Raw genomic sequence first — 144,179 nt, 5'->3', positions numbered from 1 at the left:
CTGCCAAGGTCCTTGGTGCCAAACGAATGGATCCAAGATCTGAACGTTTCTTGTGAGATAAATCGGTTTCTTAAGATTTAAGCCAGCAGTGGCCAGGTCCACCAGTGAAGTGCAGGAGTGCTGGGCAAAGGCTGTTCACTGATGTGTTGCGTTTCACTCTAAAGCAACTGCTAACTATTCTCTCTCTTTCGCTCCCCTTCTTTTGCTCTTCCCTCCTCTCCCCCCTTTTCTGTCTCCATTACCTTTCACCTTCCTTTTCCTTTCTTCCATCTCTCTCTCCTGTTATTTCTCATCCCTCTCCCTCCTCAACAGTACCTTTCACCCTTTGCCATAAGGGAGCACTTACCATTAAAGTGCCTCCTTTCTATCCGGGCATAACGTTGCAGTTATCTATGGCTCCGGCAACTCCTGCAGGCTGTTGTCTACCTCTGTCTGGGTCCCGGTTCTCTGGCCATGATACATAAAGGTTCAGCACCCCTTCCAGGATAACAAAAAGGTCCAAGTATAAGTTCAAACAATAATTCTTCTGCCCCTCTTGGACTATATTGCAGTTCTCAGCTTCTTGGCCTTCCTCCTGGGCCCAGAAGAGTTCCTCCCATGCTACTTTCTCTTAGCTGGATTCCCACACTGCTTTTCCTCCCTTCCCCTCTGTGAGGACTTTGGCAGCTTCCCTTACTGATCATCCTGCTACTTGGAAGCCCTGGTTCAGGGCTTCTTCCACAGTAGCCTATCTTGCTCTTTGTGGATCTTTCAGCCTGACTTCCCAAGCCTTTTCCTTTGGCTCCACTTTTCCTTGCTCACCTCTCCTGGAGCTTCATTTTTTGTCTGTTTGTTTTTTGGTGCAGCAGCCTCATTGTACAAGACTATGATGGCCACTTTCCTCATTCATTTTTAGCTTTTTTTTTTTTAATCCTTTTTCTCAATCTAGTGTCCTTAAGGAACACAGTAGGACTTTTTTCTTTTTTTTTTTTTTTTTTGGGGGGGGGGGGGTGCACTATTCCATTTCCTTGATATTCTCACTAATCTCTTTAGTTCTCACTAATCTCACTAATCTTTTATTCCAAACCAACTCAATTTTTCCATAAAGAAACTTTCTTTCCATAGAATATTGCCCACAATGCCTTAGAACACAATCAACAGTTTCTTTGGTTTTGCACACATTACACAGCCAAGCTTTGTCTTTTTAATCAGTTTAACTTATCATTCAATGATCTTTTCTAAAAATGACTACCTCACTTTTTCTATCATGACTGTGGAGTATAGTATTATCTTCAATTTTTGAGCACTCATCATAAAACCTTTGTCCTTTTGTTCCTTTAGTCCATAGTTTTTTCCAATTCCTTCACAAGCTCCTTCACACTTTTAAATTCTTGTCTACCTAAGGGTATCTTAATACTCACCTCCTCATTTTTCAAAGTGTGTTTTGCTGCTTTATCAGTCATCTCATTTCCGAGTATTCTGATATGTGCCAGAACCCAGGCTCTTGTTACATACAAACATGCTTTCATTATTTCTTTGGTTAGGAACATTATTTCACTTATGTATTTCAGCTTTCTGACATCCCTGTCATAATGCCTGGTAAGGAGTCAGGTAAAATTACAGCTGCAGCCGATCACACATCTCTTACCCAGGTTAGTGCCAACATTCTCCCCATTTTAGTTTAGCCATCAGAAAGTAAATAGCCTTTTAGATTTCTGGCTTCCAAGACTAGGAACACAGAAGGCTGTTCCCACTCTACCCGAGCTGTCATCTTTTGATCTGTCTATAGACTTGGCAAATCTGGCTCCATTTTTCATAATTAAAACTTCAGAAATTTTATTGGTCATAATGGGTGGGTTTTTTCCTTCTCTTGTTTTTTTCATACAGCTCCAAACCCACATATGGAATCTAGTTGCAATCTGATTTCCCATGACTAAACATTTTTAGTTCTTTCAATTTTTCTTTTTTATATATCTCCTTTACTCATTTTTTGCCCTAATAATATGAGATAGTGTGTGGAATATAATTATGTCTACAAAGCTCCCAACAATTCTCATAAATCTGTTCTGTACTTCTATTTTCATGATTCCCTTTTACCTTTGCCCAAAAGGTTAGATCTAATAGTTTCATACTTAGATTTATAGGTGCTTTTCCAGTGATTATTGACAGTACACACTGGTGTTGTTATCATTGTGCCACATGCCAATCTCAGAGTTTGGGTCTGGAGAAGAGGCAAATCTCTAAGTGTTGTTTTTGAGACTGAACCAAAAGCTTGGCATCTGTAGTCTAAAACTATCAATGCTACTAAGTACCTTCTTGTCTGCACCCCATTTCTTTCCAGCTACATTTTTAAGTAAGTTTATCTTACTTTTACACTTTTGTATATTATGTATGTGCCCTTTCCAAGTTAATTTAATATCAAACACTACTTCTAGGAACATAAACTTTTGAACAATCTGAATTTTTTCACTATAAAGAGATAAACCTCATTCTTCCCTAATTATCTTCCTGGTTAAATCATTCCCTTAGGTTTTTTAAAGTGAAAATTTAAATCCCCAATCATTTCCACACTTGGAAATACTCTGGAGTACCTCTTTTGTCTTTTCCTCAGCTACTTTTAGTCTTTATACTTAGTCCATATAGCACAGTTATCTGCAAAAATGGAAATACCTATTACTGTTTCTACACTTTCTGGGAAGTTATTTACATAATAGAAAACAAAATAGGACTGATAATAATCCCTTGTGAAGTTCCATTTGTAAGCTTGTAGGTTTTTGATAAAGCTGTTCCCACTTTGACTTGTATAGTTCTGTCACTTGAAAAGTCCCTTAGCCACCAAAATATTCTCCCTTTTATTCCTATTTTGGCTAGTTTAAATAAGAGGCTTTCCTTCCATAGCAAGTCATATGCATTTTCAATGTCCAGAAAAACTGTTATCATGAAGTTCTTAGTATTTATGCTTTTTGTACTCTGTTTCTAATCTCATTATATAGTCAACTGTGCATCTTTCTTTTCTGAAACCACTTTGTGCCTCAGTTATAGGATCATTTTTCTTCATATATTCCACTAGACTTACATTTCTTTCCTTGATTGCTAATTTGCAATACAGTCTGCCCCTCAGAAGCAGGGTGAAGCCACACAGGGCTTCTCACCCTGACTCCCAGCCAGGAGCGAGGTCCATTTAAGTGAGGGTGAAGTAACCACAGGGAACAGAGACAGTTTCAGTGATAATGCAGGGGCAGGCCAGAAGACAGAGAAAAGAAGGTAGGAAAGTGCCTAGGGAAACAGCAACAGGGTCTAGGATTGCTTAGACGGTGGCTGTTAGTCATATGGTCCAAAGGCTGGAACCCAGATTAGTGGTTGGGCCCAGGTTCCCCTACCAGCCACTGGGGAAGTGGCACAGTCGAGGCGATGAATTGGAAAACTGCCTGAGACTGTTCGTCCAATGGGACGTTGAGATCCCGGAACGGGAAAACTACAGTGGCATTGCCAAAGGGCCATGCCATGAAAAGAGAGCTCCCTGAATCACAAAGAGGGAGCAATCGAGTCCAGAGAGAGAGAGAGAGAGAGAGAGAGAGAGTGAGCAACTGAAGGAGGAGACATCTGACTGGTTGAGAGCAAATCCCCAGACACAGCCATAAAGAGGCACCACAGTGGTGAGTAGTGAACCGCGTGGCATACGGATAATAAACATTATAAATCCATATATATGGGGTTTTGTTCTGCACTGGAATCACAATAGCTTTATATTCAAAACTTTGTTTCTGCACATCCATTTTGATGTCACAAAGGCCCTCTTTTATACATCTGCAGACCTCCCCCTTCCTCTGGTAGCCTCTTGATCCCTCCAGAATATGTCATATCCCAATAGACTGAACACAAATTTATTTCTTATCCATGTTTCTTGCACACATATTCCATCAAGCTTTTTCCCACTTCAAAGATGGCTTTCTTAAATTCCTGTTTATTATTAAACATCATTATTAAACTACATGTATTCCAACTAAGGATCATTAAGACCATGTTATTTAAACTGTATTATTTAAAAGTACATGAATGCAGTTTATCAAGAGGCTATCTATCTTTAGATATTTTTCTGCTGCTTTTCCTATGATTTTAATCCTTTAAGTGTTTTCCTCATCTGCAAGGTGCATTTAATTACGTTCATAATGAATGCTTTACCTACAGCATCTCCCATTCCTCTCATTCTCCTCACTGACCAGAGATGTGGTCTGCTGTGCCTGTATATCTTTCTCTAGAGTATTTTTCTTAAGTAAGAACCCTTTGGTAGCCTCTGCATATGACACTTTTTGAATAGTTTTAATTTTTACTATTTCTCTAGCTTGTTCTGCTACTGCACAGCCTTTATACACTGCACTGTGGTTTCCCACACAATTGCTCCATTTAGGTTCTGTTCCTTCCACATAGTTCTCATCTGAGTGAGTTCCTCCATATTTACTGCACCTCATTGTTCCCTTACAAATGGCAGCCACGTGTCCAAACTTTGACAATTATAGACCCCCTCATGGGGTTGGGGGCAGGGAGGAAATACACGGTTTAACCCAGAAAGGTTGATACCATAGTTGGATCCTATCCAGAAGTATCCCTCCTTTAAATGTTATGCGTAGAGCCGTAGATGGCAAGTTTTCTTCCTCTCTCCTACTAAGTAGCTGTTTCACAAAAAAAATTTTTATCTTCACCTATACTCATCTCGATTTCCTTCTCAGGCAGTCCTAGTGGCACTCCATACATAACCGCTCTTGCTTCCATCAGGAATTTAGGCAGTTGACAAGTAACTTCCAATTTCCCTAAAGTTACAATTTTAAAAGGGTTTCAGTTTGCTTCTTATGTGTACATTGTATCACTAGATCTCCATCTCACATTCTTTTAGCTCATATGTCACCAACACTTCACTTTATCCATTCTGCCATTTTCAGGGGGCCAACATCTCCTATTTTTACATCGTCTGTCACTGATCTGATGATTGTAAGATGTTGACTTTCATCTTTCTTGTTTTTCATTTCTATGCATTTCTTCTTCAAATCCTAATGTATCTAGTCTTTTTTTCCCCTTATCTGAGACCATTCCTCATCCCCTGCTGTTTCTCCTTCATAGTCCAAGGCAACTTTCTCTTTTCTTCACCCCCTTCCCATTGCTTTCAACATTCAGCCTCACTTCAAATGAGGGCCGGAGCCAGCCACAACCCTCCACCCAGCCTGCGCCTACAGTCCAGCTTCACTGTTCTCAGCTGGACACCAGCACTCAGCCCCATTCAGTCAGACAGACGACCGGCCCCAGCCCTAGCCCCAGCCATCTTATTTTGGAGTTCTCAACTCTACCTATATAGTCCTCTCTCCTGTTCCCCTACAACTGGAGTCAGTCATTAGAACTGAATCTCCCTAACGGATTCAGGGTGTGGTCACTAATTATCTCTGGGGCTGCTTGGTCATGCACAAAGCTGTGACGCCTTTTTCATTTATACTATCTAGATCCACTTACTTCTCCCTCCTTCTCACCTGCCTCCACTAACAAATGATGTTTAACATGTAAATAGCACTTTTCATCCTGAAGAACCCTAAAATGCTTGACATTTATGCAGCACTAGGAAGTTATGTGTATTACTTTTATGAGTACCAGGTGCAGCTCAGTTTACCTGTTTGATATTATCCTGCCTGACTGCAAGGTGTTAAATCAAAGGAGACTGTTTGGGGGAGGAGGGGAGCAAACAGGAAGTGAAACAATGACAAATATAAGGCTCCTTGAGGAAACAATGGAGAAGCTATTGACTGGTACAAGTGATCATGTCTTGATCACATTTATAATGTGCAAACAGAATAAATACCGGCCCAGTAATATATATACTTACAGCTTTATGGGATCAATTTCACAAAGCTGAAAACAAGAATTTAATCAGAAAAATTGGAATGATAATTGGGAATTGTTTAAGAACACTTTACTAAATGCCCTAAAAGCCACAATCAAGGAAGAAGGCCATACTAGTTAAAAAGCCAGACAGAAAATACATATTGCCACTATATAAATCCATGGTATGCCCACACCTTGAAAGCTATGTACAGTTCCAGTCACCCAGTCTTAAAATAGATTTTGGAAATGGAAAAGGTACAGAGAAGAGAAACAAAAATGATTAAGGGTGTGGAACAGTTTCCATATGAGGAGAGATTAAAAAGCTGGGACTGTTCAGCTTGGAAAAGAGATGACGAAGGCAGGATATGATAGAGGTATATACAGTCATGAATGGTGTGGAGAAAGTGAAGAAGGAAGTGTTATTTACTCCTTCACATAACACAAAAACCAGGAGTCACCCAATGAAATTAGTAGGCAGCAGGTTTAAAACAAACAAAAGGAAATACTTCTTCACACAGCACACTGTCAATTTGTGGAACTCATTGCCAGGAGATGTTGTGAAGGCCAAAAGTATAACAGGGTTCAAAAAAGGATTAGATAAGTTCATGGAGGACAGGTCTGTCAATGGCTATTAGCCAAGATGGTCAAAGATTCAGCCCCACGCTGTGGGTATCCTTAAGTCTCTGACTGCCAGATGCTGGGACTAGATGGCAGGGGATGGATGACTTAAGAAATTGCCCTGTTCTGTTCATTCCCTTTGAAGCATCTGGCATTGGCCACTGTTGGAAGACAGGATACTGGGCTAGATGAACCATTGGTGTGACCTAGTATAGCAATCTTATGTTCTTATGTCAACTTGGTTTAGAGAGGAAGTAAAGGTAGCTATAAAAAATAAAAAATGGAAGAAAGGGGAAGTTGATAGTAATGAATATAAAACAGAAGCTAGGAGTTGTAGAAAACTGACAAGGGGAGCAAAGGGACACAAGGAGATATCTATGGCCAGCAGAGTTAAGGACAATAAGGAGTATTTTTAAGTATTCTAGGAACAAAAAAAATACTAATAACGATATTGGTCCATTACTAGATGGACATGGTAGAATTATCAATAATTCAGAAAAGGCAGACGTGTTCATTAAATATTTCTGGTCTATATATGGGGAAAACAGATGATGTAGTCATCATATCAGAACACTTTTTCTATTCCACTAGTACATGGGGAGGATGTTAAACACCAGCTACTAAAGTTAGACATTTTTAAATCAGCAGATCGAGATAACTTGCATCCAAGAGTTTTAAAAGAGCTGGCTGAGGAAATTCCTGGACTACTAATTTTGATTTTCAATTAGTCTAGGAACACTGGGGAAATTCCATAAGATTGGAAGAAAGCTAATGCTGTGCCAATATCTAAAAAAGTGATCAGTAATTATAGGTCTGTCAGTTTGACATCAGTCCCAGGCAAGATAATTGACTGGCTGATACAGGAGTTGATTAATAAAGAATTAAAGGAGGGTAATACAATTAACACCAATCAACATGGTTTTATGAAAAATAGATGTCAAACTAATTTGATATCTTTTTTATGATATTTCAAGCTTTTCTCGATAAAGATAATAGTGTAAATGTAATATACTTAGACTGCTGGAAGGCATTTGACTTGCTACTGCAAAACCCTTTGATTAAAAAACCTAGAACAATATAAAATTAATGTGGTCATATTAAATTGATTAGAAAATGGCTAACTAAGAGGTCTTAATATTCAACTGTAAACCAGGAATCATCATCAAATGGGTGTATATCTGATGGGGTCCCACAGGGATTAGTTCTTGGTCTTATGCTATTTAACATTTTCTTTAATGACCTGAAAGAAAACAAAATCATCATTGATAAAGTTTGCAGATGACACAACAATTGGGAGAGTTCTGGTGTCTACAATTCAAGAAGGATGTTGGTAAATTGAATAGGGTTCAGAGAAGAGCCACAAGGATTAGAAAACCTGCGTTATAGTGATAGACTCAAGGAACTCAATCTATTTAGCTCAACAAAAGGAAGATTATGGGGTGACTTTATCACAGCATATAAGTACTTTCCTAGGCAACAAATATTTAATAATGAGCTCTTCAGTCTAGCAGAGAAAGGTATAACACGATCCAATGACTAAAAGTTGAAGCTAGACAAATTCAGACTGGAAATAAAGGTATAAAAGTTTAACAGTGAGGCTAATTAACCACTGGAACAGTTCACCAAGAGTTATGAAAGATTGTCCTTCACTGGCCATTTCTAAATCAAGACCGGATGTTTTCTAAAATATATTCTCTAGGAATGATTCTGGGGTAGTTCTATGAGCTGTGTAATACAGGAGGTCAGGCTAGATGATCATACTAGTCCCTCTGGCCTTGGAATCTATTACTGGCTGCACCCAGCCTGGCAAAGTTTACTATTCCCAGGCCTGAGCCTACAGTCAAAGGGGAAACTAAAACCTTAAAGATGCTGGCCTAAGAAAGAAAGGGGGTTTGAGTAAGTGGTCAGAAGCAACTGGCAATGAGTCCCTAACTGAGAGAGAGGCTGAAACTGCAGCAAATTGCAGGCTGTCTCTTGCAATCCAGAGATGGAGGTAACTGGGCTGAGTGGAATTTAGCAAAGTTTTCAAGGAAAAATGAAGACTTAGGTAAAGGGAAATAGACAGATTGGCCTTTATTGTGTTAATCCTTGTCTCTGATTGCCATGTACCTTTGGGTGAACAAATACATCAGGCTCCTAGAGGAAAAGTCCTTATAGGTGCTCAGGCAGCAAGAGCTTGCAGTTCAGCTCACCTCCACTGTCTGCTTGCCACTGAGCAACTCTGCTCTCTTTTTTAAGCCATTCCTCCAGCCTGTGCAGGCTTTGCAGGTGCAGTGGGGCAGGGCTACATGGGCCCTCGAGCAACTCTTTAACCCCTTGCTTTGCAGAAGGCCATACTGGGCTTGTATACCCCATGACGTCCTGATAGAAAAGTAGTACATATTCTAAGGGCTTTACAGATTTATGGACAAATGTTTTCCCTGGTTTGAGTTGATGTAACTCCACTCAAGCTAATGGAGTTGCACACAATTCACAGTAGGACTGAATTTGTCCCATTTGTTTCATATTTATACTACTGAAGGGGAAAGTTCTTTGGTCACCAATTCATTTTGATTCTGTTGATCCACTATACAATACACTGAAGGCCAGAAAATCACTCTATGGACATAAGCACACTATTTATATCAAATGCGTCCTCCAAATTATCATGTTGATAACTACGTTTCCCCAAATCCAAGTATTCATTTCAAACCATTTTATAAATTGACTTTATACTGCACTTGTGGAGGTCACCAAACTCTTTCCCATTAACTTGACACTGTTCCCATAGTAACTAATGTAGTTCAAGAAGGGGGAAAAAAGCAAGATGGAGACTAATAAAGTAACACAGTCACATAAAATAAATGGCATAAACAAAAAGGGTGATGGATAGGAGATGTCATAAAAATTTTATAACCACTTATTTGGGAAGGCCTGCATAGCTCACTCAGTACCACTCATGATGAGTAACGTAATCTATAATAAAAAAAAAAAAAAAAAAAAGAGATGGAAAGGACTCATTGCTTTATCTATCCCCCAGTCAGAGCAAGGTTGTTCCATTCAGTATATTTTCTACAGATTTGCTGAGTACACTTTCTAATGCCTTTTTCCCCCACATGGTATGGTAAACTTATTCTATTTAGGGTCTTATGTCCTACACATCACCATGTTATCTGAGTCCCTTACTAGCTTATTTAATCCCACATTGTAAGGGGGGAAAAAAAGGAGCTGTAAAGACAACACAATCTATGTTCTCCAAATGTAATATCTAATCTCACAAAAATCAACACATCATGGTGCCCCACCACATATTATGTAAGTCTACATTTTTCTGTCATATAACTTAAAAGGGTAGTGGTGTGCTGTGCCATAGAAAAGTACTGGCATAATAGAAAGCGCAATGACAAAAAATACTCTAGATAGAAGGCATATATTCTAGACTCCATCTTTCTATCATAGGATAATATTTGCTAGACAAAGCTAGTTGGAGCTAACCTGGAGCAATTACTCTAAATGCTGCTTTGTATGTATAGGTTTAAGAGATTATTATATATGTTTTTCTTCTTCTCATGGTCATTAACTATTGCTTTAATAAACCTGGAGATGTGTACAAATATGTCCTTGAGCATCAAATAAAAGCTTGTAACATAATAACTGCCTTATGCTCTTATTTGTTATATATTTCCACTAGCCCTTGTGATATTGATGACCTTCACTGGGCTTCCTAACCCATTCTCCTCCACCAGAAAGAAGATGCCTATAGCGGGGCCCTGACACTAGCAGTGAAAGAGGAAGTATAGAGGGAATGAAAGGACCTGACAGGGTTACACCAGAACATTTGCAACTACAAAACAAAGTGCAAAGGTGCTGCAATGTGCCTCCACAAACGGACTATCACATGCTCACTTATGAATGGATGTATTCGTTGAAATAATCGTAGTAGGGTACATGTCATTTTTCATGCATTCATCAAGTCTTACATCCTTTCTGTTTAAAATTCAGACTTAAATACATCATTTGATGTGAAAATGTGTTGGTAAAACACCAGCAAAACTGAAACTGACTAATTTAGAGTACCTCGGCTCAATTAATCAAGCAGCTTTGTGCAACGCTGCACAGTCACTGCAGATATCATCTGTGGCTTTAATCAATGGTTGCGCCACATGCCAGAGTGAAAAATGAGAGTCTGAACATGTAAATATGCCATCTGAGCAGGCCTCTGTTACAGACCGAATCAGGTCCTGTAGCACATCCTTAAAGATAATTTGAAATGCAAAACCTCAGAAAGGGTTAAACATTTCAGTCCAGAATAGGTCATGGCTTTATTAAAATTGCTGGCTATCTTAATTAGCCTGCCTGTTCTACTAATCCATTGCTGCCATTCAAATTCTTTAATAATACAATAGGTTGTCAGGCAACTAGTGAGATCAGCCTGAAGCAGGGGCTGAGTTTGCTCTTTGCAGGATCTATTCCATTTCTGATATTTATGGAAAATGAAATAAGTCGTATTTATTTGAAGGGCACTGAAGTGTTAATTATTTAGAAGTCATCATTCCTGTGTACAGTTCATGTTTCCTTGATCCCAAATATTTCAGTATAAATCAATCTTTACATAAGCCTGGAAAAAATGGTACTTAATTGGCTGATGCCTCCATTGCAATGTACAGCATGGTACATAGCTGAACAGTGATGATGAGTGAGAGATAAGGACTTAAACAGGGTAATTTACAATTCCCATTGTAGTCTCATATAAAGGCCACAAACAGGATCAAGCTCATTTAGCAGCAGTTCTCAAAGTATTAATAGGTCTAGAGCTGGTCCTAGGGAACCATGATGGCTTCAGGACAGGACAACACACACTGTCTACAACTTGACTTCAGCGCATGGGATAGAAGAGCCATGAAATAGGCTGAGCAGACGACTCCTAATAAGGTATGTAGGGTGAGGGGCTGATCCAAGCATTTGTAGCACAATTTCTGTATCTCTCACTCTGCCCCCACAGGTCTGGGCCTGCTGCGAAGCTTGGCCCGCACAACAGGCACTCACACCCCTTCTGAATGCACAGATGCACCCATCAAATTTAAAGAAACACATCCCCATCCTTGCATTCAATCATGTCCACTTCTCCCAAGGAAAAACCTCAGAACTCTCTCTCCTCACCAAAGTTAGAAGAGCTCTGAAATGTGCACTATTCCTCACCTGCCATAAATATTTGCTTTTATCTTTTAACACTCCACCCCCCAATCTGTAATCTAACCCAACCCAAAATTCTCCACTTTGGATCCAAATTTCACAGCTGGTTCCCATCTCTATAAAGGGATGAAGGTAAAAAGGCAGCATCTGCCCAGCCCTGCCTGACCTTATAAGTTTAAACCTGAATCTTTGCAGCTTGGGCTCGAATACAAACAAAAACAAGCCATTAAGATGAGTAGACTTAGTTAAAGCAAAGCTCCTATAATCAGAGCAGAATCTGCAGTGCGAGAGATTCTGCCTGGAATTCCAATGGGCTGCTCACAAGGAAGTGTCACAAAGTGCCAGCCCAGTGGTTTTATGAATGCAATCCACATAGTCCTGTGACTTGTTGCTTCCTCTAATATATTCTGTAAATCACTGCCTTCTAGCTCAATGCACACACTGAAAAAAAGGTCTGTTTCTCTGCTACCGCACCACCTGAATAACATTATAATCTTGAGGGCTGAGGGAGGATATAATGAATTCATGCACAGAAATATTGTAATGGCTGATCAAGGAACAGAAATATTTGCTTGCTAGAAATAAATGAATGAGCACCTTCTCATGATGCATGAATGACCCACAGCTTTTTCTTCCCTTCTTAAAAAACTAGGACAGAAGACTTCAAATGCCAAAGATGTGCACAGAAAGGTTTCTCAAGTCAATTTAAGTTGTATTAAATAATGAATGTTAGAGGGAAAAATCCTGGATTTGCCTCTTGTATGGGTAATTTAAAATGCTATAAATAAAAGAAAGAGCTAGTTCATTGAGAAATAGAGCTATGTGGCCGGAGATTGCCATACATTTAGATAGTGTCATTTAGAGGGCAATTTCTTTCTATTTTTAAGTAAGGACGTAAACTACCAATCACAAAGTAGCTGAGTAGCATAGAAAAATTGTTCTTGTTTCCCTGAGCACTGGCTTTTCAACCCCAGCTGCGATCTGTTTAAGAATTTCAAGATCTAGAATAGCTACTATTTAAGCTCTATCTAAGAAAGCATGTCAAATGCTTATGCTCAAAAGCTTGTTTCTCTCATCAGCAGAAGCTGGTCCAATAAAAGATATTGCCTCACTCACCTTGTCTTTCTCAGATCCTGGGACCACCAAGGCTACAACAATAATACATACAACTCTGACCATTGACAGCATCTCTAGAACTACACACTGTGGAAGCAGGTACTAGAGAAGGGAGAACTTCATTTGGCCAGCATTCTTCATGCCTAGTTTATTCATTTTACTTTATATTTATAACACATTAGATTTGTATTTGTTAAGGAAAGCTACAGACCATCTTCCCTCATGCCCCCTCCCACCAAGCATTATCACCTTTGTCTTTTATATTTCTAGAGCATAACCATAGAGAGTCATTCCTTGTTCTGAAAACATTCCTCAGAGTTGGCAGTAAGGAAGGCATCGATGCTATTCTTTGCCTTAGAGTACACCATCTGCCTATGCCAGTCTGAACTCCCTGATGCAGAGCAGTGCACGATGCACATTATCACTGCAGCATGAAGACTGAACAGATGCAACAATACATCCACATTAAAGTCCTTTCTTAATGCGAAGCCATTCTGGCGGGCCTTTTGTTCTTCTGACTTCTGTTGCATTGTGGTGCAGTGAACTGATCAAACATAGAGTAAAGTCCTTTTCTAGCATACATTATGCCCAAACGCACCTTTTTTAAAAGCACTCTTAGCAGGGAAGATGGTGGGACAGAGAGAAAAGAAACGAGTTCGATTAAACATGCCAAAAGAAAATATAAACTAAAGAAACCCAATCATGAACCCAGTCTGCAATGTCCATACAATAGGACCCAATGCCTCATGGATTAATCATCAGATATGGAATCTTCCACCTCTATATCACAGATTCAACAAAACCAATCCAGGTTGGAAGTGGCTGTAAAATTACCAGGTTATGGCTTGTCAGGAGCCAATGTAAAAGTAAGTTGGTGACCTCAAAGCAGTTCCAGTATTTGGTCTTATACAGCAAACGGCTCAGAAATTAGATGCACATTATCAAGGGAAAGATAGGGTGATTGCTCATCACACAGCAGTGATTAAAAATGAGAAAATGAAGACTAGAGGAAATATTATGGCATTGTGCATTACCAATCCACAGAACAGCCTCACCTTACATACTGCATTCAACATTTGGCTGCTTCATTTCCAAATGGAGATATGGTAAATAGCATAAGGTAGGGAAGGTTCACATAAGGGCAAGCCAGGTGACTATCGAGGCATGCAGTGAAGGGTAGTCAATATAGGGAATGATTTAAAGCTAGGATTCTGGTGGAAGTATCCAGTTGACCTTCTCTTTCACAGTTATTTCCTATACCATGCCTCTATTTACCTTTTCTCATCATACAAGAATAAGAGATACTTGGAGCCTGCTCCTGTTCCCACTGCTGTCAATGGCCAAACTCCCCTTGATTTGAGCAGTACAGGACCACCTCTTGGAGAAGTTAAAAGACTGACCATTTAAGATGGATAAAGAGAAACAATAACACTCCGATTCGATGAAGCTGAAATTTACATTTCAGTAAATGTTCAGTCTGAATGCCTTGATGTTCTCCAGCCTGAGTGAGAAAATGTAGGTTTCCCCCAAGTTTTACACACACAAAAATCCTGTTTTTTTAAAAAAGCAAAAGGTACCTGCAGAACTCACTGCTGCAGGATATTATTGGCAGTTAATAATATGGTAAGATTCTGACTATTACACTAACAAGGGCTATTCAGCCCTGATTCAGCAAAGCAGTTTTTTAGTTTTCTTACACTCACATTTTTTACACTCAAGTCCCTTTATACATGGTTACAATTCCAACAGTGGAATTACTCATCTCAAATATAATATCTGGGTTAACTGTTTGTGATTTGCCTAACCTTATAATTCAGTGTCTTTCGAAGTCTTAACTCACAACATACACAGACTGAAGGCTTTCCAGAATAATGTTTGGGCTGTCAGAGATGTGTCATTTCCCAGAGGTACCCAGGGCTGTGAGGCACCTCTCTACCACCTGCCCTTAGTGTGAAGGAGCCTTGCCCCTGTATGCCTGGAGTCAGTTCCCTGAGTCTGCCAGCCACAGGCAACACAAGTCCCACCTCACCCCACCCCCAACCCTGCAGGCTGTGCTGTCCCTCATTCAAGCTAGTGATAAGCACACTCCAACCCCTCTGAGTCCAAGTCCTCCGAGCATCCCCTGTGACATCCAGCCCTTTTTCCACTGGACCCACACAAACTGACCAGACCAGCTGTTCCCAAAGAAACAGTACACCACAGCTTACCAGTTACATCTCAGAACACAGCTCTGCTTAACACACAGCACTTAGATTTGGTTATAGAGAAAGCCAGTGTATTGAAGAAAAAAAACAGAGATTCATACAACAGCAAACAGAAATATTTGAAACAAAGGGTTACATAGAAAACACAGTCATAACACCTTCTAGAGCCTGAACTCAAGCAACAAGATGCCCTCTTGTCTAATAAGGTCCTGCTTACTCTGAAGTCCTTCTCACAGTGTTTTCAACCAGGGTAGCTGAGACCTTCCTTTCATGAGATCAAGCCCACTGGCAACTTTTCTACCCTTAATCCCAGGTGAAGGCTGCCTAGACATCTTTCTGCCCCCCAGATATACCAGACCACCTCTAAAACAGGGCCATCTCTACACTCCTTTGCCGTTTACCTCTTCCTGTTAGTTTTCTTGCTCAAGTCCACACAGTCTCCTCTTAGCATTTGACTCAATATGCAAATAGACTTCTACTGTAAGACACAATACACAATGGCCAGTTCTGCAGGTAAGTGTCTCTCACCTCTTGTCTGGAGGGGTCTGTCTCAAGGCACACTACTTCTGGATGAGCTGCCTTTAATTTCAAGGCCTTAAAAACATAATCTCTCTTGCTGTCTCTCAAAGACACACACACACACACACCCCTCCTTAAATATTATCTGCACATATGTTTTGCAAAGATTATGATGACCAGTGTGAAACAAGTTTTCAGTAGAAACCTCACATAACTGTTTGGTGAACCAGAATGTACAGACTAGACACAAGGGATCCCTGCAACCCTGATGGACCCCTCTGTCCTCTGCCAGTTGGCATTAAGCAGTCCCAGGGTCACAAGAGGCATTTAGTTTTTATTAAAAAACTAAGAGGTTTGTTAAATCTTGCTGCCGAATATGTAATCTAATTCTCCTTGCTTTGTCATGCATCTACAATATCTGCCTGTCCCTTCCAATTACCATTTAAATCTGAAGACACCTTATTGTTTTCCTATACAAAAATTCTCTGCTTCATTACCAAGGACGTCTCATGTTGCCACAGCACATTGTGGCAGAATCTCATATACTGTGTAACTGATTTCCATTTAAACTACTGTCTGCAGTTTTCTTTGACCTTCTGCCTGACTACAGGGAGAGCTGAGAGCTGTAGAAAAGACATTCTGCTGAGATTTAAAAAAAATTTTTTTTTTCAGAATTTCATAGAATATTCGTTTATGTGACAATGTTTTATAGTATGGGCAACTTGATGACTTCCTTTGTGCGAATCTTTGCAAAGGAGGACATGTTATATTTGAAACAGCAGCATCACTGGATATGTAGATTGACACATTATAAAGTACAGGGCAGCTAAAATGAAAGTTTTCATTCAAAAGATATATCATCATGTAGCACATTTAAATCTGCAATTCAGCAATCCTCATCTGTAGGTAACTGATTGCTACAAAGGTTCTCCAAGGGTAACATACAGATTTAATGATTCCATCTTAATAGCCCCCAGCAAGGTGATTTGTGCACCAGTTAGACTGTGTGGCAAACGCTGGCCCGACGTTTTACTCATACTGAAGTCATATATTCTTATTTCCTGCAAGTCGTATTCCAGTATGGAGTTTGGTAATCTATTCAAAGGACCTGAATCTAACCTCAGGCCATTTCTACTGACTTCAGTGCAATTACTTCTAGTTTACATCTATATACCTATAATCAGAATCTGGAACAATGTGGGTCCTGGATTGCACAGAAACAATTTTGTTGAATTGAGTATTAACAAATACTCTATTGTCTTGACTGGAGGCACTAGCATTAATCATCAGTCAATTAATTTATACATTGTATAGTCAGAGACACTTGAGAAAGTAGAACAAGGCTGTACTAAGTCAGACCCAGAGGATATAATTTAAGGCCTGATTCAAAGCACAGGGAAGTCATTCAAAGCATAGGGAATTGATGGAAGCCTTTACTTTGGAAAGGTGCTTCATAATTGAAAGGACAAAGCCTAGATACTGCAGAAAATGGCAATGGTTGGTCATTCAGCATGTGCCTTTCTTCTCTCTGTATAAGTAGTGAACTGATGCAACGAAGAGATGCTTGAGTGAGGGGCAGAAGATCCCAGGGTACTTCTCCTGTTAACTTCTCCTGTTAAGCAGTTGTCAGTTAAGTAATGAAATGCCAGGCTGACTGGCTGACATTCAAGGTTTTTCATTACACATTTGAAAATGGGTCCATTTTAAGCCCACTGTATTGTGATAATACATTAATTTTTTTAAGCAGGAAGGGGCCTATTTCTGAGGGGGGGGACTTACTTTCAGTTAAAAATATAAAGGAACCCTATTTTCAAGCCAAATAGGATTTTCTATGCAAAATGCAAAAATATGGATTTTTGCAAGTGTTTTTATTATGCAAAGTTAGCTATTTTGTGGGAGCTATGAAAACAGTATGAATGTGATGGTGTAAAATCTTGCAAAATGGTGAAAGTTTGCACACAGAAATCTGTGAAATAGAACTTCAGACAAATCTGCTTGGCATGAAAGTGCCGTGTAAGTGGAAGATATTATTAGAATTTGTAATGATCTAACCATGGAAATAGCTGTTACGTCACCCACCAAAATTACAGTTGTGCGGACAAATAAGAGGAGCAAATGATCTACGAAAGCAAAGCAGTTTGTAGGGAAGCATTTTCAGAATTAGACATCAATAACAAGGGAAATGAAAATGACATGTAAGGTCTAATTGGAATTCCTTTAGTTATTTGCAAAGAGTATTTAAAAGCCTTTTTCAAAAGCACTCAGCAACATTTTCTTAAGGAATTAGAGTACTGTATAATTTAGTCAAAGTATAAGCATATTCATTTTTCTATCTGATAGCAAGTGGCAGAGAACTGGCAAATATTAATGTCAGTGAGTGAAGTTTTGTTTGACTCATAACAGAGAAGGAAGACCGGTTTTAGAGATTATCAGTTGACTGAATTAGTGGAATATGGCCTGTTCAATGATATACCTGGGATATGTTGATGATATTTTCATCCACTGAACAGGCAATTTAAAATCCCTCATAGATTTCCACCATATCTTCAACCACCACCACCACCCATCCATTAAACTCTCTGTAACACTCCCATACTAGGGTCAACTTCCTGGATACCACATTCAGCTTCAGCAATGGAATCCTACGGACAACCACATACAAGAAACCCACGGATCATCACACCTGCCTCAATAGATCGAGTAACCACCCCAAATGCACCAAGAAATCTGGTATCCATAGTCAGGCACTCAGATACCACAGAATGTGCTCCAAGGAAAAGGTCCAGGATATCTACCTCAGCGCACTCTGAAGAGCCTTCACCAAACAAGGACACTCCACTTGAGAAGTAGATAGCATCATGGAATGGGCCACCCAAATAACCTGCATCAATACAGAAATAAAACCCCCTCTGATAACACCCCCCAGTTATCACCTACCACACCACACTGGAACACATATGGGACATCAGCAAACAACTACAACCCATATTTGATGGGGACCCCATTCTGAAAGAAATCTTTCCTGAATCCCCTCTTCGTGCCTTCAAACAATACCCCAAACCTCTCCAAGCTCAACATCCGAAGCAAGCTCCCACAGACCAGGATATACCAACTCAAAGCAGCACGAGACCCTGCCAGAACAACAGAGGCAAAACCTGCAGACATATCTCCACAGCTACAATGATCACCACCACCAACAATCCACCTTTCAAGATCCATGGGTCCTTCACATGCCTATCATAACATATGGTGTATCTCATCCGGTGATTCAAATGCCCCAAGAGCAACGATTAGGGTGAAACCAGACAATCACTATGCTCTTGAATGAACTCACATAGGAAAATAATAAAAGACAAAAAACACCCTATCACCATCTACAGCTGCACCGCTGTAGAACTTAAGTGAAGATGCCCCTAATCAGCATAGTTGGTCCACTTCCCCAAGAGATGGTAGCTATGTCGATGGGAGAAGCTCTCCCGTCGACATAGCGCTGTCTACACAGGAGGGTTAACGTTGGTATAACTATGTTACTCAAGGGTGTGAAAAATCAACACTGCTGAGCAATGCAGTTATACCAACATGGGTCTGTAGTGTAGACCTGGCTTGAGTAAGTTTCCCAGACTTGAAGAAGAGCTCTGTGTAAGCTCAAAAACTTGTCTCTATCACCAACAGAAGCTGGTCCAATAAAAGAGATTAGAGGTAATCTCTCTAATTGTCTGTCTAATTTCCTTGATAAGGGCACATGTTCTTCTCCACAACAAAGAAAGAGACAAATCTAGAACAGCCTAATGAAGGGAAATGCAGGGAACGTGGCCCTGCTAGGAGTAAGCTGAATTTTATAATCCATTGTGCATTTGGCACATAGATACCACCAGAACGGATGCAATCTCTCTTAGATTTTATGTGAAAGGGGTATTAGTCGCAGGTATGTTTTTAAGAGGGAAGGTGTTAGCATTCAGAGCTGGTCGAAATGTTTCAAACTTTTGATTAAAAATAAAAAAAGCAAAAAAAAAAAAAAAAAAGAGTATTTTCTGAAGAGCTGTCATCAGCACAACCACACAGCTGGCAGACTCAGCAGAGAGGACAAAACACTGAGGGGCACAAAGACCAAGCCACCTTCCTACCCTTTCAGTTCATAGATTACAAGGCCGCTAAGGATCACTGTGATCAACTAGTCTGACCTCTGGCATAAAGCAGACTATAAAACTTCCTGGAGGGAATTCCTGTTGGAACTAGTGTCTATCTTTCAGAAAAGCATCCAGTCTTGATTTAAAAACAGTCAGTGATAGATCATCTACCATAACCCTTGGTTAATTGTTCCAATGGCTAAAAATTTCCACCTTATTTGCAGAGTTGGTTGCTGCAGGACACAATTGAGGCCCTAAGCAGCAGTAACGTGAACTCCCCAACTCTGTTCTCCCTCCACCCCACCCTCCCGTAGTGACCTTTGCACTTGTGTTTGGTCTGCTGGATTTTCATGAGCTGTATATTTTATTTCACATTTTGCATCCAATAGGCTCCGAGACACAGCTTCATCTCTGTGAATTCTCATAACTGAAAAAATAAGCTTTCTTCTGTGGAGATAAAGGAGTACATACTGTGCCACACCTGCTGTGTATCTGCCTACGCTCATGCCTTGGATATCAACTGGTTTTTAATTAATAAAGGACAGTCGCAGATACACATGTGCAATTTTAGCCAGGTGTTATTCTCCTGCTGTAAGGGGGAAACTAGAATATGCTGAATGGATGCTACAGCAGATCGAAAAGAGATTTTTCCTTCTTGGGCCTACTGTCCTCTTCCTGCAGTCCTCTGCCTCATACATGATACACCTTCCAAATGCCACAACAAATGAACCATCTCCTGCTCATCCCAAGAACAGGTCCATCATCAGCCCTGAATGAGGAAAGGGAACTGTGGAAAAAATAGTATTCAGCCATGTTATTAAAGACTGCAGACACACCTGGAGGCCAAAATTATGTTGCACAAGCAACCGTAATTTGGGGATTTCCTAGCTTTTGAGTGCTTGACTTTGCAACCTTAATAATGTTATGAATATAAGGTCCGCCCACTTTACATGACACTGAGAAAGTCTCATCCCTTCAGACTCTGTACCACAGTCACAGGCTCCCCTGGCTGCTAGTCTCAATGAGTCATTCTCAGTTTACCCTCCACACACCACACGGCCTCATCCAGCCAACCCCAGACTCATTCTTCTCTCCAATGACAGGGTCCATTCCCCGACCCCCACCTCCAGGTCTGACTCTTGTACACCCAACACATTCCCTCCCAGCACATTCTGCCATAGGATAGATGCATGCTGATTCTACTGAGCTCAGTTAGGAGCTCACATGTAGAACTGAAGGCCAAGTAGATACCGCCACTCTCCTTTTACCCATTTTTGTTTTCATCTTGGAAGTTTGCAGATCTACTTGTCACCCCTAGTGGCATGACAAATGAACTGGCAGCTTTGCTGCCCCCGTGTAAATGATTTCTCACAATCCCATTGTTTTAATGACATCTGAAATACTGCTTGCCCTCCTGGCAGATACACTGTGTACTGGATTAGTGGGAGGTGGTAAGAACAGCTAGTCAAAATTTTTCATTGATCTGTTTCCACACCACAGCCCAAAAATGAACAATGCTTTCTGAATTAAATGGAAGTTTCCATGAAAAAGTTTATTTTCACTGAAAATTTTTAGGGATTTTTTTTCTGCACCTCAGCAAATTTTGCAGATTCAACATTTTTATTTTTGTTGAAATGTTTCACAGAGCGAGGGTTGGGGAGTAATCATCTCCCAAACAGCTCTACCTTTAATTAGTGATGCAGCAGCATCATAGGTTTGCATACGGGGTGTGCCCAGGCACTTCCTAATGTAGGGGTGTCAAACATCCGGCTCGTGAACCTTTTTGATGTGTCCCGCGGCGCCATCTCGCTGGAGTGCTGCCGAAAGAGTGTAGGTAATTCAAATGTGGCCCACTGGTGGAATAGTTTGACACCCCTGATAAAGAACATGAAAAGTCCCTGGGTGCACACCCTAATGAAATGTGCTGCACACGCCTATGAGCAGCATTATTATATCAAAACAGTAACAAATTATCTTTTCAGTGCAAGCATCTAAAGAAAAGTAGAGTCAAAACTTGCAAAAACCACCTCAACCTTTGTGTCTACAGTTAATTGACCCTTCATTTCCCTATATAAATTGGCTAGGAAGATATCTAACTACCAGGCTGAAACTCATAGAAGCTTTTTGGTGTACTCAATATTGTGTCTGTGAATGGAGAGGTAGGACTGTGTATCCTGTGAAAACACAACCCTAAATATTTGAGATTCCAGGACACAACTCAACAGATCTGAAAGAAAATAGAGTTTTCCTAGGAATGTATAAGATTTTTTAAAACAAGAGCATGAGACATTCTGGAAGTGGGAATATCTAATGTAGGTGAAAGAAAAGCAAGCAATACATGAAAGCCAGAACATTTCACTCAGAATAAGCCAAGCCATCAACTTGTCAAAAACCAGAGAGTCACCACCAATGCAAGACACATTTGATATTTGTATTGACCACCTTATAAATCACCTGGAGAGAAAAAAAAAAAAAAAAAAAAAAGAAAGATTTCAGAATGGAAACACCAACAGTGCCTGAAATATGTTGTTATTGGCAGTCTGCTGAAATAACAATAATACACCAAATACTTGCCAACCCTTAAATCAGTAACATTGGAATTAGCACTGTGGCTTGTTATTCTGGTTCAGCTCAATAACCTGATAGGGCTCTACTGCTGGTGAGTAAAATGTAAATCATCTACTGTAATTAGCATTATTCTTACAGGTACAGCACTTCCCACACTGCTAAAAATAACTTGCATTTGTAGTCTATACATGCTGGAAATTTGGTTTCTGTTTTGCACTTAATACAATTGACACAGCCTTCTTATGAAATACCTTCAGTTGAATTAAACTATGAAATGGAATAGAGTATTGTAGATTTTTTTTAAAAACTGGTACAAAGCTTGCCAGCTATGTATTCTATGGATTCAGTTCTATCAAAGGTACTTATATGGCCTCCTTCATAACATTTGAATACCTCACAATCTCTAATTCACTTATCCTAACACCCAGTGAGGTAGGGAACTACTATTACCACCATTTAATAGATGGGGAATAGAGGCCCAGATAGAGTCTTAGAGGTACTCAGTAGGGCTGTCAATTACTCACAGTTGAGTCAAGCAATTAACGCAAAATAAATTGACTAGATTAAAAAAATAGTCGCGATCAATTGCAGTTTTAATTGCACTGTTAAACGATAATAGAATACCAATTTAAATTTATTATAAATATTTAGATTTTTTTCTACATTCTCAAATATATTGATTTCAATTACAACACAGAATACAAAGTGTACAGTGCTCACTTTATATTATTTTTGTTACAAATATTTACACTGTAAAAAAAAATAAAAGAAATAGTATTTTTAGTTCACCTAATACAAGTACTATAGTACAATCTCTTTATCGTGATGTGCAACTTACAAATGTAGATTTTTTTTGTTACATAACTGCACACAAAAACAAAACAATGTAAATATATTTAGCGCTTACAAAGACCACTCAGTCCTACTTCTTGTTCAGCCAATTGCTAAGATGAACACGTTTGTTTACCTTTACGGTAGATATTACTGCCCACGTCTTATTTATAATGTCACCAAAAATGAGAACAGGCATTCGCATGACACTGTTGTAGCCAGCACTGCAAGGGATTTACATGCCAGATACACTAACCATTTGTATGCCTCTTCATGCTTTGACTTGTAGATTGCACTCTTCTTTTTAACAGTGCAAATATTTATAATAAAAAAGTGAGCACTGTATACTTTCTATTCTGTGTTGTAATTGAAATCAACATATTTGAAAATGTAGAACATCCAAAAATATTTATAATATATTTAAACTGGTATTCTATTATTGTTTAACAGTGTGATTAAAGCTGTGATTAAGCATGACCTTTTTTTTGAATCTCACAATTAATTGAAATTATTTTTTTAATAGTTTGACAGCCCTAGTAAGTACTTAGGTGCCTATCTGCTTCCAGGCATCTAAGTCTACCATTCAGGTGCCACTAACAAAGTCATCACTCAGTTGCCATCTAAGTTCCCATGATGTTTAAATCCCTTGCAAGCCTTGGTGTTTGTCAAGCTGGTTAAGTACTGACAACACCTGTGATGTGATGGACCAGCTCCAGAGGCCTCCTGCTGGAAGCCTCATGGCCTTGCCTCATCCTGCAGAAAAGAGCAGAGGAGAAGTTGGTCATGCTTGATACTTCTCTTATGCTCACCCTCTGTTTCCTTGTGCCCCCTGCTGATCTGGTTGAAGACTGAGCCCAAGAAGGGCTGCCGAAAGGACACCAACTGAGGGTACACCCCTGATGGGCTGTTAAAGAAGGCAGTGCCTCTGAGAAGGAAGCCTTGGTGCCATGGCCTCATACCAGGGTCGTGAGAAAAAACTGGAGACTGTATACCCTGGAAGGGAGGGACAGTGCGTGTGACTTGGCTGGAGGGCTGAGTCACTGAAGACTTGGTGAGAGAACCATCGTCCAGGGGAGAGGTGCTCCCGAGAAGTGGGTGCCACCCCATTGTAAGAACTGGAAGAAAAATCAGGCTCACAGCTGACCAGAAAAACTAAGAGATTGTAGGCACGTATCAGCCAGAAGGGGGTAATGCTCACAAGAGGCGGGTGCTGACCCCATTACATCACCTCACAGCTAACATGTTGTTCTAAGCCCTAGCACAAGCCAAAGCCCTGGAGGCCCTGAAGCAGGATTCTCAAACTAAGCATGGGACGAACACCTATCTCACCAGTGAGGCCCAATCCCACGGCATGCTCTGAGCATGCCTAACACCTGTTACCTGCCAGCCCCCACCAATAGAGGGAGAGGTAACAGAGTGCCCTCACAAAAGGCAGCAGGAGGCACAAGGAAACAGAGGGTGAGCATAAGAGAAGTATCAAGCATGACCAAGAGACAGACAGACACTTTCAGCTGTAGGATGTGGGCTACCTAAGCAGCTGACCTCGTTAGGTGTCTAACTTTAGGAGAAGGTTTACAGCTGAGAATCCCAAACAGAAAGAGATGCCTGTCTCTGGCCCCTCAGCCAAGCACACCAGGTCAGCCACTGAGGGGATGTCTACACTGCAATTATAAAGCTGCAGCTGGCCCGTACCAGCTGACTCAGACTCCAGCTAACGGGCTGTCTAACTGCAATGTAGATATTCAGGCTCAGGCTGGAGTCCGAGCTCTAGGACCATGCGAACAGCCCCTTAGCCAGAGTGCCACAGGTGCCTAGTTGCAGTGTACACATAACTGCTAGGTGCCTAAACTCTTCTCCTCTCCCCACCCCCTCAGCATTTCACTGCTCCTGCTCAGCTGCTGTGCTTCTGCAGATCCCTTCCTCACCCCATGCCTTGTACGGGAAGCGTGGGCACTTAGCTCATTGCTGAAAATTCCACTGGGCAGCTCGGCACTTAGGGGTTAGGCACGGCAATGTAAATGGGCACCTATACCGTGCTTCTTGTCTGATTACCTAATGCATTCCGTTAACATGGCTTTTAATGGAATAGGTTTAATTTCTAAACAGGAGAAACTCCCATTTTATTCTTAGGCTAACAGCAGCATTTAGAATGATTACTTTTTACAAGGCGATAGCGTGTGAGATTTATAACTAGCACCACCACCCTGTCCCCGTTTTTTAACTGAATACTTGGCTGCAGGCTGCCAAATATCATCTAAAACTAAAGGTGATAAAAATAAGACAAATTGACAAGCCAGTGCATTGGAGGAAAATATATGTAAGACTCAAAGCAAATTAGGCAAAGCCACCCATACCCCCACATAAACACCACTGTTGGCATTCCAAGTTTATTCAAATCATCTGAAGCTTTTAGGGCTGCAAATCAGGCTGCCAATCTCCCAAAATCAGGTGCTCAAGAGATCTCACCTTCCTCCACAACTGAACCGGAAACAACTTCTCTTATGGTCTTTTGTCACTTCACATCCAGGCTAGAACCAAATGGGGTAGAAAAGTTAAACTAATGGGCAAATAAATTAAATGAACTTTTGCCAACCCTGAAAAAGTTCATTTTGAAACTTTGGATGAAAGTTCAGGGTGTGAGGTTTTTATTATATTCAAGCCATCTCTTCAAATAACTCTGTCCCAGCAGAGATCATAGAATCATAGAATATTAGAGTTGGAAGGGACCTCAGGAGGTCATCTAGTCCAACCCCCTGCTCAAAGCAGGACTAACCTCTGCTATATCATCCCAACCAGGGCTTTGTCAAGCCGCAGCTTAAAAACCTCTAAGGATGGAGATTCCACCACCTCCCTAGGTAACCCATTCCAGTGCTTCACCACCCTCCTAGTAAAAAACTTTTTCCTAATGTCCAACCTAGACCGACCTCCCTGCAACTTGAGACCGTTGCTCCTTGTTCTGTCATCTGCCACCACCGAGAACAGCCTAGCCCCATCCTCCCTAGAACCCCCTTTCAGGTAGTTAAAGGCCGCTATCAAATCCCCCCTCACTCTTCTCTTTTGCAGACTAAACAAGCCCAGTTCCCTCAGCCTCTCCTCATAAGTCCTGTGCTCCAGCCCCTAATCATTTTTGTTGCCCTCCGCTGGACTCTCTCCAACTTGTCCACATCCTTTTTGTATTGGGGGGCCCAAAACTGGACACAATATTCTAAATGCGGCCTCACCAATGCCGAATAGAGGGGAATAATCACTTCCCGTGACCTGCTAGCAATGCCCCTCCTAATGCAGCCCAATATGCCATTGGCCTTCTTGCCAACCAGGGCACACTGCTGACTCATATCCAGCTTTTTATCCACTGTTACCCCCAGGTCCTTTTCTGCAGAGCTGCTGCCCAGCTCGTTGGTCCCCAGTCTATAGCTGTGCATGGGATTCTTTCTTCCTAAGTGGAGGACTCTGCACTTTTCTTTGTTGAACCTCATTAGATTTCTTTTGGCCCAATCCTCCAGTTTGTTTAGGTCACTCTGTATCCTATCCCTACCTTGCAGGGTATCTACCACTCCCCCAGCTTAGTGTCGTCCGCAAACTTGCTGAGGGTGCAATCTACCCCATCCTCCAGATCATTAATAAAGATGTTGAACAAAACCGGCCCCAGGACCGACCCCTGGGGAACTCCGCTTGTGACCGGTTGCCAGCTAGACATGGAGCCATTGATCACTACTCGTTGAGCCCTATGCTCTAGCCAGTTCACTATCCATTTTATAGTCCATTCATCCAACCCATACTTCTTTAACTTGCTGATAAGAATACTGTGAGAAACCGTATCAAAAGCTTTGCTAAAGTCAAGGTATATCACATCCACCGCCTTCCCCACATCCACAGAGCCAGTCACCTCATCATAGAAAGCAATCAGGTTGGTCAGGCATGACTTTCCCTTGGTGAATCCGTGTTGACTGTTCCTGATCACCTTCCTCTCTTCCAAGTGCCTTAAAATGGATTCCTTAAGGACCTGCTCCATGATCTTTCCAGGGATTGAGGTGAGGCTGACCGGTCTGTAGTTCCCCGGATCCTCTTTCCTCCCTTTTTTGAAGATGGGCACTATATTTGCTTTTTTCCAGTCCTCAGGGACCTCCCCTGTTGCCACAGGCTTTCAAAGATAATAGCCAATGGCTCTGAAATCACCTCAGCCAACTCCCTCAGCACCCTCGGGTGCATTGCATCCGGCCCCATGGACTTGTGAATGTCCAATCCTTCTAAATAGTCTTGAACCTGTTCCTTCAGCACTGCGGGATGTTTGCCTCCTTCCCATTCTGTGCCACCCAGTACAGCAGTCTGGGAGCTGATCTTGTCTGTGAAGACAGAGGCAAAAAAGGCATTGAGTACCTCAGCTTTCTCCACATCCTCCGTCACTAGGTCGCCTCCCTCTTTCTTTAAGGGGCCTACACTTTCCCCTACACTTTCCCCTACACTGTACCTCATATATTGTTTCAAACTGACCTTCCTTCAGTCAACATCACTCTAAGATCTGATCAAGACTGAGGGACAGTCAGTATCTTTTTGAAAATCTATGTAGCATTTGGCTTGAGGAATTCAAAGCCATCTTCACTGGCAGAGAGCATTCTATACTCAAAACCTCTTTTGTTCTCAGATCGTTATCAGTAGATGTCTTTGCTCATTTCATTGATTGATTAATTCCCTTTCTCATTCTCCAGCATGTGACCTTGTTCTTTCCAGAGGCTATTTACTAAGACCATGCTCCTCAGCCGAGGATGATGATGCAAACCTTGAATTGAGAGACTGCCTCTTCCCATGTTAAAATAGCAGAATTAGCAGTTTGTCAATCAAAGTCAGAGGAAAGGAGTTATTATTAAATAAACTCTAATTGGAACACTTCATTCTTAGCTTCTCTATTGTATACAGACTTATTTAAAACAGGAGGCTTTGTTTAGGGGGTTTCTTTTTTATTCAATTTATTATTTAAACAAGGGGGGAATGGATTGTCCTGTATACAATTCAGCGAATGGTAGCATTGTGCGTTCAGAAAATGGCAGTTTATTTAGCCATGTATAAGTGAGTTACATATGTATTATTCTGCTATGGTATTAAGCAGTCATATTAGTGATTAATGAGCTAACAGCCTTCAGTCCTACAAATACAAAAATTTTTTATTTTATTTTATTTTTTTAAAGGGGAACCAGCAAGTTTGGGACCCAGCTTGAGACACCTTAAAGGGACCTGTTTTTCAGAAAGTGCTGAGTAGCTGTCCTTTGAAAATCAGGCCCCTTTAAAGGTGTCCCAGAAATTGACACCCAAAATCTTGACCTTAACAAGCTTAGAGCACAATTTGGGATGTACGCTTTGTAGGCTGGGTAAAGGAGGGATCTGTTGTCAATGAGAATAATAATTTTGGCTTAAAAAATCTCTAAACTAAACGATCTACAATACAGCAACTCATAGTTGCCTGCAGAAAAATTCTTTTGAACTTTTAAAAAAAATAAAAGAACGCAACTCCAATATTTTTGTTTTAAAAGACCTTAGAAAATGGTGCCTTTGACTATGGAGGGGGAGGGGTTGTTTTTATTAATGATAAATACCTTAAGCCTTGGAAATATAATAAAGCAGCATCAATTGCTCATGAACAGGATTTCCAGTTGATACATCTGGCATAGCGGCTCTTCACAGATAACCTGTAAAGTTCACTTCGATTTTTGGCACACACAAATATATATATTCATGTATGTTTACAATATTTAATTATTTGTCTTCTGCTAGTGACCAATTGAGGGAAGGACGTAATTATTGAGATACTTTTCCTTCTGTTTAGGGATATGCCTTTAAAACAGCAAAAAAGGTAAATTCCAAGCATGTAAGCACATATATAACAGTGCTGCTGCTGCTGAATTTACCTTGGAAAAAGTGCTTTATTCCCAGGAGGAAGGTTCCAGCTCAGTAGTGGAAGGCAGCTTGGTAGGGGAAGATGTTAGAAAGTAGCTAATCAGCCAAGAGACCCCCTGATGTTTTGCTTCATTTTTCCAAGTCACTGCCAACTTTTGCCTGTCTCCTCTTGCCTGCTTTTGACATGTCAGCTGCTAAAATGAGCTATTCCATTCCTTTCGCTAAATTAGAAATATGGGAGGGAGAGGACAAGGAGTGGAAGGTGCCGATATACCATTTAGATACCAGAAGCATTGCATTTAGGAAATCGATGGACTTTTTTTGTCCAAAGGGGGAAGAATATTGGGATTCAGGATGTAGATTGATTTTTTTTTTCCTTGAGAGAGAGAGAGAGAGACTGCACACAAGAAATTACCTTCTGCTGTGGCTGCCATACCTAGTATTAGACACAGGACAGTTCGTTTGTTTGCTTTCCTAAAGACAGCAGACTACACTACACACAATAGGCCACTTGTGTGTTTAAAAGACACCTATATAATAGAAAAAGGGTTGCTTCTCAGTATTTTGCCATTCCAATGCTGACTGATGCCTGGGCATGCAGGTGGGAGAAGCGGAAGAACAGAAAAGCATTATATTTTTTAACCTTAGAGTTTTGGATTTGGTTACTGTTCTTGCATTAATCAAAGCATTTGTCAATCTCTAGTATTTAACAAATGTATGTGGTTTTTAAGGGATAAATTCCTATTTATATTCTATAGGAATTTAAGTCCCAAAAATACTTTAGACAAGAACAATTTAATTGTTGTCAGGATCAGTTTCATTTTCAATTTTTTTCCACTACAGTCTATGTAGGACATAAAATGAAAACCTAATATAGGTCAAAAGTTGGATTCTAATACAGTGTATATTCAACTATGCATTCAGAATGTATTACGTTGCAATACAATTTATTTCAGCAAGTTTGACAAATATATTTAACACTAATGAACACAGAGGTAAATTCTGCTTCCTGCTATACAAGTGTATATCTGGTTTCAGTTAAGTTACTCTAGCTTTACATTAGTGTAACAGAACTGAGCTTGACTTTACATGGTGCAATGCCATGTAGATATAAAGAAAGGTCTTTGAGAAATGCCAATTCAAATGCATTTTCTATTTGAAGTAATAGGTGGTGGCATTTACTAGAAGGAGATGCTCCGGGGTATTGTTGAAGCAGAAATAGCATCCGTTTCCAGAATGATGGCAACAGCAGGGTTTAAGATAACAGTTCACTCAATGGGCAGCCTCTGCCAGGGAGAATAAGGAGAAAGCACACATGAATTCCTTGTACACCATGAATTCTATAAAGATCACTGTGGGGAAAAGAGTGTAAGGACTGGGATGTTTAACACAGCCATATGCAGGTCCTCTGATCATTCTGCCTGGGAACAAGCTCAGAATCTTTTCAGGTTAGAAAAATATTACTCCATGACTACACATCTGCTGACCATGCAGATTACAGTATGTGGACCTTTGGCACCAATGAATTGCAGTATCACCAGTTTGCCAAGAGGTACTCAGCTCTATCATGTTCTCTGAAAATATTTCTGTGCTTTCTCAGTGCCTAAGTGAGCTATGGACCTGAACGGGAGATATCTGGCCAAGGATGAATCCAGACAAGAAACAGGGGCAGACTACAGTTGGTACTCCTATATTCTTCCAAGCTTTTTCCTGAGACACTAGCCATCCCAAAGGGGCTGGGGAGAAGTCTACACATACACAGCTGCTCAGCTACACAGGTGAGTATATGCACAGCAGCACTCCTCTAAGAAGTATATCTGCCTCCTAGCTATCTGCAAGCTTTAAGAGAAGGCACAACTCTTCTACATGCAGCTATTGAGGAAGCACCGTTCAATACCGCCTCCAATATAGGGCCATGGCCAAAAGTTAGACTTTCATCAATGCCCTTCAAACTCACCATAGCTTCTGACTAACTATAGCAAGGCAAGTTTGTAGCTTCCCATTTTGGCAACCCTGTCCCACTTTCAAAATAAATTTTGACTTTCAAAAGGCCTTGGACAAGGTCCCTCACAAGAGGCGACTGAAGATAAGTAGTCATGGATGAGAGGCAAATTATTGTCAATGGATCAAAAGCTGGCAAAGACAGAGCAAAGAGTATGATTAAATGGTCTATTTTCATCCTGGCAAAAGCTGAACAGCAGGATCCCCCAAGGTTCCATACTAGGTCCTGTGTTGTTTCATGTATACGTTAATGATCTGGAAAAGGGGGAATGGGGAGTGAGTAATGAGGTAGCAAAATCTGCAGATGACACAATTATCTAGGTTAGTCAGGACTAGACAAGATTGTGAGGTACTTCAGAGAGCTCTAAACAAGTTAAGTGAATGGGCACGATGCCAAATAAAACCCAGTGTTAATTAAATGCAAAGAAAGCAATACTTTAAATTGCACTATTTGTCTCTAATTTGAATGTTAGATTCCTCAGATTAATTCATTTGCCTGTGTAAAGACTGTCTGGCTTCTTTTAGATAGCTAAGGTAAATATTTTCTGTGGTTTCATAGGACTCAATTAAAATCACCTCTCTCTGCCCATTTATAAACTGTTTGTTATCCACAAAAAACAAAACAAATGTCTTTGCCCAGTATTTCGGTAATCTATAATACACTAAGACAGGACTCGCTATGGATTTGGAGGAATAATATACTTTGGTTTTAGTTTACCTGGAAAAGAAGGTCTCCACCAGAGGCAGAACTGCTCTTAAGGTGTACTCTTGTCTGAGAGCTCTCCATAAAAGAGACCTACAAAACAGATAGTATCTGAAGAAATATAGTTTGTGTTCTGTTTTATTCAGTTTTCTCTTTTTCCCCCCTTCCTTAATAATTCTCAGTTAATAATTGTGTTTATTTTGTTTGTCTTTAATTGTTATTTCTTCTTAGGGAAGGTGAGAAGAATCCTAAGAGACTGAAATAGCGGAGGTCACATCTCCAATTGGCATTGAATGACAATTATTAAGATTTGGCCCCTACCATTCCTCGTTTCTCTAGACAACAAATTTTTAGTAATTTTGGGGGAAAATGACTTGCTGTTCAACACCTTAAATCACCCCTTTCTCCCCCATAATGGGTAACCTCATCCCCCTTGGTGTACAAGGAGAAGACCCTCATTCTGGGTTGAATTTAAACCTAGGCCAAGAAAGAAGGGAGGACCAAGTTCTTAATAGTCTCAGTCTGAGATAATTAGGTCTTTGCATCTCGGTTTAAGGACTCCTGTGAATGGTGTTCACGTGACTGGGCAGGAGCTCCTCCTTTCTCTATTCTGCCTGTGAAGAACATAGAGTATGGTTCAGTGGTTTGGGGCTAACCTGTGACTCAAGAGACGGGGGTCAAGACCCCGCCCTACAGAGACTTCCCATGTGACCTTGGACAAACCACTTAGGGAACTGAGGCATAGAGAGAATCTGTACAGTGGGGATAATAGTACTTCTCCTACATCAAAGGAGAATGTTTATTCGCCACAGAGATGGCCTCTTTGAGCATGGGCATAGACAGGTGAGGTGTAGGAGACGGGGGGCGGCACTGCTCTCACCCTGCTTTTTGCTTTGCTCGACCTGCCAGAGAAGATGGGGGCTCTGTCCTTCCCCCAATGCATCTGCCCCCCAGCATATTTCTGGCTCTTTCAGCCCCTCGCCCTGGCAACCAGGCCCAGGCAGGGAGTGAAGGACAGAGGAGCCACTTTTTTTTTTTTTTTTTTTTTTTTTTGCTGAGGATAGCCACTTCAGGTTGCTGCCTCTGCAGCTGGATGCTGCCTCATGGGTCGTAGTGACTGCCTGTCTCCTGAAGTGGGGTGGGGAGCAGGACAAGGGGAGCCGGGGGGAGGGGTGTCGGTGAAGGGGATGGAATAGGGGTAGGGGAAGAGAAGGGGATGGGTGAGTGGGGATGGGGAAGGGGAATAGAAAGTGATAGGGGAGTGGGGGTGGGGAAGGAGTGGGAGCTCAGCATACGGCATTCCCTCGGCAGCAACAGCAGGCCCAGCAGGGAGGCAGCAACCGCAGCACCTAGAGGCACCAGAGTGGCGGCAGCGCTGCAGCCGCCTGCTCCCACACTCAGATCATGCCAGCAAACAGCAGCAGCAGCTGGGGCTCCCCCATTAAGCCAGCCTGTCCCATCCCCCCCATCACCAGCAGCCCAGGTACCACTCCAGGCAGGGGGAGAGAGCCACTGAACTGAGGGAACTGGCTTCAGCTCACCATACCTTCCTATACTTTGCGCCCCTTCCCACCGCCCCCCCCCCAACTATAGCATTCAACCTATGCCTCTGTACATGAGAGGCACTTCTTGAAGCACAGCGAGCCAGGCACACTCTGTGCTGGGGGAAGGGGCCCCAATCAAAAGGGAAAACTAAAAGTCCCTTTTTTGTTTTCTTTTGGAAAGAAAATAAAGAAAAACTACAACTAAAAGAGGGAGGAATTAACTAGTTATTGAAAACGCGAAGGAAAGCGTAGAGATAACAATTCACAAACGGATTGCTAACGGTTCAGTCTCTAGCAAGGGGCGATTGAGAAGGAACTGAGGAGGGTGAGCCCAGGCACGCTGGTTAGCCTTGTGGCAGAGTACACGAGAGGACAGCGCATATGCTGGCCGAACAGACACTGCTACCAAATTTCTCTGATCAGCAGTGCAGGGATGGAAGCTCACCTACAATGGAGCACCTCTAGAGATGCTATTCATAGAAACGTAGGATTATATTAGCCTTTTTTTTTTTTGCAGCTGCATCATATTGGTAACTCAGATCACCCAATACATCCAGCTCTCTCTCTTCCACCTGGCAAATCCCCAGCTTTATAGTAAAAACTCTTGTTGTTAGACCCTAAGTGGATGACTCTGCACTGTTTATATTTCATCCCATTTCTATTACTCCCATTTTCAAGGTCATCCAGATCTTCTTGTGTGATATTCCGGACCTCCTCCGTACAGGCAATACCTCCCAACTTTGTGTCATCTGCAAATTTTTTTAGAACATTCCCACTTTTCGTGCCAACGTCAGTAATGAAAACGTTAAATAAGATTGGTCCCAAGACTGCTTCTTGAGGACACAGATTGCAGTGACAAAAATTGTTCCCTTACCGTGGAAACCCCACCTCTCAAAGTGATATAGCAAGGTTGATGGAAGCATTCTTCTGTCAACCTACCTGTATCTACTGGGAGGAGGGTTAGGTCAACATAGCTACACCATGCAGAGGTTGGAATTTTTCACACACTGAACACTGTAGCTATGTCAACCTATGTTTTAAGAGTAGACCAGGCCTAATATTTGTTGTTTCTCCCCAAAGGCACAATTTGGGAAGTGAAGTGTAATGGGTTTTGGGTGTTGGCTAGACTACACTGAAACACATTTTTAGTCTGAAGGCATTTTCTACTCAGCTTCTTTCTTTTTGAAGAGGATAATTTGTAAATATATTGAGAGCAATTTCCTCACACCATGCAACCAAATACATTATTCCAGTGAGCAGAAGCCATTAGCCCCAAGCAGTCCAGCAAAACACAAAGTTATCTGCTAGAATTTTATTCTCTAGTCCCAATTTACTGAAAGTGTGTCTATCATTTAACAAAAAGGCTAGTCTCTGGATTTGAAAAATTCAGATTCAGTTTTTACAGATGACAAAATTCAGGACCTTAAACTGTGAAGTCCCTCTCCTGCAGCTGTATACATACAGGCAGAGTCCATGCACCTCTACAGAGAATGGTTAGGCTCAATAAGCTACATGCAAATCCAGGGGTCTGCTTGTGTAGAACCAGTTGCATGAGCAGGTCCTTAGTTTTTTTGGACCATTATTAAAAAAAGGCCAGTTGCAGTGTTGCTGACTCATGATTTTCTCACAGGTCTTTTGGTTTTTTTCTTAAAACCCCAGCAACTGAAGTCATATGATTACACCACGACTTTGAACTTTCATTAAAAAGTACCTCAGAGAAAACTCTCAAAGAAAAACTGGAAAACATGACCCCCAGAAGAACCACAACACAAATTTTTAAAAACCCAAAATGTGGTTTGGTTTTTTTGGTTTTTTTTTTTTTTTTTTTTTTTTAAAGTCTCATGATTTGGGGAGGGCTAGTGGAATGGGTGTGGGGGGGGCGAAAGGCTCATCTCGTGGTTTTTTGAACATCTGGGATTGGCAATGTTAGGAACACCCTGAACTGTAGAGTTGTTCCAATCCTGGCTTTTGGTTTGGGCCCATCTCTAGTCCTGCTGCACATCACTAACAACAGTTGCTAGATCTCCAGTTAATGACAGCTCAGATTATTGCTATAGATAAAGTATCCAAAAGCACGAGTTCTTCCAGAAATTAAATGTTTATATATTCCAGAAATTGGGCTAGCAATCTCATTAAATCAGGCTAATGTGTATTCAGTTCAAGTTTTTGACTGAGTCCTATTCATGTCCTCTCCTGTGCCCCTCCCTAGCTCTTATGCTATCACTGCAAAGGATTTGTGATTTAAAATGCAATAAATTTCACTCTCCTGTTTGAATTCTTGTTACACAAAGGTGGTAAAAGCAATACACTTTTTTATTTTTAAAGCCAAGAAGGATCTCCAAATCTGCATTTAAAAAAGACCAAAATCCCCCAGGTTTGTTGCCTTCCACACTAAGGAAAAGGAAAAGCAAAGTGAAGCATTATTTTGGTCTGGTACCAATTATAGTCATAGCATAAGAACTAGGGACCAGTTAACAAAGTCAGATAAAAACCCCTCCTAAAACTTACAAAACATTTGCAGGTTTTCAGATGCCCCTCAGAGTTTGAAAAGCAACAAGAAGGCAGGAAGTTAAACAGTTATTTGTCAATCTTTTCACTTAACCCAGCAATTAAGCAGATTTCCTGCAGAAGCAAGACTATTGGGCTCCCCGAGGGATTGTTTTTGAAGAGACTAACCAGATTATTTTAAAATCAGTTTGTCCTTCTATCAAGGGTAGAGAACCCAGCCCCAGTGTGATTAAGGAGTAAGCCCAATGCTCAGGTTCATAGGAGAAGCCAGAATACAATACACTAACTGGCAAGGTACCTCTGGGGACAAAAGAAAAAGAGAGGACTCTTGAAATAGACAGGATTGACACTTGAGGATTTTGTCATTACAAAATCTGCTTCTGTTACCTGTTTCCATAAAAACAGGAAAACAATACTTTTGTAAGTGTAAAAACATGAATCTTATAAACTAGGTACACTTGAAACTGCATTCTCCCCCCTTCGCCGCACACCACCCCCAGTCTAGTATCTTGTACAAGCAGCGAGTATTAACCAGCACTGGAATCCTTCCCCAGGGGGATCTTTGAGATGACCAGGAAGCTGGGTTTCTGAAACAATTTGTATAGTGGGGGTGCTGAGAGTCATTGAACCAAACTGTAAATGCTGTATTTAATGGAAACCACTTCAAGCCAGGGGGTGTGACAGCACACCCAGCACCCATGCCAGAAAGACCAGGATTAAGGACAACCTGGATATAGAAGGGTCGAATTCAATAGGACCAGGTCAGGGAACATTCCAACACTCATTTTTTTCTCACAGAAAAGGAATAATTCAGGCAGTTATTAAGTGATGATATTGCATACAATTATACCTACTAACAAAGAGACTGGAGTGTAAGGGATAAGCACAGGGGAGAGGGAATTACACATTTTTCAAGTTCGAGTTGGCAAGAAAACTGCTCGTGCTCTTTGCAAATGAAGAACACGTCACTTCAAGGCTGAAGTATAGCATCACTTTACACCTAAGGCAGCTGGCAGTAGCCACGCCAACGGCAACAGGTCCAAAATAGAGCAGCCCATATCCTAAGGAGAACGGACAAACACCCCACCAACATTTGGCCTGGTGTTGGGTTCCCCAATTAAAACGGATTCCATTGTAAAGGTTCATCAATTACCTAAATGACCTAAGACACAATTACATGAAGGACCCAAAACACTACGCCTGCACTCCTAGAACGCTGCAATCACCTCTCCCCTCAGCCCAGGTACCCAGCGTAGGGGCTTTTTCCACAGGTTGACAGGGAGGAATTCTGTGCTTGGCCATTTGAGTTGCTGACACTTATTTTGCACCTGGTTAGTTAACCATTTTTATAAGAGCCCTGGCTCCCAAACAAGACCTATTTATATGGCCCCAATGCAATGCTATTTGAGCACCTCCCAAGTGTTTAAAAATAAATAAATAAAGGGAACAGCTTTCTCTTCCTTCCAAGCTGGTAGGAGAAATTGCTTGATTAGGGACTTGTCTATGGCTAGGGCTGCAGCGGCACCAATGCCACTAGACCAATGAAGCTGCACCGCTGTGGCACTTATTGAGGATCTACCTCTGTCAATGGGAGAGCTTCTTCCATCAGTGTAGGTACTCCACCTCTCCCAGAGGCACTAGCTACAATGACATGGTAATGTCTGCACCTGAGGATAGGTCACTATTATCACACCCTGGCGCAAGGTAGTTATATTGACATAAGCTTGTAGTGTAGACTAGTGGTTCTCAACCAGAGGTACTCGTATCCAGAGGTCTTCCAGAGCGTACATCAGCTCATATAGAAATTTGCCTACTTTTACAACAGGCAACATAAAAAACACTAGCGAAGTCAGTACAAACTAAAATTTCATATAGACAATTATCTGTTTATACTGATCGATACACTGAAATGTAAGTACAATATTTATATTCCAATTGATTTATAATTATATGATAAAAATGAGAAAGTAAGCAATTTTTCAGTAATAGAATATTGTGGCGCTTTTGTATTTCTATGTCTGATTTTGTAAGCAAGTAGTTTTTAAGTGAGGTGAAACTTGCGGGGTACGCAGGACAAATCAGACTCCTGAAAGAGATACAGTAGTCTGGAAAGAATGAGAGCCACTGGTGTAGATCAAACCTTAGTTATAGGGATTTTGTTTCCTTCTTTATGTCTGAGCTGTGTGTATGTGTTAAGTGAAGAAACAAGAAAATAAATCAAGGAAATAAGAAGAATAGAACAAATCTCAGTAGTGCAAGGATCTTAATTCTAAAGGCTATTTGGATTACAGCATCCTTCTCTAGCCATTCAGACTGATTGGGGGACAGTCAGAGAGAAAGCACCAGATGACTCACCCTCCCACTGAATTATAAGAAGATTCTTCTGATGTATAATCAAGATAGGCCTGTAGGAGTGGGGAAAACGTATTATTCATTCAAGCTCTGGAAGAATGCAGCATGACAAAGTTAGAGGCAACAGATTTAAAGCTGATTTAGTTACCTAGTGCTTTGATAGGCTTGAAATTAAAACTAGGGCAGAAGATGCAATTCATTGAAGAACATCATTTCTTAGTTGAACAAGGTGTGAAAATCCTTGAGACACAACTTTAAGGGTTAAGGGCCAAATTAATCTCTGGTGTAATTATTGTAGTCAACCAAGAAATTAAATCCTTCAGACTGCTGCAGAGGACGTAAATCTCCATTGAATGTACTGGCTGCACTTTCAGGCATTCAAATCCAGAAATGGTAACCAGAAGTTATTAATTATGTTTATTACGATAGTACCTAGGGGCCCACTGTGCTTGGTGCTGTCCAAAGTACTAAGCAGTCCCTGGCACTAGAAATACTCCTACATGAAGTCTGGTAGTAATTTGTGCATCTAATTACTTGTATCGTACCAGTGCTCAAAAGCCAAAATCATAGTTTGGATCCTATTGCGGGTAGATGCTGTACGAGCAAGTAGGAAGAGAGGCCTGCACCAAAGTGAATGAGAAACAACATCTACATGGTTTGTATTTTTTTTTTTTTTTTTGCCCCAGGACAAGAGTGGAAGAGAATGAGACCCTCATGGTGCGTAGCACACACTCATGTTTGGAAGTCTGCCACCACTAAGCATTACAAGTAATGTAGCCCCCATCCTTCAACTGCCTGTATGCAGGCAGGGATCTATCCACTGAGGCAGTTGCAAAGTCAGAACCTTAGTTGGCAACAGATTGAGTCAATACTTGCCAACCTTTATGTGTTGTTAGTCATCTGTGGGAAGAGCACGTGCCTCTTCCTCCCCCTTATTACTTTGTGCCACCCTCTGCCACATTTGCATTGAACATTGTCTCCATATATCCCACCCCCTCCTTTTTAATTCTGCTACTGAATCCAAGTTCAATTCCCTGCTCTACCATGGATCTTCATGCAATCTTGAACCCATATTCATAAAGGTATTTAGGTTCCTAACTTCCACTTATTTCCTAACTTCCACTTAGTTAGGAGCCTAAATACCTCCAGCCCTCAGTCCCCATTTGTAAAATGGGACTAATATCACTTCCCCTGACAGGGGTGCTGTGAGGAAAAACACAAGACTGTGAGGTGCTGAGATATTACGAGAGGGGCTAGCTCAGTATCTAAAGTACAGATCTGTACTCTATAATTTTAGTGTTTGCAATGGGACTTTGCTGTCAACTGTTCTTTCACTAGGCTCTATGTTTTCTTAGCAAAAGGGAGATGATTAGTTTCTATAAAAACAGCAAGTGTCCGGTGGCACCTTAAAGACTAACCAATTTATTTGGGCATACACTTCTGTGGGCAGAAACCCACTTTGTCGGATGCAGTTTCTCTAAGTTTCTATAGATTCCCTCACACAATTAGGGAGTGCCCAAGCATATTCTAATGCGTCTGTTCCTCACCCTTTCTACATATTTAAATATGTTATTTTTGAACGGGAGGTCCTTTCTCCTAAATATAAAACGATGTAATGTAAATATGCATTATTTCCCCCAGAAAACACATAGGTAAATAGATAATAAAACCTCCTGCCAAGGCTATTAAAGAACTTTATAAGCCATTTTTACCCTTTAAAAAGTTCAAGTAGTTTTTATATGATTATAGCAGGCATTGGAATAAGATGGCTGAATTCAGCATTATAAAGTCTGTGACCCAAAAGGCTTCAATACATTTTTGCAAATGAGTTTCCCAATATAGGCTTGCCATTCAACTGGCCTTTGCACTTTTAATAATGGACCGTTTCATTTGTCAATAGAAAACAAATTTTTTAAACTAATGGCTGGGGACAGGGAGCCTGGGGATTTAAGCACTGGAACAAATTGCCTAGCAAGGTTGTGGAATCTCCTTCTTTGGAAGTTTTTTACAACAGCTTGGACAAACACCTGTCAGGAATGGTCTAGTTATTACTTAGTCCTGCCTTGAGTGCAGAGAACTGGACTAGATGACCCTTTGAGGTCTCTTCCAGACCTACACTTCTATGATTCCTCCCACTACAAACAGAAGGTAGAAACAAAACAAATACAAAAACCCTACGATGCCTGGTTAGCTTTTCAGGAGTCCAGAAGTACTCTAGACTATTGACAGTGTCTTATCAGCATATGACCTGATAACATATTTAGCAGCACTGATTACAGTGCAATATCCAGGGAAGGAAGTGAGGTAGTATGGAGGTAAAACCATCAAAACGAATGTAAGAAGAGTTTCATATATTTGTGTTATTGGTACTGATATTCCTACTTGACCTTTAATAGAGCTAAATCATATTTTTAAATATTATGCTTTGTCTTAGCCGACTGTTTTCCTTCGTTTTTCCAGATTATAAATACATTTTGGCATAGATTCATTCATAGAGTTTGAGGCCAGAAGACAACTTTAGTTCATCTAGTCTGACATCCTGTATATCACAGTTAATTAAATGTCCCCCAGTTACTCATGTAATGAGGCCAATAATTTGTATTTGGCTAAAACATCTTTCAGAAAGGCATTAGGTCTTGAAGACATCAAAAGATGGAGAATCCACCATTTCCCTTGGAAGTCCATTCCAATGGTTAAATCACCTGCACTGTTAAAAATCTGAAGTCTAGATTGAGCTTTCAGCTCTGGTTATGTCTTTCTCCGATAAATTGAAGAACACTTTGGTACCTGGTATTTTCTACCCAGGAAGGAAGTTATACACTGTAATCAAGTCACCTCCATCTTTTTTTTTTTTTTTTGAACAAGCTAAAACAATTGAGCTGAGTCTCTCACTGTAAGGCATTTTCCCACACATTTTTGTGGCTCTTCCCTACACCTTCTCCAATTTTTCAACATTCTTTTTAAAATGCCAATAGCAGAACTGTCTACAGTATTCCAGTATTTCCTCACCTATGCTGCTTACAAAGGTAAAGATCACTTCCATACTTCTACTCCTAATTATACATCCAAGAATCACATTAGCCCTTTTCGTACTGGGAGCTCATGCTGAGTTGCTGGTCTATTATGAGCCCTAAATCCCAGTCTTCATTTTGTAGGCGTGGCCTGCATTCTTTGTTCCTAGTTGTATAACTTTGCATTTGGACGTATTAAAAGATGCTGTGTTAAAAACAGCCATAGTAGAATTACTAAATCAACTTCCTTAAGCTTAAAACACCTTTTATGCACACTGGGATGAAGTCTTGATACATAGGTAGGACCTGTTGCCTTTAAGGTCTCAACATTAAGTGTACAAGAAGAACCTTAGCTAGCTCTTCCTCCCTCTCCCTGGCTGTCATTTTTAATCCCCTTCGAAGATGATTTTCCACCCCTGCCAATGTCGTCCTCTTTGGATTGCCAACTTCACAATTTACTTCCAGGGGCAAAAGGGAGCTTACCCCATGACTGGAAGAGTTTTTACAGATGAGTATTTGGGTTAACCAAGTTATCTGCTTTTTTTCTCTAGCACAGGAATTTACTTACCTGCCCTTGTAGCCCCCAAAGTCACACCTTTGGTGTGATTTAAAAGTCAGACAGGCTGGAAACAAAATCGTTGCATGTTCCAGCTAAGTTTAGGCTATTGGGAAGAGTGGGTAGTGAAGATTCCACACTGCTTTGGTGCCAGCTACTTCTGTAAAATATGTAAATACTAATGTGGAATTATGCAAAAAGTGTACCCTGAAAACCTATCTTCTTGCTGGCAACTCTTCTTGTACATGAAAGAGGCAAAACAAAACTCTGCTTCAATGGTATTCGTTATGGAACCAATTCGATATAATTCACTAGTAGTTTTTAAAACCAAAGAAAATTTGTATTACAGCTAAGCTTTGCCCTTTTCATTCAAGTTGCCCAGCTAAAGGTACTGAAAATGGCTTGCAAGATCTTATTTCTAGTTTCACTAATGGTGTGTGCTATTGAAATGTCACTCAAGTATTGTAGAGTGCTAGGAACATCCACACAGTATAAAGCACCATGAGATCTTAAATCAACAGGTTGATTTTTCCTCTCATACAAGTGAGCCAAGAGTAATTCCATTAAAAGTCAAAGAGGAGAATCAGATCTTGTAGGTCCACAGGAAAGTTATACCAGCTGGAAAGAAAGGCTATTTAGAGTTCATTTCTGCTTACCACACACTTTTTTTTTTTTTTTTTTTTTAAATAGAAAGAGTGAAGCATTTTTAGCATTTCAGTTGCGGAAGTGGAAGCCCTTCCTAGCACCGGCCATCCCATATTCACACAATGGGTAAAAACAAAGTAGCGGACATTAACCTTAATTGTAGAAATCAGTTCTAAGGGCTTAAAAAAAATACTTATGGGCCTGAGACACAAAATTCAAGACCGAGATTCTAAATACCACAACATGCAGGATGTTCAGATCTGGGATGTTGCTACCCAGGAGCCAGCTGCATAATTCAGAGAGCAAAGTTCTGCGGTGTTTAGAACTAAGGAGTTATTCTAGGCCCATCTCCATTATACACGAGGAGAAATAGGTATCTGAAGTTGGGAGATAGTAGGGTAATATTCATGTGAGCTGATATTGTTCCAACAGCAAAAAATATAACCAACAAGTATCCATGCCAGTGACAAATCTCTCAAACTAGTGTGTGTCTCATTGTCAATACTTCACTGAATTATTACTTTGGAGCTCATGAAAAGGTCTCTGTAAGCATATATAGGGCAGTAAGTTTTCTAAAGGAAGGCAAGTGAAAGCCCCTGAACCATCTTACATAATGCATTCTCTAATGACTAGAAAGGGTTGGATTGGATTTCAATCTGCAGAGGTGATTGAAATCTAATATGCAAACATTTGAGGCTAGGTGGTAAATTAAGTAATGTTCCCTTATGAGCCACTTTCTTCAAAATGTGGCATGGTTGAAGACATTCTAACACGATCAGTCCACAGTATATCATCCTGTACAAGGAACATACACAAAGACTACTCTCCAAACTAGAGCTGTGACTTTAGTCTTAAGAAACCTGCAACAGAATTAAAGAGAAGTATTTCTGCTTTTTTGCTTCTTTATAATGCATTAAAACTTGGAAAAATTTGACCTGAGATTTCTAGTATCAAAAATGGGGAGAGCAAAGGTTAAAATCCTGGCCCCATAAAAGTCAATGACAAAACTCCCATTGACTTCAGTGGGTCCGGGATTTCACCTGAAGCCTCAACTTCCCTGTTTTTGCTAAGAGACTCTTTAGGAAAGCCAGAGCTGGATCATTACATCAAGAGGGACAAGACTTAAAATTCAGCTTCTGTGAGACAAAGCTTTTAAGACAGTCTAAAACGGTTTTCTCTTCTTTTTGATCTACATGGATTCCTGACCATGCCTGGGATAAAAAGGTCCTCTTGGTGATAGATTCAATACCTCCAGTCCACAACTGATGACTGAGAAATTTTCCACTCCAATTCTTTGGTCATCCAAGGAGTCCTACAGCACAAGAGGAAAAGAAAATTTCATATTCCTAATATTCTAGGGTAAATGATAAGCAGGGAAAGCTTTTCTGAAAGCAGCTTTCAGGCTTTATTCATTATAGAGCAGGAGCAAAAAAAATAGAATAAAAAATATTTTTCCTCCCTTTCAGATGACTTTTAAAAGAAAAGAAAGAATTCTCCAGGTAACAATTTCTTCATAGCAACTTTTTTTCCCCTCCCTCCCCAAGCCAGAGTATTAGGTCAGCCTAAGCTGGGCCAGCAGATCTTGAGCAACTCACTTCTTTCCTGTATACATTCATATAACTATCACTGAATATACAGTAGTTTTTTGAAGATGTAACAAGAGTCACAAGTTGTTCCATTTATTTGAGTAAATATCTGGTAAATAAAATCACTGGTAAACATTACAAAAATTAAATACATTTAAAAAAAGCTTGCCAGCATACATAAAATTCACAAACATGTATTTTTTTTAAAAAATAATATATGTTCAGAGCACCTTTGATATAAAATGCCTGACTAAATTCATCTACTGGCATATGGTAGTTTATGGAACATCTTAACTAAGGACATTTTCCAGAAGTGTCAGGGATCCATTGAAAGTATTCCATTCTTGCTTTCACAAGAAAGGAGGACCCGTAACTAACAGTTCCTCCATAGTTCTGGGGACAGAGCTATAAACAAATGCTACACTGTTCTTTATTGGGAGGGGAATCTGCATTAAAACCCGCAATACCAAACAGTGCTTTTAAGCTTGTTTTGGTAGCACTTCCTTTCCCCTTTCCCCCCACTGTGAAACATTTTTTAGATGGTGATTGACATTTCTCTAGGTATCACATCCTGCCCTTAGACAGTAGGTTAATACAACTCTAAAATTCCATGAGGTGAAGAGGAAATGATCTGGCAAAGCATCAAAGTCAATAACACAATTAGAAGTCTACAAATTAAGCCCTTAAAAAACTCCCAAGTTCTCATATGCTGCTTTCTGAATGAGAAGATATGCTGAAATTCTTCACCTTGGTGCTTTAAAATGCATTTAGAAAATGGCAGCACTCATTTTGGTAGTCTAAATTGTTGCCCTCTGGAAACACATTTGCTGCAGCCACCATTTAAATAGTTTACTGTAACAACTTTCCTTCCAGCCACATTAAACAGTATTCACACCTCACCCCTTACAACCTATGTACATACAAGCACAAGAAACTTGACATCCATGAGTTAAATGTACAACCAACTTAGAACATTATCCAACTAGTTGCTAGGGGAAAATAAAAAGGCAACTCTTCTAGTTCTGCAAGTTTACATGCTCTTCTGATTCCCCATGTAGGACAGCTGCCCTTCATTGCTATGGCGTGGGCACTAATGCCTGGATTCTTCACCTGGTTCAATAATCCTCAAGCAGGAGAGTTGAGCAGCATCCAAAAAAGTGGATATCCTTGATAAAAAAACTGACACTTAAAAAAACCCCTTAAAAGCACATGAAGTCGGGACTTCTTGGAGTAAATGTCCAAACTGAATCAAACCAAAAAAAAAGTTGCTTGGAAAGACAACTCTATTTTAATAAAGGTCTTGTAGTCAAAGTCCCATTTCCCTTGCTCTGTCTCTTGTAGAGTGCTATTATTTGAGTAGTTATATACTCTTCTTCTGAGGGGGGCTTAACTTCCTCATTCCTCTTATCCGACTTAGCAGTTCTCTGATAAATTCCTAGAAAAAAAGATTAGAAATAATCACTATTTTGCATCATCAAGACATCATAGCTTTGTTTTGTATTTTTTTTAAAAGAAGAAACCTTAAAGCGAAACTATACAGGCTTATCCTGGAGATAAGATTTTACTGTTAAGGTGAAATTTATATGAACCTTGAAGTAAAGGCTACAAGCACACTCCGATCATGATGTGGAAAAGAAAAACTCATTATTCCCTCCATGTGCATCACAACTCAGTTGCTACCCATCTTCCTCCCTTTTATCACACAACGCTATTTGACAGTTGTCTACAAGGCAGCTTTCTTCAAAAGCTAGAAGACACAGCTCACATCAAATGTTATGTTTCAAAGAGTCTGCTTTTTAAAAAAAATATAGTTCTGTAGGAAATCATAGTTAAAATCTAAGTGCAACGAGGTGTTTTCATCTGCACTTTCCTCAGACACAACAGAGGCAATTTTGGTAATCTGCCCTAAAAAAAAATTCATCTGCAGGCAAAGATCAAGCTCAGGAAATTTCAGCTCCAGAAGGACAGTTTCAGAAAGTTACAATCTTGAAAATATGAAGTTATCATGAAAACCCTGACTACCCTGGTTGCTACAGAGAAATTATTGATACTTACGCCAGCTCTACAGTGGAAAACCTTAGCAAAAATGTTCCCTTTTCCCATCACTGTCAACCCCACTTCTGCCAAACAGGTAATCACATTAAGGTTCCCTCTGGTGCAACACAAATCCCAGAGCCAAACCCCATTTTTACCACATTTTTAATTTAAAGGAAATTTAATCAACACCGTGGTATTAATGGATGAAGGATTCTTGCCTACACTGTTGCTTCCCCAATTTCTGCAGAAGTTGGGTCAGCATTGGTGGGAATATATTTAAGTTTACCCAGTGTAGGCAAGGTTTACATCAGACAAAACCAGCAACTAACTTCTAGATACAATGTGAGTGGTTAAGGATGGTTTTTAACTTTAAAAGGGCCAGTGCTGTTTAAAATAATAAACTTATGCACATGGTTGGTCCTTAATCAAGCTAGTAGTCTGATGGACTTCAATGGGTTTTCTTGCATGATTAATGACTATTTATGTGAGTAAGGGTTGGCAGGATCACACAATTTAAAATTACTGTGTTATTTATCTGCTACTATTTGAATATGATCATAGCTTTTAGTTTAAGTGTAAGGATTCCTGGTACAATATTATCTCTTAACACAGGTAAACTCATGGTTATCCAAACAAATTATTCAAAATGCATTTGTTCCCTGAATCAGAATTCTGATTAGAACCCAAAATTTGTTTTAATGGAATTCCAACTAATCTGAAGATTTTTAATGTCTCAAGATTTTTGGATAACTGAATTCATCAGTAGTGCCATATATAGAACTGTACAAACATATGGTAATTTGTTGATGTAAGTACTAGCACACGAGTGTCAACTTGGCCATTAAGTTTTTAAATATTGAAACATATTATAGTTATGGGATAGCCAGCCAGGAAATAGCTGAAAAGAGAACTCCAAAAGGGAAATGAAAGTAATCAATAGATCTAGTTTTAAAAGATATCTTCACTAATGTAGCTATAGTGATATTAAATACAAATATAGCCCTTTGCTTAGCTTGTAATAAAAAATTGTACTTCCATTTAACTCCTTCAGGGTATAGAAATGCCAGTGAATAAAGTCAGCACGTACATGCCACACCGACAGGCTCAAATACACGTTGTAACCCTCCTAAAACAAATGCTTAAATTTGTTTGCTATGAGGGATACAGTATTTATGGGAGATGTCACTATGAGTAATGGGAGTCAGGATGTTTCTGGATAGACCATGTGAGTCTAACGCACACCACACCAATGCAGTAGAAGGAAAACAAGCTTCTTCCCTGTCCATTTAGAAGAGACTTGATTGGGGGAAGTGGACTTTTTAAAGCCTGGAATAGGCTACTCCCTCAGCATAAGCAATCAGCCCCACCAAACAAAATAAACTATTTCAACAGCCGTCTCAAGTGAAAAAAGTATACATCAATGTCCCCAGCATTGGATTAAGATAGTTTTAGGATGAGAAGAAATCTTTTTGGGGGGAAGCCTGTTTTTCTCCCTTTCTGCCCTATTTGATCAGTCTCCCATTCCCTTTCTAGATGCCTGGAACTTCTCTATCTGCTCCCATAAAAGGTACTTCACCTCCTTTGCCCTCTGAATAAGCAGCTGCAAAACATCCCGCTCAGAACTTGGCGGACTATTTAATGTCAATGGGATGCAAAAAGAGCTATTCAGCAATGTGTGTCCCTAAAAAGTGAGTATAGGGAACCTTATCACTGCACTTCTGCTAGCAGCATGCTCAAGTTTTCCTATTTGAAATATGGCCAAGGAATTCCACTGAGCTCCTCTCATCCCTCCTCCTAGAGGAACTGTTTAATAGTTTTTCCCTTTGATATCAAATTTAACCATGGGCGTCTTTACTTTCAGCTGAAATCTGCGTGTGAAATGAAAGCAAACAGACCCATGGGAGATTCTGAGCAACCACTAGAAAAAACATTGCTTTAGAAATTCAAAAAGGGGTTTCCCCCTCCTTCTTTGAAGTAGTACCACAACCCTCCTACACCTCCCACGAAGCAAAAGGCTTTCATTTTACATTAGAAATTTCAGCTGATTGACGCTAAACACTCCCAATAGAACATCAAAATAAACTGATCTGGCTGTCTGGCAGGTGGAGAAGAGAAAGCCGCAGGCAGATCTCAGAGAAGTGAAAAGCATGGATGAGGAAAGGAGGGGGAAAAAAAACCCGCAAAAAACCACAATTACCATTCATTTAAAGAAATAAGGTTATTAGTTTTACTTGTGATAAGAAATTCTAAAATATAAACTTACTACTATTAAAAATAGCATCAATGCATTTGTAGATGGCAGACACTTCACACCATGCAGTAGTTAATATATGCCACAGGTATGCAGTGAAGCAAGCTCCTAATCAGAGTGCTTCCAGCACATTTTTGCTTTGCACTGGGCCTCATTCTGCACCTGATGCCTGCATAAAACTCAGCTGCTAATACACAGCTGTGCCTTACTGCTCAGAGGCTCAGCTGTTCCTGCTTTCTTTTTGCATCCTTTCAAAGCAAAGAAGGATCTCACAAGGCTGCAGATTTTTTTTTTCCTTGGCTGATTAGGAGACAGGAAGAAGCTTTATCATAATGATTTACTGTGCATTTATTTTATAATCACCAAATGAGCTAATTCAATACTTCTGGCACAGCAACAGCCTTTATGCTACACAAAAAGGATTTAAATGTGTTTGCACCTTTTATTCTTTATGGATGTATAAGGAGGCAGCTTAATAGATGGGGATTATTTGTTTCCTCCCATACACACCCTCAAAAATAGTTTTCTTAGAATGCTCTATAGAGGATTGAGAATTGGTAGGTTTGACAGTCACCATGCAAGTGAAAGCTGATTGTGTTAAAGAACCTGAATTAAAAGAAGCCACTTCCCTTCCCAGGTTTTAACAACATCTATTTAACTCAAATGCCTGAGAAAGACTTAGGAACAATAGTTCTGTTAAAAGTTCAAAGGCTGAGACAGTTAGCAGTTAACTCCTGGATATTTCCAAGGAGTCCCAGAAGCAAATCTTTGCACCCATTATTTTTAAAGATGAAAAAATAAATAACCACACTTAGTAAGGCCCTTACTGTTAAAGCAGCAAAAAATGGCACAGACCCAATTTAATTCCTTTTGAAGGTCACCTGTAAACACAATTTGTTATAAATGTGAAGATCCCTGTTAATTTACAATGGGAGACCATTGTTCCTAGAAGACTTGTTTCTAATTCAAAAGAGCAAATTTGCATGACAGAGAGTGATACTAAATCTATAGTTCATTTGAATTCATTTATATTCAGACCTTCTGGAATTTTCCCTTCTCCCCTCTCTAACGTTTTTCCTAGGCTTTGTCTACACTAGGAAGTTGTAGACGGTAGTTTTTTCGGTGATAAAGCACTATTATTACAGCGCTTGCACGCATCCACACAGTACTAATTTTGTCACAAAAACCTGTCCACACTTGGTGCTGTCATATCAACAGTGAGAGCAGTGCAGAGTGGGCAGCTATCCCATTGTGCAACTCGGCAGTTTCTGCAGCTAGGAACCCTCAAATGGGGAAGAGGAGCACGGAGCTGGCTCAATGACCCATGGTGCACTGCGTTTCCGTGACGTCATTCATTGCATTGCTGGTAGTGACTCGCGCCATTTTTTCAATGGCTCCCCATCGTTTATTGAACACCCGTCATCTGTATCTGAAAAGATGGATCTGCACTACTCTCCACTATTGTTTTCAGCACTCTGAACATATCGTGGCTGGTCGCACAGTACATCATGAGCTCTGAATTGGAACAGGAATCCCAGGAGCCTGATCTGCTGGGTGACATGCAAACAAACAGCACCGCATTACTGTTGTCATTTACGGAGCATCTGCACATGGTGAACTGCCGCTACTTGGCACATGAGACAAGCACTGGGTGGTGGGATCGAATCGTTCTGCAGGTCTGGGATGACGAGCTGCAGCTACAGAACTTTCGAATGTGCAAAGTCACCTTCATGAAACTGTGTGTGGAGCTGGCCCCTGCCATGTGGTGCAAGGACACCAGAAGGAGAGCTGCCCTCTCGGTGGAGAAGCATGTGGCGATCGCCGTCTGGAAGCTAGCAACTCCAGACTGCTACGGTCAGTTGCTAATCAGTTTGGAGTCGGCAAGTCCACTGTTGGAGCTGTATTATCGCAAGTTTGCAGGGCCATTAATCGCATTCTGCTGCGAAGGACTGTGACTCTTGGTAATGCACGTAAAATAGTGGATGGATTCACAGCAATGGGATTCCCTAACTGTGACGAGGCAATAGATGGCACACATCCCAATTTTGGCCCTGGACCATCTTGCGACCAAGTACATCAATAGAAAGGGGTACTTCTCTATGGTACTGCAGGCGCTTGTGGATCACCGTGGACGTTTCACTGATATCAACGCGGGTTGGTCAGGAAAGGTACATGATGCTCGTATCTTCAGGAACACTGGCCTTTACCAGAAACTACAAGCAGAGACTTTTTTTTTCCAGGTGAGAAGATTCCAATAGGGGATGTTGAGATGCCCATAGTCATCCTGGGAGACCCAGCCTACCCACTAATGCCATGGCTCATGAAGCTTTACACAGGCAACCTGGATAGCAGCAAGAAGCGCTTCAATAACAGGTTGAGCAGGTGCTGAATGACTGTTGAATGTGTGTTTGGCAGGTTAAAGGCACTCTCGAGATGCCTTTATGGCAGACTGGACTTAAATGAGGACAATATTCCTGTGGTTATAGCTGCTTGTTGTGTGCTTCATCATTTATGTGAAGCTCAGGGCAAAACGTTTTCCCCTGGGTGGACTGCAGAGGCGGATCGCCTTGCATCTGAATACGAGCAGCCAAATGCCAGGAGTATTAGAGGGGCACAACGGGGGACCATACACATAAGGGAGGCATTGAGGTCCCATTTTGACAATGAAAACCCATCTGGTGTTTTTTGAAACTGCACTGTGACATTCTATGACCGCTATACAGCTGTACTGTGCGTCGGTGGTAGGTGCACACACATAAATGAAGACTGCTTCTTGTTTTGAGAACTTACTTTTATTATTAAACACAAAACAAACAAACAAATCCTAGAGGGGAGAAAGTAGTGGGTGGCAGTGCCAGCTATGACAGCTGCGTGCAAGTCCAGCTGTTGTTCTCATAGCTGTCTGAGGGGGTGGAATGAACAGGGTAGCAAAATGGTCCGTGATTTCGGTAGAAATGTGTAGGCGGAGTTGGTGGGAGTGAAGGGAAAAGTTCTGTTGCAGCTGAAGAGGGGGGCTGAGCTTGCATGAATTGTGTCTGCAATGACAAAAGGTGACTTATCGACAAAACCCTCTAGTGTAGACCAGGCCTTAGAATCAAAGGCATGCAGTTCAAATAAGGCAGAAAAAAAAAAAAAAAAAACCAAAAAACAAAAACAAAGACGAAATGCTAATTCAGTGAGCGGGAAATCATTTTACCTCACCTCCTTTGGAGGTGTGATTCATTGTTTTAATGAGGTCACTTGACCAACAATGAATTCCAAGTTTCCTGTTTAAGTTATTCCAACTAATTCCAGAGTCTAACTGGACACCATCCCTACAGATGTTTCTCCACATGTACAGGATAGATGTGATAAGAGTTCCTCTTATCTTAGAAATACTTGGAATCCTATATAGAAGTATTTCCAGTCTGGTTTACTAAACAGGCCAAAAAGCGGCAGTATCATTTGCAAAGTAACCTTTCTCTCCACAGCCTTTACTTTGCAACCAAGTCAAACTCATTAAGCAATACTGGCCATAGGCTGAGGACATCTCTTCGGAGGGAGACTGATCAGCTGAAGCTATAAAGGAACGGTATGCCGTAGCCATGTTAATCCCAGGATATTCAAGAAGTTGGTCCAATAAAAGATCTTACCTCACCTCCCTTGTCTTAATAAAAGAACAGACTGACAGGTCTTTATATAGGTGTGTGTGGGAGAAAACGTACAAGGACTCTCCTCAGTCGCCAGCACTGTGCTTAAGGGAATGCAGGGAATAGTTCCATCTATGTGCCCTTGAGTGGCAGGATGATGACAGGTGCCTCAAAAGGGGAAGGAAGGAAGGAGATGGAATCATGAATCTACTTTCTCTCCCCAATCAATATTGGTTCGAAGTGTGAGCAGATAGAGTCCTCTTGCACACTAAGCTGCTCAAAGAGACAGTTGCTTCCCCCAAGTTGTCCAGGAGATAGTCACAATTGTGACTGATCTTTCCCATCTATATTGTGGTATTTAGCCAGTGGCTTGTGTAAGGCATGTTGTGAAGAGATCATCTATCCTGAGCATTTCCACATCTGCTGAACTATTCACAGGCACTGCTGTTTCTTTCCCCAACAGTGCACCAACATCACTACCATGGAAATACATTTCTGGTCCTTTGCTTATGTTTGTGGTATTAAAAGAGAGCAAATCTAGTGCTTTCCAGTGTGACTGTCCAATATGAAGAGCTAACTGCCCCTATGTTCTCTATCTATGCTATGTATATTTGGATTTCTGCATTTCCTCTTTCGTATAAGGTGCTTAGTTTGGTGCTTAATTTTCTACTTGGTTTTGAACAATAAATATTACAACCTTGTGATTATGTATCAGAAAGATGAAGTAATAGAAACTGAAGTTCCAAACTTCAGGCCCACAGTTAAGTTTATGATTCTTTGGTTTTGAGGGTTGTAAACTTTTAGTTTGAAATTGAACTTTCCAACCACATCTGTATCATAAATTGCACAATATGTGCATTGTGTGGAGCCAGGCCCAAACATCTGGCCCAAAAGCTGTGTCACAAGCTATCGTTTCCTCTCATTCGGAATTAAACTTGGAAAAATATATCTGTAGGGAATTTCCAGCTCAAAACACACTCTTCCCAATTTAGGACTGAAAATGGCTGAAATGTCCAACTGTTCAAGTAGCCACAGATACTGATGAAGCCATATAACTAATGAAGTCCTGTACTTTTTTTTTCTTTTTCCTTCATGCTGACTCCATTCATGGACACAGGATATTGTTAGGCACAATTTCCTGCACACGTTCAATTGTACCTTTGTCAGACACTATTTGACTGATTGAAAAATGTCAATAATTTTCAAAATTCCCAGTGAAAAGGTTTTTTGGTTTTTTTAAAAAAACATTTCCACTCAAAACTTTTGTTTCCCCCCTGCTTTCCTTCCTTTCCACAGTGGAAAATAAAAGGAAGAGAGAAAAAAAACCCTAAGTTTCCTAACATTTTGTCTAAAACAAAATTTCAAGAGAAATCAACGTTTTCTATCTCTGGTATGTGCACACACAGGTGCACACCAGTTAGAGCCAGCCTAGACATGAATTACTTACCTCATTAGCCTTGTTTAAAACAGGAAATCTCCTACTATTGTGCCAATCACACACAGTGCGAGCACCAGTATAGACCAGCCACAGGGATCCTAAACTTGCTCTGAGCCCACCTTCAACTAGCGTTCTCACTATTGCTACCAACTATGGAGCTACACCAGTGAGAGATTCCCAAAAGTTAATACAGATGTAGTCCTCAACTTCCTCAAAAGCAGATGCCATGCTAAAAACCTCATTCTTTTCAGGTCCACAACAGTTCTTTAATACTCAGTTTCAATAGACCAGCAAAAAAGTAAGTTCTAGTATCGTCCTTGACAGGTGGCAATACCCAGAGTCTTTTCTATGGTGCTCATCATTGCAACATGAGTGTTACAGACATTAATTTATCACCAAAAACAACCCCTGTGATTTAAGGTAACCATCCCCCCATTTGACAGATGGGGAACAGAGATATTGACTTGCATAAGATCTGTCTTGATCCTCTGACTCCCGGGACACAGCAGAAAGGCCCTGCTTCCACCACAGGCTAGAGATAGGGATGGTATTCTATTCTGAGAATAGCTAGCTGTTTTGAGCACAGAAGCTTGAGTTCTTGCAGAATACATAAATACTAAAATCAACTGGAACATGAAAATATGTTAAGTAGTATCTCCTGGATAAAGAAAAAATGGACCCAACATACATCCTTCACCTTTTCATGAGCTATTTTGCAGATGAGACTTAACATGCCCTTTTTTAAGTTTCTCCACCCACCTAAAAAAGGAGCTATAGTAGTCTTCTAAAATATTCATTCACTACAAGACTGAGTCTTCTGTCACAGAAGGATTTTTTAACATTTTTGAACAGTATATAATGAAAGGAGAAAAAATGGAAGAGGAGTGTTTCTTGAAGCATCCAACCTTGGGTGGCAGAAAGACTTCAGCAATACTATTCCAATTCTTGCCCAAGTTTGAGAAATTCAGTTTGCATGCCAGATGTGGAGGTGTTTCTTTAAACTTGCATTCTCTTCCCAAGCCTGTGTCTTCTGGAGGTACCTCAGTTTTTCTTCAGCAAGTTCGATCTAACCACATTAAGGAAGCAGGTCTTTATTATTTATACTTTAAGAGCTAACAGTACCTTCCAATGTGTGCCTCTTAGCCATTGCTTTTTAGAAACACAGCAAAGTTGGTGTCATGTGCCAAAAGATATTTTTAGTTGCTGGAACTCACTACCAAATTTACTTCTGAGATTAGGGAACAGATCAGTCACATTTCGCTTGATTAAGTTGTTACACTGAAAACATTTAAATAGTTTTTACTTAGTGGGTCTTATTCTACATGAAGCAAAACTGTAATTCATAATATCTTCTTGATCAAAATGATTTGAGAATACTGAATGACTGATATTACTTTATTTGAATAACTAAGTTTATTAAGTTACAAAAATTATAGTTTACTGCAATATGTCCGTTTTAAACATTTTATTCAGGTGAAAGTAGCAGCAGTTGCTATCTTATACAACCTAAGCTTTTAGAATTATTGAGCATGTTCAAGAATCTAGTTGTATTTTACTTTGAAGGAAGTTAAACACACCTCATAAATTAGTGCCTATTACTATTTTGTAGAGGCTAAGAAAGAAAAACTTAAAACCTGCCACCTGCTGAGTGACCTAATAATTCGGTTCCTTCTGATGGGAAAAGCTATTGAGTATAAATGCACAAAAGAAACCTCAAACTTTCCTTAGTCTTCAGTCTCCTAAGAGAGTTAAGGAAACTAAGCAGAACTGACTTTAGATGACCCGTCTGCAAAAATGACACCTTATCATCTATATAATTAAGCTTTAAATTACTGAATTATGATTTTATTAGCTTTCCTTTTCTTTTTATGTGCTGTAAAATTGCAGATTTCATACTACATTAATTTTTTCTAGTTAGAACTCAGGATTGCAAGCATTTTTCAGGTGGTAGATCTTTAAATGTTAAATCCATGCCAGAAATAGAACTTATCATGTTTGAATTACCACTCCTTAGAAGGAGAAATGGCGCACACACACACACACACACACACACACACCCCTCTTGCTCTTATAGAAATATTTCATATGCTAGTGTGATAAACAGCCAGACATGCAAAACACACCTTTTTTTCTTCCATGTCCCAGGATTTTTTTCCCTCCTTCTCAATCCCAAATTGGGCAGACTACTCCACTGGCAGAGGAAGAAGAGGTGCTGCTCACTGCAGTCTGTCAGTTCATTCCCATGCCAGTTCAAAGGGTCACCAAAGGAGTGATGGGAGACTCTAAGATAAGAGCATTGCCTCAGCTTCATTGGCACAGGAGTCAAGGACCAAGAGATTAGAATACTAAAATCTAATCCCATATGGTAGTGCCTTGAAACTTTGCCTTTTTACTTTCAGTTTAACATTAGTGCACACACTGATCTATGTACTATTCCATTTAAGCTGCCATACCAGTTAACTCTGTCTTTATTACTATAAGTGCATTCCTCCATGCACACGGATATTTTCTAAAATTACATTAACACCAAACACTGCCCTATTCTAGAGTTCCAGGTGTTTATTTAGAATCAAGATATAAAATTTGCATCTGTCTCAAGCAAAATTAGACAGGATATTGGTATAATGAACAGATTTTTAAGCAAAACAATTTTATCTGAAACTTAATTTTTTAATTATTAGTTTGCCCTCTTGCCTCACCCTTTCTCACACAATTATCTAGTTGGGATAATAGGGCAATCTTGCAAGATTAAAACAACAAAAGAGTCACATTTGGAGCCACTCTTGATAAGTCCATTTTAGTTATTGGTATCCTGTTCTGCATCTCCTCACTCGTCCTCTTCTGCAATCCACCTCTCCATGTTAGAGGCCAAATGACATCAGCAATGTCAGGTTCCTGACACCATATCAGTCATCCAGACCAATAGCATGAAAAACAACTGGAGTTCAATGGCCTTTGCTGTTGACTGGGTCATCTCCAATGTAGCACTACTATTGTGACACACATCAGGAAGACTTGGCCTTTTAGCCTTGTATCTCTGTAGGAATCCCAGCAACGTATTACATCTACCATTTCCATCACACTGAAGAATAAGCTATACAAGCATTAGTATCCAAGTCTTTCTGAGCTAAATTTCCATCATCACAAACAAAAAACTAATCTAAAAGCTTCGATCATGCATAAAGTAGTACTTCAACTACTGCAGTTTTATACATAACGTCAAAACATTTGTTAGATAATAAGCTTTCTTCCTAGTAAATATGCAACTGTATATATTAAGTGTTATAGATGCATGCAAATATTTTCTATATTAAAGTATTAATCTTTCATATTAATATCCTCTTAATAAGAAGTCTGTTGGGTTAATCATTCCACTGTTTGTATGTGTATCCATTTATAAGGTGGTTGGACATGTGCAGTTCAAACAACTGCCTGTAAAATAAGGGGCAAGTCCCTCTCCAAAGATAGGCTAAGAAAAATAAGAGTCTAATGGTCTTACTTAGAAGACCAAGCATACATTTTCTGCAAATATAGGCATATGTTCAGTTAGATTTTTATCATTTCAGATGAAGTAATTCCATTTGTTCTCTTGCACAATACTGAGCTTCACATCTTGCTTCAGGTATTATTGAAGGTAATCAAAACATTACAGAAGGACAAGTGACCCTATGTTATTAGTTTGCCAGTTTTAGCGGCATAAGAAATCTAAATCCTAACATTTAGCTAGGAATAATCAACTTCCTTCCAAAGGGCCAAATCCTGCTCCTGCTGAAGTTAAATAAACAGAACACCAGAATTTCATGGGAGACTGTCAGGCCTGAAATTTTCATATCCCTCAACTCCCAGTCAGCATTCCCCTATTTTTAACTAAATATATTAGCTAGAGTACCACTACACTGTTCTTAATAGGGAAAAAAATGGTATTCAAGAAAAGGGATATTTTACCTCTGTTGGTTTGTAGCAATCTACAAGAGCTTCCTAGAAGTAAAACATGAAAGAAGCGTCAGTTTCTATATTAAGTCATGTCAGTTTTGAGAAGTAAAAACAAATGTATCATCTAAGATTATCATACTTTCATAGTGTTTTTTCCCATATATCATCAAGATAAACTACTTGAAATCTAACAGATCTATGGAGGAGAGATGTGCAATCTTTGCATTAAGTAACAACTCCATCCAGAGTGGTGCAGCATAGGTGGAGCAAAGTATCTACAGCAGATACCACTGAGGTCAGAGGGCAGATGGTAGCAGCTTCCTTAAAAAGGAATTCTACATTTACAATCCCAATCTGTACATCTCCAGGGAGATGGGAGAGAGGAGAAGCAGCTAAGATTTCATACATACAAAACACTAGTCCCACCACATCCCAAGGTTCAAGGGCACCAGTAATTAGGTTCTTAACATGTGAACAGGGATGAATGTCTATATATTGGATCTTGTTTCTTTCCCCCACTATCTTAACTATTACTCATTATAATGGCAAGTCCTGCACTGGCTTCAAGTATCTTTCCAGACATACAATTCTTCCTTTCTGCTCACTCTTCCATCCCCGCCCTCCATTTCATTAACATTTACCTCAAACAAGATTATGGAATTAGAGCAAGGAGTCTACTGTAATTGCCTAATTCAACTGACATACTTTGGATTTCCCTGTTCTGTTAATTCTTCTTGTTGACTATCGTGATCTTTTTCTCACATTTTTAGATAGAGCACTGGATGGTTACGAATGGGTTATGCTTTTACACTCAAAAGATTGCATATGTTTTAACAAAAGTTGTAGTTATTTCTTCCATGGCTAGGAAAAGATTAGTAATGTAATGAAGACCAATGCATTAATAGTGAATAACTGCAACATTGTCATGAACAGAAGATCTACTGGTTTCTAAGGTTCTTAAAATTACATATGGGTTTTTTCTCCTCATATTTTACAATACTAATGACACTTGGAGAAAAGTTAAGGTGATCTGCTGCTCCTCAGAACAACTATCCCTCTCACTTGTGTACTGGACCTTGTATTTTTATTGTCATCCTCATTCCAGGAGTTTCCCCATAATAATGGGGAATCTGTTTACATTCAGACAGTAATCCTAGATAGGTTATATTAAATTCCCTTTACTCGATTTAAGGAAATTCTCATTCTAAAACTACCACAAGAGTAGAGTCATTCAGAATTAAGAATTAGTGACCCTGATATATTAAGTCAGCCATGTTCAAGTTTACTTTAGGAAAAATATTTTAACCTGTAATTTGATAGCTCTCTCCTCTTCATTAGCTGCATCAAGAAGGTCATCAATGTCAATTTCTACATCCGGCATCTCTTCTTCCTGCAAAGGGAAAAGTGAGGTTTAGTACATTAAGTTGTCCTCTGGCTCAAAAGCTGAGCTGGCAATCTATCAATAGCACACGCATTACCATCTGCTGAGGGTCAGAGGAGAAAAATCAATTACAGACACCAGCTTCGTTCTTTCCTCCTAGGCCAAAATAAGTCAAAAACAGCATGCTTATGCTATGGTAGTACAGGAAAGGGGCTTTTTTTAAAGCAACTCTTCTGAAAAATTCAAGACTAGCTGCATACAGTCCCCCTCAGATTGGAGCTAATGAAGTGTTGGGTCCGGGGGAAGAGACAGAGAAGGAAGGAAAATAATTTCTTTGAAAATTATATTCTGGATTGGCCTTTCTGCTATTCCTACCCTGTTTCAATTATGGAAAGTCATGTTCATTCACTGTTGGGGCACAGTGACAGCATAGTCCCCAGCAGAAAAGTTCAGATTTCCAGTGCCCACAATAAAGAAATGAGATATCTGCTACACAGTCTGTCCCCTCAAGATTTTTATAGTCAATTGATATCCCAGTGTTTTTGCACCCTCAATGAATCAGACAGATGTTACATATGAGACAAAACAGTTCAGAAATTGCATCTTTCTACCCACTTGTTTTAGGCAACATGAGCAGCAACATATACGTTTTGAAGAGCCAAGATGCTTCTTCAGTTTCTCCAATAGGAAGTATTTTCTTAAATTTAAATATCCCTGCTACTTGCATTTAAATTATGTAAAAATATATTCTGTTAATCATTTTAACTGTCTGACCAAATACAGAGGTATTCCTCTGTATTTACAAGTATCCTGACATTAGCAGTCAAGATTGATTTTATTCATACCATCATAATAAACTAGCCAGATCACAGATTCCACTTGCAAACAAAACACCTATTAAGACAGAGACTTAAGCTTCTCTTTTAAAACAAGTTTGCATTTTGTTATTTCTTGGGAGATGTAAATGGATTTTTCTTTTTTCCTTTTGAAAAAGTAGAAATGGCAACAGCAGAACAGTAGAAGTACAAACATAGTAGCATAGAACTGTACACTGTTAGATAATATCAGTATGGACATGGAATGCAAGTTACTTGCCTAGTCAGCAAATGCACTGTTTTGCAGCAGACACGTCAAGCAGTAGTGAGATGTGGAAGTTCACTGAGTAAAATCAAAAATATTTTTAACTGGAAGTTACTGTTTTTCCAAAACTAAAGCAAAAAAAAAAAAAAAAAAAAAACCAACAACCCACTTCCCTTCCCAAAATGAGTGCAAATGAAGAAAAAAGAGTAAGAAGGGTGAAAAAAGAATACTTTGAAAGTGTCGTGTAGACTAGAAAGCCACCATTCAATATGAAGTCAGAATTTTAAAAGTTAGGCACCTGTAAGTAACTACTAATGAATGGTCTAATTAGCCTGGCCCTACATTAATTTTCAAGTCACCCATATTAAAATCCAGAAATCTGATACAGATCCTGCACTTTCAAAATGTTTTACATATGCAGTGTATTTGGACTACTGTTAACTCCAAAACAAGTATTCTTTGAGCCAGGCTCATGCACAAGAATAAAAATTTGGCCACTTTTGGAGGGCCCCTCGGCCCGGCCCTCCAGCCCCAGTTACAGGACCAGAGAAGCTCGCTCTCCCTGCTCCAGCCCCAGAGGAGTTCTGTGTCCCCTCTGACTAGGTGGGGCCATGCCCCTGCTTGCCTCTGCTTGTGCACATCCTTGCTTTGGGTATAAAGATGAAATTCAGAATTTGTCAATATTCTTGATACTTGTGTATATATACTGAAAACTGTTATTTCATTAACATGTAGACATTCACCTAAATCATCACTACAGATCTGTGTATGAACACTGATTTGTATAGATGTACAGGCCACAAAACAATTTTGAGTACACACAGCAACGCAGGGTCAACGTTTGTTTTGTTTTTAAACCACACACATCTGTACCTGCCATTATGGAATAGCAGTGGTCAGCACATCACACATTATCAGGTACAATTTTCCAAGTAATCCAGGGTCTGGGAGCTCTACCAAAAAGTCATACATGCATTCTGAATCTGCCCTATCCTCAATGCTTTCTCCTCCAATACTGATCCAATATTCCAATCTATTTCCCGCTTCTGCCTCAGATTTAATGCAAGTTCCAAGCCTGAGCTAAGCATAGGCTTTTACAAGTTTGTAGGCCAGATTATCATAGAATCAAGGAGTTTAACACAAGAAGGGATCATCGGATCATCTAGTCTGGCCTTCTGTATGTCACAAGCCAACACCACCACCCAGCATCTGCACACTAAACCCAACAATGACAACCCAACAGTGATAGAACATTGAAGGACCAAGATAATAGGCTAGTATCCAATCTTCTCACATAAGAACCAGACATCCAGGGAAAAAAATATCCAGTCCCTACTAGGCTAGATTCAGGCTTGTGACCAATAAGTGAAAGGTTTAGTAGCCCACTGGCAGTGTTCTGAGAAATCCTGTCTAATAAACACTAACTTAGATTGTAAGCTCCTTGGGGCAGGGACCATCTTTTTGTACAGTGCCTAGCACAATGGCCTCCGGGTAAGCCTGCTAATACACACCACCCACTCTTGAGAGAGTCTCTCACACTCACTCACATGTTAAGGTTATGCATGTTTGGCTTTGTAAGTTTGGAAATGTCAGAAATAAGGTAGCCCATGCACATTTTATTGTCTGTATGTGAATATGCAGATGATGCAGTCTTTACTAAAACTGTTATATGCTATGTTTCTCCTGCATGGTTTGATAGCAGGATTTAAACTCAGGATCTTGTTACAAGACTTCGACTGTTCAAGCTAACGGAGTAACTGGTAGCAAAAGGAGGCTATCATCCTCTGTGTGAGCCAACCACTGGAGGTACAGGGGGCACGTGACACTTCTCCAGTGGTTGTACAGCTGTTTGCTAGAAAGCAGGAGAATGTTGGGTATTGGGATTCATGGGCTACACTCCCGGCGAGGGTAGCCAAATGTGGTTAAATGTTTATAGGCAGGGCAGCATATAGATTTAGCAAATTTGTAATCCCATAGCATTTAAAGCCAGAAGGGACCATCATAATCATCGCCTCTGATCTCCTACACATTGAAGGCCACAGAAGGCCATCCACACCTGTAACAGGCCTATTACCTCTGGCTGAGTTACGTCAAATCTTAATTTAAAGCCTTAAAGTTATAGAGAATGTACAGTGACCCATGCCCCATGCTGCAGGGAAGGCAAAAAAACCCAGGGTTCCTGCCCATCTGACCTGGGGCAAAATTCCTTCCCAACCCCAAATAGGGCAAATCACTTTGACCCTGAGCATGTGGCCAAGACCCACCAGATATGCACCAAGGAAAGAATTCTCTGTAGTAACTTAAAGCCCTCCAGCACAGTATCCTATCAGCAGCCATTGGAAATATTTGCTAATATTAGTGGTGGATGGATCATATACAGTTGCAGGCAACCTCACATACCATCCCCTCCATAAACTTATCAAGCTCAGTCTTAAAACAAGGTTGGTTGTTGGCTTCCACTTTTCCCCTTGGAAGGCCGTTCCAGAACTTCACTCCTCTAATGGTTAGAAACTTTCATCTAATTTCAAGACTAAACTTATTGATGGCCAGTTATATCCATTAGTTCTTGGGCCAACATTGACCCTTAACTTAAAAAAAAACCTCCTCTCCCTCCCTGGTGTTTATCCCAGCCTTCATTTTGTTAGGCTAAAAAAGGCAAGCTCCTGAAGTCTTCCCTCATAAGGTAGGTTCTCCATTCCTCGGATCACCCTAGTACTCCTTCTCTGCATATGTTCTAGTTTGAATTTATCCTTCTTCAACATGGGAGACCAGAACTGCACACAGTATTCCAGATGAGGTCCCACCAGCACCTTGTATAATGGTAATAACAAATACTTCCCTATCTGTACAGGAAATACCTCACTTGATGCACCCTAGAATACCATTCGCATTTTTTCAGAGCCGCACCCCACTAGTGGCTCAGTCAGACCTGGGTGTATATTTTGATCAAAGGATTTCTCCTCTTGTCACTTCCAACTGGTATGTTCCCAGCTTATAGCAAAAAGTCTTGTTCTTACTCCCTAAAGGCATGGCTTGAACTTTGTACTATTAAATTTCATCTTATTTTTCTATTACTCCAATTTTCAAGGTTGTCCATATCCACAGGAGAATATTCCGGTCCTCCTTTTTTTGGAAATCTCTCTCACCGTTGTGTCATCTGCAAATTTTATTAGCACACTCCCACTTTTTGTGCCATGTCATTAGTGAAAATGTTAAGATTGGTCAAGACTGATTCTCGAGGAATTCCACTTGCAATCTTCCTTCAGCTGACAGTTCACCTTTCAGGATGACCTGTTGTAGTCTCCCCTTTAACCAGTTCCTTAGTCTTTCAATTCTCATATTTACCCCCATCTTCTCCAATTTAACTAATAATTTCCCTGTGGAATTGTATCAAATGCTTTACCAAAATCCATGTAGATTAGATCTACTACATTTCCTTTGTCTCGAAAATCAGTTATTGTCTCAAAGAAAGAAATCAGGTTGGCACAATTTACCTTTTGTAAAACCATGTTATTTCATTCCAAATTACCATTTACCTCTATGTCCTTAACTACTTTCAGAATTTGTTCTGAGATCTTGCATGCAACTGAGGTCAAACAGGACTGTAGTTTCCTGGATCACTTCCCACTCCCCCATCCTTAAATATACGTGCTATATTTGCAAATTCTCCAGTCATACAGTGTGACCTCTGAGTTTATTGATTCATTAAAAATTCTTGCTATTGGGCTGCCAATTTCATGTGCCAGTTCCTTTAATATTCTTGGATGGAGATTAACCAGGCCCTCCACCCCCACTTTGCTTCCATGAACTGCTTGAGTTTGGCTTCCACCTCAGATGTGGTATTTTTTACTTCCATATCCTTGTTCCTATTAGCCACCCTGCCATTGTCCCCAACCTCCTCTTTAGACTCATTAAAAACTGAAGCAAAGTATTTGCTGAGGAGTTGGGCCATACCTAGATTATCTTCAACCTCCACTCCCTCCTCTTCTTTCCTTGTTTTCTTTTTATTTATATAGCTAAAGAACCTTTCACTATTGATTTTAATTTCCTTTGCAAGGTCCAAATCCCCTTGGCTTTCAGCTATTCTGTTTCCTTACACATTCTGACTGCCAAGAGATAACTTTCCTTGCTGATCCATCCCTTCTTCCATTTCTTGTATGCTTTTCTGCTCTCTCTTAATAAGAAGTTTGAGATGCTTGTTCATCCAGTTAGGTCTGCAGCCATTCCCTACACATTTTCCCCCCTTACTTGGGATACAGGCTTCAGATACTTTCTGCAAGTTAGACTTAAAGTAGTTACAAACCCCATCCACATTCAAATCTTTGAGTTCTTCAGTTCTGCCCACCTCCCTAACTAATTCCCTTAATTTTTTAAAGTTTTCCCTTTTGAAATCAAGGAACCTAGTTGTAGACCTTCCTCTCCACCCATCCATTCCCCCAAACAGCAAGATTTGGCAGAAGCTTCCATCTGCCATATTACAGACCCAGATTCTATTCCCAACTCTGATTCATACATGGTCCCAGGCCAGGTTTAAGTAGCCTAGGATTATCAGAGCAAAACTAGGATCGTTGAAAGCTATTATTTACTGCCCAGTGACATAAGTCATAAGCTATTTAAACTGAAAGATCTCTATGTACAATGAACAAGATTTTCATATATAAGACCCTACTTTTAAGCATGTATACACATATTTATGCATCTAAATATAAGTGGCCTAGGAATACAAGCAAAGCACTTATTTTAGAAAGTCTTGATCAATGTGCAAGTCTGACAAGTATTTTTGAATACATCAAAGTGTGTCTTTACTAGATTGCGATGTGGTGATTGTAGAAATTTCCTTAATTTAAAAAAAGTGTCAAAGTAACAGTGCATTTACAAAATGATCTGAAAAGTTTTAATCTTTAAACAAAATTTGAACATTTCCTTCATTCCCCACCTCCACCTAAAACTAGTTCCCTGAATTTCCAATTCTTCCTTTCATCTTTTAATCAGATACTCCTGGGAGAAACCAGGAAGCAGACCTGTACACCTCCCCATATTCTAAGCACCCAATGCATTCCCCCCACTCTATAACCATCTGCCACTCTGCCTTACCAACACCATACAGGATTTGAAAATTCTAAGATTACATCAGGGAACAGAGTGGGGAAAAAGTTAAGCCATTAAACTATTTTCTCACATTCCTTCTTCCCTCCACCCCCACCTCACCATCCCTTTTCTTTACTCTATCATCTCTTTTCTCTTGTCCTTTATTCTTCGCTCCATTTCTCTTTTTCCTTTCTATTTTCTTCCTGAATCCTATTTTCTCCTATCCCTTTTTTCTTCACGTCTCCATTTCTTTTGCCGAGTTCCTCAACTTTTCCCAAGGCTTCCATACTCTCTCCCTCCCATCCCTTTCCTCATGGACCTTAATCTCACTCCAATTTAGATGGGCTTCTTACTAGGAGATGAGCAATAGTCTAACTTTGGCTCCTATAAGTAATGGGAGGATGGTAGAGGGGACAGCTCAAAGGACCACCTCCAAATACAGCCTCCCCTTAGGCATGGTCTACACTAGAAAAGTTATACTGGTATTAGCCCTAGTGCGGACACAGTTACACTAGTATAAAAGATGCCTTATACCAGTATCCCTTATTTCACTTTCTGAACTTAAAGAAGCTTTCCTGGTATAAGGCACCTTTTATATCAGTATACCTGTGTCTACGCTATGGGCTTTGCCACACATGTATTCCATAGAGCACAGACCATATTTTAGTGTGTTCGGGCATAATGACACTACAGAAGTCAAAGTCCCCCCTGGGGTGATGGCAGTGGTATAACTCCCATTCTTTAGAGAGTTTCAAATTGCAAAACTTTGAATCCTTGAGCTTTGAGTAATTCTTGAGGCAATCACCTTCTCCTAGGCTTTACCAATTCCACTTTTAAATGAATGAGTTGAGTCAACTAATTTTGTTCTCAATTCACTGCTATATTCAAACTGTGAAAGGACTCTTAGTCATCAGCCACACCATACATTACGACTTGCTTACATGCCACCCCAGAGACATGGAGAAGAATCATTGCTATTTCTTCCCTTGAAGGGTAGTTGTGACAGTATCTTAATGCCTTCGGTCATTTGTCTTGCCTACGTCTATTCTGGAGAGCAAGTACTTGTATAGCTCCAGCAGTGGTAAGCCATCTTCAGACATGCAGCATAAGGACAGAATTCCTGCCTTAAAGAACTTACAGTCAGAAGAATGCAGCCTTCTCCATGACATTCATCCATACACTCATGATCTCTTTTCTCTGCCTCTCTTGAGAAAGCGCTTCAGTTCCTTTAAAGTCAGCCACTGGTAATTTCCCCCAATGCATTGATATTTTAGTAAGTCAAAAATCAATCCAGACAACTTTAAGAAGTAAACAACATTGGCAGGTTACAGAGGAAGACCAACATATTTGTTTTGCTAAAATGTGCACATTTAACATGTTAATTTATGGCAAGCCCCTGCAAGTTGGGACACAAAACTTAAATTACATAGGAAGGTAGAAAGCATCACTACCTCACAGGTTCCAAAACAGAAAGGTCCTTTAACTGTGCCTACATTAAAATAGTTTGGCAAGTCTTTCCCTCTGTCAACACCAATGCAGCTCCATTAGTGGTAAATCACACGGGGTATGTTAGTGTAATCAAGGTTCCCAGTCACCAGACTTTTCAAACTCTTCTAACTCTGCTTTTAGCAAGACTAGATGACGGCGATTAACACATCTACAGTTGCAGGAGCCATGTCCACACTAGTGCCCATACCATTAACAATCCCAACGTTAGCTCAGAAGGGAACATTACCAAAGAGGACTCTGTGTCCTTGCAACATTGGAGAACCCTATCAAAGAGAGCAAAGGCTTGCCTAGAAAGAAGCTCAATCAGTAGTTCATCTGAACGTTGATGTAAAAATGTCATTCACATTAGCATTTGATTAAGGCTTCCTTCTCTTGAAGTCAAGATCATTTATAACATTACATTTTCCTCCTTTCCTGCTATTTGACACACTGGAATATTAGGTTACATCTTCTGTAAGAGCCCATTTCCCAGTTTAGAGGGAACTTTATGTTCAGTTCAAGTGAGATTTGAACTCAGATGTACAGATTTTTCTGCACAGAAAGTTCTTTCCAGATAACTACTTTCCTTGGTTTTGGCCAAAGGAATGTCTTGAATACTTTTGTATTGCTAGAATGCCCAGGTCATTTCAAAGCTCCTTTTTAAAAAAAACATTATTAGGACATTAATGTTTTTACATAATGCAAAAGCCCCACGATCAAAAGTACAATACAGGAAGGCTTAGCATTTTAAGCTTAATAGAGTCAAATACCCAGAAACGTTTTAACGTAAACAGGTAGAACAGGTGATGTGACAGTCCCGCAACTGTCTTGCACTTCACTTCCACAGAAGAAATGTCAACAGGAACAAGAGAGACGGTGCTACAGGAACAAGAGAGACAGGGAGATTCAGTCAGGTTGTTACAAAGACATTTGTATCGCAGAAGTGCCAGAGAGCCCTCACCCCCTTCATAGCTCAGAGTCCCGTAACAGAAAGTCAGTTTAGGAAGAATAGAGTTGAGAAAGTGGCACTGTACATTAGAGACAACATTCCATTTAGAGTTATTGATAACTCAGGACCTACAGGATCTTGAATGCATATGGATCAATGCATATGGATCAATATGGAACAAAACCTAGGAAGGGTTGTTGGTGGGGGTCTGCTATAGACCCCCAAATCAATCTAAAGAACAGGACAAATCATTCCTTAAAGCACTTATCTGTAATAAGTCAAAAAAACATTGTGGTGTTATAGGGACTTCAGATTGGGATACACATGTTAGAGGCCAGTAGTAAAACTTCAGAGTTCCTAAAAATAAGATTATTTTCTAACAAAAGATATTTCGCCCAATATAAGGTAATTCTACTATGGACCTCATTAAGACAGATAAAGGTGAATTAATCACTAAATTGGAAGTTGGTGGTTGCCTAGGGACCAGTGATCAAGACCTGATTACATTCAATATGGACAAACAGAAGACTGTTCCAACCAGTAATATATATAGTTAGTGTTTCAAGAGAGCTCATTTCCCAAAGATGAGGAGAATGAGCAAAACTGACTGAGAGGAAAAGTTTAAAAAACAGAAAAATGAATGAAAGCTGGGAATTCTTTCAGCAGAGTTGATTAGATGGCCAAAAAGCCATGATTCTACAGTCAAGAAAAGATAATTCTGGCTAAAAGCCATCCTGATTTAGTGGCAAATTGAAGGTAGCAATCAGACATTTTTTAAAAAAAAAAAATTATATATATATATATATATATATATATATATATATATATATATATATAAAACAAACAAAAAAATGAGGAAATAGAAGTTACTTCGGGCATGTCTATACTGATGGCAGCAAAGTCGCTGCTGTCAGATCGACCTATCTGGATCAATTGAGCAGTCAGTGAAGATCCGCTCAATCAATCTAGAAGTCGATGCTGGTAAACCACTCCCTCAAATGGCGTAGCGCTGCGTCTGGCACAGTGCAGTGAAGACACTACACAGAAGGGAAGCCCAGCAGTCAATGGGAGTTACACAAGCTACTCTGCGTAGCTTGCGTAACTCCTGTCGACTGCCGCCGAATAGCCAGGTCAGTGTAGACCAGGGCAAAGTGTAGAAAATTGATAAGGGAAGCTAAAAAAAATCATGACACAATCCATGGTTGGTAGGTCTAAGGACAATAAAAGGCTTTTTAAGTACTTTAGAAACAAAAGATATCCTAGCAATGGCATAGGAACATTATTAGATGGAGATTGCAAAATTGTTAATGATGCAGAAAAAGTAGAAGTGTACATTGAACATTTCTATTTTGTATTGGGAAAAGAAGTAGGATGATGTGCTTGTGTCACATGAGGATAAAGTACTTTCCAGTCCATTAGTACCTGGGGAGAATATTAAACAACATCTACTAGGGATAAACCCCTTTAAGGCAGCAGACCCACATAACTTGCATCCAAAAGTCCCTGAAGAGCTGGTTAAGGAGATCTTTATCCTGCTGATACTATTTTTAAGTAATCTTGGCATATCAGGGAAATTAATGCGCCAATATTCAGAAAGTGCAAGTGGTCTTACCCAGGTAAATATACTCCCGTTAGACTGACATTAGTCGCAGGCAAAGTAACAGAAAAAGCTAATACAGAATTCAACTGAATTAAGGATAACAACATACTTAACAGTTCTAAAGGGGTAGCCATGTTAATCTGTATACAGCAAAAACATAATTAATGCCTACAAACCATGCTTTTGTGGTTTTATGGAAAATAGATCAGCTCAAGCAAGCCTGATTTTATTCTTTGAAGCGATAAATTTGGTTGATAAATATAACTCGGTAAACGTGGACTTTTGTACGGTGTTTGACAATCCATTTAACAGGTGCTCTATCACTTTAAGACATGATAAAGTCAGTCTAGTGGGGCAATATTGAGTGATGAAGGATTACATGAAAAAGAACTGGTTAAATCCATTAACTCTACACATATGGAAAAGTTTTCTTGTAAAGAAATTAAATTTTAAATTGTCTGTCAACAGGACCTGGATTCCATTGACACAATTTCAACTGAAGCTGTTAAACAGATTTGATTGCCTATTTCCAATTTCACTCTTCCAGTTCTGAAAAAGATCTTTTGCACTTTGTTATAAATGCTGCCACATTATAAGAAGATTAAAACATGCAATTTAAAAAAAACACAACAAAGAGTAATTTCAGCTATGTTTCTTGCAACACTAGACAGGACCTGCATTACAACATGTATAAGCCCTGAAAAGTGAGGCCAGCCAGGAAGATCTGGAAGAGTGCCTCAAATTAGGCATTCAGTGTAACCTGAATGCCTTTCTATGCATTTAGTGCACTCATATTTAGTTGGGGACCAAGAATTCTTTATCTGGAAAGAGTTACAGGATGGCAATAACCAACGGTTGCAGGGATCCCAAGAACAAGCTTAAAAACCTGAACATCTCAATGTCCCTAATTCCATAGCCCATATGCAGGTCAACAGGAGCATGAAATGTTTATATAGCCAGAATTCACAAAATGTGGTTTTAGAATTAGAATACAAAAATATACCAACGGGGCCTTGATTACACAACACACAATATCCATTATAAATTTATGTTTATTCCTGCTGAAAATTCATTAAGCAATTAATAACCAGTCATAATCCTTTCAGTAAGTGTGGGCTGAGCATGGAAATATTTAACTAGTTTCTCTTAAGTCCAGTTCCTTCACTTCACATTATCTAAACAGACCCACTTTCTTATTCAGATATTTGTAGACCATTCTTCCTGGTTTTGAATTTGCGCTTACACACCATGTGGTATCCTCAGAGGGTATCTGATTAAAAAGCAGATGAGTTAAGAGCAGCATTAATGGTGTTACAAGTTTGGTTCTAAAAGTTAGATTCCATTTGGTAATGAAGGATACACTGTGTACACCAGGGTTTTACAGAAAGTCTGTAAGTACCCTCTGATAGCATTCCTCAAAGATCTGGTGCTCCACACATCTGTCAGAAAGCAATGCTTTTCTTTTTAAGAGCTTTGCTATTATTTTAGTGGAGAGGGGGAGTTGTATGGGTCACGATGGGAATAATATGCCTTAGGGCAACTATTTTGAAAGCCCCTTTGTGCCAAATCTTTATGAAAGAGGATGGCGAACAGACCTCAATATGTAAGGTCTATAGAACAAAGATCCCCCCCTGACGCCGCTTCACTGAACACATCCCCACAGGAAAAATAAGGCTATCTACAGTGACATGGCACAGAGGAACAGCTGCTGTCTTTTTAGATGCCATTGCATCTTTGCTTTTTTTCTTCAGTTACAAAAAAAACTATAACCAAGAAATCTTATAGAAAATAAACCCTCAAATTTCCCTTGAACCAACTCATTATCTAGGCTACTGGTTATCCAAATGCTAAATCTAAATCTAAATACAAAATCTTACACCAGTTAGGATGCCGCTGACAAGTACAGCATTTTGCAATGTGCACATGGTGGTGGGGGAAGGGCAACATACGTGAGAGCAGTAGTCAAACTACTGGAAGGAAGAAGGGAAATGAAAGAGAGCTACACAAATATTTGTGTAAGTATAAAGTGATTCCCCAAGGTGAAGAGAAGTTATTTATGGAAGGAAAGGTGGGGCAGATTTTGGAAAATGCCTTGTAGCAGATGCAGAAGCAAATCTTCAGTACAACTAAAGTTTCTCAGAATTTGGGCCATAAAAAAATATGGACTGTTCCTCCTATCTTGGTCTGACATTCAGTTCATACCTGGTATATTTTACTTTACACTTAAACCGTACTCATATGCCACACAGATAGCTGCGTTTTAGTTTGAAGCGTAGTGCCATTTCATGTTCCACCAATAAATAAAATAAATAAAAATAAAAATAAAAAAGCATCCTAAGTGGTAACAGTCCATAGAAGAACCTAGGCATTAGGTTACTGATCTGGCCCATTTTCACAATACAGCTCCAGAGTCTTCATAAGGAAGCTGCAGTACTGCTAGCCTCAAGTGCTCAAAAATCTTGAATCAAACTCCCCCCAAATCATAAGATTGGCTTTAAAAAAAAATCCCACAGTACTAACTCTCAAGGTTGTGGAGAAAAAGGTTGAAAATATCAACCCTGAAGATTAATTTACTAAAAGACTATTTAAACATAAAATTTGGCTATTTAAAGCTAGATTCTCACAAGGGAGATCTCGGTTAAACATCAGGAAAAACTTCCTAATTATAATGGTAGTTAAGCACTAGAACAAATTACCTAGGGATTTTGTGTAATATTCATCACTGGAGGTTTTTAAGGACAGGTTAGGCAAACCTCTGTCAGCGATGGTAGATAATACTTAGTCCTGCCTCAGTGCAGGGGCCTGGACAGATGACCTAACAAGGTCCTTTCCACTCCTACATTTCTATGATTCTATGACCCCAGGAGCTGGGACTTTAGAACACTAAATATTATGAGATTTACAATAAGATTGTTACCCGTCTCTCAAAATTGGAGGGAAACTGTGCCTCGAGTTAATTGACTACAAAAACTAATTTTACAGTCCTGTGTGATATGCCTGCCCACAGAGGCACATCATAAGAATACTAAAGAACTAAAATAGACCCTAGCAAGGGATCTGTACTCACTCCAGCATTTTGCAACCCTGTCAGCAAAGTGGAAATCATGGCTGTCTGCTTTCAACTACTGCTGTTCTCACTGGCAGGACCAAGCAGCTGCTTCCTTAAGGGTTTTTAATATTGGCATCCCTGCTGAGCTGTATCACTGCAAGTTATATCATCAGAGATGCAATATATCAGATGAGTTTGCAAACACATGTTGCCCATCCACGGCCATGAAATATCTTTTTGCATGAGTAATGGGGCAAGGGCATCAGCTGAACTATCATAGCCAAATTACTGTAGGAAAACACTTTCTGTATGTGTAAATACCCTTGTTGCTTTAGCTGGATCCCATATGCCTTGTTTCCTATCTTTAAATCATTGTGTGGTGTTGCTGGCACCATTACAATAACTGTCATATTCCATTACAGAGATAGCGGAATTTCAGTGGTGGGAGGAAGATATCCCTGTATATATGTAGTTTACAATTCCATAAATAGTTGAGGTTTGTGCAAGGAGCTTAAATCAATAAAAGGAAAATAGAGATGCTTTAACTTTCTCATCTCTGTTTTCCAACAGGGTTTCCTTCCACCTTTTCACAATATTTGACTTGAACAAGCTATTTGTAATGAACCACCAAGTCTATCTTTATTTATTTATTCGGGTACCTGTGAACACACTAAGAATTTATGTACACATTTTTCAGCTCATGAGTTCTTTGCACCAGTTGTTTTGTCTACAAGTAAAACTTTCAAAAGCCATGATTTAGGAGCTTAAGTCTCATTAAAAGACAATGAAATAGACTCGTAAGTCACTTACAGCAGTAGTTCTCAACCAGAGGTACACATACCCCTGTGGGTACACAGAGGTCTTCCAGGGGGAACATCAACTCATCTGGATAGTTGCCTAGTTTTACAACAGGTTACATAAAAAGCACTAGCAAAGTCAATACAAACTAAAATTTCATACAGACAATGACTTGTTTATGCTTCTCTGTATACTATACACTGTGGTGCAAGTACAATATTTAGATTCCAATTGATTTATTTTATAATTATCTGGTAAAAATGAGAAAGTAAGCAAATTCTCAGTAATAGTGTGCTGTGACACTTGTATTTGTAGGTCTGATTGTGTAAACAGGTAGTTTAAGTGAGGTGAAATTTGGGGTACACAAGACAAATTGAACTCTTGAAAGAGGTACAGCAGTCTTGAAAGGTTGAGACCCACTGACATAGACAATTGAAAATTTTACCCTAGGTCTGAGATTTGCTATTTTGTATTTAGCATGCAAAGTCATATGATTTGTTTTTGCTCCAATTGGCTGACTGAAACGTTAATGAGGAGATGTGCACTTGCAGTGCAGATAATAAATGTCTGTTAATAGTGTTTGCATAAAAAACCACTTCACTAATGTTTGTGCAAAAACACTGAGAGCTGGCAAAAAGCAAAATCAAAAAAAGGACACAAACTTGTTGAAGGAAGCAGTTTTTTGGACGCCACCAATGTTCAAGAATACAGTTTTGCAGCATTTGCCCTGTTCTGGTGTCTCAGCCAAATCTTTAAGTATTTACATCAGTTTGTTGGGAAATAAAAGTAAATGTTTAGAGAGATGCTACATTTTGTTTGTACCTATTTAATTACATAAATACTGAAAACTTAGGTAAAGCTTTTACAGTCCTTGAGGTCAGATGGCTTCAGCTATGAAGTTTGGCACTTACTAAGCTGACTGGTTCAATGGAGAGTTTGGCAGTTTCAAGAGAAGTTGCCATAGCACCTCATCATGCTTTCCTCTCTCTATTGGCAGACTCTCAAATAAGCCAATAGGGAAGAGTTAGTTATGAGCCTAATGAAAGGCAGAGCCATTAAGTTAAGAGAGTTGCTTTACTAGTCACTGCTCCGCCAGAGTAAGAATATGCAAAAAACAAGCTAGTTTCCATTACTGCTTTAAATTCTGTTTGGACAACCAAATACTAAGTTCTTGGTATTATTGTAGCACTGTACAGTTGGTGTATCTGGAGCTTCGCAGGAAAAGAGAAAAGCAATAAGTTCCTGGCCTGAGGAATTTACAGTGGGGATAACAGAATGGGTAATTGGGTATGGGGTGGATAAAGGGCTACAACAGTAAAATGGTGAGATTATGCTTTGTTTTTTAATTTATGTTGTTTTAATACATAGCTATGTATTTATAGTTTATAAAGAAGTGTCCAGTTTCTTTCCTTTTATGGAGGGGTTATGTCTGTCCCTCCAGGGTTGTCAGCTAGGGATTTTTTATCCTTCAGGCCCTGAAGTTAAGGGTATGCCCTATACCTTAAAATGCTTTTTGCATGTACAGTTAAGACCTATCTTACCTGCTTCCACTTCCAAGGTCTTGTTTATCATCCAGTTTTATCTCCACTCCTACCAAAACCCTGTCAACATATATAAGCTTGCTTGGCATCTTTACAGCCTGGTTAACAGCAGTTTGAATTCCATGCTTCATGCTATATTAGCCTCAGCCTAGAAGGCATTAGGAACTTTGACAGAAATAGCTTCCCATTTAACTCCATGTGTGCACATCGAAGTGCACGGGGAATACCACGTCATAGGAAAAGTTTTCTTTGTACTTTCACACTTTGTCCTGTTTATAATTTCATGAGACTCACCACGACAGATCGCCTCTAGCAAAACTGTGGTTGTTAGATATTTAAAAGTGTTAGTACTAGTTATGTATACATTTCTATTTGAATGTATTTCCCTGTATCTGAAGTGTTGAGTGCAATACAGAAATGAAAGCCACATAAAAAAACTTCCAAAAAAGAACAAGTCTCTTAAAACCCCTTCTATACCCCAAATACTCAAAACAAGTTCCACTGCATCATCCTATCCATCTCTCAATGAAGGCTCCCTGCCAGAGATAACCTATGAGAACAGGAAGTTTTTGCAATATTCTGAAGTCATTAAAACAAGGCTCCAATGGCTCAAGGCGGGAGTGGAATTCCAAAGCAAAAACCGACCTTTTCCCACCAAGGTTATCCTGCAATCATCCTTCATCAGGTGAACACTAAGTCCCCTAGCTTACATAACCACCTGAGTGTCATTCAAGAAGACAGGCAGCCTCCCAAATCATCCATTATCCCCTCCTCATACACACACCTCTGCCTAATCAGTAACGTGGTGGGAAATGGTATTCTTCACAAGCTATGAGTGGCAGGAAAACCACTTCACCTCAGAGCTTCAAGAGCCTTTAGTTGTGAGATGGAATAACTGCTGCTTTCCGGTTTGGTTTCCTCAGACCTAGCAAGACCATATTAGATTAGTTCTTTTCCCCACAGAGGTTAAAGCTTTTTGTAACAAGCACTACTTGAGTCTGCAACAGGACAAATGAAACCTGGGTTTAACTAGTCCTATATTTGATGTAACCAGAAACTTTTTTTTTTTTTTTTAAATGGCCATGTCTGATCCATGAACCAGATTCCTTTTTTTGCAAGGAGCACAGCCAATAGAGGCATGTGCTAGAAAAACATGGGTTAAGAGTGGGGCAGAGGAGTTAAGTGTTAGTTCTTGTTCTCCCTCACAGTTACACAAGTATATATTTGGTTAAGAATTTTACCACCTACCCACCATGAAGCCATTTGTCTCTTTGGATATAAAACAATCCTGATCTGAGGAGCAGATATGAGAGCAAGGCCGCAGGTATCCTGTGTAGAGGGCCTTATTTTAAAGCCTGACCCGAACTCAAGATGAGCACAGTCGATCCAAATCCAACCCAAGAATATGGAGTCATTTTCAGACCCAGCCTCAGAGACTTTCCCCCGAACCTGTGTCAGTGCCACCATCTCATCCTTGGAGCTTGGCCTTGTGGGGGCTTCTCATTCCCCACATCCTGTGCCTGCGATCCATCTCTCGCCACCTCCTGCCCGTGGGGTCAATGCAGCAGCATCTGCAGGCCCTACTCCCGCCGGTCACCACCACTCACTGCGTGATGGTGCGAGAGGCACTGTGACTCAGCCACCCTCACGCCGCAAGCACACAAAGCACAGCAAGGTGGTGGTCCACATGACCATTGCTGAACTGACCCCACGGAAAGGGGATGGTGATTGGAGACATCCCAACCCGAGCTCAGGAGGGTTGGGCTGTTTTCAGTCCCGACCCAACCCCAATCTGACTCTTGTAGTCAAGTCCCATCAGCCCAGGCCAGGTTTCAAGTGTCTAATTCTTTGGCTGAGGAATTTGCTCATTGCCACAGAATTATGCTCCAGATTCTCAGCTTTCATTCTCTCAAGAAAACAGAATGATGTTTCTAGCCTGACTGTGCTGAAGATAACCTTGAAAATGTGAGCCAAATAAATGGATGCAGTGTCACCTACCTGAGTCAGCTGTTCCAGACTCTGTGCAGATATAAGATGTGATCAGCCCCGTTCATCTCCATCAATGCCCTGTGCACTCTACAGCTGTAAAACTGGGCATTCTCCCTCCCGCACCCACCCAGACAGTCATGGAATGCAGTTCTTTTGTGGCTGAATTCAACAGGTCATGTGCCTGATGTATTGTTTTCCTTCTCCAGCAGCTAACTCTTGCTCTTCAGCTTTCCCCACAAAGGGTGGGGAGGAAGAGAAAACAAACACTTCATAGGGGATAATGTGTGAGGACTGATTAAATACTCAGACCCCAACTTGGTCAAGACAGAACCTTAGAAGAGAGAGCAGAGACAACACAGCCAGGCTCAACTGCCTTGGAGGACATAAGGACACAGCCACTCAAGTATCATGGGCATAATATAATGACCTAGGCAAGTTGCTACTATAAGAGTTCAAGACAGAACTAGCTTGGTGATGCCATTACTGCTCTGCATTAATGCATAAAAATTATTTTTATTCATTCCCCAGGTCAGTGGGGGCTGGCATGCAGGTTGAGATACGATCCTGGAAGTTCTCTCCCCATAAGAAAAGAAGAGTGGCAGTTACGTCTAATGTCACAACCGGAGTTGTCTCTCATCCCCTAGATGCTGTTGAAGGAGTCTTTCCTATTTCCTTCCAGCACAAGAGAAGGTTGAATGAGCCAGTTATCTAGCTATTCCATGCAAGTATTCCTAACTGCTTGTATTCTGCAACAACACAACACTGGCAAAATAAGTATCCATCCCAGCACAGGCCTCCAAATCACTCACAAGAGGCAATAGACATTTTGCTGCTATATAACATGGGATGTAGCTCTGCAAATCTTGAACTTTATTAATACACTTCTCTCCCCTGCAGACCGGCTGTGAAACAAAATGAACCCGAGGCAAAATAAATAAATAAATGTCAAATACTGCTTTAATGAGCAGTCCCTTCTTTTCTTACATTGGTTTTCATACTTTCTTCACATGACCTAGTAAGTCTGGAACCTCCTTTTCCTGAGCCCATGCACCATGCCTGAGCCCTTCTCTAAAAATACACTTACAAACCAAAGTCACAAACTATAGATTCTTTCAGAAGCCGTCACACAGATCTTATTGCTGTCACCCTTTTCCTCCCGACCCCCTTAGAGCTCACCATAATCAGTTAACATGTCTTTAGACATCCTGAACACTGTCTATAAGAAGTGCTAACATTTTTTAAAAGGGCACCTAATAAAAGCAATGTAAAAAAACCCACAACGTTTTTCCCCTAATTTTGACTTGTCAAGAGACTGATAGAAGAATCCAGGTGCACCTAAAAATCCTTAGTTTCCAGCCATGTGGATAACTATCATTGGCCAAAGGAAAGTATATGTTTCTGTTTCCAGTGACAGAGTTTTGGATAATCCAAGGGGAATTAACAGTTATGGATGATATGGGGACTTTTATTATTATTTATTTTTAAAAAGGAAGACAAACTTACGGTTCCACAATCAGAGACTGAAAGAAAATTCATTTAGAACACATGGAAAGAGAATATTTGAGCACAGCAGGGCCAGATGTTGGCTTTTTCGGCCCAGTACGAGCATACAAAATAAAGAGGGACTGAAGTGTTTGATTTGCATAAAGCATTGCATTTTAAACTCTTGAAAGCCTATGATCCCGCTTGCCATGGTATCTTGCCCCTTTTCACACTAGATAATGAAAACCATGTGCTTGCAGTTGACTATTTACAGACTCATTAACCCAAACTCATGACTAGAACAGATTTCCAGAGCAGCATTGCAATGCCCAGAGCAGGGAGCCAAACCCAGCCAGCCCCGGGGGACAGGAGCTTCTTCAACTGGGACAGGAGCGTTTGGGGCACTAAAGCAGGACAGTCCTGTGAAACCCAGGACTACTGAGAGGTATGTGAATCCCTCAGGAGTGAAGTTTGACAATATCCTCCCAGTAGGTTTCTATATAAACTAGGATTTGTCATACAACTTCTAGCCCCGGCTATCCACAGTCAAAATGGACAGATGAAAGAGTGAGCAGACTGAATGAAGCCAAAAGTCAGCCAGAGCAAGTCCATAACTGAGGGGAGCACCTGCACCTGCCTGACTCAGGCATGGCTGGACTGCAGGTGTGGGAGAGATCCAGGTGGGTAATCTGCTGGGAGCCAGAGTTTGGGGCAAGGCCCCCAACAAGCTGGACAATTTAGTTTGTTTCCCCAAATTAAATTAGTTGTGTTCCCAGATTACCAAGACTCCCTCAAGGGCTGGCAAGAGGGGAAGACAGTGATAATGAAAGGTGAGCAGGTATTTTAAATTTTCATTTCCTCAGACCAGCAGTGCAAGTACAGCTTAGGCAGAGCTTTTCTCCTTTTAGAAAGAGACCTCCTACGTACATCAAACCCATTACCCTTGTTACCATTCCAGACATCTGGCAGAAGGGCTACAGACCAAATGCTGACAAGTCACAAAGTGAACAGACCACAAAACATAAGTTAAATATGCTATAATTAAAGGCGTTACAAGTAACAAGATTGAGGGAAGTGTAATGTTCACTATATAGTGGCCCTTAAGTGCTGGAAGAGTTGACAATCCAAGCTTTAAAATAGTCTCTATTGCTTCCCAGGAAGAAAAGAGCACACACATGCATGCAGAATACCATTTGACAGTGGTGGCCAAACACAGTCAGAATCACAATTACTCATACCCCAAGATCCTATCTGGTATATGCAGATCACAGAACTATTTAGACATAATCAAAGATCCCTCTCAAATTACAGGAAATTCAAAAGATTAAACTGCATTGAAATTTACAATTAGAATTCAGTTTCCAGACCAAAAGACAGCAGGAGGACTTTGTAACACCTCTGAATAGAGGCATCATCTTGCTGCTAGAATCCAAATTAACTGGTGGACATGGACAGTTATAGTCTCTCTACTGGCCATGATATAGCAGTGTTTTATGAATCGATAAACGTTATAAAACATATTACTCAAATATTAAACATATTAAATAGCCATCTTCTCAAACATTTACTTATATTGAATTGCAGTTGTATACTATATTGTGTAATATGCTGTGCTAGGTATTCAACAAGTCTGAAGTCTATGTTAATACTACACCACTTTTTCTTTCTATAAAGAAGGGAAATAAACATTACAGTTCAGAATCACCAGAAGACACCACAACTTGTAAATTAGCTCCTGTAACTGAATGCAGAGGTAGTTAGCTCTCGGAGAAAAACACTGCCAGTTGTACAGCAAAGCAGAACATGTTACCAGTGACACTTGTTCTGTGTCTTAAGGCTGACTGGAATTAAATTCTTAGGAAGAGAGAAGCTGCCTACAGAACATGCCTTGATAAAGGAAGCAACCACTGGATGTTGCCAAAACATTCCAAATTCCATTTCAGAGAACATGCTGTGTGTCTGCCACTACAGCAGCTGTGGGATAGCAATTTGTTTCAATCAGAAGCCCATGGCTTTGTGCAAAGTTAGTAATGCTAATTAAAGGAAACTGGCCCTTCGGGCTTCTGCTTAGAGATACACAGGCAGAGCCAAGGCCTGCAGTGGGGAAAGTTATTTTCTGAGGCTATGTTTATACTGGCGGCACCGCCGCCAGATCGATCTTTCATGATCAATTGAGCAGTCAGTGAGACCCGCTCAATCGATGAGGGAGTCGACGTAATAAGTCCGCCTCCTCAACTAGCATAGCGCTGAGCCGACGGGAACGCTTTTCCCGACGGCTCAGCGCAATGTGAACAGCGCGCAGAAGCAGTTGACGGGAGTTACGCAAACTACTGCTGCCGAATTTCCAGGTAAATGTGAACAAGCCCTGAGTGAGGATTTAAATTTCTGGTCTCACCTCTGAGTGAGGTGGACCCCTGATTTTCAGGAGGATGGCTCTATTCTTGGCAGAACAAAAGGAGTCTCGTAGGCAATGTATGTAGACAAAATCCGACCAGAATCAATTGCTCCCCTTCCCTCCCCTCCTCACCACTGTGTTTACTTCTTACTCCTTCAAACAAGAAAGGAGAAGTTAAGAAACTGCTGCTGTTGCTACTCCCATCCTTGCGAGAAGCAGAGAACTGCTGTGAGGCAATAGCAGCAGGGATGTCAAGGGAGGGGACTGTCATTGGCTCTGTTGCCCATCTGTTGAGAAGTGGGTAATGAAGGTACAAGAGAAAAAGAAACAGGGATTCCGCTAAGGATTCAGACAACCCTTTTCTATCCTCTATCGCACTCACCATCCTAATTTGAGCACCTGAGGTGGGGGACTGGATGGAACTCAAACAAGCCAAATGTTCTATTAATATCATCAACAAACGTAATACCACTATAATGCACAAGAGTAAGTTGTTTTGCTAATGCACTGTAGAGTCAGTATTTTGGCTTAATTCTGCTCTGCCAGATGGCAAACTAGACAGAGCAGATGGTCAATAAGCACTATTAAATTGTCAAATAACTCCACCAGTTCTGATATTTGAAAGCTTAGCAATTTTAACAAGCTCAATTCCAATTACCATTCCAGAAATGATAGCATAAAAAAAATTAAATTAAAGTGGCTGCTTTCTTGAAGCTCTAATCCTGAATTTCACTGAACAACTTCAGTATCTATCCCAGCAGGGGCTCAAACTCATTTAAAGTCACCAGAATGTGAGAATGGAGCACAGCAATCTGCAGCATGCCAAGAAACAGCTGACTTTTGAAGTCAGCCGTTTTGTCAGAAACACAATGAACCATAGTACTTGGATGAAAGTCATTTGAAACTAGGATTAAAGTCAGACAGTTTTGTTACTACAAAGAGTATGACTAGGCAGGGCAAAAATCTTAGCTACAAAAAAAGAAGAAGTTTAAGAACAAGTTTGAAAATATTTTATGCTCCATCACACACACAAAAAAATGTTACAGTTAAACCCAGAAACCCTACCCCATACGTCACTCCAAATAGTACTTTGATCCTCACAACACAATGTAAGGTAAGGCAGGAACCTACTGTTTTAAAACAGTGAAATTGAAAGTGCACAATCTCTTCATGCAAATGCAACAAAAATTCCAACTCAGAACACTAGTACACCCAAGTTTTGTTCTGACAAGATCCATCTGTTCCCGCTAAAGTATCCTCTTCTAATCCACCTGCTAACTTAGAAGCATTCTATCTATGGTTAGAGCTCCATTCTGAGATGCCTTCTTAGAGACTGTGATACATCTTCTTTACTCCTCACTCCTCTGATCTGTTTTAGCTTTTTGACAAACACTCCTTCCACTCCCTTGCCACTTTCTATGACAGCAGGTTTCCCTTTACAGGCCTGCAGGTGCTACAAGTTTCTACTTTAGTGTTTTCACAGAGGAAAAAAAAAAGTATTCTGTGATTACACTCAACTGCCCATCCCTATGCCGTTTTGGAGAACAGCAACCCTAGTACCAACTGTGATTGCAACTCATGACATACGTATGATCCTAGAGCTCTGCAGAGCCATTCTAAAACCACACATCAAGAGACAGAATAGACTGGTATTTTTACAATGCTAGGACAAAAGACTTGGCAATTTCTATCAAGATAGTTAGGCCATTCCTCTTCCCCAGCAAATAAAAGCATCTGTATCATACCTCACTCAGGGGAAGTTAGTATCATTCACCATTTTGCAGGTAAAACAACTTATGCCTGTTGCTTACTATTTTAATACATTTTAACAGCAATATAATTAAAGCAATTTAACACATTTAAACACATTAATCTCTCTAATACAACCTGAAACCACGCTGATACACAGACCAACAGGGGGCATCAAACACTCTATATAAACAAAAACTTAAAACCAGAGAATGACAAATCTCTCGTCTGAAAACCAATTTCACATTGAGGTTTCTGATTTATTACTAACATTTCAAGACACGAAGGAGAACTATTTTGTAAAAGTATTTTAAAAGCGGCTATTATACTCCTAAGCCAAGAAGGAAATGGTAGTAAGATTTAAATTCAGTTCAATGAAATTTTGTTAGCGTGGCAAGCTATACCAGAGTAGCCAAAGTGTAAAAAAGGCAGCCTCATCTGAGATCTTTGACAGAAACAGGAGGTATGATCCACCTAGGAAAAAGTTGGGTTTGGATCCTTGTTTTTATTTACAGGACAATGGTGTAATTTAGGCCATTATATTACAATAGAAAGGAAACTAGTTCCTCCCTTTGTAGGTCTGGGTTCAAGATATCTAGCACGAGTTCTGCACTTAGACGGTGTGAAGGGAGCCTACAAAAATGAAATCTTATGCAATGTAGAAGCTTTTTTAAAGTTTCCTACTTAGGAAAATGTAACAGTTAATTTTGACTGTTAAGTGAGAAAAGATAAAGTTCCCTGACATTCATGCTAAGTAGGCAACTCTTCTGCAAAGATATTCTTACTATGTTTTAGCTCTATCCTGGATTAAGGCAACCAAGGTTATTTAATTCCCCAAAACATGTCTGTCCTGTTTTGATGGCAATCCAAACTGGCAACAAATAAAGCAGAAGCCTCCAGGCCTTCCTTTTGAAACAGTTTGGCAAACTCATCTGCTGTCCTGAGCCTGAAAAAGGTTTCCTGCCCACAAACATTAAATCCCTTCTTGCTTAGGCTTTAAGGATTGCCTAATACCGGCATAGGAGGCCTTCACAATTGTGGAGCTTCATTTTATCATTGTTTGTGACCCAGTGCCTGAGGGGATCCAACAACAGCTTTTTCCCCAAAATGATTCAGTTGTGGTGCCATGAAAATGTTACACTAAACTGTGTACAGTAACTCCTTTCCCACTGGCCCTCCCAGATTTCTTTAATGCCTTTACTGTACACTTCATTTTCTAGTCATTTTAATATATGCTGGAGTGCCACATAAATATCTGTCAGACAGTCTACATATGCTTGGTCTGGCCCAGCCTCAACACAAGGGGATGGAGTAGACCTCTCGAGCCCTCTGCTACCCCTACATTTCTCTGATCCTAAGTTTATTTCAACGTTCATCCTGCATCTACTACGCTACACAAATTCCTTCCACACCCTTCACACACAGGGAAGGGCTCAGCATGTATGCAGCCTCCAAAAATGAGCCAGATTACTTACACACACCCACCCCATTCTTTCTAACTCACTCAGTAGAACTTCTATACTTTGTTTGCCAACTGCACTTGAAGTGTCATCACAAGGTTGCATAATCTGTTCCTTTCCATTTGTCTATTGCTCATTTGTTTGTCATCAATTTAATTTGATGCTAACCACCTTAGTAACTGAACTGACTAGAGAAAATAAAGTTTAAAAACTTTACCCAACAAGTGACATGAAGTTTTCAGGATTATATGAAACTGTATTCATTACAGGCCCTGCACGACCGTATCAGTGGCAGCTTAAATTATTGGAAACTATTGACATGAAATGCTTAGGAATTATCACAGCACTTTAAAGACCATGCAGTCTACAAAATAGTCAACTTCCCCCTCCACTTTCAAATCCCACCTTATCTTCTACCTGGAATTAAAACACATATCCAACATCTACTAGCCTGGGGACCAGGTTTCAGATAAATACCCACACTGACATATTCCCAGAGGGTCACCCTCTGTGGTTTAAAATAACAAGTGTTCATTGCATACAATCACCTTTCTATATGCTTTTTTTTTTTTTTTTAAATAAATAAACACAGCCTAATTCATCTCTTGGTTTTGTCATCTTCTTACACCTCAAGCATAGAAGATTAGGGTTGGAAGGGACTTCAGAAGGTCATCTAGTCCAACCCCCAGCTCAAAGCAGGACCAACTCCAACTAAACCATCCCAGCCAGGTCTTTCTCAAGCAAGGCCTTAAAAACTCTAAGGACGGAGATTCCACCACTTCCCTAGGTAACCCATTCCAGTGCTTCACTAACCTCCCAGTGAAAACGTTTTCCTAAAGTCCAACCTAGACTTCCTCCACTGCAACTTGAGACCATTGCTCCTTGTTCTGTCATCTATTACCACTAAGAACAGCCTAGCTCCATGTGCCCTGGAACCCCCTTTCTGGTAGTTAAAGGCTGCTATCAAATCCCCTCTCATTCTTCTCTTCTGCAGACTAAACAAGCCTAATTCCCTCAGCCTCTACTCATAAGTCATGTGCTCCAGCCCCCTAAACATTGTCATTGCCCTGTGCTGGATTCTCTCCAATTTGTCCACATCCTTTCTGCAGCGGGTGGCCCAAAACTGGACACAGAATAGAGGGGAATAATCACTTCCCTTGATTTGCTGGCAATGCTCCTACTAATGCAACATGATATGCCATTAGCCTTCTTGGCAGTTAGGGCACACTGTAGACTCATATCCAGTTTCTTGTCCACTGTAATCCCCAGGTCCTTTTCTGCAAAACTGCTGCCTAGCTCGTCGGTCCCCAGTCTGTAACAGTGCATGGGATTCTTCTGTCCTAAGTGGAGGACTCTGCATTTGTCCTTGTTGAACCTCATCAGATTTCTTTTGCCCCGATCCTCTAATTTGCCTAAGTCACTCTGTATCCTATCCCTGCCCTCCAGCATATCTACCACTGCCCCCAGCTTAGTGTCATCTGCAAATGTGCTGAGGGTGCAAATCACCCCATCCTCCAGATCATTAATGAAGATGTTGAAGAAAACTGGCCTCAGCATCGATCCCTGGGACACTCTGCTCTATACCAGCTGCCAACTAGATATTGAGCCGTTGATCACTACCCATTGAGCCTGATGATCTAGCCAGCTCTCTATCCATCTTATAGTCCATTCATCCAACCCATACTTCTGTAACTTGCTAGCAAGAATACCGTGGGAGACCGTATCAAAAGCTTTGCTAAAGTCAAGGTATATCACGTCCACTGCTTTTCCCACATCGACAGAGCCAGTCATCTCATCATAGAAGGCAATCAGGTTGGTCAGGTATGACTTGCCCTTGGTGAATCCATGCTGACTGTTCCGGATCACCTTCCTCTCTTCCAAGTGCCTCAAAATTGATTCCTTGAGGACCTGCTCCATGATTTTTCTGAGGTGACTGAGGTGAGGTGTAGTTCCCCGGCTCCTCCTCTTTCCCTTTTTTGAAGATGGGCACTATATTTGCCTTTTTCCAATCATCCAGTACCTCCCACAATCACCACGAGTTTTTAAAGATAATGGCCAATGACTCTGCAATCACATCAGCCAACTCCCTCAGCACTTCCTGATCCATTGCATCTGGCCCCATTGACTTGTGCATGTCCACCTTTTCTAAATAGCCCTGAAACTGTTCTTTCACCACTGAGGGCTGCCCACCACCTTCCCATTCTGTGCTGCCCAGTTCAGTCTGGGAGCTGACTTTATCTGTGAAGACAGAGGCAAAAAAAGCATTGAGTACTTCATTTTTTTCCATGTCATCTGTCACTAGGTTGCCTATCCCATTCTGTAAGGGGCCCACACTTTCCCTGACCACCTTCTTGTTACTAACATACCTGTAGAAACCCTTCTTGTTACCCTTCACATGTCTTGCTAGCTGCAACTCCAATTGTGATTTGGCCTTCCTGATTTCACTCCTGCATGTTCGAGTAGTATTTTTATAATCCTCCCTAGTCATCTGACCAATTTTGCATTTCTTGTAAGCTTCCTTTTTGTGTTTAGGCTCACCAAAGCCTTCTTCGTTAAGCCAAACTGGTCACATGCCATATTTGCTATTCTTTCTGCACATCGCAATGATTTGTTCTGCACTCTCAATAAGAGGTCTTTAAAATACAGCCAGCTCTCTACACCTCCTCCAATTTTTCTTCTTTCCTATAAGACCATGGTGCTTCTTTGCTACATTGTCATCAATTTCCTCCTTTTCTCTCCATCCATCCCTTTAGTCCTCAGCTTCCTGCTCTATATTTTGTCTCTCCTCATTTCCCTCCAGAATCAGTTTATATTTATACTGCACTTCACTTTTAATAGGATAAGGAAGAAGCCTCCTCCTTCCCATTCCTCCATCCACATCTATACTGCTCTTGGGTTTGAACGTTTTACCAGACAACCAAGAGATAGAGAACTAAATCTACTAGCACAAGGACAATATTATGGACGGGAGTGCTACTATCCAGTGGCAATACCCTAATGAGAAGGCAAACCTCTCACCCATTCCTCACACCTGCTAGGAAAATGGAAAGTGTTGAGATTGCTATCGAGCTGCTACTTCTGGACACTGCTTGGGAGCTCCATGGTTCACATCAGCCTTTGGCTAGCAGGTGTGTCAACCTGAAGCCTCCCACAGAGCCTTTCCCAAGCCTGCAAGAGAGACAATTAGGGGAAAATCTAGACTTCTGCAGCCAAGGGAGCATACAGCCAGGGATTTCAGATGCTCTACCCCTCCCTCAGCCTTCTGTCCAACATGTGGAGGCATCTCCATTACATCATCCAACCCCGGCCCTGCAGCCATCCGCAGACTTGGAGACAAAATTGTATTGGTTTAGAATGTTTATACTTTAAATGGTCATTTTTAGTAAAAAAGCCAGAGACTTCACTTCTCTTTTATTAGACAGAGAAAGAGATTCTGTGGAGGTTGGTAGGACTCGCCAGGAAAAGCAGCCTGCTCACCACAGGCAACTAGATATTTCAAGCCTCTCCAGCAGTAAATCTGTGCCAACGTGTCATATTAAAAGATGACCATGACTCTGTGTGACAAACCACCCATTAGCTTTACCTGTGTAAACTTCTTGTCTGGTGGCATCTCCCTGTGAACTATGTAAAACTGCACTTCGACCCGGATTGCTTGACAACCAGTGTGTGCAGATAGTACTCCTACTGGATTCACTGAGACTATTCACCCAAGGAAACACTGCACTCAGCAATAAGTTTTTTTCCAGGCTTGAACCCTTAGCCTGTAAGTGGCTTGTGACAGCAACCCTATTTTTGGTCATTTATTGTGTGCAGCACAATACACACCTGTGGAGCTTTCTCAATTGGAAATAAATAATCATTTGAACCTGTATCTTGGTGAATGGTCTAATGCAGAGGTTCTGTAACTGATCTGTGGAGTACTGGATGGCAACATGATGCCAACTCCTCACTTCCACTAGCTAAAGTCATATTAAAAAGACAGATAAAAATACATTAAACGCTACCATCTCTAAAGATTATTGGGTAGCTGCCAAAGGAATGTGATGCAATTGCAAGTGGGAAGTGAGGTGATCCACAAGACACTTTCTGTTAAAAAAAAGTCAAGACAGGAAAGATTTCCTAGAGACCTGATATTCAGGACAAAAATATGCACTCTACCCAAACTTGTGACATTAGCTTCAAAAACACTAAGATTAATGATCATTAATTTCATTAGAAAAATCCAGGCATTAGATTCACTTGAGATTTCTATAAAGATAAATCAATCATTTTGTCCTGGTAGTTAGAGAAACTGATTTGGATAGCTTCATATACAAAAACTGCCACAGAGGCAATTAAACTCCCTCACCAAGTCCTTCATATGTTTTTACTGTCAATCACTTGTTCAGTTTTGAAAAGAACCCTGGCTAGATCTAATCTGTTTTTCTATTTGGAGCTGTGCAATCTGAAATGCTTTTTAGATACAGAGTGACTAGATTATGAGGTACATGACACAACCAAATAGTTAGGAGGCTTGAATTTCACAAGAAAAACACTTAAGGAAGGCAAATTAAATTAAAACAAGCACTACAAGATATTGCACAGAACAAGAGCTGCATATCTAGTTTAATAGCTGGTAAGTGTTAAAAGTGTATTCAGTCTGGGAACCTGGCTCAGGTACAGTCTCACTTATTGAGTCAAAGTTTCACATCAGAACAATCTCATGAAATTTTGCTCTGCTTTACAAACCATAATTAGTTTTCTTGCATGACTGTTCTTTAATAATGTGCACCAAAGGAACATTTGAAGAGTAGCTGCCAACACCTCTAGGGCTTCTCTCCACTAAAGAAGTAACTCTGCTTCTTTCTCAGGTGTTGCTCTAACCCGGCTCTCATCCACTCACAAAACCCTCTCAGCTGAGTGTGGTGGTGGACTAGCTGGCCCATCCTGGGGTACACGCAGGCTAAATCCTGAGTGTTCTTTACAGTCCATCTGGTAATCCACTTATGTTGCAGTGAGGACACAGGCTCAAGTGGTTTAGTCGGAGTCCTCCAGTGCCTTCCCACAATTCCCCCCATGCGCCCAGAAAGGACAAGTTCTCCCACAAGTCACTGAAAAAGAAACAGAGCAGTTCAGCTTATTGCAGCATGAAGCACAGTGAGCGATGCCCTCAGAAGTCCTAGAACCTCACACAGCTGAGTGCAATACCTGTGTGGACACAGTAATTCCGGGATGGCTTTGCAGTGTGCCTGCTCACACATAAGCAAGGCTAATAGGGGTGCTGAAATCTAAATGCAGATCACTGGAGTTAACTCTGCAGTGAAGATGTACCCTTAGCTTGTGCACAGAGTAATATGCATATTGAACACCAAACATTCTTAAAAAGCAAGATTGATATATGGCGCTTAAACTCTAATTAGCTGTGCATAGGAAGTGTAAGTGAATACACTCATCTGGGGAAGATTCTTAGAGCCTGTCAAACATACTGACATTGATCTCATATACTAGAAAATCGTTCCCAACAACTGAATTTCTATATATTTACATTCAAAAGTTTTAGAATATTATAACCAGGACTTGCAAGATTTAAGATTCCAATAACAAGAACTCGTCTCTACAAGATGTGCACTGCAGAAGTTCAAACGCTGTGGGCTACGGACCACTAGGGACCTATGAAGAGTTAGCTAGTTACACAGTGCTGACAGTCCTCCTTGTTTCTTTTCCATACAAGAACTTGCTGTAGTCACCACAGGAGTATTATATCGTTTTGAAGGGAAGAGGATGATAGCCACAAGATATTCCTGATATGCAGTCCACCTTATAAAAGAGTGGAAACACCTAGCTTCAGGAAACACATTTAACAAATAATAGTGAGGAAGGGTGGTTGGTGATCCAACCAGAACAACAGGACTAGGAATCTGGTAAATGGGAACTACCATGAAATACCTGAATGACTTTGGGCAAGTCACTTAACTTCATCATGCCTAAGGCCAGGTCTACACTGCAAACTTACAATTGGTATACCTACGTCGCTCAGGGTGTGAAAAATCCACACCCCTAAGCAACACAGTAATATAGACCTAACCCCCAGTGTGTAGCCAGCGCTATGTTGACAGCAGAGTTCCACCCATCAACATATCCTCTCCTGGAGGTGGATTAACTACATCTTCACTAAAGCGCTACAGCAACCCAGCTGCGCTGCTGCAGCTTTTTAAGTGTAGATCTGCCCTTAGTTTCTCCATCTGTAAAATGGAAGTAATATATGGGTAGCTCACTAGAACGTTTGGGTTTAGTTAATTAAACATTTGCAAGCATTTTGAAATCTTTGCATTGACAGTGCTTTAGAATAAACAAAAAACCAAAAAACCACACATTTAGCCAGGAAACAGCAACAGAAACTTCTGTGTGTGTAAAAAAAGAGCAGAGTTAACATTGTTTTTAGAATCTTATCTTTACACTGCTTGATTGTTTTTAAAGATGTAAGATTAATGTGGCATTAACAGACTATTTTTGTTTTATCTCATAGGGACTTTTGTTTTCTTAAAGACATGTAGTGTGTTTAATATTGGCATTTAAACGGACCATTAGAAATGGAAATTCTCACCTCATTGAGATGACAGAGACAGAGAGATAGTAAATTTCTACTTTTACTGCTGCTATTTGATTGCACAAAGTTTTCTCCAAGGCAATGTTAACACAGTAGCAGTATGCTGCAACCAAGTGCAAACCCAAGACAAAAGCTGGTCTTTCAGACAAAAGCTTATCTTTTCTGCCAAATGAAACCTTAGTATTTCTGTAATATCTAGCGTGGAGCCAAATTTGCCAGGACACCACAAAGTTATAGAATTGAGTAGCTTTTGTACCCACAATTCTCCTTTCCCTAATGTTAACCTATCACTGTTGAAAGCAGTGATAAATATTGGAGTGTGCGGGCAGTGATGTAGCTTACTGCAAGGGAGGGAGGGAGGGAAGGATGAATAGAAAACAGAACTAGCATTCGAGCTCTTCATTCTCCCTCCAGGTAATTTCTGATCCCATTCATGAGGAAGAGATGTTGCATCTCCTCTTTGTCACCATCAGCCTCAACCACTTCCTGCATTCCAGAAGTTCAAGTCACCTCTCAGACCTTCCCAGGTACCCAGCATGCCTCATCACACCCGCGGCAGGCAAAGCCTCCAGCTCCTCTCCCACGAAACTTCTGTCATTCAGTTATTCCTCAATACAATGAATCTGCAGCATGCTGAAAGCGGAGAACTTGGATGCACCATAAATTAGATTATGAACAAAACCAAGAAATTTAAAACCTCATTTTTGCTTTTGAAGCTTGTGGCAGGATTTCCTTGTATGTCGTCTGTGGGTTTGTTAAACATGAAGTCAATAAAGAAAAGAAGCTCTCAGACTTCCACTTAAGTCTTTGTGGTTCAACACTTCTGCTAAAAAATCTTGAATTATAAAAAAAGGGAAATGAGACTCAGAACGCTGATCAGGGCTCACATAACCCAGAACATTTGACTCCAGAAACCCAGAGAATAAATTAGGTTCTGAAAATCAGAATGTAGGTACCAGCTGTTTATTAAGTGCACTGCCTGGGAAGTAACTGACATATGCTTCTGTAGGAGCCAACCTCAAGTCATAAGTATATTCCACATATATGAGAATACTAACCACAAGATCATTATCACCTACATATTCCTTAGTAGCCCTCAGCTGACCAGCCATCATGGGAAACCACAACAGCCCCAGGCGCTACTGCTATAATGCAGTCAGCACAGCAGTGCTAGGAGACTTGAGCCCCAGATATTGACTTCAGAGGAATTATGCCTCACTACTGAGTGTTTGCAGGATCTGGCCCTAAATAGTGTTTCTCTTTTGAAAGCAGGTGTGAGGAGGACGAAATAACCCTCTATTATATCTGCTCCATTCTATGCCTCCACCCTTATTCCCAAAATATTAATTAAATCTAGTGGCAGTGTGGATATGCCTTTTCAAACCCTGATCCCTCTGGTAGATGGAAAACGTTAGTCATTTTGGGTCAGATTTGTAAAATGTATTTAGGTGCTTAACTCCCAATGATTTCCAAATCGGACCTTTGTCCCCCCAGATTCCTTAAATGAGCAGACAAAATGAAAAAACTGAATTCCAGCATATCTAGAGAACTGAAATTAAAACAATTATGAGCAAACTTCTCATCCATCAGGAAGCAAACAAGCATCTATTGGTGTATTAATTTGCTTTCATTGCTTATGTATATTGTATTTCCTATAATAAGATATTCCAAAACTAGAATTTAGCTTTACAAGGAAAAAAGTCAAATGATCTGATTGAGGTAGTTGAAGATAAGAAGGTCATAGTAAAAACTGATCCATCCTCCCTTTTTACCCTGTCCCTTTACAGGAGAAGAAATCAAACTAAGATGATATTAAGTTTAGAACCAATAAAACAAAGCTATCAGTTACTCAGCATGTAGTCAACCTATAGGTGGTCGTAGAGTCAAATTCTGTGGTTGGTTCATTTGTGTCTACTAATGCTATAGCTCTGCAAAACAAGTGATAAATTGATCAAGTCTCACATTTCAGGGTGTAAGCGAATTTCCTACAGTATTTCAGGAAATAAATTCTTCCTACTTCGTGCAATATTGTATAGTTAAGTTAGTCAGTTTTTGCCTTCCTTGAAGCATCAATTAGCAGTTAAATAGTGACTAAATGGTGGGTTAGACCAAATAGTGGGCTAATCTGAGCTAACAGGATTTGCAGTATTACATGGATATCTGAATAGACCAATTTCCTTTCTTGAAATTCACTGTCTTAATGAGAAAATATTTGTTAGACAGATGTGGTCTAGGAGTACTTGCACTAACTTTATAGAGCAAGCCAAGTCACTGAAATTAAATAAACTTTAACTTGGGAATGGTGACTGAAATATTAGCCCTGCAAAAATCTTTCCTGCAAAAGAGCAATGGTAACAGAGGCAGTCAGCTTACAACTATTATTCCATCTCCTCAAGAAGCCCATAGTGCAAATATCCAAATATATAGTTCCTACTCCATGTGACTGCGTACAGCCTGCAATCACTTCTCTTAAAAAGCCCCCTTCATCCCAGATAATTTGATGAGAAGCCACACATTTCATCCATGAATGAGATGTAGCCTTATTTGGAGTGAAACATCTTCTGTGGAGTGTTGCTGGGTCTTCCTAAACAACCACTCTGGACAAGAATTGAAAACAAAGGTTCAAGTTCTTGAAGAGTGTGGACCACATCTTACAGAATGTTATACAGACCACTTCCACTCCCACTATTAGTTGTGGAGGCCAACCTCCTTCTCAATCACATTCATAGAACGTTCCTGCGAAACTATGTAAGCAATTGTGACAGAGAAGTAATATTAGTAGTGTTAACACTCTCAGTTTTATTGCAAACCTTGCCGTATATGGTGTACTACTTAAAGCCCCACTCTTGGAATCACAATCAGGTACACACCCACACCCTTTATTTGCCTAAGCCATGCCTCACCATCTATGCTGCTATTGTACATACCTGTGTAGAACCTGCCCTCCCTCTCAAAATGGGTAGACTACACACCTTCAAAAAGAAGTATGCAATGTAGACACACCCTAAGTTGCCTTCCCCTTCCCCTCCCCCCACCCCCCACTGCTCACCATCCCCCTGCCAAATCCAAGCCAGTAGGGATCAGCCAGAGAAGCAACCGCAGAGGGTTTGAGAGTTACAGCATGGGAGGCATACAGATGCTGAATAAGAGGCAGAATGGAGGGAGGCTACTCCAGGTTCTCCCAGATTCATTCCACCGACCCCACCCCTCTCATATCACCCCAGTTCCTGCCTGCTTCCTAGTTTCCCCTCACTCTTCCAAGCTCTTCTCATCTGGGTCTCCTGCTTGAGAGGTGCTGGGGATCCAGCCTCTGCCCATTATACCCAGTGGAGTGAGACATGAGAGAGACCGCTCACGGGGGGGGGGGGGGGGGGGGGGGTTATTTGCTCCCTCTCAAGAAGCATCACACATGGAACAGCACAGAACTTGCAAGCTACACAGTAGGAGGAAGAGAGGGGTCGCAAAGGGGACAAGGATCCCCCACCTCCTTGCAACCCCACACATCAGCTGGGCACATTTGCAGTTCTTGCACTCTCCAACACACAGAGACTGCTCCCTCCATTCACTCTATGGGGCACCAGAGACCCCAGAGCAAGTAGGTAGGATGCACATGCCTGCTGGCTAGCTAAACCGAGGCAAGTATGATGCACACTCCTGAAAGGTGATGGTGCATAAGGTGGCTATGCCAGGTATTATGTTGCTGTGTCTTAAAAGATACAAAAGCAGTACCATTTTCCAGAGTCAAGTTCCACACAGCTGTCCTTCCCCAAATCCCTCTAGATTTGGATTATTACTGCAGAAGGTCAGGCCGTGCTCACAGGATGGAAATTACAGTGTGAGCACACAAGGACAAAAGAAGGTGAAGCAGGAGCAATGAAAGGCATATAAGAACCAGTCCCATGAGGTGCTGAGCACATTCAGCTCTGCAGGACTGAGGGTTCTCCAAAACTTGAAAGATCAGGTCCAGAATTTGCCATTTGATTATGAGCAATCACTGTTACCAGAGAAATACATTCAGCATGTCTGGTGCCATCATCTCTGGCACACATTAAAAAGATTGGCAAAAATTCCATAATCACGGTATCAAAAAGGCTTTAAAAATCATCTGTTTCAGATAAAAGAAAAAAATAGATAAATGCAGGGTTTGGTGCACCTAACAATTTGCTTAGCTTTCAAAACCATTAACTATGCAGAGAAAATTTGTAGTATTTTTCCACAGTAATAGAACTCTAGTATCATTGAATAAGTATGAAGAGTGAGCTGCCAGCTAGTTACAGCAAGGTTTCAGTTTCATTTAGTCTACTCTATTACAACATTAGCAGTGCTTGATATTTTATTGTTTTAATTACTCAAATGTCCAAACAACTTCACTGTATCCAAAGATGTCAGTAACAAACACAAGTTAAGAAATTGTAGTCTACTTTGTGTATTTCTACTGTTTCCTAAAAGGATCAGAGCCCAAAATTGCTAAATGAGGAGCAGAGGCATTGAGCTACAGCATGTGGAGAAAAATGAGGAAAAATTCAGAACTTCTTAACCATCCCCATGACACTGGCCAAGTCTCAGCAACCATTTGTCAAATTCAAGTAGTGTCTTCTAAGCAAATACTTCATCTTCTGATACAAAAATATGACATGCTGACTCTATGCTCAATCGTTACTTCTGTTTGATAAAGCCACTCCAGTGCAGATACAGGTTTGCCTTTTCTCATCCACCTTCACAAAGCAGAAACATTTCAATATTAAATATTTGCACATGTTGTACTCTAATTCACCATTGCGCACTAGTACTTGGAAAGCATAATAAAGGTCTGAATCATCACAAGCCTACTATGACAGGATGGCATATTCAGCATTGTTATACTAGTAGAATGATCCTACAACCCATACCATGCTCTGCTGGTGGCATCTGGTGAAACCAAGCTCATCCATGCTATGTTAAACAATACCAGATTCGGGTCATGTGCTGTAGACTTTGGAGAGGCTAGCTCCAGAGGAACACAGATGTAAAGAAAATAATGCTGTTTTTAGATAACAGGATTAACTGACAGGGTGCTTTTGTGCTGTGGAAGTTAGACCAAGTAGACATCCAGAACGGCACAGAGGACTGGATTTCAGAATAATCAGTCAGATGTAGTATTGGAAATAAGTACTGAAGCCTATTGTCAGCAGGCTCTAATTCACAGAGATGCTGGAAAGAATGTGAGGAAGGAGCACAAGGCTAAATTCAGCTCTTGAAATGGTCCTCCTTACCCTGTTCATTTCTAGAAGCCTGATGAAACTAGTAGCCTCTGCACTCATTTTTCCTCATCTATGTGCATGAATTGACATCTGTGATGACTATCATTCTGTCTAAGTGTATAGGGATAAGGACCCAGGAACTAGCACTTGGGTCTGCAGAGCTTGGGACAGCTGATGTTCCCACAGTACCACCAAGAGGCCATGAAAAAGAGACAGATGGAGCACTATGGAGACTAGGTGCCGCATGAAGCACCACCCAAGAGACCCAGAGTAAAGATACTCTGCAGCACCTCCGATTGGCCAAGCATCTTAGACCCTGTCTACACTTACCTCCGGGATTCAGCGGCAGTCAACGGGAGTTACGCAAGCTATGCAAAACACTTGCGTAACTCCCATCGACTTCTGGGTTCCTTTCTGTGCGCCGTCTTCACTTATGAAGGTGGTCTTAGTATGTCGATTTCTGGATCGACTGAGCAGGTTTTCACTGACCACTGGTCGATCCAGAGAAATCGAAAGTTGCCGCCGTCAATGTAGCCGGAGTCATATTTAACACCACAGGTTGCCCCAGGAAGTTGTCTGGGCAAAACCACACAGACTTTGCCCTGCTGCAATGCCAGACACTACTTCATCTCCTGATCTCTGGACTCTGACTCCACCCTAACTTTGACCTGGATTCCTGCCTCTTGATTCTAGCCTAGTACTGCCTCAGATCTCCAGTCTTTGACTCCAACCCTGACTCTTGCCAATGGAACCTGCCTCTCGCAATTCCTCCAACTACCTGGCGACTACCATCCATGGTGGGCAGACCTCAGCCCAGGTGTGACTGCTAGGCCAGACCGCCTATGCCCTGGTCCTTTACAGTAGAATAGTTTACAATTTTTAGGATGTTCTTTCTGAGGGACAGCCTGTGAGATTGTAATAGGACACTTACAAACACTTAGTGAGCTAGATTTTTCAAGCATTGAGCTCCCTGTTGAAAGGCAATAATGGAAAGTTTGCGTGTGATAATTGCAAGATCCCCTTTAGGCAGAAGAAATACTAGATGCTTTCAGATTTTAGTTGAAAAATATGACTCTGATCAGATAACTGATCCCTCGCATTCTAAGGGATGGGGGTGGGGAGGGGAAAATGAGGCAGAGAAGAATTTTCTATACTATATCGTCAAATCTCATTCCAAGATTGCCTACCTTCTGAGAAATCTGGGAGCAGTTTCTCTCCATCCCCTTTTTCATTAGATCTAATTGCCGAAGACATTGACACAGCATCCCATATTGCTTAGCATGTTTTTTCTCAGAGTGGCGTTTCAGTGAGTCAATCCTCCATGCTTTGACAACCATGGAAAGAGAAAGGCTATCACTTTCAATTTCATGAACACTTTGTGGGCTATAGGCAGGCCAATTAGTGCCAGCAGATTCATTTTGGACCAAGTCCACTGGTATTACCAGAAATGCTGGTGGAAACTCTGGTGAACTTCAGACAGCCATTCTGTATGTCAACTGACCCTTCTGAGAAATTGCCAGACATGGTCAAGTTCCCTCAGAACAGAATCTTTCAACAATTGCTTAAGCCACTCTAGGTCTAGGAGGAAATGGAATGACTGCTGTAACTGTCCCGTTGAAGAAGAGGAAGTCATACAGTATGCCTACATTGACAGCAGCACTGTTGGTGCCGCCAGATCAATTCTGCGGGATCGATTGAGCGGCAGTGGAAACCTGCTCAATCAATCCGGAAGTTGACGGTGTTAATCCACCCCCGCAAAAAGAGTGACGCTGAGCTGACCAGAGGGCATTTCCAGTCAGCGCAGCCTAGTGGGGTAAGCAGAAGTTAGACGTCGACGGGAGATACACAAACTACTTTACGTAGCTTGCGTATCTCCCATCAACTGCTGCCGAAATTTGCTAGCAGTGTAGACCCAGCCATAGAAGAAAAAGAGGTGCTAAAAAAATCATCTTTGGCTTTGATTTCACTATGTTTTTATCAGCTTGGAGCAACCAGTTTGTCCCCACATTGTATTCCAAGGGTGTATGGCATAGTCCTCCCTCTCCCCACAATAGGCACCTATTACAATAGGTACCTATTAAATACCTCACACAATAGGTACCTATTAAAACTATTAACCTATCAAAAGCCTGAGTTGTCTTTTATCAAACTTAATCCATACATATTGTTTAAGTTATAGATTTTTGAAATGCAGATCAGACTTTAAGAAGAAATTCTTAGTGCTCAACTAAACAGAAATACATTGAAGAGAAGGAGGACAAAGAAAATATTGGTGATGTTTACTTCTTTGTAGGAATGCTCTTGTAACTCACCACCTGCAAGGAAAGTATTTGTCAAGAAGTTAACCTCTGGATTAGTCAGTCAACGAAGTATTAATCGTGCTGCCATATATAAATACACTCCTGGCTTACCTCAGTGACAGCAACTTTTTTGTACAGCACTTCCAAGTAAGAGCTTGGTCATTATGAGACAAATACCCTAGTGCAGAGTCATTTGGTGAACGGAAGACAAAGGTTTTGCCACCAAATGCAGGAACCAATGCAGCTAGGCAGCTATAAGTGATTAGGTTAAACTTTGGCTAAAATGGTCTACAAGTTAGATAGCACTACAGCAGGATAATGGAAATAAGAGCTGAGGTGCCTATGACAGTGTCACTGAATTTGTATGTATATTTCACCAACAGTAGACTTTGTGCAATTCTTCCAGTTTCTCTGATAATAAAAACAGCTCTGTCATAAACCAGATTTAAGAAGTTAAATTAATTTTCATAGGAATAAAGATATTAGGCATTTTGACATTAATGTTCCTTAGCATCAAACAGGAATGGATGATGCAAAAACAAGACTACACAAAATGGCTTGATCTCCAAAAACAAAGCATAAGGCATTTACTTCAGAGCATCTGAATTCAGTATCGCTTTCTTTTTCAATAGAAAGTATTCCATAAGCTTCAGGTATTATCTTTTACAAAATAAAGAAAACGAATTCATACAACAATCAAGACACGTGTATTCTGAAGGTCCACTGGTCCAAACATTAACATTCATGAAAGAACAAAAAAACAACAACAAGCATCAAGGCAATGATCATCAAAGCTCAGCTAGACAGACAGGATGTGTTATCAGAATGGGTGGTGATAAACTCTCAAAACAAGTTTTCTATGGTAAACTGAAACTCTTAAAGTGCAGAAGTTGTCAATGAAAATACTTCAAAGACATCCTTAAGCAGACTCTCACCTCTTGTCACATAAATATTGGTAACTTTGAAGACTTAGCTACCGTTGCTCTCCATTCAGACCTATCAATAAGGTCATAAATACTGAGGAAGACAGATGTGAAAAACTGATTAAAAAGGGCCAAACATCATGACAAGTCTTAAGCGCAAGCCTGCACATTGCTGTGTGATATCAGTTTATGAACTTGCTCCTCCCAGATCAGGTTATGAAGCCACATGAGAATATACATGATGTAGTGACATACATGATGTATATGTATACAACATATAAAAATACACGACATTTTAAGTGGAACATATTCTTTGCACCACACTGCTAAAGTGATTGTCTTTGCAATAGACATCTAAATTATCAACCTTGTCTTTAAATATTAAATTAGGATCTTGATTCGCCATCATTCTATTTTCAAGTGTTGCAAAGTGGTTCAACGTTATATTAGTGGGTAAGTTTCCCTTTGAGTCCCAATCAAGACTACAGTCTATGGCCACTTACGAGAACTCAGCAGGATTCTATGAAGAGAGATTAATCTACTACTGTACCTCACTTATCTCTAAGTTTTTCGGTGATTCTAGTGCACCACTGTCAAGACCATCATGTGATTCCCAGCCACAAACAAACCCATCATGTTCATATTAAGAACATCAAGGCCCCAATCACAAAAAGAGGGGCATGTGTGAGGTAGACCTTTATGCTGGAACCGAGTCCCTTTTACTCCAGTGGGACTCCACTCCCATATAAGGGTGCAGACAACTACATCCCTTGATGAGATCAGGTCTCGTGTTTGTGCCATTTTATAATGCATGCAGAAAATGCACTGGGAAAAAGCCCAGTACCAAAAACCAGTTTAGTTGGGCATTTAGAATCTACATAGAAATGTATAGTGTGACATGAAAGGAAATATGAAGCTGAACCCATCTGCATATTATATATGACTACAATTACCCTATTAACATTTAAATCAAATGCAAAAAGCTTACAGTTACTGGAAAGTAATCCTGTTGAGACAGTCAGATAAGAGGATTTTCATGATGAGGCACCGATTGTGCTGTAATTCCGTATTTATAAAGTCCTGTACACAAAACCTACATTTACAATCCTCGTATTAGCAATGTCGTCAGAAATGCAAGATGCCTTTTATTTTCAGAACAAAAACTTCACTATAATAGACTAATCAAATCACCTATAAAATAGGGCAGTCTGAAGAAGAGTAAGAGATAAGAAAACATAAAAGACACAATTGCAAATGTTTAGTGTGCTAGTTTTGTACTGGAGCCAGAATGATGTTTCATTGGATTAACAAAGCTATCAATGTTATAATAACAGAAGTCCACACAAAACACTGATTTCCATCAATGTTTAAGTATACTATCCCCACTACTGGTAACTACCATATGGACAAAACAGATACAGGTCATAGATGCAGAGGCATTTTGTCTATTGCCTGGAAATAGTTTAGATACTGTATTGAACAGGTTCCTAGAATAGCATGATGGATTTTTAAGTAAAGGATTTTATCAGTTGCCAGATTTTATAAAATCACCCTAATGAAGATTTTTACCCCAATATGTACTCGTACTCAAATGTTCCTTTGCTCCAAGAACACCATTATCTTTAAAAGTTAAGTTTATTTTACCGTTGAAATAATTGCTTATAAAATGAGTTAGTACATGCAGTAGAAACATGGTTTTAAATTTTACTCCTTTTCTCCAGTGTTGATAACCTCTAGGAATTCACTTATGTAATTCCATTCTGTGTGTCACATTGGGGTTGTGAAACTGCCAACATTTTAGGACATGCAACTAGCAGTTGAACTGACAGATGGATAGTAACGTCTAACCTACTCAATTTGTGTTGTCAAGCTGAAGTTTCTAGAGCTTAGTGTGTGGGTGGGTAGAGGTGGAATTAGAAGAAGAGGAAGATGAGAGAGAAGTAATCTCTCATTGTAGGTAAGCAAGATGCAAGCCTGCAAGAGGAATGGATTGATACGATTGCTGCTTTGTCATCTTTGGTGACAAGAGATAAGTCTGTTATTCAGTTTGAATCAGGTTACAGGTCTAGTATATTTTTAAGCCTATATGCAAAGCAAATCTTTGAGAGCACAGGAAATGAAAAGTTTATCCCTAGTGTACAGTGAGATTGTTTGGAGGTTTATTTGCTGGTCAGGGCCAGCATCTTTTCAAGTGCTTGAGAAGCAACAAATACGCAGTGAGCACTACCAGACTACAAACAGGAAATTATTTGGAAACTGAGATTTTACTTTGATTAGAATGTCTTCTTACCCAGATACCACATCTATTCAGAGACACTTCACTGGGCCTCAAACTGGAGTCTGACATGCAATAAACATTTTCTTCATTTAAAAAGAAGGTTATTTTTTGTTTAAAGTATTCATTTCAATAGCATAAATTAGATCCACTTATACGGCAATATGAGAGGACCAGATTCTGCCCTGGCTTGCATCCTGTCAAATGGGATGCAAGTTAGCACAAAAGTTGTTTGACTGTCTTATAACAGAAATAGCTTTACATATCAATCTACCTACCTATAAGCTTTCTTTCTGCTTTTAACTATGACTGCTTACAGATGTTTTATAACAAGTACAATTATATACTCAAATGAGTGATTCATTTTTTCCTTGCCTTGTCAAAAGCCAACCACACCCCACCACAAAGAGCAAGACCTGTACACTCTAGAGTGAGAGAGAAAAAAGAGAAAAATTTGTTATGAAGTGAATTAGTTCACCAGGTTAACTAGTTCATCCCTGGACCATCAGTAATCAGTAAATAGGAACTTCACCTGCATAGGAAGATGATTAAATAAAGTCAAAGTTCACTTTAAAGTCTCTGAAGCAGAAGTCAAGGACACTGCTTGTATTTTAAAATCATGGTAAAGATCAGGATGCTGAAAGGGCAACAAAATTATACAATATTTACATGATTTAAAATACAACTTTTTCTTGAGAGGGAACATCTATAAAGTTAAACAAAAGAGAATGAAGGAAGGAGGAGACAGCTGAATGTTGTGTTTAAAGCTAGAATTAAGAAATACTAATTCTAGATTTTATCAAAGTTTAGGTAGCACATTTACATAAGCAAAATGAGAGACTGAGAAACCATTCTTGCATGATTCTAAGACCCCCAATGGTAAGTGAGTGAGCTCAGCATCTCTCTATCTTGAATAAACAACACATAGTTTCTAATAAGAGTACTGGGCATTACTTAGGCCATTTTAGATCAAGCATGGTAGGTGCTTTTAACTTCATGGGAACTCAATAATTGCTTCCCATACCTTAGAGTGTTGTTAACCTGACTATTTAACCTTTGTAAAGAGCCCTGATCACAGTGCTCAATTCACTAGCATAGAGCTATTCAGTAGTAAGTGAGGGCAGTACACTGTGAAATGTAGGCCAGAATTGATAGGTTTTCTAAAGAAGTAGTTCATCTTAGATCACTTCATTACTAGGACTGAGTTAAGTTTTTCTGTGATGTTTCAGAACAGTTAAATGGAGCTGTGGTTATTCTAGCACAGGACTACCATACTAAAGTCCTTGAGAAAAAAAATTCTGAGAGCCTGGCTACTTACTCATATCTGAGTAAAAATTTATTTTTCCTCACTCCCCAAATTATTGCTAATGCATCTCAGTTTCCCACCACCTCCGTTCTACTCAAGAATGAATACAGACACCAGTTACCATGGGGAAAGAAGGGTTCCATCCAAATTAAAAGGGATTCTCTTCAAAGAGAGACAACTGGCACTAATTTTTTTTTTTTTTATAACCTAGCAATATTTTACACAACAGGGGTCCAATCCTCTTTGGAATATGAAACTCTGTAAGAAAATAAAGAATATTTCAAACATTATTCCAGAACCATACTGTATCAACCATCAAATCCATACTGCTAATTTGCAATGTGAACAAAAGCAGCACAAGTGACTTTAACGAGGATAGGATGCTCCAAATAAATAAATACATGTTTTACCTAGATGTTGCAAACACTTCCATTTACTGTTCCTACAGATGCAAAACAAGCAGATTCCTGGTAACCATAGCAACCACCTCAGACAGTTAAGGTCTGCATAGCACAGACATCGTGGCAGGTGACTGTAAGGGCTGAAGCAGACAGTACTATTGTGGAAGACCAGAGGTGAATAGGAATGCTGCCTCAAAATCCAAGGGAGGCACCTTATAACAGCTGAGAATCAGAGATGTACAAGAAGCTTCGGCTCACTGCCATGTGCATGTATACAGAAATTGATGCAATGTGCCATGTTCAATGGTGCAGCACATACAGTATGATCTCTGGTGTACCTGTTAACGCCCATCAGCCTTGACTTATGTTTTGTTACTAAGATGGTGCTGGAAAATGCAGTGAATGATGACATTAAAAAAATATTTAGCAATACAATAAGATCAACAGGGCTCATCTCTAAGATCTATCCTATTGAGAGAAGATTGTAGATTAGTAACTTTATTTGGGGGAGCGGTGTCTCAAACTGGTCAAAACGCAGAGAGCTTTCCCACCAAAAGTTTGCTGAAATTTTTGCCTTTTCTTGACATTTTAACCAGCTCAAACAACTAGACAGAGCAAGAAGTTGTCTGTCTCCAAATGGCCCCACTTCCCAATGCATATAGATTCCATTACATGCCTGTCCATATGACATCAGTGAAATGGTCATCACTAGTACTTCCTACGGGTGTCCAGAGGGACAGTCCGTCTCCCCAAAGCAAGAAGTCCTTCCCAGCACCTGTCTGCTGAAGTTCCATGTGCAGAGTCCATAGGCGGAAATTAAAGCAGCTTGTAGTAGCTTTACCTTACTCCCTTTTGGAACAGTTCTTGGAAAGAATTTTGAAAAGTAGTATGGTTAAGACCAAATCCCTTATTCTACTCAGGTTTCCATACCACTCCCATCACCATAGTATGAGCACCTTCCAAAAACCCATTAAGCAGCTTGATTAGCATCTGTCATGTGTAGTTCCCAATGGGTAGCCCAGCTAGCAGCCTAGGTGATAGCATGGCTTCAAAGAGCAGCCCAGCTGGGGAGCCCAGAGCCAGCTTTTTTTTTTCCCCCGTCATGAAACTGACAAGAGTGACAGCCAACAGTGGAGGTAAGTAACAGCAGTGTCTACACATGAGAATGGCCGTACTGGGTCACACCAATGGTCCATCTAGCCCCGTACCGTATCTTCTGACAGTGGCCAATGCCAGGTGCGTCAGAGGGAATGAACAGAACAGGTGATCAAGTGAGCCATCCCGTTGCTCATTCCCTGTTTCTGGCAACCAGACTAGGGACACTTCAGAGCATCATTTTGCAGGACACTGGGTCACCCTAACTACACCACAAGAGATGTAGGGCTTATGTCGGAGGTGGAGTTATGTCGTCAGCATAGTAGGGCACTGACATCACCGGGAATAAGGTTGTAGTGTAGACACTGACATAATTAGATCGATATAAGCTGCCTCATGTCGACCTGACCGTAGCGTAGACCAGGCCTATAGCTGAGCAATTCAAATTAAGCATACAGAAGTGAACGAAACAGAAGGCTGCAAAGACAGCTTGTCCTGCTGGCATTCAAATGTTATTTAGTCTACAGCCAGGGGAAGGAATGAGAGGGGAGAAATGCCACCTGGTTGCAGAAGAGAGCTGCTGCCTAAGGGCCCAGGTGGAGCATGTTGCCATAGGGCTACAAGAGGGATGCAGGCTTCTTGCTGTAGCCAATGGGATGGGAGATCAGCACTCCTCTCCCCCTGGCTGTAGCAGGGAGCGTGGCAAAGCACTCCGCCTGGGTCTCTAGACGCTGGGACCCCTGCTGGAGCCAGAGGGAGGGAAGCACTGATCTCCCGTCCCCCTGGCTGCAGAAGGGAGCCACTGCCTAGAGACCCAGGTGGAATGCACAGGGCTACAGGACACATGTGGTTTCCCTGCTGCAGCCAGGGGGATGGGAGATGAGTGAGGAGGCAGCCTTCTCGCTGAACTCGTTCCATCTGGCTGCAGTGGGGGCGATGGAGGGGCTGCTGGCAGAGACTGGTGGCCCTTCAGGGTTGTAAAATGGTATCTGTGACCCTCGAGCCAAAAAGATTGGGAACCACTGGGGTAGGTAATGTCCTCAATTCTGTTAAAGACCCAACAGAATAATTTATTTATAATAAGTAGAAGTCCTTTTGCTTTCTAGTACATAAATGCATACATACCACAGGTCTACCAACAATCTGTAATATACCAGATCCTTCCTCACTGTTCCTGATGGTTTCACATGCTATTATTTCCTCCACATGTGTTTACCACATAAGCAGGTAGCCAGCACTATGCCTTGTTACAGATATAGCTGTTGGGAGAATGTACTTCAGCACAGAAAGTTACTCAGAGCTGATCTGATCATCTCTGAATTTGTCCCAGAGATCGTGGGTAAAGCCATAAATCTGGTGCTGAATATAAGGCAGACTATGTATATGGAAATCCAGACTGGTGTAATTTACATGCCCAGCAGCCAGATAGTGTAAGTTACACCGATTTTGATTCCTTTATTCATTTGCAGGTAGTTCTAAGGCAGCCTCAGTTACAAATCCTTATTCATCACCTACGAATTGGTCAGGAATTTTAAAGGTGCCCATCTTGCGGAGAAAGATACTCCTACAAAAAAGATTTAAATCTCTTTTTAAAACTAAAAATGAAAAGACATTGCAGAGGTTGGAGAAACTGACCAAAATGAATTTATACAATAGTAGTCTAGTGAGGGCCACTAAATGTTGTGCTACTAAAAGCAAATAGGACTTAGGCACTGCATTTTCACTTTACCAATTCACTAGTAAAAACGTATGTAGTTTTGGATAATCTAGAGCAGAGGCTCTCAAGCTATAGGATCCCCCTCTCCCTGGCGAAGAGAGGGTATGCGCCAGGGTGGGGTGCCAGTTTCCTGTCTTTTGGCCATAGACGAGTGCCGCCAGGCCATTACTCCAACCCCCATGCAAAGTAAGTTCTGCAAAAGCTCTTGGTGTCACTTTCCTGGTACTGGAGCTTGGCCACTCACATTGGGGAGGAGCCACTGCAGGTGTGGGGGTCCCTGTGGCTGGTTGGGTTGGTTCCTGGGGGAAGCCAGAGCCCCACACAGTCCTGACCATGGTGACATGATGCCTCTCCCATAGTATCCTGCAGCCAGCAAGTAACCAGCTGGTCCCAGCTGGCGAAAGCCCCACTTCAGCCTCAGGGACAGTGACAACATTGACCATTCCCAGCTACTAGCTCAGCGCCCTCACCAACTTCCTGCTACACCAGACCTGCGTGGATCACAAGGTATTGGCGACCCTGACTGTGCAGCACTCTGAGCACACCCAGTAACTCCCACCCAGCTGCACTAAATGGGGGCTGCCTGTCCCTGCCTGTGATCCCAATGTCCCTGAGCCTTGCTCTCTTCATCCTGGGGTCCAAGAATTGGGACAGGGGGTGGGGAGGTGTCACCAGCAATGGATGCCCACAGCTGCCCCTGCCCAAAGCTTGCATTCCTGGGGGGAGCTTGTCCCTGCTCCAGGCTCACCCCAAACCTCTGTCAATGTTACTGGGGAGTGCCAAATGGCCTAAGACGTGGGAAAAAAGCTTGAATGTAGTTTGTTTTGTGCGGTAAACATTTAAATTTGCCCTTAGGATAGTGTCACTTAATTTAAGGTATTTTTAATATAGATAAAGCCATTGGAGCCTAAGTTTAAGTGACACTAAGATTTTTTATTTTTTTTAGCTTCCAACTTTTCCACACTTAAGCCTTTGCATGTTTTAAAATAGACTTCATTTAGCTTGGACAATGAGAACAGACTAGTACAATTTTATTTTTTTAGCTGCTTCAACCATTCCACAATGTTTGAAGTAAAAACCCAAATGAGGAAAGATTATAAGCAGCATGTACAGTGAGGAACAGATGAATTCAAAAATGGATCATTTTGTGAGAGAGAGAGAGAGAACAGCAGGGGAGATACAGGAAAAACGCCAAAACTGAAAACATGATCAAGTTTACTTAAAACTTGGATTTACACAGAGCCAGTCTAGTGACGGGTTGCAGTCTCAGGTTGTTGTATGCAATGAAGTGTTAGCAAATGACAGCATGCAACCTCAAACTATGCTGGCATCTGGGGGGGGGGGGGGGGGGGGGGAGGGGGGGGTGATGCTTCCTGGGGACCACCAGGGCTGTGAGGCACCTCACTACAACCAGCTCTTAGTTCCCTATCTCCACTGGCCATGGGCAGCACAAGCCCTCCCCTCTCAGCTCATGCAAGCTCCATTGTTCCTCCGCATGTTAGCGAAATGCATGCGCCAACTCTTGAGCACCCCAACGCCCCTTCTCCCCCCCACCCCACGCGTTCCCCGTGCAATGTCCAGCTCCCGGTCCCCTGGAAACTCTCAGCATTCAAAGATTCACTGCTTCCAAAGAGGCAGTAAGCCCAGCTTGCCATTTCCACTTCAGAGCACTGCTCCACTTAACGTACAGCACTTAGGTATGTTTATAATAAAAACAAGTAAAGGTGTGTTTAAAACAGTATAGAGATTTGGGTAACAGCAAATAGAAATATTGGAAACAAATGGTCTCATTTTTATAAACATGCATTCTAGAGCCTAGATTTAATAAGAGACTATCATGTCTAATGTAAGGATTGCTCACCAGCCAGATAGGTTGTGATCCCTTTCTCATGAGATAAGCCATACTGTCAGTTTGTCTCCTCAGTGAAGGACGCTCTCTCTGTCTCTTTGCAACCCCAGATATATCAAAACAGTTTTTTTTAATCTTTATTCATAAACTGGACACTCTCCTACTGTGTGTTCCTTTTTGTAGATCTCATAATCCTTTATCAATTTCACAGTCTTGATTAGCTGGTGGATCCCTATGCAAGTAGGTTTACACAATAACCAGTTAAAGAGATAATCTTCTCCTACCCCCTGCCTGACCAGAACCTGTCTGAGGCATGTCACCTCCAAATGATCTGCTTTAACTTCAAGACTTTAAGAACCTAATTTATTGTACAGATACATAACTTTTTAAATATTATCCACAGATACATTTTGCAATGATTACGACTACCAATGGACTACTGGCTCTCAGTAGAGCCCTTACATGCCCCCTTTTAGTGAATTGTTCTGCATATACTCGACCCAGGGGATACCTGTAAAACTGTGTGCCCTCAGCCACTTGGCACAAAGAGATTGTTTGGTGTTATGATTTCCCAAAATATTTGTGCAGTTTTATTTTAGCTGTTGTGATTTGTACTGTTTTTGAACAGATCTGAGAGATAACATGAAAGGTGCTTTATGAAATAAAATTAGTACATTTGACACTCATACTCTTATTATAACTACACTGATCAAAGCCCTTCTACTTTAGTACTCATACTCTTGCAAAGTATAGGATTTTTCATTCTTTGCGTTGTCTTAGTAAACTATGGGGTGGTGCAATTGTTATAAGAGGGTTTTTTTAAAGCTTAGGGAGGCGCAATATGACAAATGATAAGAACCCCCCATCTAAGTGGATAGAGAGCTGGCTAGCTCATCGGGCTCAATGGGTAGTGATCAATGGCTCCATATCTAGTTGGCAGCCGGTCACAAGCGGAGTGCCCCGGGGTCGGTCCTGGGGCCGGTTTTGTTCAACATCTTCATTAATGATCTGGAGGATGGGGTAGACTGCACCCTCAGCAAGTTTGCAGATGACACTAAGCTAGGGAGAGTGGTTGATAACCTGGAAGGTAGGGATAGGATACAGAGTGACCTAGACAAATTGGAGGATTGGGCCAAAAGAAATCTAATGTGGTTCAACAAGGACAAGTGTAGAGTCCTCCACTTAGGATGGAAGAATCCCATGCACAGCTACAGACTGGGGACCGATGAGCTAGGCAGCAGTTCTGCAGAAAAGGACCTGGGGGTTACAGTGGATAAGAAGCTGGATATGAGTCAGCAGTATACCCTGGTTGCCAAGAAGGCTAATAGCATATTGGGCTGCACTGCCAGCAGATCGAGGGAAGTGATTATTCCTCTCTATTCGGCATTGGTGAGGCCGCATTTGGAGTATTGTGTCTAGTTTTGGGCCCCCCACTACAAAAAGGATGTGGACAAGTTGGAGAGAGTCCAGCAGAGAGCAACAAAAATGATTAAGGGGCTGGAGCACAAGACTTGTGAGGAGAGGGTGAGGAAACTAGGCTTGTTTAGTCTGCAGAAGAGAAGAATGAGGGGGGATTTGATAGCAGCCTTTAACTACCTGAAAGGGGGTTCCAGGGAGGATGGAGCTAGGCTGTTCTCAGTGGTGGCAGATGACAGAACAAGGAGCAATGGTCTCAAGTTGCAGTGGGGGAAGTCTAGGTTGGATATTAGGAAAAAGTTTTTCACTAGGAGGGTGGTAAAGCACTGGAATGGGTTACCTAAGGAGGTGGTGGAATCTCCATCTTTAGAGGTTTTAAGCCGCAGTTTGACAAAACCTTCACTGGGATTATTTAGCTGAGGTTAGTCCTGCTTTGGGCAAGGGGTTGGACTAGATGACCTCCTGAGGTCCCTTCCAACTCTAATATTCTAGGATTCTAAGTCCCAGAGTTTATGTGAACAGGAATTAAGTTGGGTTCATATTTGCACTTTTAAGGCCATCCAACTAAGTTGGAAAGTGGGTTGTATCACCCTAAATTCCACTGGGCTTTATTTCAGAGCATCTTTCCCTGAAATGAACATTCTGCTGCCTTCGGGATTTAGGCTGCTTCACTCTCAATCCTACTCCTGGTACTTTGGTCCTGCAAGGTTTGTTTTCAAAATAGCCAGCCCTTCACGATGCAAACCATCCCCTATTGGCAACGTAATAATTCTAAACGATTTTTATGATTACTCTTCCTAAAGGCAAATCAAGTTTTGTATGTTGCAATCATGGCAAGTGTATTTATAAAAATAAAAGACTTCACTGAAGAAAAATAGTTGTTCCAAAGAAAGCTTTTCATTATCCTGTTTAACAACAGGTTTCAGTTTTTAAAAAAATTAAGGGGTCTTCAAAATCACAAGCTTCTATTAAAAAAATCCTGTTCTCAAGTCTTCCTCCCCAAACAAGAGATAGACATGGGTATATATGCCCTGTGTTTTCTCAAACACTGAAAGCCAGACACAGGACTACATTTCAGGTTTCAAATAAAGGGACACTTCTGGTTTTGGAAGTATTTATTCACCAATAAGACTTACTATAATTCATTAGGCAGACACTATTTAAACGGAGATCTGTGGGTGGACTGCAAATTTACCCAATCACTATATTAGAGTCCAAGATTTTTTTTTTGTGGACACATTCCCTGCACTAAGCTACAAAGTACCCCTCATCTGCCTGCTTCTGCTTTTCCCAAGAATGGTTATTACTCATTTCCACCATCAATGAAAACTGCAAATGCAAAGGCTCTCAACAGATTAGATAGGAAACATTAGCATGGACTTGCTATTTCAGAATTATCCATTCCACACCTAGTATGACATTCTGGAGGATTTAAAATTCTTTCAGGATCTGAGCATCACCATATTATGAAATTGTGCTCAATCTTTCATAGAAGCTAAGCTGACCCATTCCTCCCAACCAGCTTTCACTCATGGTTATTAGCAGTGTGCACAAGTGATTAAGTTTCAGTATGGAAGCTACAGCCAAGCCTAAAAATAATTTAAGCAAAGAATCTTACGTTATTTGTCATACTTGTCACCAGACTAGAGATTTAATTCTATTTGGAATTTTGACAGCCTAGTAATTGTTGAGCCCTTCGACTACTGCCATCAACTCTGAAGGTATGTCTACCCAGTAACTACATACCTGTGGCTGGCCTCTGCCAGCTGACTCGTGCTGGCGGGGCAGTTTCATTGCTCTGTAGATTTCCAGGGTCAGACTGTAGCCAATGCTCTAGAACCCTGAGAGGTGGGAAGGTCCTAGGGCCCGACTCCAACCCAACCCCAGAAATCTACATGGCAATGAAACAGACCCGCAGTCTGAGCTCCGCAAACCCGTGTCAGCTGGCACAGGCCAGCCACGGGTGTCTAGTTGCTGTGTAGACATACCCTGACACTACACAATACCACAAGGTGATATGTCTAGCAAAAGAAAGGGAAAACAAGACATTAAGCTAAATTAGTGTTTCTAATCCATGCTTAACACCATTTTCTTAGAAAACGTAGGATAATTCTACAGATATGAAATGAACCAGTCATGAGAGTTTGCTTAAGAACAAGAAACTTCAAGAGCAAAGTAGTTACACTTTTATCTTTACATTTATCTTTCAATTTAACTGTTAAATTTTCTATAAGATATCCCCTACCCCTCTCAGGTCAAACAGGAATGCTTTTATCACCATTTGGACCTTGGTGGGAGGGAAGAAAAAGAAGTTGGGCAGCCTGTCTGAGAATTCACAGGAGTTTAAGAAGTTACAATGGTGTGTTTGTTTTTATTAGTTCCCACCTATCCCCCCTTCCTCAGCTGATGATGCAAGCATGTGTCAGCTTAGTTAAGACCTTTGAACCCATTACACACATTTCTTAAAGAGGGGAGCAACCTTAAACAGATATGGTAAGAAAATAGGTTTAAAATATAGACATGTTCTGATGTTAAAGATTCTTGTGTGTTAGATGCCCAAGGCTTGGTTATTCAAACCTAACATCTAATTTAGACATCAGCACTTCAGGATGTGTCAAGCTTTTCTTTCTTTGTTGATAGGCACTACTGATGCCCTGGGGTGAAATGCTGGCTCCACTGAAGGCAGTGGCAAAATTTATACTGGCTTCAATAGAACCAGGATTTCACCTCACAGAAGCTGAAGAAGAGGTGAACTGTAGGTGGAAGTTGACATGGCATACAGGGAAGGAACCGCAACTCTAGAACTTCAGCTGAGAAGTGTCTAAGTTTGACACCTTTTAAATGCTGAACTATAACCCTGAGGATGTGGGGGGAGGGCTTTTTGTGGGTTTTTTGGTTTGTTATTGTTGTTTGTTTGGTGGGGGGTAGGGTTTGGAGAATTTTAATTTTATTCATGCTTTATTCCTTAGTTAAAAAGTCTTTTGCTAATCACACTAGGAATCACCTTTGTACCAACTCACAGGCTATGTTGTCCTATATAGCCTTTAGTAGAAACTCCTCCCTCCCCCCTCTTCACCTACTCTTCACAAAAGGAAGAATGTTTTGTTCCTAACACAGGACCAATTCCCAGTTTTGTTATGCTATAAGCTTTTGTTATTAGCTGTTTAGAAGTAACAACTCAAGATCAGTTACTAAACTCTTTCACCCTAGTGACTTTATAATCACACACTGAAAGAGAAATACTGTAATATTTACTAGTTTTATTTAAGTGGCAAGCTGTCTGGGGCAAGGACTTATTTTTTAAATATTGTCCAAAACTGAGCATAACATCAGCACATAAATGCAATCTTCAGAATTGCTGCTTTAATGTTCTGACAAGACTACTGTATCCTACAGGGTACGCTATACATTTTATCATATTAGCACAGCCTCTATAGAGCTTAAAGGCTCATTCCCCAATTTAATACGTTCTCTTCATTTCTGTGAATACAGAAAAGTGGAGGAAAATGTAATGTAAAGAATGTAATTAAATAAGCACTGAATCCATGTTTAATGCCGCAGGAATCAAGCACTGGTTTCTCCAGTTATTCCGAAGAATTTGTGTAATACGTTATTCGCTAACATGATGAGCCTCTGGAATGCTTCCCTTTTGTTCCCAAGCTACAACTGATTAGTCTCCAGTAAAGTGAACAACGCAAAAGGCAGCAGTCAATATCCAACTATTGCTATTATTTCTACTAAAAGGCTGCCAGATACAAAACAGAATAGGCCAGAGTGTCATTTAATAGACTCATACATTCAAAAAGACTTAACACATTCACACTGTAGCCTAAACAGTAAATATCCTCTTTAAAGAACACTGAGAACGAAGTCACTCGCATTAGCTTCCCCCTCACGAGCATTTCTTATGTTTCTGATAGCTTTCCCTCATGCAATTACTTGCTTAAAGGAAAGATTGGGTTGGAGACAATCCTAAATTTAAAAACATGTTTAAATGTACAGCTAAGCAACAGTTACATTACAATAATTCAGCAGCATGCTATGTTAACTGTAAACATTAATAGAAACTTGCTGCTCTATATGTTACCATAGTTTGTAAATATTACATAGAATGACCATATGCCATTCTGATTCACATGCAAGACAAAACGAGGTGGGTGAGTTAATATCTAGACTAGAGCTTTCACAGAGCTCTTGAAGAAAAGCTTGTCTCTCTCACCAACAGAAGTTGGTCCAATAAAAGACATTACCTCACCCACCTTGTCTTTCTAATACCCTAGGACCAACATAGCTACAACACCATTGCACACATATAAGACAAGAGGCAGCCTAAGGAACCGAAGCCAGCCCACAATCACACCATTTTAAAACCCTTAAGTCAATTTGTACTTGTAACCCCTTTATGCAGCAAGAGACAGGTTTAGAAGCAGGAGGATCAAGACCAGCTTACCAGATGTCATGTATATGATTATCAATAGTGTGAATAGTGTGTGAATGGAAGGTTTGGTTTTTCCCCCCATCCCTTTCTGGGGGAGGGCAGGGGAAAGGGAAAAGAAAAAACAAAACAAAAAAAAAAAAGAAAAGAAATGATCACCTTCACACAAATCAGGGCTGCTCTGGATCAGTGCAAACCAGACTTCAGCACCCTTGCTCTATGCATGGCCACAAAATAGGTGTGTTTTTATACACTCACACAGACAGCCCCCAGTTCCCCAGTCGCAAAAAATTAAATTAAAATAATACTAATAATTTCTCCTGCACCTCTGCAGTGACTATTCCCGCTAACAGATATCCTTAAGATGAGAGTAATTAAAAGGCTTAACAGAGAGACACGCATCCTGCTTTAGGAACATATGGAGGGGGAGGGGACACTAGAGCTGGGAATGTCATTTAGAGGTGGCTTTAAAAAAAAAAAAAATAACCCACCGCGTTTTCAATTCATAGGCGTCTTTCAGAGGGAAAAGTGGAAACACCAACCCCCCAGACATGTACCCAGGGAGAGCTCGGGGGGGCAGAGGAAGCCCAAAAGATCACACACCCCGGGGAGGGAGGGGGAGGAAAGGGGGAAAGCCCTTCTCTATCCTAGTCACACACCTCTCCGTGTGCACGTCTCCCGCGGCTAGCGGGGGGAGCGCAGCGGGCGGCTGCCCACCTGCCCGGGGCTCTCCCCGCGCACTGTCGGCGGGCAGCCTGGCTCGCACGCGCTCCGCAGCGGCAAGGGAAGGAAAACGGGCTCCCGGCTCCTAGCCCAGCCCAGCCCAGCCGCGCCCCCGGCCCCGGGACAGGTGCGGTACCTCGCAGCCGTACAGCTGCCCCAGCTGCTCCACGATCCACTCCTCCAGCACCAGCCTTTTCCGCAGCTCCTTGCGGTCGTACTTCACCGTCACTTTGCCTTGCTGGTGGCGCCGCTGCTGCTGCTGCTGCACCTGCACCGCGGCCGCCGCCGTGGCGGCCACCGAGTCCTCCCGGGAGGAGCCGCCGCCGCCGCCTCCCCCGCCGCCCTGGAAGAAAACGCGGCTCCCGCCGCCTCCCCCAGCGGCACCCGGCTCGCTGCCTCCGGTCGCCACAGACATGCTCCGCTCCCCGGCTCCGCTGCCGCCCCCGCAGAGATCGCTGCTGCTGCAGCTCCCGCCGCCCCGGCTCTGGCTCCGGCGGCCGCGTGGTTCCCTCCCGGCCGGTGCAGCGTGTGTGTGTGGCGTGGCGTGGCGTGGCTCGGCTCGGCTCGGCTCCGCACCTGCGGCGTGACGGCTGCCCGTGCCCGCGCGCACACCCCGGCTCATAGGGGAGGGGCGGAGCCGGGCAGTGCCTAGGGCCCCCCAAACGCGGGGAGAAGGCGGGGACGGCGCCTTAAAGATACAGCCCGGGACAGCTGAGCTTGCCCGCCGCGCGCCTCCAGACTGGGGAGCTCCCCCTGCCCTGCCCTGCCCTGCCGGGGAGGGGAGGGGTCGGGCCAGACCTGCCCCCAGGGCTCCTAGCGGGCTCTCCCTCAGAGTGAGGGCTCTCAATCCAGCCCCTCCCTCCCCGCCGCCCCTGCTGCTCTGGCTGGTCACTGGGGGCCCCTCGAGGCTCAGGAAAAGGGACTGGCTTTGCCTTAAGTTAGTCCCAAAGGTCCGCTCCGCCCACTCCGAGCCCCTTCGCCTCTTGGGCGGGCCCGACTCCTGGAGTAGCCCCACGGCAAGGAAGGGGCAGTTTCTCCCTCCAGGAGGTCGCTAGCTGTTGCCCCTGCTGCACGCTGCGGGTTCTACTTGGCTCAAGCTCCCAGTGCAGTTAAAGACGGTGTAGCCTCAGGGGAGACTGCAGGGGTCTTCGCGGGAGGGGGCAATTTTCCTCTTTAAACCATCCCCTTGGAAGAGCAGCCAGTCCTAGCTCAGAAAAGGGCAAGTTGGGCTGTTTCCAGCATAAGGACAGGGCCTGTAGGGTTACTGCTGGAGTTTATGAGTTGCCAGTGTCCATCTGTGCTGGCTGTTATAAAGGGACACACACTCCATGCAACTCTGAAAGTTTCTTTCTGCTGCCTCTGTAAAATTACCTTTGATAATAAAACAGCCGTGGCAAGTGCTCTCTCCTTTGTTCTCTCTCAACCACCTTTCCAAGCTCTTGCCTCAGAGACAAAAGCATAAATATCACACACACACAATCATTTTTCAGCCTGGAGTGGTATACTGAATCTCTCACACACAGAAAAACAGCCCTTTCCAAGTAATTATCATGTATAGCAAAAGTAGAGATATTTCTCTCCCTCACATGCACACAAACACTTTTTTTCAAGATAATTACCTGGGGGGGAGGGTCACTATACATGGATCTCTCACAAATGTTACAAGCTTGGTAGTAAAACAAAAGTTTCTTACTCTGGTTCATCCATATTTGAATCATATCACAAATCTGCAACATAAATGTACAAGTTAGTGCATGCAGCACTTTTGCAGTCTGGATAATCACACTGCAGAAATCCTAATCTTTTCCAGGCAGATTGTGCTCCTCTGAATTTTTCATTTAGCTTTCCATTTTCATCTAGTAAAAGTATGAAGTCAGCAATCAATTATCTTTACACAGGATAATATTTATCCCTTTATACTTTTTAAAAAGGTATTTCTACCACAACACACAAACTGCATTTATTAACATTGCATATCCAGACACTGAAGCATGCAAATGTTGATTATAATCTTTTTCTACTCTGTAGGGAGGCTGAATCCATTGTAGTAAGATCAAATACACAGCAAATATTTCAATCTAACAGTAATTTTTCTTATAATTAGCAAATTGAAACATTTTCTCTAAAAGACACTGCTTAGGACAACACCACTGCAAACCACTTAAGATTAGTATTTTGATTTATTCTATTAGTTCGTTTCTAGGAAAGTCTCCTTGAAACATCCACTGCAGGAGGTTCTTTTGTTGTATTCTAAAAACCAGGTTTGACAGCCACATATTTCATTTCACATACACAGAAACCTGGCTATGATCACCAGTAACCAGCCAGCATAATTCAAAAACTGTTCAATGGGGACCTCCAGGTCACAGTTAGCAAAGATGCTAATAAAAAAAAGTTTATCCATAGTCCAGGATTTGGATAACGCCAATAATGTACTTGGCGGTACACTATACTGGCAATGATTTGGTGGCTTCTTCAGTTTTTTATCTACCCTGGATTTTCAGCCTAAAGTGTAGCTGTGCCAGGCTAGCTGCTCTAGTGTAGACATGGTTTATACCTGTCATATGCATAATTCCAGTGTAGGCAAGACCTTAAGCTTTCATTTAAAAAAAGAAAGCCAATTTTCAAATCTGGGTGCATAAAAGTAAAGCAACTAAATCCATATTTTATGCATTTTAAGATTTTCAGAGGTGCTGAGCACCTACAACTCATATTGACATTAATGAAATCACACAGGAAGCTGGCTTGTGGACAGTGCAAGAAAGAGTATCACCCTCAAAATTTCCCCTCTCTCAACCATGCAGTGAAGACAAATGATGATATTTTCAATATTAACCTGGTGAACTATTTTGCCATTGCTCATTTTAGCAAAAACATCCAGCTACTGTGTTTATGAGCAGTCTGAAAAGAGTACCACCATTCTATCAGGCTCCAGCTCTACAATGCTGTTTAGCTTTTGGAAATATAGGCCTGGATGAGTAGAGCAAGAAAGGGTCACTGTCAGCAACTGCTTCCTACAGTTATGGAAACTGAAAAAGATGATAAAGGCTTACGGACGGGAGTGGCTGCCTTTTAAATGTTTGTGTTTTGAGATGTTTGTAATTTGGGTTTTAAGTTTTGTATATCATCTGGAATGTCTGGTCCAGAGTTTCTCAACCATATGCTTTCAAACTTCTCTCCTGAGAGCAGAGAGATTCAAGTATTATCAAGTTCCGGAGTCTTATCAAATCTGTATAGACAGATTCTGACCTCAATTACTAGAATTTGGTACAGTTCAATAGTTCAATAGTTTTCTGAGAAAAATCTCAGGGACTACTCAGGGAGAGAGAAAAATATTCTGGGCCAGATTCTCTACTGTGGGCCAGTCTGAAGATCTAACCCTGTGTCTTTTAGTTTCCCTTCCCTTAAGGGGAGTTGAGCACAAAGACCTACATCAAGTTCCATAGTAGGAAACTTTCCAAAGCTAACAGAGCACTAAGACCCTCCACGTGTATTCCCACACTTTGGGCCTAAGGCTCAAGACAATCAGCCTCAGAGGCAACAGCCTGGGATTTTTGTTCCCCACTGTAGCAAATATCAGGTGTGCAAGTAGTTTGTGTTCTTATCTAGTCTAAGTGTGATACTCCAAAGAGATGTAACTTAAATCCCTTAGATAGTGTATAAAGGAGACATTGTAATCAGTACAGGAACCAAAGAGAAGACACCTGCTGTTCTAAATAAACACTTCAAAAATACTTTAAAAGTAGAAGATGAGGTACTGGAAAAATTTGAACTCATTTCCTCAGAGGCATCCTTCAAAGACAATAACAAAGAATATTACATTTTTAAGATAATGTACAGTGATTGGTGAATGGGGATCTAGTAGAGCTGAGAGCAGCATTCTCACAAGGCAGTTTCCATGCACAGTTAGCTTTTCATTCTTTTTTTAAAGAAAATGAATTCTCAGGAAGCCAAGACAAAAACTACTGCCAAGAATTTTTATTACAATTTTGCTTCAGTTGAGAAAAAGATCAAGTTGCTTAAAAATCAAACTTGAGCAAAATCGTTTAGAACTGTTAATATCCTGGGAATGAGCAACACTACTGAGTAGACAGAGTTTATAGAGTTATTCCTGAAGTCAGATATAAGCAATGACCACTTTTTAGAAAAAGAAGGTACAGAGATTTCCTTAAAGAGGCTTTCAAAACCACTGATGATGGAACCTTTGATTGATGAAGACAGGAATGTGGGGGGGGAGGAAGGGGAGGAAGAAATCTTCCCAATCCCCACACCCCCAATACCAGTCCAGATTTCAAACCTGGCTAGATCAACAAATTCAGGCACTATAAGGCAAGGCTTCAAAAACAATGATATTCCAGCAGCTACATTACACCCACAAAATTATGTTTAAAGATGGTTATTCATACTATTGCACCAAAGGGAAGCCAGAATATGATGCCCCCAGATTACTATGCTCCTATCAGCTGGTGGTCAGGCTCAGAATCCTGTCTAGAATCAATGCTGCATATAGGTTGACCTTATGGGAGGAAACTTCAATAAAAAGGCAGCCTGAAGAGTTAGAGCCAATTTACTCCCCCAATAAAATCTGCCAGCTCCCTGCTAGATGATTCAGATTAAGATGAAAAATGAGAAATTAAATGGAGACATGCTGATGGAAGGAGCTGAATTTTCTGCAGGTTGTGAATCTCTAAGTGGGAGTGAGTAGAGGTGAAGAAAAGTTTATTGGAGCTTGCCCAGAAATACTTTGAGAAATAGATGCAGCCCCCTCGTTGCTTTAAATTGGGACAGAGGCCAGTTCAGCCACACAGACCAAAGGAGGAAACCAGTCCTTCTGCAATGGTTCTCCCTAAGTGTGCTGAGCAAAGCTCTTATGCACCTGAGGAGCCAGACCCATGTCTCTATCTTTGCTATAGTCTTCCCCCTAATCCATGGTGTCTGTTTCCTCTATTTACTTCCCACCTCTCACACCGCATTACTCTTATTGTTTTTCCTTTTTTTTAATTCTGTCCTCTCTGTTCTATCCTCTGCCCTTTTCCTCCCTTCTCCAACTCTCTCTACAATATCCCACTCAGCATTACTGCTTCACCCTCCTGGAGTACTATAGTAATTCAGCCAGACAGGATGAGAAGAACCTTTGTACAGATTTAACACAGGGATTTCTCCACCTTCTCTTCAGGCAATGTTTCATACCACTGGACCACTTCAAAGACACAAGAGAGAGCCTATGTGAGATTAGCAGAACATGGCACCCTGAATTTTCAGCACTTTTTTTTATCATAATGCACCTTAATGGAGTTTTGTGGTAATAGCACTAATGATAATAAACTAATAGTGCTATACGTATTAGTGTTAGCTCTGTTAGCCTTTCAGTTTTATATAGTACTTTATGATTTAAGAGACTCCTTACGGAAATGTGAGAGGGTATCTCAGCAGAAGATGGCTGGACATTTACAAACAATACAAGCCAGGCTGTGTCCAGATGTTCGATCAGTGTGCAAGGGGAAGAGAGTGCAAAGAAACACATACATAGAGACCTCTACAGAGCAACCGTGTACACTAGCAGTTCCTGCATGCCCCAAAGTACAAGAACTGATCTTTATTGGTACACTCAGGGGTGCAAGACACCCTAAACGTGGCAAGGAAGAAGTGGGGTCATGGTTCTGTTTCTCCCTGTGCACCAACCAGAGAGCTAGACCCACATGATGGAAGGGAGAGAGTTTGCTACCACCTGAAAAGTTGTAGCAGTAAGAATTTGGAGGCCAAAATTCCTTCCAGATATTCTCTGGTATGATGCAGGGCCACATTGCTTCTGCAGTGGGCACCAGTGAGCCTTATGAGTGTTCTGGATCCGTATATGATTATTTGTACATGTTACCATACAGCCTGTTGCTTTTCACTTACAAAGATGTGGACATGCTTCCTTTTTATGATGTGGCTTGGTGGGAAGTAGGGTATCAATAAAGTAAAAGGTTTGAAAAAAGAAAGCCAACAGTGACTGACAATTAAAATCACATAGCCTCTAGTAATATTGAGTTCTGTTGTGATCCTTCCTGAGCCAAGTTATGTTTAAATACAACTGTTCACCTTTTGATGCAATGTGCATGGTGAAGCATCAATTTTGACATATGGAAAATGTTTTTATTACTCTATACCAGAAGAACAAACTAACAACAAAAGTTAAAATATGCCAAAATCAAAGTTGTCCTAATGTGTCATCACTAGGGTTTGAATCTAGAACCTAACTCTGTTATAGCAATAATTAGTAACAAAGTAAGCTGTTATCCAGCCTGTAGGGAGGGATGCAAAGCATTTAGTCAATGGGTGAAATAACTTTTTGCTAAAGACCAGTGGCATTCTGAGACTCAAGAGACCTGTTAAAAGCATGTCGTCAAGTGGTTGGGGTAGACAGCTGAGAATTAAGATTCTTGGGTGTTATATGGTCATTCCTCTGAATGCCTCAAAGTGCTTTGTGAAGATAGGCATGAAGAATTAGCTCCAGTTTACACTGAGCATCGTCAAGCATGTAAACTTGGTGCAATCATTTGGAAAGGTAGTATGGCTGAGCAGATGGAACTTAGGTTCTATTCCTAGCTATGAAAAGTAACCTTATGCAATCTCACAGATCTTCATTTACCTCATTTGTAAAATGTGGAAGTGATACTTGTCTACCTACTATGGTTAGAGTCTGGGGCCTTGTTTAGATAACCAGGACTGAAGGGCACAGAATGATTAATGTCAAATCAATGAAAGCTATTATACTAGAACTCATAATTGCCTGGTTCCCAATATAGTGCCTGGTCCCTCAGGCTGAAAATTATTTTGATGGGGGGAACTGAAAGCAAGCAAGATGACTGGCTGATACAAACAACTCAAAAAAGATTGAGAGCATTTGCAGTGCAGATAGAGCATTCAGAGAATTAAGGACCAAGAGTAGAACAAGTTTTACTGCTTATATGCAAAGGGTGATTGTTCAGAGCATTATAAATTAGGCAAATCTGGGTGGATTTTCACAGGGATAATGAAAGGCACTGTTCAAATCTCAGAAATATCCCTCTGCCACATTTCAAGTTGCTGCTCCACACCAGTTCCACACCAGTTCCAACCAGTATTCAAGAATTAAAGAAAGGAATTCAACAAAATGATTCAAGCAAACAATCTATTTTTTATCAATTATATTGTTTACCATCATATCCTTAAATAAAGAAATTACATAAACCCTATTCATATGTATATGACTTGTGTATATTAACCAAATAATCTATTTATATTCATAACCCCTATAAGGTGGCATATGTGGCCCAGCTGCTTCTCTTAACAGTATACTTGCTCCATATACATGAAACATCTATTTTTATAAGTTATGTTCAGGTATAAGATATATTATGTATTTATTTGTATTATAGTGGCATTAAGATGCCAGGAATGAGCTCACTATGCTCTCTACAAACCTATAATAAGAGATGCTTCCTGTCCCAGAAAGTGTATAGTATGCATTAAGACAACAACAAGTAGTAATGGAAGAGGAAGGTAATAGCCATAGGAAAACATGGTAGTATAGACCGTATAATTATATAAAGGATCCTTCTGGAATGTATGAAAATATGGTTGTCTTGTAATAATCTTCAGTGAAAAGTCTGGTTTAGAGTTTTATTCCTTGCCCTTGATATATTAAGTCAGTTTTCAAGATTTTCAAAATAATGCAGTTTACTTAATGGTACGTTCACATTTAAGCTAAGTTTTCTTAAACAAAGACATGAAATAGTTATTCTTTATGATCACTCTATGAGAGCTTGCTTTTATTTATCAAGCTTTATATTACATAATTTGAGGACAGCGTGGGACCAGTTACCTACAAATGTTATCTTATATTTACATTTTAAAATGTAAGGAAAGGAGAAGAAGTGTCATTGTAACAGAGTCCCCGGGGTGCAACCTAGACTGTGGCACTTCTGAGCCCTCCAAAGACACCAACATGGACTGCCTCTGACACTATGATGCTGATTTGAAGCCACAAATCTCTTGTGACCCATCTGTGCCTAGGGTAGCCCACCTGAAATGCCAAGGTCAGGGCAGACTGCAAAAGGAGAGCAGATTCTCCCAGAACTGATGGCTAACACTGCACTTAGATTTCCCAACCAGCCTCAAACAGTAGTCCTGATTCCCCAAGCTGGTTATCAAGAAGCCCTGCAAAAAAGAAAATACACAGCCCACTTTATTGCATTTCAGTCTCTGGCTCCCAATCAGCAACTAGATCCAGTAAAACAAGAAGTTATTTAAAACTCTATTCACTTTATAAAAAGTTATCCTGATCCCCAAAGGGTCAGCCACATTACCAGATGAATATTAGTTTGGATCTTACTCAAAAATCATGCTGCCAGCCAATCCTTTAACTAAAGGTTTATTAGAAAAGAAAAGAAACAAACAAGAAGAGAGATGTTAAATGATCAAAGTAATCAGATACATATATATAACTTTGAAGTCCATACATCAGGTTATTAGAGGTAATAAGGAGTTTGCAGGCTTCTGGAGTACTTCCAGTACCTGGACGGTTTTTTCAGTCCTTTGTTTCAAAGCTTCAACTGTAGAGAAGTTGATCCAGAGGTAGGAAGCAGGAATGGAGACAAGATGGAGATGGTACAGCTGCATTTTATAGTCTCTGCCATGTGGCTTGTACATCTTATGGTTTCAAACAACTTCATAGCACATAGGCAGGGAAAAACACTTGCAGTTCCCCCGACCTACATGTCCTGCTGACTCATAAGTGTAGCCCCAGGCTTCTCTCCCTGGCCCATTGTATAGCTGATTGCCCTCGATGAGTCATCAAGCAGGCTGGACAGTGCTGATGCTAATCTGCCTGAGGAGGTGTCACACAGTAGCACAGCACGAGTGTTTGGATACAGATATATCACACTTAGCCATAACTTACAATACAAAGATGATACATACACATAAACATTATCATACTTAGCAAATTATAATCTTTCCACTGATACCTTACATGGCATATCTTGCCAGACTCATTGCAATTTTGTCATATTAGTATTAATAATACTATAAACAGTCATTCATATTTCAAACAGCGTCACACCTCTGATAGGCACTGCACTTACACAGACATCCGCAGGCAGGGACACACCCAGCTGTGTTACATGAATGATCTCCCAGCCACTCTTGAACCATCAATAGAGAGGTTCCAACCAATTTCTCCCGGCTCCAGCCCTACACCCCAGGACTGTACCGTCTTACACTACTCAAGACCCCTTTGGGCAGTGCAAATTCATTAAGTAGTTCACCACTCCCTCAGTGTGGAGTGGACACACATTAGCCTTTGTAAACTGAGCTGAGATTTCCCAAGCACTTCAACCCAAACACACTGTTTTGGTTGAAATATGAAACAGATTTATTAACTACGGAAAGATGGATTTTAAGTGATTATAAGTAGTCAGCGTAGAGATCAAAGTTGGTTACTTAAGAAATTAAAATAAATTCACGGTCTAAGTTCTACAAACTAAGCAGGATTTGAATCAAGCAGTGTCTCACCCTGACAGATGCTACAAGCAGGTTTCTGTTCTTCAATACACAGGCTTGAATTATCTTCCCTTCATCCTGGGACCACCTTTCTCCAGTTCAAAGTCCTTGTATTCCAGAGGTGCTTCCAGGTGTTGAGATGGGGGTGGGGGAGATAGTGACATCATCACTTGGCCTGTCTCTCCTTCTCCTAGCTGCTAGAAAGATCCTTGCTGTGATGTGGGGTTTAGGCAGCCCCATTGGTCAGGCAGTCTCCACTGCCTGCCTATGTGCCTTCCCTCTGAGAAGTCTCTAGGATGGCTCTTGGTAGAGTGGATACCTTTTAATGGGCCATCAGCACTGTCTGGGCAGTGATGGCTACTCCTTTGTTGTAACTGAAAGGCTGACTGTGGGTGCTGCCATCCGCACAATATAGTTCAGTAACACACCCATAGCAAAACTTCAGAACTTCACATACAAGAGGATATTAATGTTCAGCAGATCAAGACTTTTCAAACGATACCTCACAAAGCCAAGCTTTGTACAAAACATATCATAATCATAACACAGTGGTGAATAGTGGAGTTCCAGGGAGCTATTTTGAGGTACAGAGTGTCACAGGCATCCTATCCAAAGAATACATAGAGGCTAGTCCAGTTTTTTAAAACTCTTGGAGACTTTCAAGCTATTCTCTCTTTTTGGACCTAGACGGTTCTAAACACCATTGGTGATTTGGGAGGTCAGCAATTCATAGAATTGTGGCCCAAAGTGGGATTCAGAGAATCATAGTAATAGAAGCCATTATGTTGCCTGTAGTGGTGAAAACAACATCATGGTTATTATCTCTTTCAAACAAACTATAGGAGACATACCACAGGCATCAGTTAGTTGGCCACCTCCAACTATACTGAGCAGTTTCTTAATCACATGAGATCTAATCTATAAATTAGCTTTAGATAGAGCAACATCAGCAATCTATGCATGAATTTTATTACATGGCTCAGTTTTCTTCTGTCCTGTAGATTGCACAGGTATATTCATCCATTCACCACTACATAATGAGGTGAATTATGGGAAAAGAAGGTCATTAATTCCATCAATATGCAGGTGCTATGCAATGTGAAATGGCATGGCCGGAAGGTATGTTTACAACATTTTAGAATTAAATGTGAATGTGCTAGTTTGTAAATACAAGCACTGGCTAGTATTAATCTAATCATCTGTCTGTCCATCTAGGTATTTCTAATGACATCTATTCCAAAATCCCAGACTCCTCCAGAATGATGCTCAAAAATTCATTAGACTAGACATAAGATGCCAATGTCCCTTCTAAACAGAAACAAAAAAATCAGATTTAAATATCTAATAACTTGGGTGGTCTAGTGCGTTATTAATGCACCTTTAAAATATTGTATTTAAAATATTCCTGGTATGTTGTAAATGGAAAAAGATTGCAATCTGCCACAGGTTATCTTTAGAACAGGAGGAAGAGATTAATGAATCTAAGAAAAATGAGAAGGAAATTGCATTTGAGGAAGCACACCTGTTAAATGACTTCCTTTTTGATGATTAGGCTAGTTGAAAGGCAGTTTTCTAGAAAACTTAAGGTGATGATGAAATAAAATACAGAGATACAATCTGTGGAAAAGAATGAACCTGATTCTGGGACAATGTGAAATGGTCCTTCCAATCAGGAGTGTGTTACGTATATGCTTCAAAAGCAGCAGCATTGTGTGTTCACGCTGCCGCCAGCAGTAGCCTGTGTATAGTTTCATCCATGTAGATTATTCCTGGAGTAATTTGTCTTGGAGAGCTATACACTGAGACATACATACCTGAATACACAGACCATGTCCCCTCACCAACTAGTCTGTCTTGTCACACTCTAGAAAAACCTTTGTGCTGTAGCTTCATTCTTGAAATAAAAACTACAAAGCAGCTTCTCTCCAGTTTTTAAGAGCAACCAGAATAGGTGCATTCAATTCCCATCCTCCACTCTCCCTGCTGGGTGCACTTTTTCTAGTTGGGGGTCTATCCATTAGGCTTGCTGGAATTGGGCCCACAGTGTTTTAGTGGTGAAAATAATGCTTTAAAAATCAATAAGATGTGCCTGGCTGACAACTTCACCCTTAGCCTGACATGTCTGCTACAAGAAGTACTTTCCTGGATCACAGCAGAGGAAGGCAGCAAAAATGTTCAGGTGGGTTACCTTTGGAAGCTTCTTTTAAAAATGAAATAAGCAAACAATCCTCAGCAGTGAGTCCGAGATGGAGATATTAGTTCTGAATTAGTACTGTGCCACATTTTGCTCCATCTGTTTCAGTGCATCAGAATATTTGTAAAATACCTATTATTTTGGACAACATATTAATAGCACCATCAATTACATCACTACGTAGTCATTCAGCAGTTATCAGTTGATTATTTAGTAGTGTATTTATTCAACAGATCCCTTTCTTCCCCTTGTAAATCTGTCATGGACTTTGATTTCTCTAGGTTCATAGATTAACATGTCATGACCTTACTTTTTTTATGTCCAAGTAAATCAAAAATAGACGGCCTTAAATAATCTTGTCTCATAATACTACCTTTAAGCTGTTTATTTCCAGTTTTCTTACTACTACCTTCATCATTAAACATTATTCCTGATAGCAGCATCCTCTGCCTTATCTGCAGTGTCAGCATAAATTTTTTTCCATTAGTGTCTCTGTTAACAATGACACATCTCTTTCTCCCTGCTATAGCATGGTCTGAATGCCTAGCAATTTCACCACTGAGTCCTGATGGACTAGAAGTAGGTGCTCTGCCTTTGCTGTGTTTTTTTCCCTTCCACCTCTCTCTGTGGGAATTTCCATTGCCTTTGACAGTGATGCACCTGCTCTGGCATCTTGAGACCTCCCAGTTTATGTCTGTGATGCACTGCTGTGATGATGACCTGGTCTGAGGTAATTCATCTGGTCTTGACTTAATTTAGAAACAAAACATATATCAGACTGAGGTATGGCTGGGGTTATATTATTGGATTACTAATGTGCTTTTTTTAAAATGCATGTAACACTTATTAAATGATTGTTCAGTCACACTTGTAAGTAAGCTTGGAAAGATTAGAATTTTATCAGTAAACATTGATAAACGTCAATTTCACTGTACACACAAACCAATGACAAAACATTTCCATTGGTAACTGAAATGTTCAGATGGGGAAACTCAGCAAAATGCTGCTTAAGAACATACTTGAGTTTGGTTTAAGGCTATTTACTTCATATATTTTGACATTTGATGTTGGCAATTTGTGTTTTAACAGTTATAAAGCTTTAACTTTTTTAATCTCAGTGTCTACTGCCATTAAATAATTATCTGAGCCTCCCCATAATTTCTTGCCACTGTGAAAATTTTTAAATTGAAAAAATGTTTAACCCATTATTTTGCACAACTGTGAAAATTAAAAAAAATAAAAATAAAAAATGCTTGAAAATGCACATTGATAATATCCATCAAATCTGAATTTTGCCATGCCTATTTATAACCTTATTCATAACTGTTATACTGCATCGAGGTTAGAACCTCTGTCATGTGATATTGTTGCAGCCATTCTTGACTGCTGCATGGTCAGTGGTTTTGAGGTACTTTCTGAAAGTATCTTTCTTATTCCTGATTCTTTTGTTGTAGTTCTCTGGCTTTCCTATTTAATTATTGCTTTATTTTATTTTACAAATGCTAAAAAAAAGGCACCTACCCTTACACTATAACTGCCCTTGACATCGCTTTAGAATATATTAAATAATACCTTACCATAACTAAGGAGCAGCAATACAATACAATACGGTCCTCAAGACTTGTGCTTTCTTTTATGCTTGCTTTTCTAGGTCCCAATCCTGCAAACTGATTTTCATGGAAGACTTCAATGGGCCTGTTCTCCTGAGGAACAGCTTGCAGTATCTGGGTCTTAAGGAAGAAATGTAACATTTGCAATTTATTATAATGCTTTGACATTTTAATTTGAACAATGATAAACACAGGCTATAAAGATCTAATGTTATAACTGATCAGACATTTTTTCCTTAATATTTAAGAAGCTACTTTAAATATATAGAGAAATATACATTGTATTAAATAGGGAATTAGTTAAGTGGGATGTTTATGTAACTTATTCCCCCAAATTTAGAAAGATTTAAGAAGAATCCTGAAGGATTGCTAATAAAAGAAGGTATATATTAAATATTACCTTTTGAAAAAACACTTTTAAAGGCACTGGGCTAGATTCTGTGCTGCATTTCCCAGAAGATGTAGCATGGGGAAAAGCAAAGGTGAACTTATGCTACCTCTGTACCACACCAATTCTGCCTGTGCCAGGAAACTTACCACTGCCTCCTCACAGCTTCTCTGAATCCCTTGAGCTGCTCAGTGCTCAAGGTCCATTTCTTTTTCTGTGTGTTTGTGCAGAGTTTAGCAAACTGGGGTTCTAGTTCTGCATGAGAACTTTGGTGCTACTGCAAATAAATAAATAAGCATCATTGTTCCTCTTTCATTTTATCTTCTGAATGGGAAAAGCAATGATTCCATAGGTTTTTTTTTTTTTTTTTTTTTTTTTGCCATTATTCCTAGGAGATTCACACACACACACACACACACACACACACACACACACACACCCTCTGAATTTTCTTATAATGGTGAGCTGCTCTGGAGGTGAGTACAGCACATTGTTTTATTCAGCATTAGGCAATTATTCTGGGCTGCTATGACTTGTCTTTTACACTGGATATTTTCTATGACTATTGGTCTGGCAATTTCTGTGTTGACTCTGTGACTAAAATGATGGATTATTGATTCAAGTGTAAGTTCGTCAGCCCTCCTTTGCTTCCAGCCAGGGGATTTTCTGTCCTGATAAGTTATTTTCTGATCTTAGCGCAAGGGAATGTGCCACAACAAGAAGAGATGCTGCCGCAAGCTCTGTCCTTGGGATTGCTCAAAGTCTTGCACATGTTCTGTGCTTTTGTTATAGAATGTTAAAAATCTCATGAAGGAATTTACACTGGTATTGAGTATTAGTGGAGGTGTGTGGGAGGGGAGTGAAGCTGAGCTAATCAGTGTGAAAAATAAATCCATACTCATACAAATTTGAAAAATAATTCAAAAGTGGCTGTGTTCACACCCCTGTCGTGTTTTCTTCCTGCAGATGTTTGAGTGGTCAGGTTTTACAAGCACAAATACTCTCAAAACGCACATTTCAGCCCGGAGTCTCTGCTGTGCCATCTTTCTTCTCAGCACAGTAGAATGGAGGACACGTCAGGGAGCCATTCCTCAGGTTGAATCTACACCATTGCATAGGTTAAAGCAAATCTATGCAGCTGTTAGTAGTCTCCAAGGGACTATGTGCCAGCTGGGATAAACACAGCACAGCTCATTCTGACTGTTCTCCCGCTAGGCTCCACCTCCGCCCCCATGCCTCCCTGCTCTGGCAGGGTTACATAGGAGATAGTGCAGGGGCCAGGTATGCCAGTTCTGTGCCAGCTGAGAGATCACTCCTGTACTTTGGGGTAATTCTAGCTCGAAAGCTCTGGCTGCTTTTCAGCCCCTTTGAGTTGCCAGAGCTGTGCATACTGGCCAGCACACAAAAGAGACTCTGGCCTGTTAAGTTTAGATGATCAAATATTCACTGAGAGTGAACTTCACAGGGGGTATTTGATTGCAATAGTCTAGATGCATGCTGTGTGGGTTAGTTATACAACTCAACCCATCAGGGAAATGATGCAATACTATGCGACTTATAGAACTAATCAACACAATGTGAATTTAAAAGCTTGAATATCAGATATTCACCATGAATTCTTCCAAAGCTATTCATCTAAGGAAAAAAACAGTGCGAAGAAACTACAAAATAATTTTAAAGAACTAATACATTTGAAAATGGTGTGATCTATTTGCAAACAGAAAAAAAAGCAGCGAAATTCAAACAAACAAACTCTATTACTTGCCTTGTTCTAAGGGTGGGATATTTGGGAGCAAAGTCATGTGTGCAGAGATGCCCAGGCGTCCAGCAGGGGGAGCAATGAGCAAGGCATGCCACAGTACACAGTCTGTTACAAACGTTGAGCAGCAGACTTCAAGCCCCAATTAAGAGAAGCATTTAAGCAAGTGGTTAAGTGTTTTGCTGAAACGGGGCTTTTCCTTCTTTCTTTTTTTTTTTTTAATATAATGAATTATGTGTAATATCTTTTCTTATAGTCACTAGGTGCTAAAATCAGCTGAATGGCAGGAAGCTGAAATCTTGAGTGTGCATCAATATTTCAAGCTGCATCACCTATTCATCCAATTGTATTTGAGGAAGGAGGGCAGAGGGAAATCAGTGAATATTCAGTTGTGAGCTGAGTATTTAGTAAAGCCTTGAATAGTACATTCTTCTCCAGTACCCCAAATACTCTGTTAGCTTCCACCATGTAGCGGTCACACTGCCTCTATCCACCAATGTAGTTGAGCCAGTGTGTGGTAAAACCTGTTGTAGCCTGACTACTGAGGAAAGCAGCTCGGTTTACACAGAATATTCTCATCTCCAGGACCTTATGCTGCAAAAAGGGTATGTTACTAAGGCTCCAGGCAGCTCAAGCTGTAATTCCCACAGCTTTTACACACTGCACGGGGCACAAGCACTCAGCCAATGGCAGTACAGTGGGGACAGTAACTGTGCCGATGGTGTTGCCTGTGCCTGGGCGGAGTATGGAATTGCACAAGAGCAAAAAGAAATGGGCAGGGAGATCTCAGCCTCTCTCAAGGACTGCCTGCCAGGCCTCCTGCTTCCAGAATGGCAGGATCTGGTGGGACATCAAGTGAGCTGAGATGATAGCTCTTTATAGGTAAGACCTCCTTTCCTCACTTTTTTGATAGAATAAGAAGAGAGAAGCTTTGTCAGCAACATGGACTTCCTGCTAGGAAATGTGGGACAGTGGCAGTTCTGAATGAGGCACACCAGATCCATGGACAATTAGAAAGATATTAAAACAGTGGCGGGTACTTCTTTTTAAAGGGTACTATAGTGTTTTCTGTAAATGTATTTAATAGAAATCATTTGTATAGCATGCAGAGCCATAGTATCTATGGTCCCACTCCTGCATTATGCTTCACAAGGGCAGACCCTTGCATCCAGTACAGTATCAAGGCCTATCCTTATTTATTCTTGTTTAGTTCGATTTAACTATTATTAGAGTTAAGCACAGTGGTTTCCCGTCAGTATTTTTTTGTGTAGCTGCTTCATTTTTAATCAATCAATTCTCTATCAGTTTGAAGTACACTGAATTAACTGACGTATAGAAAAATACTTTAGCTTGTGCATTCTTGTTGCACAAGAAATGTAAGAAGTTTCTCTGTCAGTGGGAGGGTTACTGTGCTTAGATAAATACATTATATACCAGTTACGTAGATAGTTTGGTCATTACATCTAGTTACTCTAGCAAAGTGTCCGGAAAGGATGGTATTCCAGCAGAACTGTACAAAGTAGTAGGCCCAAAGGCTACACGACATCCTGAGTAGCAATTGGGAAGAAGAAGAAATACCACAAGACCTCAAAGATGCTACTATTGTATCACTGTTCAAAAAACACAAAAGCAGCAAAGCTGACTGCGGAAACTCCAGAGGCATCTCTCTCCTCTGTACAGCAGGGAAAATACTAGCTCGCATTCTACTAAACAGACTCATTGCAAATATATCTGAGGAGACGGCCAGAAGCACAGTGTGGTTTCAGACCAGGTCGTAGTACTATAGACATGATTTTTGTCCTAAGGCAAGTCCAAGGAAAACATTCAGAGCAGAACATGGGTCTATATGCAGTCTTCATCGACTTGACCAAAGCTTTTGATACCGTCAACAGAGAAGGTCTATGGGTATTCTACATAAACTGGGCTGCCAAGAATGTTCATACAAATCATCTGTCTGTTCCATGACCACAATAGAGTGCAAGTGATCTCCAGTAAGTAACTCTTCTGATGCATTTGAAATCTCAAATGGAGTGAAGTAAGGCTGCATACTTGCTCCAGTGCTGTTAATTTGTTCTTTGCCTCTGTCCTCAGCTGTGCCACAAGGGACTTGGATCAGGGGATATACATCTGCAACTGATTCAATGGCTGCATCTTTGGTCTTCGAAGACTCAATACTAAGACAAAAACACTGGAGGGACTTCTTGTTGAGGCACTTTTTGCAGACGACTGTGCCTGGCTGGCCCATAGACATGATGACCTTCAGAAGATTATCGTTGACAGGTTTTCTGAAGCATCCCAGCTCTTTAGCTTCACCATCAGTCTCGGTAAGACAGAGATCTTGTTTCAACCAGCATCTCATTCCAATGCCCCAGCACCAGCCATCTTCATCCAAGGCATACAGCTGAAAAACGTGGATCAGTTCAAGTATTTGGACTGCACCATCTCAAGCTACATCACCATCTCGAGCTACATCCAGCTGCTACTAAAAAGTTAATTTGAATTCAGCCAGCCCAATATGTTCCAGACCTTAAAGATGCAATGATCACCTTAACCACACTTCCTAACACTTCATATACCATGCCCTCATCCCCTCCATCTTGAAGGAGATGATTTGGGAAGCTGTGCACAGGATGACACTCAGATGAGTTTCCATTGCTATGCTCAGAGCTATAGTTGTTAGTGATCTTCTAGGAAGTTATCTCACCATAGTAAAGAGGGAAGTGTAGATTTTCTTAATCATTGTATCCTCAGGCCCCTGCAAGGCCAATCTTGCTCAGTTCCACTACTTTCCAAACTTGTTGGAGCCAATCAAATTGAGTGGTGGAAGGAAGTTTTTCCATTGTTGAGAAATAGCCAGTCTACCCACAGACTGCAGCGTTTCTGTCAGTTTAACATGCTTCCTTATCTGCAAGTGTATAAGAGAAACCAGTGGCCACTTTGGCAACATCAACAGGCAGCTGAACATCACGTACATCATTCACCATATTGGAAAATGGTATGTGTATATATATTATACATTATATTACATATCCACCCATCCCATTTCACAATATTTAGCAAGAACAGAGTATTTGAAACATAGCTTATAAACTAATTATAATTAGTTTATATGTCAGAGTTACAGGGCCAGATCCTTAGATTGGATAAATCATTCTAGCTCCACTGACTTCAGTGAAATTATGCTCATTTTCTTCAGCTGAGGATCTGGCCTGTGGTTTTTTACCTTGACTAATGCTGGATTCTTTTGGGTGGTCTTCCACTGAAGCTAAAAATGCTTGAGAGAGTGAGCTTCTCTAAGCAGCTTCAAAGTGGCCAATCATTCATTTAAGCAGAGCTCTTCTCCAGTGTCTTCTTGCAGTTTGATCATAAAAAGGAGCCCCTACACCACTTTTTGTGACTCAAGGCTCATTATGTACTACCAGTCACTTATTTTTATCCCAGGATACTAAAATAGCACTCCTCTAGCTCAGTGGAAAGCTCAGTCATCAATCAGTGTTTCTATTATTAAGGGGCCAAAGGTAGAAAAAAGATTTATAGTAATGATACAACTACATTTTTTTAAATCAAATATCAGAGCTGAGTGAATACTGGAAAAGTTTCTTGTGGAAGCATTCATGGTAACTGAATTTAAGATTTGCATTTGCAGTTACTCTTGCCAGAAGTACTTGTGCATTTATCTAGGCCCTACTTCAGGAAAGCAATGTACTTAAATCCCAGTGACTTCCTTAACGTTAGGCACATGCCTAAGTGCTATCCTGAACAAAAATGGTTTCAAGAATTGGGACCCTCATCGGGGAAGAGAAGCAGTACCAACGTGTCTTACCTATGCAATCACAGCTAACCAATGCAGCTCAGATAGCTGACAGATGGCTTGCTATTAATGCACAGATTTTAAAACAGTCATAAAAAATGTGTTGAATACTTTCAAACAAATACATGTGAGAAAAATTGCAAATTTCTTGTAAATACCCCATAACCAGAAGACAGACTATTGAATTTTTCATTTAGATTAGACAAGTCTAGAATTTGGCATCTGTTGTGTGAGCAAAGCCCTTTAAATTAGATTTTAGGTGCTCCAAAAAGGGCCTGAAGTAATAGCAAAAAAATAAAGGCATTATTACATGTACCTGTAAGTCAAGTAGGCAAAATTTGTAAGCTTATGTAACATAACATTTAAGCAGTCTGTAAGTGTGACACTTTCTCAGGACCTCCAGAATCATAGATCACTGTTACCCTCTGTGACACCCTGTGTCTGAAAACAATACCCCAAAAACCCCATAATCACCAATGTCATATAATTATGAAATGTTCTGTAAAAGTATGCCTCGTTTGGTATTATTTTAAAAGTCTTGATCTGCTAAACATTAAGATCCTTTTGGATTGTATGTGCTACCATACAAATTATAAAGTGAAGTTATAAAATATTGTTGTACATGCTACTAGAACATGTGTGGTGGGAACCTCCAAAACCAGCTTTTCAGGTACAACAATAAAGCAGCCAGATGTGCTAATGGCCCATCAAGGAAAGATTCCACCACTGGGGATTGCTTACAGCGAGGCTTCACTGTAGGACACGTGTTCACAATAGGGTTGCTTGACCAATGGGAAGAAGCCACCATGTCACAAGCATGGACTGTTCTAGCAAGCTGAAAACAGAGTATAAAAGGGATGCATGACATCATTTGGCTCCACTCCCATTCAACTGAACACTTGAAGGGTCATCTGAAAGACAAAAGGACTTTGAAAGTGGAGGAGGGGAGTCCCAGGCAGGGAAGGTTGCTCAGCCTGCGTTTAAGAAACTGCTTGTACCAGCTAACGAGGGTGAGACATTACTAATTCAAGAACTTGTTAGTGTGTAGAATTTAGACTGTGATCTTATGTTTATTTCATATGGTAACTTTATAATCTCTTTACATTTGCCACTTATCACTTAAAATCCATTTTTCTGTAGTTCATAAACTTGTTTAATGTTTTATCTTAACCAGTGTGTCTCTGAGTGAAGTGTTTAGACAAACTGCTCAGTAACAAAAATGGTGCACTTTCCTTCCACTTTAAGGGAAGGACGGACTAAATAATAATCTCCCTGGTCAGGCTTTTTGACCAGGGTAGATGGTATAATTCTGTGGTCCTGGACCAAGGAGCCAGCTGGAGTTTCTCTATTGTTGATTTATGAGTGGTTGGAAAGCATCCATTGAACTAAACTGGGTGTGGTCCCTGCCTGTGGAGGGCTGTGTAAGGGCAATACCTGTCAGATTTGTGGCTTGTCACAGCATCAGAGTGTGAGAGGGAACCAAAGCTTCTCAGACAGAGGGCTCAGGGGTATCCCAGCTACCAGGTGGTACTCCAGGAATTCTGCCTACCGTCACATCCTCCCCTGCCTCAGGGAGAGAGACTAGCTGTTGCTAAACTGGGTGACAGTTCCCTGCCCATGGTCTATTAGCCACCCCAAACAAACTTCTCAGGACACTGCCAGCCCTGACTTTGCCTTGCAGGTTAATATATGGTGTACTCCAGTTCCTGAACATCCCAGAAGCATCACCCTGTGGTGTCCAGCCCCGTCACTGGACAACCACAGTAATTGCCAAGTCTGCTGCCTCCAAAGAGACAGTATACAGACCAGCTTACCTGATTCAGCTGAGGAGGCACACTCTACTTAATATTACAGCACTGAGATGACGATCATAAAAAGAGAATAAGTTTATTAACAAACATTCACAGGTTCAAGTGAGTATTAAGAAGAATGGAAACAGTAATGGTTACAAATAAAACAAAAGTATAACATGCTTCTAATCATAAAGGTTTTACCTTAGATAACTTTTAACAGGCTACGTTTGTCATCTAAAGCAACCTCTCGGTGTCACCAGTCCCCAGGCCCTTGAACCAACTTTCATGGATGCAAAAAGCACGGTCCTTTTTTTTCCCCCCTTCACTGACGGATAGCAAACCTCTTCTTTTTCCTTCTTCATACAGTTCAGCAAACCTCAAATGTAGCCTTTAGACATATACCCCCAGATAAGATCCTTCTTCTCTGCTGCTTTGTGCTCAGCTGTGCTGACGCCATGCTGCTTTCTCATCCTCCTGTTAACTTGTTTTTCCCGTTTACTTCACATGCAAATGAACTCCACTTGTATTTGGTTTATCCTGCTTAATTTACACCGGTGATCTAAGCAGACAGGTAAATTAACATTCCTTTGTCTGGGAAAAAACTTGCCTGGCTACATAGTTTAAACATATTTTTAATACATACATACAACTTCTTGAATTATACCTGTACATATCTCTCACAATATGTATGATGACCAGTATGATATAAGGTTTACTTGACACCTCACACAACTTTCTTTATAGATAAATACTATGACAGCAGTGTGTTAGGTGTAGTGAGTTTCTCAGGCCTGGTAGTAATTGCTGTTATATGACAGTGAACTGTTTGCCAGTTGGCATTGAGGGGCTCTTAGGGCCACACTAGGGCCTTTGTCAAACAGTGTCAAAGGAGAAGTCTGATTTAAATGCACAAACCTGCCTAGTTTTACGGTATCTGGACACTCAGGGCCCAATTCAGCAAAATATTTAAGCACATGTTCAAGTCCATCCCAATGCAACAAAGCACTTAAAGATGTGCCTAAATGCTTTGCTGAAAAAAAGAGATAGCTGAAAACCATCTGGCATGTGAGGAAATTAAAATGCTCTAGGCAAGCAGCCAATTTCAGTTTGGAACAGAATTTGAAATGGAATTAACTTCTAGATCCTTCTAGTAACTAGTCACATAAGGGACACTCTTGAAGACCAAAAACATATGTTTTGGATCATTACGGAAAGTGCCATTTATGAAATACAACTTTACAGCTCCACACACACATCCAGTTGTGCAGTAGGTGTTAACGTACTTTGTTCCTACACTTATTTAGGCCTTGTCTACACTTGCAGCTGTGTGTAGACACACATATAGCTACTCATTGCAGTGCAAAGCAGGCTGCACCCACAGTGGAGTATGTAGTTACATGAAGCAGTGAGAGCGGGGAAAGGCTCCGGCAGCAGGGAGGCAGCAGGACATTACACTGCTAAAAATAGTAGTGTAGACATAGGAGGCACTGACTGGGTGTGCAGAGAGCTCTGCAGAGTGCATGTGTTACTGTAGTTGCTTTTTTTCCTTAGGCTAGTGCAACAGAATATACCCCTGTGTTCACACCCTACACACCATTGTAATAAACTTTGTACAAGGTATGCCTTGTGAGGTATCCTTTAAAAAAAAAAACTCATAATTTGCTGATCAGTATTGTCTTGATAAAATACATGTGGCAACATTGTATATGGAGTTAAGATTCCCCTGTATGATGCTATTAACACATGTTCCAAACCCCACAGCCCTGCCCAAACAGGTCTGCCCTAAACACAGGAATATGTACTTGCCTTAATTTGAATTTAAGCAGTAAACAGAGTCATCAAGCAGGAAGGGAAGACAAAGGAAATTCAAACAGGTCAAAAGTCCAGCAGGGAATATCCTTCCACATAGACTCTTTGCCTCCTGGTTCTCAGCTGGAAATGTTTTTCAAGAGGGGGACAAACTATAAAAAGGAGAGACAACAGCTCAAGGGATACCCTCCTCTTTCTCTCCCTGCCTTCTGCATTCACTACACCTGAAAGGACAAAGTTGGCAAGTGTTGAACTCAAAGAGAGGGGTCCTGACCTGAGAGTTTGGTCAGTAACCTGCTGGAGCATATGGTGAGGAATTTTGCTTGAATATAATATGGTTTGTTAAGATAAGGCATTTGTAAATGTTTTGTTTTTTTTGTCTTGTAACCATTTCTGACTTTTAAACCTCATTACTTGTACTCACCTAAAATCTCTGTGTAGTTAAACTTATTTTACTGTTTTTTCTAATCCAGTGTGTTTAAATTGAAGTGTCTGATTAACTATTTGAGATCATAAGATAGTATATTATTCTCTTAAAGGAATAACAGATTTAAAATATCCATACTGCCCAGGATGGGCTGGGCAGTACAGAACATATATGTCTGGGGGAAATCTGGGACTGGGGGTGTGTTGGGGTCACCCTGCAGCATAACCATGGCTGGTGAGAATCAGAGTGTAACGCGAGTGTGGCTGGCAGGCTGCAGTTACACACAGACACTTAGGGTGTGGCTTGCATGCTGGAAGACTGTTTGTGAGCACCCCTGGTGGGAGCTGCTTCAGCAAGACATTGTAAGGCACCCAAGATGGTAGGGCAGGGGTGACAGAGCCCCCACTGGTCTGGTATACCCTGAACATACCATGGTATATCACAGCTAGTAAAGAGGAAAAAGGGCTAAGAACTGGGTTGGTGATATTTATGGGCAATCCTTTTGTGTGTTTCACCTTATGGGATAGGCATCCAGGACATAAGATCTTCAGTTTATAGATCTGAAGTAGTAGTAACATATATAAGTTACTCAAAAAATTCAAAAGATATCAGGAACCATAAGTCTGCAGTCTTTTAAGAAAACTAGCTGCCTGGCTTAATCCATAACTAAGTATTTCCTTTAGACTTACGCTTGTTCAAAGGAAATGGAATTTATAGTCCCTAGATATTGCGCTGAAACATTAGCATCTATAAAGGAGTAAGACCTCGAAATGGCAAGAATTCAGAAAAAATTACAGCCTGAAGATTATTGCTAGAATCTGAAAGTGGGTATTACTAACATTGCAACAGAACACATTAACTGGCACTGCTGACTTGCACTGGTTCTTGCTGTATGTGCAACCTTATTATTATTTTGCCTGAAGCATCATGGCGGTGCTCCATTATGCTAATCATACAACAAACAGTCTGTCTGTTTCTATATCTGGGGAAAACAAAATTACATTTGTACTCACACCATTAGCCATACTGTAGACACTTTTAGCAATTATATTACATTTCATGACCACTGTACAGTATGTGTGCATTATTTTACACAAGTACAGATTTCATACAGAGTAGTAGAAAAAATTCCTGCACAAACTCTTTTAAAGTAATCTTGAGACACAAAGTAGCTCAGATCATTGTTTAGTTATTGGGGCAATTGAAAGGGTTGTTTTGAGGACAGGCTGAAATTCAAGTAGCTGGTCTGTCAGTCAATAACAAAGCCAACTTATCATACAAGTTATTCTTGCCTGAGGTCATCCAAGAAAACACCGTAACCAGAACAAGATGTAGCATGAAGGCATTCAAAGCCTTGACACTGGGGAGGGAAAAAAATCTACTCACTTGAACATGGATCAAAGGGGAATACATCAAGCCAGGATAAAAGGGGAGAGGATTCTTGATCTGTGTGAGAGAGTGAAATACAGAGGGGGTCTAATCTGCTTTAGCAAGATCCATCATAAACTCCCTTGTCACCAAAGAGTTAGAGATATCTAGCTGTGTCAGATGAACAATTAGCTGCAGGTTAGCAACAGCAGTGAACTCAAAAGAACACTTACAAGTCCAAGTGTTGGGATCACTCTGCTTTCATGCATATACTGCAGTGCTCCTGCAGTGACCCAGTCTTTCCGATTGTCATTGAACTCACCTGCGAACTGGCAAGGAAATGAACTAAGGGAATTGAAAAAAAGTAATGGATTCCTCTTGGAATGAAGCCACTCAAGCTTTGAGGTAGATCCCTCCAGAAAAGAATTCCCTGCCTCAAGTAGTATTATATCAGGCAAGTATATTGAAAATGTAATTAGCACGTAATTTTTCCCTCCTCATATTTTAACCCCCTAAACCCAGATTTGCAGTAAGAATTCTTCATTTTAAAATTTTCCCAACATCTAATAGGCAGAAACTTCTCCCTCTCCTTTCCTTTTAGCCAGTGTAACAGCCCAGATTTCAAACTCAAGATTTAACTGAATCTTCACAAGGTATTCAGCATCAAAGACATGATGCAGCCTTCCAGGAGAACCAAATTAAAGCAGAACCACTGTGCTTGAGCTCAGGACCCACTAGCACATGCCTAAACCCAACCTCTAGGAGTCATGTGATCACATAAGAATCTCAGCTTTTGTTTCTGTAACCCTTCTGCCAGGTGGAGTTGGCAGCGACACGGGCTGGGTTCAATACCTAGGGGTTCCTCTGACCCATAAAAAATAGAACTGGCTTGAGCACCCACCCAGTAATCTGAGCAAACTAAACACCACCCCTGGGCACCTCTTAGTGGCAACACTTCCCCCACTCACAAACACTTAGTCTGTCTATAGCAAAAGAAAACTTTTATTAAAATGAAAAGTGAAACAAGAATTAATTCGCAAAAATACCACCACTGTGATTTAAAAGCACTTAACCATAAGCAAACACTCATCCCACTGTATGTTGAGCAGAGTCCTTTGCCTCAGTTTCCAACCTTGCAGTATAAAAATGTCACGAACAAATGTCCCTTTAACATGCCGCTCCCCTGGCCATCTGCTGCATCCCACTCACAGTGGTTGGTTGTCCTTGGTCAAGGAAGACCCAGATTTCAGAAGTGTGTTCACCTGAGTTCACCTCCCACCCCAAAAGAGGGGGGGACATTGAGCAATTCCACCACTGCTCCTGCTGTTATCTCTGCTACTAATCACTGCTGGCCGCTTGCTGACGTGGTCATCTCTATGGCCCCTGTGTCATTTCTGTGGCCCACTGACTGCTGCTGTTATCTCTGCCACCACTGGCCAATCGCTACCACCTCTGCCACAGTTATCACTGCTGCTGCTTGCACTTCTGAGATGCCATGTTCTGAGGTTCCACCACCAGCCCAGCTCTTACCTAACATGAGAACATAAGAAGGGTAATACTGGGTCAGACCAATGGTCCATCTAGCCCAGTATCCTGTCTTCCATCCAATGCCAGGTGCTTCAGAGGGAATGAACAGATCAGACAGTTGTCTAGTGATCCCTCCCCTGTCATCTACTCTCAACTTCTGGCAATCAGAGGCTAGGAACTCCCAAAGCATGGGGTTGATTTCAATTTTTAGTGATTTCAGTGGTCGTGGGGAGCCTGTGAGCTGCTGCCTCTAGTGTCTTTCACTGCCACACGGCCCCCCACACCACGCCTAATGCTAAGCCCCTAAACCTGCTCATCAGTGATTCCAGCTGGTGCAATCTTTGAACAGAAAGAAGGACTCTCCACTGAGCTCCACGCAGCTGTCTTTAAACATTGGGGAGGAAAGGATCAAATAGTATTAAGGACTCTTTAGGCAGAGCCCGGCTTTTTAAGATAAGACCAGCACGCAACCTCTCATTTTCGTTGGGATTGGGCATTCCTTCCCCTGCTTAGCAAGTGAGGTTCAATGTAGGGTGACCCCTCAAGCAGGGCATGCTCAGTGTAGTTCTGCTGCCCTTCACTCATACAATATCAACATTTCATTACCTGCATTCAATACTAAAGTGATTTGTAACCCAAACACAAGCCGAAACTCATCACTCTGGCAAAGCAGCTCTGTCTGCTGAACACGTAGGCAGAGAATGTGTGTTCTTGCAAACACCCTCTGCTCCTGAAATCTTTTCCCCTCATTTATCACTAGATGTCAGGGGAGAGTTCATTCAGACCCTGCTTACATTTAAAAATAAATTGTGGGCCAGATCCTGGGTGTAACTCAGTTTAGCTCCATTGACTTCAACTGAGCTATGCCAATTTACACCAACCAAAGGTCTGGCCCTATGTTTTTAGGATGCCTGAAGAAGAGCTTGAACGTGTAACTGATGCAATGCTGTCTGCCTTTGTCTGCAGACAGCCTCGATCAATAGTTCTGAGCAGTAGGAAACAATAATAAATAAATATAATTCCTCATGCTTCCGGAAATAAACTGTTTGCCAGCTGTGCTCAGGAAGAGCACCCCAGGTGGTGGTACTACATTGCCAGGTGTATTAATTCTTTCAATCCCTTCATTAACTTCCACTCAGTCTCCACGTCAACTGCAAGTTTCTCATTCTCACCTTCAGGGTCCTGTACAACTCTTGCTCACTCATTCCATGTGTCACTACCTCTTACCTGCTGTCTATTTACATTTTCATTTGCATAGCTACGTTTCCTTCAGCGTTTCCAGCAAGAAAGCCAGGAGTTTGGTGAAATCTTCACTCTCTAGTCCCCACATGCATGTTCTGTTATTTATTTTACAGATGTTGCTTTAGCTTGTAAGCTCGGGGGGGGGGGGGGGGGAAGAGACTTGATCCCAGATCCTCACAGGTATTTAGGTACCTAACGTCCACTGAAATCCATGGGCGTTAGGCACCTAAATACCTGTGGAGATCTGGACCATAGTTGGTTGGCACATTCAGCTTTGGTATAGCATTATGTGGTTTTATGGTACTGTTGACATAGGAGTATTGTAGGGCTTGTATGTCTCTCTGAAGCACTCAGCCCTGACCACTAGGAAAGGCAGGATACTAAACTTGCTGGATCACTTGTAGAACAGCAACTCTTTTGGAAGGAGCAAATTCCTGATTTGGCTGATACTGCTTGTTTTGATGAGTTGTTAGTTGCTGTTTTCATTTATCTGTGTGTTAAAAGACATTTTCAGGTGACAAGAGACTGGGCATGCTTAGATTTTCTCTATACAAATTGAAGAAAACCTTGAATACTCAAGTGACAATGACTTGTGCAGCTAGTTACTACTAGGTGTGAAGTAATTCTGGAGTCTTGAACAGGAATAGAACCATACATTTGCATTACTACCCTTTCGATACCATATTAAACCTAGGGCAATTCAAAGTGAAAAGTTCATATACTCTCTATATACACACACGACAGTTCTCAGAAGCGCTTTTGGGCGTTCAGAGAAATAGTCTCAAGCTACCTTTAATTTTAAGCGCTTCATTTAAAATGAAACAAAAACAAGCAGTCGAATGTATAAACAAACATGCAGAATGCTTCAGTGTAATCAACCCAAGAGCTAGGACAACAGAGCTCTATTCTTTGGGCCCAATTCTGCAAGGTGCCTCAGTCCACATTGAATTATTTTATATCAGATTTACTCAGGGTGAAGGTGCCTTAACATAAACAGAAATTCAGGTCACAGAGTCAGCTGGAGATGAGACCACACACTATCGTTTAGGAGCTACATTAGAAACCCCAACAAAGTTAAAGACATAGGGCCCAATCCTGCTCCACGAAATCAGTGGGCGTTTTTGCAGTTGCTTCAATGAGATGAAGGTTCTGACCACAGTGCCAACATAAGAATCTATCCTGTATCAAGCTTGAGTGAGCTTTCTCTGTTTTCAGATTACAACCTCTTTAACTCTTTAAATGTGAAAGTAACTAATTATACACACTAACACATACCAAATGCAACCTAAATATAAAATCTTAACATAGGTTATGGCATTGTCTGGGTAGTTCCTCCATTACCACAGTCAATGGGACTTCTTGTGGAATAAGGTGCTAAGTCTGTGTAGTGATATTGGAATCTTGCCCTATATTTTAGTTATCCTTAAAAAAAAATAACATAAGTCATATCTGCAGTTTCAAACTCAAAGCAGAGAGAGTGCATGTAGAGGGGTGCCAGTCGCTCCTTCCCCTCTGGGTCAGAGGGAGGCCACACCACCATACTCACTCACTGTCTATTGGCAGGGGAATTAACCAGTCAATCGAATAGCAGGCAGGGCGGCTCAAGCAAGCAGTCTGTAGCCAGGCCCAGGGGTAGGGTGGCAAGGGGAGAGGGGGACACAGGCACTCCCAACTCTCCCATGTACCAGTCCAGGGCCTTAACAGTGGTGGAGCGTTCCACCATGGGATCAGCAGGTCTCCAGCCAAAACTCACGGACCCGGCTGAAGGCCACAACACAACCAGTCAATTGTTTGGTTCCCCTGGGCTCCTTCCTGCCCCACTGCCTTACAGTACCTGGGTTTCAGGGTCACCATCAGTCTCCCTCGGGTAAACTGCAAGGGGCAGGCCCTCAGTGTCATAGGCATCCAGCTGCCGGGTCACAGGTGTCTGGCAGCTCCACCAGATCTCCTGGGTTCCAGGCAGCAGGCAGCTCTGGCAACTCCTCAGCGGTGCAGGCATTAGGCAATTCCAGCAGCTTCTCTGGGCTCCAGGCAGCTCCTCAGTGGTGCAGAAGTCAGTCTTGAGCCCCAGCACCAGGGGAGAGATGTCCTTCTCCAGCAGCTATCCCACAACTGAGTTAGACTTAGAGGCCCTGCCTTTTGTACTATCTGTCACGCCCACCCACTTCTAATGGGAGGGGTGAGGTTGGTCCAGCTTCACCCCCTTGGGTAGGGAGAGTGGCTCCTCCCCCTCTAGGTTGGAGGGAGGCCACACTGCCTCACTACAATGCAAAAGAGCTGATGGCAGATGCATATAGGAATACTGTCTTGCACGGCAGAGAGAGGGTTAAATTGTACTCCTCTCAAAATGAGTGAGTCTCAGAAGCCCGCAAGGCATCTTGCTTGCCGGTGCTAGGCTGTGAATTATAATCAGTATAATTTATAGCACAATCAATATTTCCATTCTTAATGCAGAATGCCATGTATTTGAAACTGAAAGGTTTCAAAATGTCTGCAGCATCATTCAAGTGATCAAGCCTCTTGGCTATTCCATGTCATAAATCAATAGGGACAACAGCAGGAAAACAGACGGAAAGAGTTAAATCTGCTTTTGAGTAAATATCCATACTAAAGAATAATACTTGGGAGGGGGAAAAAAGCAATAATCCTATATTAAATACACAAGGTTTGATGCTTTGCTACAATTCCAGGAGGCACCTCACAGAAGGCACTGCACCACCTCCCCCAGGCTAGCTGCTCTAGTTTACTGCAGCCCGTCCAAGGTTGCCTATAGGTTACATCATCATTGGGGGGAATTCTGCACCATTGCACATGTGCAGAATTCATGAACCCTGCAGATATTTTTTCCCCCAGAGAAAATACTTTCTGCCAGGGAGGTGCTGCAATTACACTTTTTGCCCACCAGGGGATGTTGTGGCACCAGAAGAGAGGGAAGCTGGCTCTGGGCTGGAGCAGCCAGTGCGGATAGGGAGGAGGAGAGGCTGCGTTCCCCACAGCATCCTGCCCACAGGGCCTGGTGAGGAGGCACAGAATATGGAAGGGGACACAGCGTGTGGCCCATTGCATTGCTGAGGATCACACAGACTGGGGTTCAGAAGGGTTAGTAGAGGGACAGACTGAGGTAGGGCAGAGGAACTAGTGGGGTGACAGCATTGAGCTAGGAGCTGAATGGGAGTGGAGGTGCAGGGCCACATGGGGATGGAGGAGGGGGTGGCTGAGTGGGGGTGCAGGGACACATAAGGACAGGGGGAGGAGGGCTGGCTGGGTGGGGGTGCAGAGACACATAGGGACAGTGCAAGACACATGGGGATGGGGTAGATTAGCCT

The 144,179-nt window shown here is 41.0% G+C and overlaps 1 protein-coding gene and 2 long non-coding RNA genes across 4 annotated transcripts; 1 reads left to right on the top strand and 2 right to left on the bottom strand.

The window, feature by feature from the left end:
* The first annotated feature begins 11,237 nt into the window (after nt 1–11,237).
* On the top strand, nt 11,238–13,152 carry LOC137148993 (uncharacterized). The gene is made up of 3 exons (XR_010918638.1): nt 11,238–11,373; nt 12,765–12,849; nt 13,021–13,152. It is a non-coding gene; the product is annotated as an uncharacterized lncRNA (long non-coding RNA).
* A 30,453-nt stretch (nt 13,153–43,605) lies between these two features.
* PPP1R14C (protein phosphatase 1 regulatory inhibitor subunit 14C) lies at nt 43,606–113,874 on the bottom strand. Of its 2 annotated transcripts, none has more exons than XM_067542217.1 (4): nt 113,534–113,874; nt 58,389–58,472; nt 57,095–57,127; nt 43,606–45,229 (listed from the first exon to the last, which is right to left on the bottom strand). In XM_067542217.1, exons 1-4 carry the CDS (start codon nt 113,810–113,812, stop codon nt 45,155–45,157), a joined length of 471 nt encoding a protein of 156 aa, XP_067398318.1. In that variant the 5' UTR covers nt 113,813–113,874; the 3' UTR covers nt 43,606–45,154. The 2 variants fall into 2 exon arrangements, with proteins under 2 accessions (XP_067398318.1, XP_067398317.1); XM_067542216.1 differs by lacking the exon at nt 43,606–45,229 and adding an exon at nt 53,815–54,215.
* A 25,194-nt stretch (nt 113,875–139,068) lies between these two features.
* Nucleotides 139,069–140,352, bottom strand: LOC137148990 (uncharacterized). Its single transcript, XR_010918637.1, has 2 exons — nt 140,218–140,352; nt 139,069–139,614 (listed from the first exon to the last, which is right to left on the bottom strand). It is a non-coding gene; the product is annotated as an uncharacterized lncRNA (long non-coding RNA).
* Nucleotides 140,353–144,179: the final 3,827 nt, after the last annotated feature.

This window comes from Emydura macquarii, unplaced genomic scaffold (genome assembly GCF_026122565.2).
Source record: "Emydura macquarii macquarii isolate MOO-44397 ecotype Brisbane River unplaced genomic scaffold, CSIRO-AGI_Emac_v2 contig_705, whole genome shotgun sequence".
Lineage (NCBI taxonomy): Eukaryota > Metazoa > Chordata > Testudines > Chelidae > Emydura > Emydura macquarii.
Note: the sequence above shows the minus strand (reverse complement) of the source record. Positions and strands in the feature narration are given on the sequence as shown.

What these genes read in the sequence shown, in the direction of transcription:
- PPP1R14C (XM_067542216.1), bottom strand. Translation starts at nt 113,812, where the DNA reads ATGTCTGTGGCGACCGGAGGCAGCGAGCCGGGTGCCGCTGGGGGAGGC. An exon ending in AGAGAGCTATCAAATTACAG is followed by an intron (nt 57,128 to 58,388) that starts GTTAAAATATTT and finishes TTTTACTTCTAG; the next exon opens with GAAGCTCTTGTAGATTGCTA. An exon ending in ATTGCTACAAACCAACAGAG is followed by an intron (nt 54,216 to 57,094) that starts GTAAAATATCCC and finishes TAATGTGGTTAG; the next exon opens with ATCGAACTTGCTGAAGAAAA.